We start from the raw sequence: 144,179 nt of genomic DNA, 5'->3' as shown, positions 1-144,179 counted from the left end.
AAGGAGTGGGGACTGATGGGCATAGACAGAAGATGGAAAATGAAACAGATGGGAGGGAAAGACGAGGCGGAGAGAAGAGAGTGAAGGAGAGAGAGAGATCAAAGATTTTGCTGCCTTAGCGGTGAGCAGAGAGAGACGAAGCCCAGAAAGCACACATGCCAACAGCCGGTAATTACACGCCAATCATCTGCCCACAGGCCAGCACAGGGATTAACTAAGCAAAGAAATGGTGGGAGAAATTAAATTAAAAAACAAATTAATAAGCAGTCAGTTTTTCCTCTGGCCACTGGGACCAGCTGGAAGGAGGAAGCAGGCAGTAAACGCATTGTGGGATGAATGTGATTGTTTGCATTTACACTGGTGTAATAATACAGTGTTAACCTCATAATGCACGTGCTTGTATATTTGATTAAACTCATGTCAGGACAGGTTTGGGAGTGTGTATTGTTTGGCACATTGCTGCATGAACCACATTATAGAACCACCCTTGGTACTGGTTGGCCACAGTCCAGGCAGACATCTGCTCCATCCCCACCTTCCTGCAAGTAGTCAGTTCTCTGTCGCAGCCACGTTAAATGTGGGCGTGTCCTTGCCTTTTTCAGTTGCTGTGGTCTTCAGTACTGATGCACAGGTGCATCAATACTGAATACTCTACATGGTGGATCCTTGATCTCTGGACATAAATAGAAATAAACAAAATCTGTACTTTTTGTGAAAAGCATTTCCGTGTGTGTGTGTGTGTGTGTGTGTGTGTGTGTAGGCGCACTCCTAGTGTTTGTGTCCACCTGCGTGTCCCAGTTCCTGTATGTGCATGTGTATTCTTGTTCTCTGGCTCTCTGTATGTGGGCATGTGTGTGTGTGTGCATGAGCATTCTGTCTTTGTCTTGCCTTCCCGTTCTTTGGCCATGTGCAGTTGTCTTGGTTACACCTGACAGCAGTGCACGACGTCTGACAGCTCATCTGTCTGAGGGTCCCACCCCTACTGTTCTTGTTTGTTTCCCCGTGTTCTCCGTTACTGTTTGTTATGCCACGTAATCACTGTACTTATCATTGTACTATTTTGTTCTGCTGTTGTGATGCTTCAGTTAGGTTATAGATCTCATTTGCCTCGTTCGGTTCTTTTGTTGCTTTCGTATTTCCATATTTGTTTATGTGGATTGCATTCTGATCATCTGTTTACTTTTGTTACTTCCTCTGTGGATTCATGATTGTTGCTTTATTTTCCTACACATTAAAATCACCAGTGTAAAACTAACGTTGACAGTGTTAAATTAACACTACCAGTGTACATATGATTCCCTTATCGATACCACTTGGGAATTTTCTGTGCACTAAAGTAGGCTTGACAGGTTTTCTATGTCAACAACATTTTATTGAGTCTTAAAGTAAATAAATATGTAATTGGTCACTGGATCCTTAAACTTTGGACATAATAAACTCTACATGGTGGATCCTTGATCTCTGGACATAAATAGAAATAAGCAAAATCTGTAGTTTTTGTCAAAAGCATTTCCTTTCAGACATTATTGGCACGAATGTCTCTCCATACATCTGAGCTGTGCTGCATATCAGGATGTAATTCATAAAGAATGCAGGATGTCTCATTTTGGGAGGAAAAAAGTTTTAGTCAATTGTAGTTTGTTGTCTGTATTACAGCTTTGGGAAAGAGGTGTCGTTTTAATTGAAGCGGCAATTCATTTTGAAGTTATTAATTCCGAGCGGACTCTATCTTGGCAGAGAGCCATGCAGCGTTTGGAGCTATGGCAACAGAACGGAGGACAATTGTCACTTCTTCACTTTTTTTTTGGCTTCTTGCTCTTGGTCAGGACGGTCGCATTTTTATCTCCTCCTCCCTCCCCAACTTTCCTGCTACTGTAGCGTGTTTTGTCTGTGAGGCTGCCAGCCCTGCTTCTCTGGAAACGGCAAAATGGATCTGATCAAGTGGTCTCTGAACACAATTGATACTATTGGTACCCGACCTGTCCTGCCGGGACACATGTGGCGGGTTACGTGATGGACAGCTGGCGGAGGTGGCAAGTCATGTGCCTGTACACGTTGTCTGTGGAGGACGTTGAAAATGTTTACTTATTTGGAGCTGTGGTGACCAGGTTTCTGCTGTGTGGAGCGGCCACAGCACTGGTTTACCGGAAAATTAAGAAGGTGGAGGCGACATTAATTGGCCCGTCCAGGCTGCCCCACATGATTGATTTGATTGGAAGGGCAGTGTCAGTTCAGTCGGCGGGTGTCAACCGCATGTTGGAATCCATCTCGGGGAGAATGGCTGCACTGGAAAACCGCTTTGATCGTCAGTAAGACCACATCTCCTCTATTCAGATGTATTTGGGAGCCACTCTGAAGTTTCAGACTGTGGAATCTGCCAGGTGTCTGTTAATGTGGGTATCTATTTGGTTTCCAAACACCAGCTGTCCTTCAAGGCCGCTGGGATAAAATCCTCCCCCCGAAGAACACTCCTGATAGCTTTGCTCGTCGTCTCCCCCGCCTCTTTGTCTTCCCCTCCCTCCCTCCCTTCCCAGTCCTGAGATGTTGACTGTGGGACCTTGAGACTCTGGTGGACTGGTTCAGGACTGGGGTCCCACCCCCAGGATGGACAGGTAAGGCCTGTCGATGGCGCCTCAAGGGCAGCCTTTCCGGGCTGTCTGTCTGGACACATCCAAGTCTCGGCTGTTGTCTGTCGTCTGTTGTGATTGTTTTTTTTTTTTTTGTTATGACTGTTTTTCTGTGCTATGGGCTTTTTTTTTTTTTTGCTATCCAGTGGTGCTGCGGGAGTTCAACGCAGCAGCAATGGAGGTTTTTCTTTTCCCAATTCTTTCCTTGTGTGTGCTTTTATATGTGTTCATGTATCGGACCGGCTTATGTGTGTTGTTGTTTGTTAAGTGTGTCATGAGGCTGGTCAAGGTTTGCTCAGCCCTGCTCGTGACCTAGGGCAGGGATATACATCTGGAGCTGGGTCCCCGGGTGCCAAAAAAGGTGACCTCTGCTCCTAACTGGCAATTAGGATGGGTAAAAATGCAGTACATTTCATTGTGCAGGGAACATGTTCCTATGTGCATATGACAATAAGCTTCTTTTGAATCCTTGAATCCTTCTTGACTGCAACAAGACAAGAGTCCCAGTTAGTGACTTTAATCCACACAAACGTGACTCACGATTGACATATTTTAATGGCTTTGAGAGGGGTTAAGAAGAGGACTTGCCGCTTCTGAAGAGCAGTGAATCAAAGAATCACGAGCTAGCCGATTAAAGCATTGCTTCATTGGTTCACACTTCAAAGTGAAGTCACGCTGCAGAAACGGTTGATTACAGAGCCGCTGCAGGGTCTGTAATCAACAGAGAGGAATGATCAGTTTCCCGACAATCATCCTCAAACAATTGCCACGCTGAAGGACTGATAAGGGAATCGTTAAGCCAAAAGGCTATTGATATCAGTGGATCGAATAATTTCTTAACGATACCCGGAAAGAACCGGTTCTCGATGCCCAACCCTACCCAGGACTCACATCCCTTAAATGTAAGTAGAGTTTCACTAATACAAATACACACCGACCTCAACAGAAAAAAAAAAAACTTAACTCAATCCTTCTACATCACAATGTACCAAAAGAGTGCATCACAGCCCATTTCAGATTTTTGTCAGAATGAACAGTTTGTATTGTACCTTTTAAAAGTGCTGCAGGCAGCCAGTCTTGGTATGGACCTGGAGACCATGGACTTGCATTTATTCAGTAATTTGAGTGTAGCATCCGTCTGAAATTGCTGCACCTTACATCCATGGAATGTAATATAGGCATAGTAGTGGTTGTAACAGGTGAATGTATTGTGGTACCTTTGCCTGCTTTTTCACCCATCTGTGTCATTGCCAGAAAACATCTGCCTTTTTGTGCGCAAAAACCATTTGAAAAACCAGTGTCTTAAAGGGAGAAACACTGGTTGATTTGATGTTTAGTGTTTCTGGTTATGCTTTATGTTAAATCCATCACAAATTAGCAAATTGTGGTTGGACAACCCTGAAATGAACCTGTACATTACATTTCAAACAATACACCATACGGTGCATCCCGAAATTATTCACAGCACTGCACTTTTTCCACATTTTTTTTTATGTTACAGCCTTATTCCATGAGGGAACTTTTTTTCCCTCATAATTCTACACACAATACCCCATAATGACAATGTGAAAAGTTTTTTTTTTTGCATATTTATTAAATATTTTAAGACTATTTATTTTAAGACTAAGAAATCACATGTATATAAGTATTCACAGCCTTTGCCATGAAGCTCAAAATTGAGTTCAGATGCATCCTATTTCCACTGATCATAGTTGAGATGTTTCCACAGCTTAGTTGGAGTCCAGCCCGGGTAAATTCAGTTGATTGGACATGATTTGAAAAGGTACAGACCTGTTGATATATATGGTTCCACAGTTGAGCCACTCCTTAGTAAAAGGCACACGGCAGCCCGCCTTGAGTTTGCCAAAAGGCAACTGAAAGACTCTCAGACAATGAGAAACAAAATTCTCTCATCTGATGAGACAAAGATTGAATGCTTTGGTGTGAATGCCAGCCGCCATGTTTGGAGGTTAGCCAATCCCATCCCTACAGTGAAGCATGGTGGTGGCAGCATCATGCTGTAGGGATTTTTTTTCAGCAGCAGGAACTGGGAGACTAGTGAGGACTGAGGGAAAGATGAATGCAGCAATGTACAGAGACATCGTTAATGTAAACCTGCTCCAGAACGCTCTTGACTTCAGACTGGGGTGACGGTTCATCTTTCAGCAGTATGGTGACCCTAAGCACACAGCCAACATATCAAAGGAGTGACTTTAGGACAACTTTGTGAATATCCTTCAGTGACCCAGCCAGAGGCCAGATCCGAATTCGATTGAACATCTCTGGAGAGATCTGAAAATGGCTGTGCACTGATGCTCCCCATCCAACCTGATGGCACTTGAGAGGTGCTGCAAAGAGGAATGGACAAAACTGCCCAAAGATACAGTGCGGAAAATAAGTATTTGATACACTGTCAATTTGGCAAGTTTTTCCACCTACAAAGAATGGAGAGGTCTGAATGTTGTATCATAGGTACACTTTGACTGTGAGTGACAGACAGAATCTAAAAAAAAAAAAATCCAGAAAATCACATTGTATGATTTTTAAATAATTTGTATTTTATTGCATGAAAAAAGTATTTTATACAATAGAAAAACAGAACTTAATATTTGGTACAGAAACATTTGGTTGCATTTACAGAGGTCAGATATTTCTTGTAGTTCACTGATGAACTCATCCCACCTGCTCAAAGGGATGTTAATCAGTGAAATCACCTGCTGAAGTCAGTGGCTGCAAGGAAAACCAGCAACCTCTTGGCCTTTTCTGAAATAGTTTGGACACCACTGAGCTAGGCCACTACAGGACCTTGAAATGCTTCTTATGGAGCCACTCCTTACTTGCCCTGGCTGTGTGTTTCGGGTCACTGTCATGCTGGAAGACCCAGCTACAACCCATCTTCAATGCTCTTACCGAGGGAAGGAGGTTGATCTAATGATACATGACCCCATCCATCCTCCCTTCAATACAGTGCAGTTGTCCTCTCCCCTTTCTAGAAAAGCACCCCCAAATTATAATGTTTCCACCCCCATGTTTCACAGTTGGAATAGTGTTCTTGGGGTAGGGTGGGCAGATGTTCTCCTTTTTGCCACAAATTGAGATGGTTTCGGCATTGTTATTGACAGTCTGGCTTCAGTTTTGAAATGCGTGTTTGAAACATGCATTTTTAAAATTTGTGGCAAAAAGTAGGACATCTGGCCACCCTATCTTGGGGTTGTACTCATCCTTCTTCTTCCTCCAAACACGGCAAGTAGAGTTGATACCATCAAGCTCTATTTTGGTCTCATCTGACCACATGACCTTCTCTCCATGCCTTCTATGGATCATCCAGATGGTCACTGGCAACCTTCAAATGGAACTGGACATGTGCTGGCATGAGCAGGGGGACCTTAGGTGCCCTGCAGGATTTGAAACCATTACAGCATGTGTTACTAATGGTAATCTTTGCGACACATCCTGACATGTAGTTCTGGGCTGATTCCTGACCTTTCTCAGAATCATCCTTACCCCATGAGACAAGATCTTGAATGGAGTCCAAGACCGAGGAAGATTGACAGTCATCTTGTGTTTCTTCCATTTTGTAATAATTACTCCAACAGTTGTAGCCATCTCACCAAGCCACTTGCCTATTGTCCTGTAGCCCATCCCAGCCTTGTGCAGGTCTACAATGTCCTTACACAGCTCTTTGGTCTTGGGCATGGTGGATATGTTGGCGTGTCAAAATCAATTAAAATTTATTAATTACTTGACAATGTAAACAAGTCAAATAATTACCTTTTTAGACAGCTCAAAATGCTTTCTGCACAGCCCAGCTGCAGCTTCCTCTGTGATTCAGGAGGTGATTAGAGCCGTTTTCAACAGCCAGTTTGCAGAATAAAATGATTAATCCGCCACAAAATAATTATTTTATATACGCAGCATCCAGCGCAGAGTGCGTGGCAGCCGGTAGAACAAAGAACGGCGTCCAGCTGTGAACACAGCGCATCTGATTTGCATCTGCCGCAAATCAGATGCAAAGCAGATGTAATAAAAACGCTTTATTCGTGGCCAATCTGTATGCAGTCATTACAAATTAATTTGGTTCATGATGTGGACATGATGGGCACGCAAAATATCCGTTTTACGCACTGTTCCAGTCTGCTGCCAAGCCGCAAATCACTGTCAGTTGCGGATATCAGCAGATGACGGCGAATATACAGTGCATAGATTATGTATTGAGTATGTATTGAGTATGTATGGAGTATGTACTGAGTTTGTATGGAGTATGTAAGGCGGATGTCATCCGCAGCCGAAATTTTGTGCAGCTCAAAAATCCTGGTAACAGAAAAATGTGCCTCTGTGGATAATTACGGACGTATGCGGGTGTCGGCCGACTCATAAAAGCATGTTTCACACATATTGCGGATGTTAAGTGAATATGAGGCAATTTTGTGGGCAATCCATACACAAATCCTCCTAAACGCCAGTGGGATCGGGCCCTTAAAATCCGATCTTGCAGTGACAGGAAGGCAGTGAAGAGATGCCAAAATGGGCATAATGTGGTCAAACCTTCTGCCTCGAGTGAAAAGTCTGGCAGCAGCATTTTGAACCAGTTGAAGACCCCTAATGTTGGACTGCGACAAACCAGAAAATAGAGCATTACAATAGCCCAATCTTGAAGAAACAAATGCATCTATCAGAGTCTCAGCATTAACCATAGACAGGATGGGATGAATCTTCGCTACATTTCACAAATGAAAGAAAGCAGTCCTCGTAATGGCTCTAATGTGGAGGTCAAAAGATAACGTAGGATCAGAAATGACCCTGATTCCCAAGATTCAGTAGGAAATCCACGCAAGTCTTCATACATGAGGCCCCTGCTGCTTTGTGCAAGACGGGAGCACACCTGCACTGAGATTTACAAAGACATTTTTACGCTTTTTTCTTGAAAACTCTGAGCCGGTCAGTGTGCCTCCTCGCTAAAAACAGCTGAAGACCCGTTACACATTAACAGCAAATACTAATGCTTTTTTTCCACCCAAATGCACCTAAAGTGTCTTTCTGAGGATGACATGATTAAAAAAACTTACTTGTCTAAGTGGTTGTGCTGTCTGCATAAATACACAGGATGCATTCTTCTTGCTTAGACGGCAAACCAGGGGCAAATCCAGTGGAGAGGGGGTGTGGGGAGAATGTACGCAGCCTCCACAACACCCCTCAATTAAAGATCCACTTTTGAAGATATTTTTTTTCATACTACTGCTACTTATAATAATAATAATTTCAACAACTAGAATTTAAATGTTAGAAATAATTTAATAGTTATATTTATAAACAATGTAAGTTAGAAATTCTAGATTTTACCATTACAATGCTGTCAACAGTTAAATCTGAGGTCAAGAAAGACTGACTTTATTTTATGTTTTATAAAACAGGTAATTATGTTCATTGAAGTCAAGGAAGGGTCACTATAAAGTGAGTATTGGCAAAATTGGAAGCTACTGAAAGTAATTAATAAAGTAACTAGTAATTTAACTTTGTTACTTTTAAAATTGAGTAATTGGTAAAATAAGTTACTTTTTTGAGGAGTAATCAGTAATTGGATTACTTTTACAAAGTAACTGGGGCAACACTGCCGTTGTCCCCACCCATTCGGATACAGAAGCTGAAGGCTTAGAGTTTAAAAAGTCTGAAGGACCTAAATGACATGGTGAGATGGTGAGGAGCTTTCAGGCATGTGAGAGGCAAATAAAGGAAAATGCTTAAAATGGTGGGGGGTCAAGGGGGCCCTGGTGGGGTGGTCTGGGTGGCAAAGCCCCCACAGAAGCTGAAGGCTAATGCTCCCCAGAGCCATTTTACTGAAAAAGTCTAAAGGACCTAAATGGTGAGATGGTGAGGGGCTTCGCTCATTAATGTTGGCACCATAAACTATTATTTACTGTTGTTGTAAATTAAACTGACTATTCAATAAATCGATTTCAAGATTACAGAAGTTTCTGTTCTTGATATTCTACTTAGCAATGAAATTTTCATGAATACCTTTAATAAATCCACATGTACGAGGTCTATTAGAAAAGTATCCGACCTTATTATTTTTTTCAAAAACTATACGAGGGCTGTCAATAAAGTTACGGTCCTTTTTATTTTTTTCAAAAACTATATGGATTTCATTCATATGTTTATACGTCAGACATGCTTGAACCCTCGTGCGCATGCGTGAGTTTTTCCACGCCTGTCGGTGACGTCATTCGCCTGTGAGCACTCCTTGTGGGAGGAGTCGTCCAGCCCCTTGTCGGAATTCCTTTGTCTGAGAAGTTGCTGAGAGACTGGCGCTTTGTTTGATCAAAATTTTTTCTAAACCTGTGAGACACATCGAAGTGGACACGGTTCGAAAAATTAAGCTGGTTTTCAGTGAAAATTTTAACGGCTGATGAGAGATTTTGAGGTGATTCTGTCGCTTTAAGGACTTTTCACGGTGCGAGACGTCGCTCAGCACTCTCAGCCGCCGTCGTCAGCCTGTTCAAGCTGAAAACCTCCACATTTCAGGTTCTATTGATCCAGGACGTTGTGAGAGAACAGAGAAGTTTCAGAAGAAGTCGGTTTCAGCATTTTATCCGGATATTCCACTGTTAAAGGAGATTTTTTTAATGAAAGACGTGCGGACGGGTCCGCGCGTCGGGACGCAGCCGCCGCGACGCTCCGCCACAGGAAAAACACCTCTGTTGAAAGCCTTAAGGACAAGTTGGAACATGTCCTGCCTGTTAAACAATTTCTCATATACTCACTCCACTGAAAGCCATCAAAAGCCGCCTGGATTTTACAAATGGTTATCAACACGGAGGTGTTTTTCCTGTGCCGCCGCACCGCGTCGGCTGCGTCCCGACGCGCGGATCCGTCCGCACGTCTTTCATTAAAAAAATCTCCTTTAACAGTGGAATATCCGGATAAAATGCTGAAACCGACTTCTTCTGAAACTTCTCTGTTCTCTCACGACGTCCTGGATCAATAGAGCCTGAAATGTGGAGGTTTTCAGCTTGAACAGGCTGATGACGCCGCCTGAGAGCGCAGCGCGACGTCTCGCACCGTGAAAAGTCCTTAAAGCGACAGAATCACCTCAAAATCTCTCATCAGCTGTTAAAATTTTCACTGAAAACCAGCTTAATTTTTCGAACCGTGTCCACTTCGATGTGTCTCACAGGTTTAGAAAAAATTTTGATCAAACAACGCGCCAGTCTCTCAGCAACTTCTCAGACAAAGGAATTCCGACGAGGGGCTGGACGACTCCTCCCACAAGGAGTGCGAATGACGTCACCGACAGGCGTGGAAAAACTCACGCATGCGCACGAGGGTTCAAGCATGTCTGACGTAAAAACATATGAATGAAATCCATATAGTTTTTGAAAAAAATAAAAAGGACCGTTACTTTATTGACAGCCCTCGTATGGATTTGAATCACGTGTGATTGCGTCAGACAAGCTTGAACCCTTGTGCGCATGCGTGAGTTTTTTCACGCCTGTCAGCAAAACACCTCCGTTGGAAGTCTCACAGGACAAGTTTGAACATGCCCAGCTGTTTCTCGGATACTCACTCGACTGAAAGCCATCGAAAACCGCCTGAATCTTACGAATGGTTATCAACACGGAGGTGTTTTCCTGTGGCGCCGTGCGATGAGCGGCTGCGTGCCGACGCGCGAATCCGTCCGCACGTCTTTCATTACAAAATCTCCTTTAACAGTGGAATGTCTGTGGATAAACTGCTGATCCCGACCTCTTCTGAAAATTCTCTGCTCTTTCATGACGTCCTGGGTCAACAGAGGCTTAAATTTGGAAGGTTTCAGCTTGAAACAGGCTGACGACGGCGGCTCGGGGCGCGGCGCGCCGTCCGGCTCCATGGGCAGGCCTTAAAGCGATAGTAATAAAGGAATTCCGACGGGAGGGGTGGATCAGTGCTCACTCAAAGCCTGCCCACAGGCGAATGACGCAACCGACAGGCGTGAAAAAACTCACGCATGCGCACGAGGGTTCAAGCTTGTCTGATGTAATCGCACGTGATTCAAATCCATATAGTTTTTGAAAAAAATAAAAAGGTCGGTTTGTTTTCTAATAGACCTCGTATGTATCATTAAAGCGTACAATAGTTCATCATGAACATATTGTGTCAGTCTATTTAAAGTACCTTCATCTCAAGACCTTCATACACTCAAGCAATTTTGAACTATAGTGTATTACATAAAATCGACAAAATATATTTATATCAACCTTCATTGATGTTCGGCTCAAGGCTTTGCCTTAGTTATATTAAGGGTGGATATAAAAACATGCATAAACTGATGCGTAAAATGGCACTAACAATGGCTGAATTAGTGTTGTTAGAGGAGCTTGCAAATGGTGTAATCTGAGGTGAGTGTGTATTCAAGGAATGCAAGGCTTTACTTGCAAATGATGATAACTGGTTCATGAGCAAATTTCGATTACCAAGGTCACTGTTACTGGAGTTGTGCGCAGAACACAGCAAGCCGAGACCGCAATATGGCAAGGAGTTGGGAGTTGTCTGTGCCCACACAGGTGGTGACCACACAGGGCTTCCTGGCAACAGGGGCAATCCAGCGCAAGCTGGCCGATCATTCAAATGTGTGCCTGTCAGCCTTGCACCGAGCCATGCCAGCTGTGTGGGACGCATTCACCCAAACGTCAGCCAGGTATGCTTTCATGTTGGAATGTGATCATCACATTCCTGTTATGTGGGCCGCTGAAGAGGAGGTACTGCTGGCCCACCACCACCAGAGGGCGCCCTGCTTGGAGTGCGGGCTCCAAGCACGAGAGGGCGCCAGACCCAGAAGAAGTGACAGCTGTCATTCATCCTCTGCACCAGCTGTCACTCGTTCATCATCATCACCATAACGGCCGGACTGCAACTCCACTTCCTCGCCGAGAAATCGACTACCGAAGAGGTAATTTCTCTGCTGACTCAAACCGTTGAGTGATAACCTGAACTTCTTTTGCAGCCGTTATCCTGTGGTGTTCGTCATTATCTGTGGGATTGGCGTTTGGTGTGACAGCGACGGCTTCGCCTCACACCCCAAACCAGATAAGTGGATTAAACAGGAGCTGCACGAGTGTGTGATTGGAGGTGGAGGTGCTCCCTCTTAACTGTGTGCAGACTGTGGATTACTGAGTGTGCGGACTCACACTCATTCATCTTGTCTTTGCTTTCTGCCAGCAGTACCAGGGTCGACAGCCGAAGACAGAGGCCACCTGGGGACTCGGGACTTGGCGGCTCCGGTGTTCTTCAGACCGTTGGTGGTGGAAGCCGTGTGGGACGCGGCTTCTCTCTCGTCGGGGGTCTTCTATCTTCGAGCCTGCCCACACGTCACCTGGTGTTAATTGACTTTGCAAATTTTGTGTATTTAGTTGTGTGTTGTCACAACATTAAATTGTTACTTTTTGGCTTATTCATTGTCCGTTCATTTGCGCCCCCTGTTGTGGGTCCGTGCTACGACACCTTCCCAACAATTCCAACATGAAAGCGCAATCTGCAACGATCGAGAGTGGTGCCAGCACATAATGAATTTGTTTTTGTTAAAAGGAAAACTATTTAACTCCATCAATGTACAAATCACTGATGCGCAAATGCATTGGGTTGGTTTGGGAACAGGCGAGAAGCTGGCACGGTGCACAATGGATGGCTGCATGGGTGAATAGTTTGTGTAACTGTTCCAAACAAAAACCAGTGCAGGCACATTTGGGCATGTGCACATTCAAATCTGCTGTTTATTATTATGTCTGCCAAGAATATAATAAAATTATTGGCATTTATTTATTTATCTGTCTGTCTTTTAGCAGGATTACATCAAAACTACTACACAGATTTTTATGAAATTTTGAACACAGATACATATTAGGCCAGATTCTGGATCAAGTTTCAGTTTATATAGGCTTTGAAGGATTACGTCAAAACTACTTTACGGATTCTCACCAAATTTTCACCACAAATACATATTAAGGCATGGAACACTCCACTGCATTTTGGAAGCAAGTCGGTGTCACAGACTGAACAGCCCCCCCTAAAAATCGGTCCACCCCACCTTCACTGTGCATGTGTCATTTCGGAGATCAGAAGCGTCATTTCTGAGCGTCACCATCATTTCACTGATTATCGCCTTGTTTCTTCTTAAAACTGTACTCCAGTCATCATCTAGCTCAGCAACAGATATCTGAAGCTTTTGTACAACAATCATTTCCACATAAATTCAGCATTATTTCACAGTAAAAGACGGGGGACTGATCAGAGCATACAGCAGCTGCTGCAACGCCTACATCATTTCAGAGCGCCAATAACGGCTCGCCAATTATTGCCTTCTTTTTCTGCTTAAAACAGCCTTGTTTTTGCTTAAAACTGACTTTAGAATGATTTACGAGGTTTTACTTTGTCATCTGCTGGTTAATAATCACATTATTCCCTTTGATCGCTGTGGGTGTAGAGAGTCCATCTCAGACGTGCTGCTGTGGTCCAAAATGACATGCCCTGCGTGTCTCCACGTCATTCCCAGCACACACTCCGGTTAATTTCTTGTCTGTGTTCATGTTGACTGACTGGTTGTGTGGGGAATCCCAGCTCCAGAGCCTATTTACATGGATTTGCCTATTTAAATAGGGGCGTGGAAATGGAGGAGCTTGGTGCATGTGCACTCAATTCCATGTTGATTGGGATGTACAAATGGAACATGCATGGATCCATGCCGAAGCACACTTTGATACATCTGAATATTTTTGTGTGTACGCCATGTTTTTGTAGGAAATTCATGCGCCTTTGTACATGAGGCCCCAGATCTTTGCAAAAATATTTGTTTGTTCCACTTTGAAGTTACTAGTTTTTAACAAAAATTTCAGGAGCTCAGGGGATCGTGACTTCTGTCACGGAAGCTCTCTCTCCAACAAGCCACAGAAATACACAAAGAACAGGGTTTAGCTGAGGCAGGTACCTCAGTGCCCTCTCCCTCTCTTTTTCCCTCTCTCTCTCCAAGGACATGCTTGGATGAAGAAATATATACATTTCTTATAAATAAGAAATACGTGGTGTGTCCATAAAGTAACGGTCCTTTTTATTTTTTTCAAAAACTATATGGATTTCATTCATATGTTTTTACGTCAGACATGCTTGAACCCTCGTGCACATGCGTGAGTTTTTCCAAGCCTGTCGGTGACGTCATTCGCCTGTGAGCACGCCTTGTGGAAGGAGTGGTCCCGCCCCCTCGTCGGATTTTCATTGTCAGGAAATGGCGGAATGAAAAGGACTTTTTTTCCATCAGAAGGTGGTGCAACAAAATACTAGTGATGTGTTGGAGCGTTCTTTTGTTTTTCATGATTACATAATTTTTCCCTCAGAATTGAGTGATTCCATATTTTTTTTTCCTCTGCTTGGTCTAAAAAAGTAACCGTTACTGACTGCCACAATTTTTTTTCCCTGATTTCTTATAGTGTTTCTTAAAGCCAGAAAGTTGCCATTTGAAATGACTTTAGTTTTGTGTCATGTCTGTGATCTGCTTTTTTCCTACAAAATTAAACAACTGAATGAACATCCTCCGAGGCCGGTGAATACATAATTTTTGCCAGGGGTTGTATGTCAGCTGCCCTTCCTGATGCACCCATGGTTCTACGTGGAGAAACATGGTCACTGCTCCTGCTGTCCTGAAGTGGCTTCCCAGCCAAATGCTAATCAGGACCTACGATGCTTCACTTGAGCTTTAAAGATATAAGGTGTGCTCCTGTGTAAAATTACTTATTTTTATTTCTTGTGTGGTTACTGTCTATTTTAGGTTCAATTAATACAAATCATAACAGGAAGATGAACCATTTTCAACTTGGACTCTGTTTTGTGATAAGATACGATATGATACGATATGATACGATGCGATACAATGCACTTTATTGTCACCAAAGGGAAATTTGTCTTGGACTTCAAGTGCTTTGCAAACATTTCTGTCTCAAAAATCAATAAAAACAACAAAACAGTACACTGCTGGCATGCCTATGGAACATTCATCAGTATATTGCACATTCCCATAAATAATTTACAATTAAACAGCATAATATAATATAAGATAAGATCAGACAATCCTTTAGTAGTCCCACAACGGGGAAATTTACAATGTTAAAGCAGCACAGGGACAATCACAGTACAACAGTGCAAGTATGCAAAAATAAGGTAAAAGAAAAATAATTACAAAAATACGGACGTCAGGTTCTGTGCAGAATATCAATATATACAGTTGAATAAATTACACTATATACAAGCAGGAAGAATGTTCTGTAATATTGCATGAATGTTCAAGTGATGTTGTACACGAGTGTATTATTGCAAGTAAGTAAGTGTTAAGCATTGTATTGTAAGCATTATTGCACAGAATGTCTGTCTATTATTGCAAATGGCTGAAATATTGTTACTATAATGGTATTCATGATATGAGTGATTTGAATGGTCTGCTGGTCTACTGGTAACAGTTCTGGTTGTGGAGTCTGCCAGCAGCATGACGGAAGGGCCTGCGGTTTTGCTCCTTCATGCACTTTGGGTGGAGCAGCCTGTTATTGATCCTCCTTTCTCTGACCTCCTGCACTGAGTCCAGGGGACTTCCCAGGACAGTGTTGGTCTTCCTAATCACTTTGTCAAGTCTCCTCCTCTCAGCACTTGTAATACTGCTGCTGCAGCAGACCATTCTGTAAAAAAATGGCTAATGCCACTACAGAGTGAAAGAAGGTCCCTAAGAGTGCCCCCTGCATTCAAAAGGACCTGAGTCCTTAAATTCGAGCATATGCTCTGGCCTTTCTATAAATTGCAGCAGTGTTGTTTGACCAGTCCAGTTTATTGTTTAGGTGAACACCCAGGTACTTGTAAGAATCCATAGGCGTTAACCTGACTCCAGAAAGGGCAAAGAGGATACAGGTTTCTTTGTAACCATCAACTCCACCAGGTGATTTCATTGATTAACTCATCCCATCTGTATTCAGTCAAAGAAACCTGTGCCCTCTTTGATCTTTCTGGATTCAGGTTAACACCTATAAGAGTTCACTATCTCACTGTCCATTACCTGGTCTTCACTGGTGTCGGTGGAGAGTGTCTGTGCCTGCAGAAGTCCACCACCGGCTCTTTGGTTTTCCCCACATTGATGTGGAGGCAGTTCCACTGACACCAATCCACCACGTCTTAGGTCACCCCTCTGTACTCTCTGTCATCCTTATCAGTGATGAGGCCAACAATTGCAGAGTCGTCAAAGAACTTTTGCAGGTGACAGCTGACAGAGTTGTACATGAAGTCTGCAGTGTAGAGGGTGAAGAGAAAGGGAGCCAAGATGGTTCCTTGCAGGGCCCCCATTCTGGAGATGACCATTTCAGAGACACAGTCCCTAGCCCTTACCTACTATGGTCATTCTGTGAGGTAGTACAAGATCCAATTCAAGCTTGTCCCTCAGAATCACCGACTGTGTGGTATTGAAAGCACTTCAGAAATCAAAAACATAATTCTCACAGTGCTCCCAGGCTTTTCCAGGTGAGAGATAGCTCTATGTTGGAGGTAGATAACAGCATTGTCCACGCTGATGTCAGGCTAGTATGCAAACTGAAGTGGATCCATTGATAATTTCACCAGGGAGCAGAGATGTCCAAGGACCAGCCTTTCCATGGTCTTCATCAGATGCGATGTCAGTGCCAACAGTCTGAAGCTGCTGAAGTCATCCAGGTGTGGTGACCTTTTCTTCTGAATGGTACAACACATGAGGTACCAAACCAGAAGCTGGACAGCTACCCATGGCCCGGGATTGGAAGATGCTGGTTGATATTGTCCAGCAACTAATCTTTCCACCTGAGATTGTAGCCACCACCCTTAGGCCAGACTTGGTATTTTGGTCCCCCTCACTGAAGTCTGTTTACATCATAGAACTCACAGTTCTATGGGAGAGCTCAACTGAAGAGGCCGACAAGCGCAAAAACTGCGCTACACCGAACTGGCAACCGAGGCTTTACAAGGATGGAATGCGAAAGTCTATCAGGTTTAAGTGGGATGCAGAGGGTTTGTGGCTTGTACCACCATCAGGCTGCTGAAACTCCTTGGTATACATAGTCAGGCTCTGCGGCAGATAATCAGATCAGTCTGATTGCAGCCAGTGGATATGGGCCAAGCAGAAGGATCCTTGCTGGGTTCAAAGAACAGCAACATAACCCCCACCACCCCATACCCTGCTTGAGAACCTAGGTCAGAACCGTCCAGAAGGAGGGTGAACAAGATATGACGTTAACTCCAGGCTTGACTCAGGGAAGAGGACACCCCTGCCCAGCATTGTCCCGTGGTCTATGCCATCTAAAGAACCAGGCAATTTTCATGACTGGGCATGGGACACAAGCTCAGGCTTGATCACCCTGCAGCTGGTGACTTTTGACGAGGGTGTCTAGTGCTGAACGGCCGAAACACCTGATTCAGAGGTACAATACTGATGATGTTTCCCGAAATTTACATCCTTCCCATGGCTCAGAAACAGCTCCACACCACTCTCAATATCAAGGAAACCCTCATGTGACTACCATCCACTGGCACAACGGACAGATTCCCATCACATTGTTGTATGGCTGGGGGGCCTGGCTGCCTTTTTGTTTCTGTCTTTTGTTTTTCTTTCCAGGTGGCTTGCATTTGGGACTGAGTGGCTGTGTTGCTGAGGTTATCAGGACCTCACCCTGATCACCTGCGGCTCGTCAGGACTCACAGCTGAGGTGCATCTATATGGATTGGAACATGGTGGCATTTAAGACTGGAGTATACAGTGTGTATTTGCCAGAGACTCGACCTTGTGACCAGACGTCTCGGGAGCCATTTCATCATCAGTGGATGCAGAGAACGTCCAGGGTTTGATGCACGGTCTGTGAAAGAGGAGGGGGTGAGGTCTCACGCTCGTCAGCACACTTCCTGAGGTACGTTAGATTTTGTGACTAACATTTATACAGTCAGTAAATGTGGTGTCCCTCACACCTTTTTATATTGAGCTGTATGTTAGTCATGTATCGGCTTCCACTGCAGTGGAGTTATGTGAACTGGATGTTCCATGCCTGCAGGTTGGGAAGTTGATTAGTAATCAAGCCAGGAAGTGTTTGCTGTTTGTACACCTTTAAGTGTTCTCTCTGTGTGTAGAGTGTGGACTCACATAATGGTTCCTTCTTTCACAGACTCGGTTTGTTGCGGCCACCTGGGGGGTGTCGGCGGGGTCCTTGGGTCCGAACAGCTTCTGGCTCCGGACCGTTAGCGCTGCTGGGAGCGCACCACGCCAGACCGCACTTTCTGTTATTTTTGTATCACTGTTATGTATTAAATTCAGTTAGCCTTTGTACCGTGCTCTGCTTATTTCATACTGGGTCCTTCAAACGCTGGTCGGTTCTCCGAGCTGCGTCCGACACATAACACACATCCCGTGTTTCATGATTCTGCTTTCCTCGGTCCAGCAAAAAACTAGAAGCACTCAGAGCGCAAACCTCCTCCAAGGCCATAAGGCACTGACATCACATGGAATACCCTTTGGCAAAGAGACTTATTCCACATCGTTTCACGCATCTACCGTCATGTTTCAGATTCAGTGGTTAACCCTCTGAGGCCCGTGGGCATTTTTTTGGACAGTTCACTCGCCTGCATAAATGTTTTATTATTGCTGTTAGCAGCTCTCCCTGCATCCTACAATCACGTTTTATGTCTCTTTTTTCAGGACAACCTGTACTTTCAAAATATATATGCTATAGTTGTGATTTATAAATGTAATAAAGGTTTACAATCAGAAATAAGAAAGGAGAAAGTAAAGCGGAAATAATTTTCCACACATATTTATTCAAAACACACAGCAAACTATAATAAACTAGTAACACATCACTCCTTAAAACATTCTTTGGTGTGTCACGTGAGGTGAATCTGCCCTATGATTGGATTTTGGAAAACCATGTGCCGGTGAACCAATTCCAATTGGACACTCACATTGCTCACGTCATCACACAGCTTCTATGAGGAGTACAAAGATGGTGAACGGTGGCTCGAAAGTCTGCGGAGTTAATTTTTCAGCAAAAAAAAAAGTAAGTTTCTATCTCATATCATTAAAAAGTTATTTATAATCAGTGGTGGGCACACTTCCGATAATAGATAATTATCGAAGGTAATGTTTTCAGTATCGGATTATCTTTTTAGATAACTTAAAAAACCATTATCGGACCAATTATCTTCCGATTAATTTTTGTCCGATAACTTTTAAACCGATAAACAAAATAAACAAAGCTGAACAGCAACATGCATTTTTAAAATTAGTTCAGCACGCACCTGTTAAAAGTTTTGTAACAGACACATAGTTATAACCTTTGCAAACAGAAGAGAACTGCTTGTATAAGAAGCATCTCAATCCTCTGCAAAGGACAAACAGCCCCAAAAGGAAAAAGAAAAAAAAAAACATTTCCTTTAACACCATACCAATATGCTGGCAAAGAATTGACATTAATGGAGTTATTCTATCGGTATTAATGTTATTTATAAATCAACACCATAACTCAATATGACTTTATTTTTCAAGACCTCCGTGTCACAGACTGAGCTGTGACGCTTACGCAGTCAATAGCGTGTGGGCAGCAATTAGTTGGTAGTTAACAACTATGCTGCATGGACGCTGACTGTGTTTCATGGGTCATCCAGCTGTATGTATTCTCATTTTCCTGGTTTATTATTTATTGTTAGTAATCATCATTGCCATAACGTTTACCTAGTATTGTGACTAAGAGTGCAGGGAAAGGCCTACCGGCATCTCTTATGTTGCAAAGTGTTTGTTTTCACCGCGTTTTAAAACGTGTATTTTATACCGTTACTCATTACCAAAGTTCATCTGTTTTAGTGATCTTTAAAACACTGGTAAAACATTTCTGTAACAGTTTAAGCTTACTCACCAGGGTTGCTGGTATGCAGGCGCTTCCTTGTTTAGGGCAAACTGAGTGAATGGTTCATTCAGTGTAAATACCGGGGTTGGGCGGAGTGAACTATTTTAGACAGGGGTGTTTTATCTGGTCATGTTCATATTCCATTTTATTATGCTTAGAGGGAGTTTTGGTTAAAGGAAATGGTGTTGGGTGTTTATATATTTTGTGTGTATTTCTTTGGGTTGTAATTTTTGTGTTTATGTTATTGTTATTTAGTTGATTGATTTATTTTGTGAATGGAATTTACCTGTGGGAGGGGCTGTTACTCTGTAAAGGGCTCAGAGCCTCAGTTGTGGGGAGAAGATCGGAGGGGAAGGTTGTGTTTGAGTGAACGTGTATGTAAGTAGTGGCCCAGAGTCTTTGATAGATATAGTCTGGCACTCTTGCTCATTTGTTTTTGATGTCCATCTTGGGATGCATTGTAAATATCTGCATTTTTGGAAGGTAGAAAAAGAAGAAAAATAAAATAAACGTTTTTAGTTGGGAAAACTGTCTCTTGGCCACTCCGTCGCCGGTCATCCTGCTACATGTGGTGTCAGAAGCGTGGGTAGCGGAGTGAGACGGAGAGAAGACCAATTAAAACAGCTGACAAGATGGCTACCAGGAAGAAGGCTACTGAAGGCAAGGAAGATGGAGCAATAGGGGGCGCCATTGAGATGGGAGTGTCTACTCCACAGCTTGCCACAATAGACATAGCCATCGATCGACTTGCCATGATGTTCCAGTCGTTTATGGAAGTGCAGCGTGCCAGAGATGAGCGAATGGAGAGAGATGCATCCAAGCAAGCCCAGGAGGTCAAGGTTCTGACGCATCAGGTGACGCAGCTGCAGCTGGACTTGAAGTCAGGCCAATCCACAACCCCGCCACCATCCCTGGACACTTTAACGCCTGAACCACCACCAGTGACCACTGTGACCACCGAGGGGCATCTACCAAAAATGGCCAAGCTGGAAGAAGCAGATAATATTGAGCACTACTTGACTACTTTTGAAAGGCTAGCCATAGTTTGTGGCTGGAGCAGAGCAACCTGGGCCGTGCATCTCATCCCGTTGTTGACGGGGAAGGCCCGCAGTGCTTTCGTTGCCATGAACCCAAATGACACAACCGACTACGATCGCTTGAAGGAGGCAGTGTTGAAGAAATATGAAATCAATGCTGAGACGTATCGGCAGCAGTTCAGAGCCCTGGACATCAGTTCGACTGAGACGCCGCAGGAGCTGTATGTCCGACTGAAGGACCTATTTTGTAAGTGGACCGGATATGAGAAGAGTAGTAAAGAGAACCTGATGGAGATGCTGGTACTGGAGCAGTATCTACGTGTGTTATATCCGGATGTGAGGACCTGGGTTAGGGAGCGTAACCCAAGACTGCAGCAGAAGCCGCAGTACTGGTGGAGAGCTATGTGGCTGCGCACAGAGGTCCCCGAGGCTACCGCTATGCTGGAGTGCTGGAGCAGAGCATTGGGGGTAAGTCTGTTGGGTTTGGGAGGGGAGTTGGTTCTGGTACGGCTAATAGTCATAGCCTTGGTAGAGCCCCGCTACCACCCCCCACAGACCGTGTTAGACCCCAGAGCATTTCCTGTTATAATTGTGGCCAGGAAGGTCATAAGAGCCCTGCTTGCCCCCTGAGGAAGTCAAAGTACAGCCATTTATGCTATGTTCCCCACCCCACCACTCCTTTAAATATTTTGGAGAGTAGAGATCCTGTTATCACCATTGAGTTAAATGGTAAATTTGCTAAAGCATTGGTGGATACTGGATGTTCACAGACACTTGTGCAAGCTGACCTAATCCCCCTAGAGTTCCGCAATGGTAATGAAAAGCTGACCATCTCTTGTGTACATGGAGATAAAAGTGAGCATGATACAGCCGATGTGTATGTCAGAGTGCAGCGACAGACATACTTGTTAAGGGTAGGACTGGTGTCTAAGTTGCCATATCCTGTGTTGTTAGGCCAGGATCTTCCAGTGTTACTTGAGTTGGTGAATAGAACTGCTTTGTGTGGTGTTGTAACAAGAGCACAGGCTCGGGAGCAGCAAGTAGTGTTGACAGAGTTGCCATATTATGGCGAGGAGGTTCCTGTTGAGTCCACACTGACTAAGCAGCAGAGGTGTGATAGGCGTAGACAGACTGTTGAAGACACTTTGAGTCAAAAAGACGTGCGGACAGAGAATATTGACCCCCCTGAATTGATAGATGGGGATTTTACTGGTAATCTGGCAGAGGAACAGCGGGCAGACCCTACACTGACACAGAGTTTTAAGAGAGCAGAGGAAGGCGTAGGTTATGTTCCTATGTTAGGTAAGGAGGGCTATACTGTGCAGAATGAGCTACTGTATAGACAGAGTGAGGATGGACTGCAATTGTTGATCCCAAAGAAGTACCGTAGGCAGGTACTGGAATTGGGTCACACTATACCTTGGGCTGGACACCTGGCCTTTTTGAAAACATTACAGAGAGTAAGCAAACGTTTTTATTGGCCAGGGTTGTTCTCTGATGTTAAAGAATTTTGCAAGTCTTGTCCTCAGTGTCAGTTGTCAGGAGGTAAAAACCTTGCCCGTGCTCCATTGATCCCCTTACCTGTTATTGACACGCCGTTTGAGAGGATAGCTGTTGATGCGGTAGGCCCTCTTGAAAAGAGCAAGTCAGGGAATAGATTCATCCTGGTGATATGTGATTATGCCACAAGATACCCCGAAGCCTTCCCCCTGAGAGATGTTACAGCTAAGCGAGTTGCGACAGCTATGCTGCAGCTCTTCTCTAGAGTAGGGATACCCCGTGAAGTGCTTACCGATCAGGGCCCCAACTTTATGAGTAAAACCCTCAAGCAGGTTTATGATATCCTGGGCATTACGCGTATCAGAACCACTCCTTACCATCCACAGACCGACGGACTTGTTGAACGGTTCAACCAGACCCTTCTCAACATGCTTCGGAAGTTTGTGGAAGATTCTGGCAAGGACTGGGATCAGTGGCTACCATACTTGCTCTTTGCTTATAGAGAAGTCCCCCAGGCATCAACAGGATTTTCCCCCTTCGAGCTCCTGTATGCACACCAGGTTCGAGGTCCCCTTGATGTGCTGAAAGAGACATGGGAGGGTGAGATGTCCGCTGGTACGAACATCATCTCGTATGTGCTGAAGATGAGGGAGAAACTTGCTGCTGCATCTGCTCTGGTACGGGAGAATCTGCAGAAGGCACAAGAGTGACAAAAGGCATGGTACGATCGTTCGGCCAGAGCACGCTGTTTTCAGGCTGGTGACAAGGTCCTGTTGCTGCTGCCTAGCTCCGAGAACAAACTGCTGGCAAAGTGGCAGGGGCCATACACTGTTACCAGGAGGATGGGACCGGTGACGTACGAGATTCACATGCCAGATGATCGTAAGAAGCACCAAGTCTACCATGTGAACATGCTGAAGAAGTGGACTGGGCGTCAAGAGCAACAGCTGGAGGTGTCTGCTCTGTTCATCCGTGCCATTGAGGAAGAGGAGGAGCACAGTGAGCAGTACTTACCATGCTGGGGCGAAGGCTCTACATTGGACTTGAGCCATTTGCCCAATGACCGTCAGCAGGAGTTGACCGCCATCTTACCCGAGGGTCTCTTCGTGGAGAGGCCGGGACGGACGGAGATGGTGGTGCATTGCATAACCCTGAAAGACCAGCGGCCGGTGAGACAGCCATGCTACCGGGTTCCAGAGAGCCTGCTGCCCGTGTTGAAGGATGAGTTGGACATGATGCTGGAGCTGGGGGTGATCGAGCCTTCCTCCAGTGAGTGGAGCAGTCCTATCATCTTTGTTCCCAAGAAGGACGGCACTCTGAGGTTCTGCCTGGACTGTAGGAAGGTCAACACCCAGTCTGAGTTTGACCCTTACCCCATGCCGAGGGTTGATGATTTGGTCGAGCGTCTTGGCAAAGCCAAGTACTTGACCACCATTGACCTGTGCAAGGGGTATTGGCAAGTGCCGTTGGCTGAGGACAGCAGGAAGCTGACTGCCTTTAGGACACCTTTTGGCCATTACCAATTCACGGTGCTCCCTTTTGGGTTGCACGGAGCGCCTGCGACGTTCCAGAGGTTGATGGACAGGCTTCTCAGGGGGACTGAGGGCTTTGCCGCCGCCTACCTGGATGATATTTGTATATACAGCTGCACATGGGAGGAGCATTTGCAACACCTGCAACTGGTCCTCTCCTTGGTGAAGGAGGCGGGCCTGACCATCCATCCTGGAAAGTGCATGCTGGCCAGGGAGGAGACGGCGTATCTTGGCTACATGTTGGGCCGGGGTGTCATTCGGCCTCAAGTTGGGAAAGTTGAGGCCATCAAGGCTGTTGAGCGCCCCACCACCAAGAAACAAGTGCGCTCTTTCTTGGGCTTGGTTGGGTGGTATAGACGTTTTATACCCAACTTTTCGGAGAGAGCGGTTCCACTGACTGAGCTCATACGTACTAGTCAGCCTAACAAGGTGGCATGGACTGAAGAGTGTGAGGCGGCATTTCAGGGTTTGAAGGACTCCTTGTGTAGGGAGCCGGTGCTGCTCAGCCCAGACTTCAGCAAGACTTTCACTGTTCAAACTGATGCCTCAGAGCGGGGCCTTGGTGCGGTGTTGCTGCAGGAGGAAGATGGACATTGGCGACCTGTGGCTTACATCAGCCGCAAACTGTTGCAGCGGGAGTGTAACTACTCCACGGTTGAGAAAGAATGCCTTGCTATTAAGTGGGCGTTGGACTCTCTTAAATACTATTTGTTGGGGAGGAAATTTATTTTAGAGACTGACCATAGGGCATTGTCTTGGTTAGGGTGCATGAAGGATACCAACTCCAGGATCACTAGGTGGTTCCTGGCTGTACAGCCATTTGATTTTGAAGTGCGGTACAGGTCTGGAAGGTTGAATACTACTGCAGATTTCCTTTCTAGGGCGTCGTGGGGGCATCCTTAGAAGGGGGGGGGAAATGTCACAGACTGAGCTGTGACGCTTACGCAGTCAATAGCGTGTGGGCAGCAATTAGTTGGTAGTTAACAACTATGCTGCATGGACGCTGACTGTGTTTCATGGGTCATCCAGCTGTATGTATTCTCATTTTCCTGGTTTATTATTTATTGTTAGTAATCATCATTGCCATAACTTTTACCTAGTATTGTGACTAAGAGTGCAGGGAAAGGCCTACCGGCATCTCTTATGTTGCATAGTGTTTGTTTTCACCGCGTTTTAAAACGTGTATTTTATACCGTTACTCATTACCAAAGTTCATCTGTTTTAGTGATCTTTAAAACACTGGTAAAACATTTCTGTAACAGTTTAAGCTTACTCACCAGGGTTGCTGGTATGCAGGCGCTTCCTTGTTTAGGGCAAACTGAGTGAATGGTTCATTCAGTGTAAATACCGGGGTTGGGCGGAGTGAACTATTTTAGACAGGGGTGTTTTATCTGGTCATGTTTATATTCCATTTTATTATGCTTAGAGGGAGTTTTGGTTAAAGGAAATGGTGTTGGGTGTTTATATATTTTGTGTGTATTTCTTTGGGTTGTTATTTTGTGTTTATGTTATTGTTATTTAGTTGATTGATTTATTTTGTGAATGGAATTTACCTGTGGGAGGGGCTGTTACTCTGTAAAGGGCTCAGAGCCTCAGTTGTGGGGAGAAGATCGGAGGGGAAGGTTGTGTTTGAGTGAACGTGTATGTAAGTAGTGGCCCAGAGTCTTTGATAGATATAGTCTGGCACTCTTGCTCATTTGTTTTTGATGTCCATCTTGGGATGCATTGTAAATATCTGCATTTTTGGAAGATAGTAAAAGAAGAAAAATAAAAGAAACGTTTTTAGTTGGGAAAACTGTCTCTTGGCCACTCCGTCGCCGGTCATCCTGCTACACTCCGCATGACCACATGAGCTTTGTCATTGTTAGAGAGCTGGCTTTACGGCTGCTCTCAGGGTGCCTCTGTGTTGGGAAGGCTGTAATAAACAACAGCTTCCAGCAGGGACCGAATGTTAAAAGAAAAAGTGTAGTCTTATTGTTTGGGTTTTGGGGTGCCTCTGTGCTTGGAGCGCTGTAGTAAACAAGAGCTTCCAGCTGGGGCAGACTGTTGAAAGAAAAAAGGGTTTTTTATTGTTTGGGTCTGTTGTTATTTTTAATATTATTAGAAGCTATTAAATTTGTTTTACTAGTAGTTGTAAATGTGCCAGAGATAATATTGGAATTTATCTGTTATCGGCAGTGTTGTGAAAAGTAACTTTGACAAGTTACTTTTTTAGTTACGTTTTTAGTTGCTTTATACAGTTGCTTCATTAGCAGCATTATGCAATTACTTTATTAGAATCTGCCGAAAACTTGCAACTAATAAGTAATGTAACTAATAAGGTAACGAGTAATGTAACTTGGTTACTCCTAAGATTGAGCAATCAGCAAAGTAACTCATCAGCAAAGTAACTAATAGTTACTTTTCTGAGTAACTTTATTAATTACATTCAGCAGCTGCCGACAAGGTGTCCGCAGCTGCTAATGAACTAACTGTATGAAGTAACTGTAAAATATAACTGTATAAATTAACTAATGAAGTAACTTTCCAAAGTTACTTTCCCCAACACTGGTTATCGGTTATCTGTAACTTCGGATACATTTTTGGGTGGTTTATTGTTTTATCTTTATCGAAGATAACTTTTCATTTATCTGATTATCTGTTATCGAAGTTAATTTTTTGGTTATCTGTGCCCACCACTGTTTATAATTTAGTAAAGCTTGGTCTCAGCCATCGTATCCAATGGCATCGGCCCCAGAGGGTTAAACCCTTAGATCTTCAGCAAATGTATTTATAAAGAGAAACTGCATGAACAACACAAGTTTTTTTAATTTTCTAATAAGTTTATTCAGTGAGGAGAAACAAATGCTAAATTATTGTTGTGTCATAGCTTAATTTTTGTTCATCCTTTGTGACCCGTCTTCATGAAGTTAGATGCAAAAATGTTGAAATTGGCACTATCCTGCAATGATAAAGAATCCTTAAAAAAAAATTACTGGATCCAGATCATGTTCCGGATCATTACCAAAATTTAATGACTTCTACGTTAGGCCAAGATACACCCCTGGTAAAAATTTCATTGAAATCCGTTGAGGTTTTTTGAGTAATCCTGCTAACAAACCAACCAACCAACAAATAAACGGACATGACCGAAAACATACGAGGTCTATTAGAAAAGTATCTGACCTTATTATTTTTTTCAAAAACCATATGGATTTGAATCACGTGTGATTGCGTCAGACAAGGTTGAACCCTCGTGCGCATGCGTGAGTTTTTCCACGCCTGTCGGTTGCGTCATTCGCCTGTGAGCAGGCTTTGAGTGAGGAGTGGTCCAGCCCCTCGGCGGATTTTCATTGTCAGGAAATGGCGGAATGATTTGGGCTTTTTTCCATCAGAATTTTTTCAGAAACTGTTAGAGACTGGCAGCTGGAAACCATTAGAACAATTTATCTGGCTTTCGGTGAAAATATCACGGGCTTGGTAGAGAATAAGGAGTGTTACTGTCGCTTTAAGGACGGCCCCCAGCGGCTGTGGGGCGCGCCGCGTTCCGAAGCCGTCAGACAGGCTGAACGACCATTTCATTTCTAAATGGATGGCTGTCTGGATCCGTGACCATCGTGTGCCATTTCTCTTGTTATCACAAGAGCTGGACATCAACCATTTTCCAGCAGATTTCACTTTTAACAAGAGATTTTGTCATGGAAAGCCGAGCGGAGGCTTCGCGTGTCACGATGGATTCGCTACTGGAGCGAGACAAAACCACCTCCGTTTTGGTCTCACAGGACGGCTTTGAGATGGCGTTCAGACAGCTGTCGGTGGTTTTTCCATCGAGTGATTATCCGAGAAATTGTGGATGTGCCTGGACATGCCAGAACATGTCCCGTGAGGCTTCATCACGGCGTTGCTGTGCGCCATGCGGCACCGCCGTGACGCACGAAGCCTCCGCTCCTCTTTCCATGACAAAAACTCCTGTAACAGTGGAATCTGCTGTTCATTTCCAAACTGGACGCTGTGTTTTATCCGGGACGCCGTCTGACTAGCACAGGAATTGTGAAAAGACGTGGACATCAGCACATTGAGACAGACGTGCGGAGGAATTCCGCGCGTCGCGGCGGTGCCGCATGGCGCACAGCAACGCAAGAGAAATGGCACACGATGGTCACGGATCCAAACAGCCATCCGTTTAGAAATTAAATCGTCGTTCAGCCTGTCAATTGCGGCTTTGGAGCGCGGCGCGCCCCACAGCCGCTGGGGGCCATCCTTAAAGCGATAGTAACACTCCTTATTCTCTACCAAGCCCGTAACATTTTCACCGAAAGCCAGATAAATTTTTCTAATGGTTTCCAGCTGAATACTACTCCAGCTGAAAAATTCTGATGGAAAAAAAGCCCAAATCATTCCACCATTTCTTGACAATGAAAATCTGCTGAGGGGGTGGACCACTCTTCACTCAAAGCCTGCTCACAGGCGAATGACGCAACTGACAGGCGTGGAAAAACTCACGCATGCGCCCGAGGGTTCAAGCTTGTCTGACGCAATCACACGTGATTCAAATCCATATGGTTTTTGAAAAAAATAATAAGGTCGGATACTTTTCTAATAGACCTCGTAACCTCCTTGGCAGACGTAACTTGTCCAATTCTTCTTGTGACGGAGTTTGTATAGCCACTAAAGAATTTCCCAAGCTTCTAATTGGTAAGTGATGTCAGTCATGTCATAGATTGTTTCTCTACACAATGGGACACATAATCGATGTCACTTGACATACAATTCTTGGAAGCTGAAAATGTCCCAGTTCTTGCATGGCCGGCATACTCACCGGACATGTCACCCATTGAGCATGTTTGAGATGCTCTGGACCGGCGTATACGACAGCGTGTAGCAGTTCCTGCCAATATCCAGCAACTTCGCACAGCCATTGGAGGAGTGGACCAACATTCTACAGGCCACAATTGACAACCTGATCAACTCTATGTGAAGGAGATGTGTTGCACTGCATGAGGCAAATGGTGGTCACACCAGATACTGACTGGTATCCCCCCCCCCCCCCCCCCCCCAAATAAAACAAAACTGCACCTTTCAGAGTGGCCTTTTATTGTGGACAGTCTAAGGCACACCTGTGCACAAAACTGCACCTTTCAGAGTGGCCTTTTATTGTGGACAGTCTAAGGCACACCTGTGCACTAATCATGGTGTCTAATCAGCATCTTGATATGGCACACCTGTGAGGTGGGATGGATTATCTCAGCAAAGGAGAAGTGCTCACTATCACAGATTTAGACTGGTTTGTGAACAATATTTGAGGGAAATGGTGATATTGTGTATGTGGTAAAAGTTTTAGATCTTTGAGTTCATCTCATACAAAATGGGAGCAAAACCAAAAGTGTTGTGTTTATATTTTTGTTGAGTGTGTATGTGTATATATGTATATATATATATATATATATATATATATATATATAAAACCTTTTAAAGTTATTTAATTTTGTGATTCTCTGATTTGTCCTCGCGTCTCTCTACCAAAATAACCATCATAAAGTCATCATAATTCCAATTTGTCTGAGCCTGTTTTGTAAAATAATTGTGCAAGTCTAGCTACATATCAAAAGGCCATTCTTTGATTTGTTCTGACATGTCTGTCTCTTTCCTTAAATAGACATTATAATTTGATCATGATGACATCATTCAAATTTGTCTGGACCTGCTTTGGAAAATTATTGCGCAAGTCAGGTAAGTATACAAAGGTGAAGGTATGTTGGGTTGTCATAACTGCTTCAAACTGGATAAAGACATGGGGTGCCAGGGTTTACCTCCATGTGATCTGGGGAGCACTTTACATGATGAATGCCACAAAACCACTTGGGCTAGGAAAACTGGGATACTTTACATCAATGATCTATCTTACCAGTAAGGACAAGGCATTACTGGTTGGGTCTGGAGTACAACTGGATGAGATAAACTCCATTTGTATGAAAGTCAGCAACGTGTCTGCACAGATCCCAAAAATGTTCATGCCAAGAAAAAGACTGCTGTGTAGTAGTTTTCTTTGCATTAGTGTGTAATACTGAAAATAGCGGTAAGTTCCGCTCGACATGAAACGAGCTTTAGAAAAAATTCATAATTAAAAAACTAAGATTAGCACCAAAACAATTTTCATACCACATCATACTGACGTCTGCGACATTATGTGGTGCAAATATGAAAGAGCTGGATTATTGTCAACATGGTCAACCATGATCTTAAATATGGTAATTTTTTGGTAAAATTTCAAAAGATGACAGACAAATTTCATTTGTAGCATTTCTGTTTAAAATGTGTATATAAAAGTGGGATTTCCTTCTAAAACATACTGACATTGTAATGGTTCCAAATATCAATTCTCCATCTTGCACATTTATAGAGCAGTGATGCTTATAAAATGGGAAAATATTTGCATGAAAAAAAAGTAAAAGCTCAAATTTGGCCAAAACCCCATTGTCCAAAAACTAAGAAAAAAATGAACAAATTGCCATGGGCTGTTTCAATTTGGTTTGACCCATGGACCTAAAACTTCAGATTTCTCCATTATATTGATGGACAAAAATTTGTGAATTTTTTCATAAAAATTTCAGGGGGTCACCTGGCACCCCTGGATGATTTCAAATGGAATGACTCCTTTGATTAAATGCACACCTATAATTATTACTAAACATTCATATGAAGTGATATAGTCCCTTTCTCTTGGCAACATGACCTTTGATCTTGTGTGACTTCTGTGTGGAGATTCCTGGCCTCCCTATGGTGCTAGTGGACAGAGATGGCCAGAGTGGTAAAAGCAAAGGTGAGGGTCTGATTCTCTACATCAGTGGTGTTCATAGTATTTGAGAAAGGACGAAAAGGGTGCGGGTTTTCTTTGCAGCCACTGACTCCACTACCTGATTTCACTGATGAAATCATCCCATCTGCTCAAAGTGATTTTAATCAGTGAAATCACCTGCTGGAGTCAGTGGCTGCAAAGAACACCTGCACCCTCTTGGCCTTTATCTGGAATACTTTGGACACCACTGCTCTATGCGAAAAAACGCTGGTGCAATCCTGGACATATAATGGTGAAAGAAAAGCTCTGCTGTCAGCATGTGGAGCTTTTGACAGTGTATCACAGAAGTTATGTTCCGAGGGAATATTCACACATAGTCGCCATTGTTGTTTATGTTCAGGAACATGTTCCTGCAGGAACATGTGATGTCATCTACGAGGCTGTTGCGAGAGCATCCTGTTGTATTTATTTTGATATCAGGAATTTAACCACATTAGCCTCTCCTCCCATCTCACTGGCTTTGTGCAGTATGTCAAATGTCCAACTAGGGAAAATAAGACTCTGGATTGACTCTATGCAAATGCCAAGGAAGCATACTGTGCTTCAGCATTTCCACCAATTGGCAGATCAAAACATAATCTGTTTTTTTTTTTTTTTATTCAAACCACCTACAATCCCTGTGTACTGAGACAGCCTGTGACCACCATCCATCCCACCTCACAGCTGTGGCATATCAAGATGCTGATTAGACAGCATGAGTATTGCAAAGGTGTACACAGTCGTAACTGATTTGAGTGGGCAAATGCTCACATTCAATGGTGTCTGGCTGCTGATCAAGTCTATCTGATGGAGATGTGTGCCACTACCTGAGGCAAATAGTTGGTCACACCAGATACTTACTGGTTTTCTGACCCACCAGGCCCCCCACACCCAATAAAGCAAAACTGCACATTTTAGAGTGGCCTTTTATTGTGGCCAGCCTAAGGCACATCTGTGAAATGATCATGCTGTCTAATCAGCATTTTGATATTCCACACCTGTTAAGTGGGATGGATTATCTTGGCAAAGTGCTCACTAACACAGACTTAGACAGATTTGTGAATAATATTTGAGAGAAATAGTTCTTTTGTGAATATAGAAAATGTCTTAGATCTTTAATTTCACCTCGTGAAAAATGGGAGAAAAACAAATGTGTTGCATTTATATTTTTGTTCAGTGTATCTATCTGTCACACTCACTTAGAATGGCTATTCTGAAGAATTGGTTTGAGATATTCCAATTATATTAGAATATTTCAAACCAATTCTTCAGAATACCCATTCTAAGTGAGTTTGGCATTTCAAAGTGACACAAGGTCAAAGGCAACCCAATCCGACTGGATAAGCGGAGGAAGATGAATAAATGAGTGGTTTGAGATATCTCTGTGGTTAATTTGAAACAATAATATGAAGTCACAGGCAATGCTCCAAAGTTTGGAATCAGCTGCAAAATTCCTCCACCTCAGTACCTTAAGGTAGCACTAATTAATAAGGAGCGCTAATTAAATAAACAATTTTATCCAGAATTACAAAAACAATGTTTGAAACACTCTATGCCAATACTAACTCTTCTCTTTTAGATGTCACTCATGCAGATGTATGAGGCCCAGGAATCAGGTGAGCTTTTTGTGTACAGGTTACAGCTTGGTTTATGTGAGCTTGTAAGAATCCATATAAGCTATAATTACAACTAGCGTGTTGCCCATGGGGATCCACAGGCTCGAGATTGGGTAATGCTTAAAAATAGGTAGCTGAAATTCTTCAAGGGTTGTAATAAATTATGTGAAGCTTCTATAATGAGTTGGATCGGTGTGTGAGTCCAGAATGATTTTAGAACCTTAGACCTCAACAGTTTTTAGAAGAACTAAACCCTTTTATTTTCCTGTTAATTATGTAATTATTTTAATGTATTTATAAATTGTTTAGGTTCTTGTTATCACATACACATTATTGTTATTAATATTATTACTTCTATTTTGTCATTTGATTTTTAAATGGACCACAATGGAAATAAGTGTTTTCACTTTCTTGTGTTGTATTTTTAATGCATTTACAACTAGATTATGTACTTACATTGAACTTATTAAATAAAATCATGCATGCACACACTCATGCTTTTAATATAAAGATGATTTACAACCCCAATTCCAATGAAGGTGGGACATTGTGTGAAATGTAAATAAGAACAATACAATGATTTGCAAATCATCTTTAACCTACAGTAGTGTTCAGAATAATAGTAGTGCTATGTGACTTAAAAGATTAATCCAGGTTTTGAGTATATTTCTTATTGTTACATGGGAGACAAGGTACCAATCGCTTCAGTAGATTCTCACAAATCCAACAAGACCAAGCATTCATGATATGCACACTCTTAAGGCTATGAAATTGGGCTATTAGTAAAAAAAAGTAGAAAAGGGGGTGTTCACAATAATAGTAGTGTGGCATACAGTTAGTGAGTTCGTCAATTTTGTGGAACAAACAGGTGTGAATCAGGTGTCCCCTATTTAAGGATGAAGCCAGCACCTGATGAACATGCTTTTCTCTTTGAAAGCTTGAGGAAAATGCGACATTCAACACATTGTTCAGAAGAACAACGTAGTTTGATTAAAAAGTTGACTGGAGAGGGGAAAACCTACACGCAGGTGCAAAAAATTATAGGCTGTTCATCTACAATGATCTCCAATGCTTTAAAATGGACCAAAAAAACCAAAGACGCATGGAAGAAAATGGAAAACAACCATCAAAATGGATAGAAGAATAACTAGAATGGCAAAGGCCCACCCATTGATCAGCTGCAGGATGATCAAAGACAGTCTGGTGTTACCTGTAAGTGCTGTGACAGTTAGAAGACACCTGTGTGAAGCTAATTTATTTGCAAGAATCCCACGCAAAGTCTCTCTGTTGAATAAAAGACGTGCAGAAGAGGTTACAATTTGCCAAAGAACACATCAACTGGCCTAAAGAGAAATGGAGGAATATTTTGTGGACTGATGAGAGTAAAATTGTTCTTTTTGGGTCCAAGGGCCGCAGACAGTTTGTGAGACGACCCCCAAACTCTGAATTCAAGCCACAAAACACAGTGAAGACAGTGAAGCATGGTGGTGCAAGCATCATGATATGGGAATGTTTCTCCTACTATGGTGTTGGGCCTATATATCGCATACCAGGTATCATGGATCAGTTTGGATATGTCAAAATACTTGAAGAGGTCATGTTGCCTTATGCTGAAGAGGACATGCCCTTGAAATGGGTGTTTCAACAAGACAATGACCCCAAGCACACTAGTAAAGGAGCAAAATCTTGGTTCCAAACCAACAAAATTAATGCCTCGCAGATGTGAAGAAATCATGAAAAACTGTGGTTGTACAACTAAATACTAGTTTAGTGATTCACAGGATTGCTTTTCGGACATGTTGGGTACACAGTAGGAACTTTTTTGTTGTTGTCTTTACTGATCTATCTTGTAATTGTTGTTGTATCAAATGTTCGAAATAAACAGTTTTCATTCATTCATTCATTCAAAGCAGTTTGAACATAATAGTTTTGAGTTTGTAGCATTAACAGCAGATGCTACTATTATTGTGAACACCCCCTCTTCTACTTTTTTTTTTTTATTAATAGCCCAATTTCATATCCTTAAGAGTGTGCATATCATGAATGCTTGGTCTTGTTGGATTTGTGAGAATCTACTGAATCTACTGGTACCTTGTTTCCCATGTAACAATAAGAAATATATTCAAAACCTGGATTAATTTTTTTAGTCACATAGCACTACTATTATTCTGAACACTACTGTATATTCAATTGAATACACCACAAAGACAACATTTAATATTCAAACTGATAGACTTTTGTTTTTGTGCAAATATTTGCTCATTTTGAAATGGATGCCTGCAACACATTTCAAAAAAGCTGGAACGGGTGACAAAAGACTGGGTAAATTGATGAATGTCAGGGCCCATGGCTTGGGACAGACTGAATGCTGGACACAAATGCAGACTTATAGACTCAGAAGGTGGAGTATCAAAAGGCTTTATCTTGGAACACAGGTGAGGATACGGTACACAGGTAGTCAGCGATGCAGAAGTACAGGAAAGCACCAGGCAAACAGGCTGGGTTCAGAGGCATGGTGAGACAGTATAACACAGGCTGAGGCAAAAGGGCAAGGTCAAAAAACAAGCAGGGTTGTAACCGGCAGAATACAATGATCAAGAACTACGAAAATACACAGGCTAGAACAAAGACAAGGGGTGCAATGAGCGGGCAGTGAGGGAGAGAACCAGGTGGCCTTAAATACAAGGTGTGGTGATTAAGGTAAGTGAGAACAGGTGTGTGTGGGGAAAAAAACAAAGATGAGAGAGGACAGGTGTAGAGAGTGCAGTAACACAAAGCAGACAGACTAAGAGCGAAGAAGTGGTGCAAGATAGTGCAGAGACAAACACAATGCAGAGTGGAGAGGAGTGACAGCAGGAGCAAAAATACAGACAGAAGGCATATAGAACTATAACCAAGACATTAAAGGCTGGGGCAGAAACTAAACTGGAACTCACAATGTGCCAAAAGTATAACAGCTAATACAACTAATGACTACACAGAAAAATGATAAACAGAGCAGAAAACCAGTAACAAAAATAATATGCACAGAAAAGAGAGAATCAGAACCAAACCAAGACGAGACTAAACAAGTGACTAAAATGACCAGATAAATACAACCAGAGACTGAAATCATGCTGAACAGAAAATCAAAGACTAATGGCTCACAGATTAAAAAAAAGACAAAACAGCACATGAGCCCAGATCCAGGGCAAATCATGACAATGAATGCTCACATTCCACAGGTGAACAGGTTAATTTGCAACAGGTGACTGTCATGATTGGGTATAAAAGAAGCATCCCCCAAAGGCTCAGCCATTCATAAGCAAGGGTGGGGTGAGGATCACCACTTTGTGAACAACTGTGTGAAAAATAGTCCAACAGTTTAAGAACAATGTTTCTCAACATTCAATTGCAAGGAATTTAGGGATTCCATCATCTACAGTCCATAATATAATCAGAAGATTCAGAGAATCTGGAGAACTTTCTACACACAAGTGGCAAGGCCGAAATCCAACATTGAATGCCTGTGACCTTCAATCTCTCAGGCGGCACTGCATTAAAAACTGACATCACTGTGTAAAGGACCTTACCGCGTGGGCTCAGGAACACTCCAGAAAACTATTGTCAGTTAATGCAGTTCATTGTTACATCTACAAGTGCAAGTTAAAACTCTACCATTCAAAGCGAAAGACATACATCAACAAAATCCAGAAACGCAGCCGCCTTCTCTGGGCCCGAGCTCATTTGAAATGGACAGACGCACAGTGAAAAAATGTGCTGTGGTCTCAGTCCACATTTCAAATTGTTTTTGGAACTCACTGACGTTGTGTCCTCTGGACCATCCAGGTTGTTACCAGTACAAAGTTCAAAAGCCTGCATTTGTGATGGTATGGGGGTGTGTTCATGCCCATGGCATGGGCAACATACACATCTCTGATGGCACCATCAATGCTGAAAGGTACATCCAGGTTTTGGAGCAACAGATGTTGCAATCCAAGCAATGATTTTTTTCAGGGACGCCCCTTCTTATTTCATCAAGTCAATGCCAAGCCACATTCTGCACGTGTTACAACAGCGTAGCTTCGTCGTAATAGAGTGCAGGTACTAGACTGGCCTGCCTGCAGTCCAGACCTATTGCCTATTGAAAATGTGTGGTGGCACATTATGAAGCACAAAATATGACAACGGAGCCCCAGACTGTTGAACAACTGAAGTCGTACTTCAACCAAGAATGGGAAAGAATTCCACCTACAAAGCTTCAACAATTAGTGTCCTCAGTTCCCAAATGCTTATTGAGTGTTGTTAGAAGGAAAGGTGATGTAACACATGGATATACATAACACTGCCCCAGCTTTTTTGAAATGTGTTGCAGGCATCCATTTTAAAATGAGCAAATATGTGCACAAAAACAATAAGGTTTATCAGTTTGAACATTAAATATCTTGTCTTTGTGGTGTATTCAACTGAATATAGGTTGAAGTGGATTTGGAAATCATTGTATTCTGTTTTTATTTACATATTACACAACGCCCCAACTTCATTGGAATTGAGGTTGTACCACCCGCTGCTGGACTCCAGAATTTAATTAGCAGCATTTGGTTACATCCATAGTTTATTCCAAAATATTAGTCCTAACATGTTATGTTTTGGCAGTGTTCATCCTTGACCCAAAATACATTAGCATACCAAATGGCAAATGTCAAGAGGTTGTCCATGATCGAAGTGATACACGCACGCACGCAGAGGTTTTTTTCTTTTCTGCATTCTGCTGTGAGCAGGTTAAAATGTAATAAAATCAAAGTTATATGCAACAATTCACATTAAAATGCAGAAAATGCTTCAGGCATTTTTTTGTGGCTATTTACATGCAATAAGATGCAACACAAATTATATTTGTGCCACTCAGAAAAACAATTCTTGTCCAATGGACATCAGAAGCGCCAAAGTTTTGTACAGATATTCCACCTCAATATCCATGTGTATTTTTCCCTAATTCCTTGTTTTTGTAGCATTTTTTATTGATATTGGTATAGACTGTCCAGACTGTCTTAGTGGCCAAAAAACCCAAACAAACAAACAAAAAACAATAGAAAAAGGTGTTTTGGACTTTGGGGGGGGGGGGGGGTCTCTACCTGAAATCCTGTGTTCTCCGCCCCTGGAGCCGGCTGACTGCTGGGGCAGTGTGTGTCTCCACTCTGCTGTGCTCCAGGACTCGGCGCTGGAGCAGAAGCACTTAAGTCCTGGAGAAGGTGAAAAGAGATGCGCGCGGTCCAATTCACTGGGCTGATCTGTGTGCATTGATCGGTGATTCCACCTGCTCATCAGACTGATCACACTCTGTTTCAGACTCTGATGATGCGCTCCACACTTCGATCATCTTCATGCAGTTAAAAAAAGAGAGACTTGATGCACTGTTCCAGACACCTGATTATTTTGATACACAAAATAAATAAAATAAGTACACATGGAGCGGGAACTCAGCCACATGGGGTGTGTAGCCAGGACATTCTGAGTGCCGGTCCCAAGCCCGGATAAATGAGGAGGGTTGCATCAGGAATGGCATCCAGTGTAAAACAAGCCAACCCAACTATGCAAACTAAGAATCGAATTTCCATACTGGATCGGTCGTGGCCCGGGTTAACAACATCCGCCACTGGTGCTGTTGCCCAACAGGGTGCCGGTGGAAATTGGGCTACTGCTGGGTGAAGACAATGAAGAAGAGGAGGAGAATATTTAAGCAAACAGTGGGAGAAAAAGAAAACTAGAAGGGTGGAAATGAGTGTGGGGACTTTGAATGTTGGTAGTATGACTGGTAAAGGGAGAGAGCTGGCTGATATGATGGAGAGGAGAAAGGTAGACATATTGTGTGTGCAAGAGGCCAAGTGGAAGGGAAGTAAGAGCAGGAGCATCAGCGGTGGGTACAAGTTGTTGTACCATGGTGAGGACAGGAAGAGAAATGGTGTTGGGGTCATTTTAAAGGAAGAGTATGTTAAAAGTGTGCTGTAGGTTAAGCGAGTGTCTGACAGGGTGATGAGTGTGAAGTTGGAAATTGAAGGGGTGATGATGAATATCATCAGTGCATATGCCCCACAGGTTGGTTGTGAGATGAAGGAGAAAGAAGATTTCTGGAGTCTGTTAGATGAGGTGGTGGAGAGTGTGAAAAAGTGCATGAAAGAGTGGTGATAGGAGCGGACTTCAATGGGCATGTTGGTGAAGGGAACAGAGGTGATGAGGAAGTAATGGGTAGATATGGTATCAAGGATAGGAATGGGGAAGGACAGATGGTAGTTGATTTTGCAAAAAGGATGGAAATGGCTGTGGTGAATACTTACTTTCAGAAAAGGGAGGAGCATAGGGTAACATATAAGAGTGGAGGAAGGTGCACACAGGTGGAATACATTCTTTATAGGAGATGCAAGCTAAAGGAAATCAGAGACTGTAAGGTGGTGGCAGGAGAGAGTGTCGTTAGACAGCATAGGATGGTTGTTTGTAGGATGACTTCAGAGGTAAAGAAGAAGAAGAGAACGAGAGCTCAACAAAGGATCAGATGGTGGAAGCTGAAGGAGGAAGACTGTTGTGTGAAATTTAGCGAGCAGGTGAGAGAAGCAATGGTTGGAGGGGAAGCAATTTTGGACAGCTGGAAAAGTACTGCAGATGTGGTGAGGGAAACAGCTAGGACAATACTGGGTATGACATCTGGACAGTGGAAGGAAGACAAGGAAACTTGGTGGTGGAATGAAGAGGTTCAGGAAAGCATAAGGAGAAAGAGGTTGGCGAAAAAGTTTGGGATAGTTAGAAAGATGAAGAAAGTAGACAGGAGTACAAGGAGATGTGGCGTAAGGCGAAAAGAGAAGGCATATTGCGAGCTGTACAAGAAGTTGAATAGTAAGGACAGAGAAAAGGACTTGTACCAATTGGCCAGACAAAGGGACAGAGCTGGAAAGGATGTGCAGCAGGTTAGGGTTGTAAAAGATACACATGGTAATGTGCTGACAAGTGAGGAGTGTGTGCTGAGAAGGTGGAGGGAATATTTTGAAGAGCTGATGAATAAAGAAAATGAGCGAGAGAAAAGACTGGATGATGTGGTGAGAGTAAATCAGGAAGTACAAGAGATTAGTAAGGAAGAAGTGAGGGCTGCTATGAAGAGGATGAAGAGTGGAAAGGCAGTTGGTCCAGATGACATTCCAGTGGAGGCATGGAATGTCTAGGGAAGATAGCAGTAGAGTTTCTAACCAGATTGTTTAATAAAATCTTGGAAAGTGAGAAGATGCCTGAGGAGTGGAGACAAAGTGTGCTGTTTCCTATTTTCAAGAACAAGGGTGATGTGCAGAGCTGCATTAACTACAGAGGCATAAAGCTGATCAGCCACAGCATGAAGTTATGGGAAAGAGTAGCTGAAGCTAGGCTTAGAAAACAGGTGAAGATTTGTGAGCAGAAATATGGTTTCATGCCAAGAAAGAGCATTACAGATGCATTGTTTGTTCTGAGAATACTGTTGAAGTACAGAGAAGGCCAGAAAGAGTTACATTGTGTGTTTGTGGACTTAGAAAAAGCTTATGATAGGGTGCCAAGAGAAGAGCTGTGGTATTGTATGAGGAAGTCTGGAGTGGCAGAGAAGTATGTTAGGGGAGGGGACATATACAAGAATAGTGTGACAGCTGTGAGATGCACAGTCAGAATGACAGACTCATTCAAGGTGGAGGTGGGATTACACCAAGGATCATATCTGAGTCCTTTCTTGTTTGCAGTGGTGATGGACAGGTTGGCGGATGAGATCAGACAGGAGTCCCCATGGACTATAATGTTTGCAGATGACATTGTGATCTGTAGTGAGAGTAGAGAGCAAGTTGAGTCTAGTCTGGAGAGGTGGAGATATGCTTTGGAGAGAAGGGGAATGAAAGTCAGTAGAAGCAAGACTGAGTACATGTGTGTGAATGGGAGGGAGCCCAGTGGAATATTGTAGTTACAAGGAGTAGAAGTGGTGAAAGTAGATGAGTTTAAATATTTGGGGTCAACTATTCAAAGTAATGGAGAGTGTGGTAGAGAGGTGAAAAAGAGAGTGCAGGCAGGGTGGAGTGGGTGGAGAAAGGTGGCAGGAGTGATTTGTGACCGAAGAATATCAGCAAGAGTGAAGGGGAAAGTTTATAAGACAGTAGTGAGACCAGCTATGTTGTACGGCTTAGAGACAGTGGCATTAACAAAAAGATAGGAAGCAGAGCTGGAGGTGGCAGAGCTGAAGATGTTGAGATTCTCTTTGGGAGTGACAAGAATGGACAAGATTAGGAATGAACATATCAGAGGGACAGCTCAGGTGGGACGGTTTGGAGACAGTCAGAGAGGCGAGATTGAGATGGTTTGGACATGTGCAGAGGAGGGACCCAGGGTATATAGGGAAAAGGATGCTGAGGATGGAGCCACCAGGCAGGAGGAGAAGAGGGAGACCAAAGAGGAGGTTCATGGATGTGCTGAGGGAGGACATGCAGGTGGTTGGTGGGACAGAGGAAGATACAGAGGACAGGGTGAGATGGAAACGATTGATCTGCTGTGGCGACCCCTAACGGGTAAAGCCGAAAGACAAAAGAAGAAGAACTACACCTCACACTAACCACACATGCTAAAACACTCCACCACACACACTAAAACACACTCCAAGCACAACAAATATCATAACTTTCAAAACTGTTTGCCATCTGGTTTTCGCTCCACACGAAACCATACTTTTCTTCTCTCAGCAACCAAATTATGTGGATTGGGGATCATTGTTTATTATTAGGTAATATATTTTACACGAGTGATAAAGAAAAAATTATGTATTTGTTACTTGTTTGTTGTCGCAGACAGAGGGGGACTGAAGAAAAGTCACATTCGCAAAACACGTACACACACACACACACCCACACACCCATAGCCTTGTGGGGTCTGTGTGTTGTCATCAAACCCACGTGGGAGTCGGTTACACGCCTCTCTCCTGCTGCAGTTGTACTTCATTTCAGCCCTCTCGCTCCTCCAGCTGAAAGAGGAAATTAGTCATTTTTGCTGTGGCTATCTGCAAAACGTGCAGTGCATATGACAATATTATCCCCCCAAAAACCTTGCGTAAATTATTAATCATAATTGAAGTTATACTTGGCCTATTATCAAAACTTAAAACGTGGTGTGGAGCTTGAATTCCACATGTTCAACACACATTCAAACAGACACTCAGAGTAGAGCAGATTGTGTGCAACATCCGTTTAATTAGGTCATGTGACTTTTGACCCAAGGGCGTGTCATTCAACTCCAGAGGGTTAAAGTTACTGGCAAGGTTAGCAACGTTCCAAGCTACTGCCAACATAAAACGCGGGGTTCATACAAAGAAGTGATGAAATAAAACCCACGAGTTAAGACAAAGGATGAAGAAAATGGCAAATTTAAATGGCAAAGTTAAGCGCTGAAGAGCCCAGGAAGTTGTACAGGGAAGAGAAAATGGAAGAGTTGAAGAGAGATGTTTCTTTGTATTTGTTTTTTAAAGGATATGTCACACCGAAATCATAACAACTTAGATTTAGGCTGTTAGTAACCATCCAAAGAAAGTACTTGTGAGTACTCATTTTTCTGAGTGTTTCCAACAGCATTTACATAGGTTTGAGGAAAACGTCCCAGGTCAGGCTTGAATGGAATGTAGCTGTTACCGTCAAGAATGGCGCCACAGATTAATTCCAACATTACATAAGTGTGATGTCGTGTTATGATGACTCGTTTCTGACTCGTGCAGTCACAGTAAAAGGAGTAGCTGTGTGCACGGCCATTCGTCATTTCCAGTTTCTGCTGGATGCTCAGCTTTGTGCATGCCTATAATGTAAAAAATACATCTGTGTAATCAGACAGCCTTTAATACAATGGAGAGGTCCGCATGCACGTTAACAGTGTGCTGTTCCACACACATCAAGGTCTGAAATCTTTTTTTTTTTTTTTTTTTTTTACTCTCTCAAAGTAAAATAAAAAGAATGCCTACCAGCTCCGCTGATGAGAAAAATGCATAAGGGAAAATCAATAAATAAAAAAATTGAATAGGGCATTCGCCCACTTGTAGAATGATTTCAAACATTAAATATGTAAAGTCCACCCCCACACCACAAAGATGTCCTAACGTATTGGGCATGATTGCCAGCCAGAGAACAATGTGCAGATCCACTATAAGTTCTCACATATGGATCGTGCATGATTGCCAGCTGGAGAACAATGTCCAGGTCCATTATAAGTCCTCATGCATGGACTGCGTGGCATCGCTGACCAGAATATACTGTCTGACTGCAGCTCTGCTGTCAGCTCCTCAAATTTTCTCATGATTCTGGCACTTTAGATAGAAAGTCCATTGTCTCCTGAAAATAAAATCTTCTGACTTTTTCCAGTGTAAAAAATACATCTGAGTGTTCAGGCAGCCAGAAAAACAGCATTGTGGAGACATTCCACTACCATGTTCACAGTGACAGTAAAATAGCGTTATGCGACACAAACAATAGAATTGCCAAGTTAGGTTACAACATTTGTCAGACTCTGAAAAGGTTAAGGTTTTTGGGGTGAAGTGGGTCATCTCTTCTCTGTACATCCTCTGTAAATCTGAGCCATCACTTTAGAATTAAAGCTCAGAAGCTTCATTATTGGATGTAGCAGTATTTGTGTCACTCTATGTGTCAACCAGTAGGATGTTTCTGCTTTTTCTAAAATGTACGTCACATGCCAAGAAATGCAGAGTAAGACATTTTCCAGAAATGCATCTAACTCTCAAAGCAAGAGGAATAATTAGCAATAAATCACATCAGTGACCACTAATTATTACTGCGTGTGTGGATAGACTTAGGGCCCTGTCCCACTGGCGTTTAGGAGGATTTGCGTATGGATTGCGCACCGAATTGACTCATATTCGCTTAACATCTGCAATATGCGTGAAAAATGCTTGTATGAGTCGGCCGACACCCGCACACGTCTGCAATTATCCGCAGAGGCACGTTTTTCCATTACCAGGATTTTTGAGCTGCACAAAATTTTGGCTGCGGATGACATCCGCCTTACATACTCCATACATACACAATACATAATCTATGCACTGTATATTCGCCATCATCTGCTGATATCTGCAACTGACAGGGATTTGCAGCTTGGCAGTGGACTGGGACAGTGTGTAAAACGGATATTTTGCATGCCCATCATGTCCACATCATGGAGTAAAATAAGTTGTAGCGACTGCATACAGATTGGCCACGAATAAAGCGTTATTACGTCTGCTTTGCATCTGATTTGAGGCGGATGCAAATCAGATGCACTGTGTTCACAGCTGGACCCGTTCTTTGTTCTGCCGGCTGCCACGCACTCTGCGCTGGATGCTGCCTATATAAAATAATTATTTCGTGGTGGATTAATCACTTTATTCTGCAAATTGCCTGTGGAAAACGGCTCTAATCACCTCCTGCATCACGCGCGCGAACGGCCCAGCAGCAGAAAGCATTTTGAGCTGTCTAAAAAGGTAATTATTTGACTTGTTTACATTGTCAAGGCTTGATAAAACAGTTGCGTGTTTTTTCCTTCTTGTCTGCAGCTGTTACACTATTTATTCCTGTGTTTATAACAGATTTAACTTCGTGTGCGATGCATCATAATACACCCGTAATATTGCCATGATAATTGCAATGCATCTGATCCGTTTCCTCACTACATGCGGTATACAACCGTGATTGTTCATCATATATTCGGTATATATTATTAATATATCCGTAATTCATACTGGGACATTTGTCATTTTTGGCCATTTTTGTTGCGGATGACAATGAACGCCCGTACTCTGTATACTCAATTCATGCGCAATTAATCCTCTCCCCAGTGGGACAGGGCCCTTACAGTCTTCAATACTTTGATGTTGTGTTGTGAAGTGGGACATTAAATAATGTGTGACATGTCCTTTAAACAGTCTTCCACACTTGGTAGGAAGACTCATGACATCATATGAAAGAAACATGTAAAAGATTAAACTGGAGTATAAATGTTGTCTTTGGTTAAGTATTAAATCAGAGGAAAAGAAGTTGAGTTTTCTTTTGTATTTTCTGTTACTGAGAGTTCTGTGTCCTTCCGCAAGGCTGCACTGTGTTTTTGTCTGTGTTGGTCAATGGATGACCTCTGATCTTTTGCCATCTAGCTGGATGAGGTTCTATGTTTATTGAAATGTTATCTGTAGAAAGTGTTCTGCTGGTGTCTGAATAGAACAAGTTTCATTAAACTGTCTAATAATTTCTGTTTGAACTGGTGTTGACTGGAATCAGGTTGCGAAGATTTTGGTGCAGGGTGATAACAGAGTCAATCCAGTGTCCCACATTCATATGAAGATGGTCTGGGCAGTCCAGTTCTCTGTTAAATGTGGAAAGTGAGGCTAACTTTTGTTCTGTATTGATGTCTTTTGGCCATATTTGCTACATTAAAGTTGTTGCAATAAAATTACCAACAGTAGTACTGAAAAGATTATAGCCAAGTGTCCGTATCTGTACTGGTTTGACAAAATCCAAGCAATACTCACATTAACAGTGCTTGATTCTTTTCTTCTTGTCTTCCTCATTGAAGACAACTTTGGATGCTGTAGCTCCTCTGAAAAAGAGAGCTTTAAATCAGAAGTGCCTGAACTCACAAACTCGCAGCTTAAAGCAGATAACCCGTAAGTTGGAGAGGAAATGGCGTCTCACTAATTTAGAAGATCTTCACTTAGCCTGGAAAAAGAGTCTGTTGCTCTATAAAAAAGCCCTCCGTAAAGCTAGGACATCTTACTACTCATCACTAATTGAAGAAAATAAGAACAACCCCAGGTTTCTTTTCAGCACTGTAGCCAGGCTGACAAAGAGTCAGAGCTCTATTGAGCCGAGTATTCCTTTAACTTTAACTAGTAATGACTTCATGACTTTCTTTGCTAATAAAATTTTAACTATTAGAGAAAAAATTACTCATAACCATCCCAAAGACGTATCGTTATCTTTGGCTGCTTTCAGTGATGCCGGTATTTGGTTAGACTCTTTCTCTCAGATTGTTCTGTCTGAGTTATTTTCATTAGTTACTTCATCCAAACCATCAACATGTCTATTAGACCCAATTCCTACCAGGCTGCTCAAGGAAGCCCTACCATTATTTAATGCTTTGATCTTAAATATGATCAATCTATCTTTATTAGTTGGCTATGTACCACAGGCTTTTAAGGTGGCAGTAATTAAACCATTACTTAAAAAGCCATCACTTGACCCAGCTATCTAAGCTAATTATAGGCCAATCTCCAGCCTTCCTTTTCTCTCAAAAATTCTTGAAAGGGTAGTTGTAAAACAGCTAACTGATCATCTGCAGAGGAATGGTCTATTTGAAGAGTTTCAGTCAGGTTTTAGAATTCATCATAGTACAGAAACAGCATTAGTGAAGGTTACAAATGATCTTCTTATGGCCTCAGACAGTGGACTCATCTCTGTGCTTGTTCTGTTAGACCTCAGTGCTGCTTTTGATACTGTTGACCATAAAATTTTATTACAGAGATTAGAGCATGCCATAGGTATTAAAGGCACTGCGCTGCAGTGGTTTGAATCATATTTATCTAATAGATTACAATTTGTTCATGTAAATGGGGAATCTTCTTCACAGACTAAGGTTAATTATGGAGTTCCACAAGGTTCTGTGCTAGGACCAGTTTTATTCACTTTATACATGCTTCCCTTAGGCAGTATTATTAGACGGCATTGCTTAAATTTTCATTGTTATGCAGATGATACCCAGCTTTATCTATCCATGAAGCCAGAGGACACACACCAATTAGCTAAACTGCAGGATTGTCTTACAGACATAAAGACATGGATGACCTCTAATTTCCTGCTTTTAAACTCAGATAAAACTGAAGTTATTGTACTTGGCCCCACAAATCTTAGAAACATGGTGTCTAACCAGATCCTTACTCTGGATGGCATTACCCTGACCTCTAGTAATACTGTGAGAAATCTTGGAGTCATTTTTGATCAGGATATGTCATTCAAAGCGCATATTAAACAAATATGTAGGACTGCTTTTTTGCATTTACGCAATATCTCTAAAATTAGAAAGGTCTTGTCTCAGAGTGATGCTGAAAAACTAATTCATGCATTTATTTCCCCTAGGCTGGACTATTGTAATTCATTATTATCAGGTTGTCCTAAAAGTTCCCTGAAAAGCCTTCAGTTAATTCAAAATGCTGCAGCTAGAGTACTAACGGGGACTAGAAGGAGAGAGCATATCTCACCCATATTGGCCTCTCTTCATTGGCTTCCTGTTAATTCTAGAATAGAATTTAAAATTCTTCTTCTTACTTATACGGTTTTGAATAATCATGTCCCATCTTATCTTAGGGACCTCATAGTACCATATCACACCAATAGAGCGCTTCGCTCTCAGACTGCAGGCTTACTTGTAGTTCCTAGGGTTTGTAAAAGTAGAATGGGAGGCAGAGCCTTCAGCTTTCAGGCTCCTCTCCTGTGGAACCAGCTCCCAATTCAGATCAGGGAGACAGACACCCTCTCTACTTTTAAGATTAGGCTTAAAACTTTCCTTTTTGCTAAAGCTTATAGTTAGGGCTGGATCAGGTGACCCTGAACCATCCCTTAGTTATGCTGCTATAGACGTAGACTGCTGGGGGGTTCCCATGATGCACTGTTTCTTTCTCTTTTTGCTCTGTATGCACCACTCTGCATTTAATCATTAGTGATCGATCTCTGCTCCCCTCCACAGCATGTCTTTTTCCTGGTTCTCTCCCTCAGCCCCAACCAGTCCCAGCAGAAGACTGCCCCTCCCTGAGCCTGGTTCTGCTGGAGGTTTCTTCCTGTTAAAAGGGAGTTTTTCCTTCCCACTGTCGCCAAGTGCTTGCTCACAGGGGGTCGTTTTGACCGTTGGGGTTTTTACGTAATTATTGTATGGCCTCGCCTTACAATATAAAGCGCCTTGGGGCAACTGTTTGTTGTGATTTTGCGTTATATAAATAAAATTGATTGATTGATTGATTCTTCAGTGGCTCAATAAGAAATCAAAACTCAATTGCCCAAACATTCCCATTTCAACACAATGGCAAATATGAGTGCATGTGTTTGTTTTATTGAATTAAATAAACTAAAGTTATCAAGTGACAGACTACTTTCGAATAAAGCACAACAAGAAGTAGAAAAGTGGAGCTGACTAATACCTCTCATGCCAAAATCTGCAATCCTCAGCTTTGTAGGTTTACGTTCAATGTACGAGGTCTGTCAATAAAGTAACGGTCCTTTTTATTTTTTTTCAAAAACTATATGGATTTCATTCATATGTTTTTACGTCAGACATGCTTGAACCCTCAGAATCAGAATCAGAATCAGAAGAAGTTTATTGCCATTGCCAGTGAACAGGATTCACAGACTAGGAATTTGCTTCGGTACAATGGTGCAACATTAAGAAGAGATAAAATGCTAAGATAAAATATAACATATGTGTCAAATTAAGATAAAATCTAAGATAAAAAAAAGAAATATGAAATATGAAAGGCTGTGTGTAACAGAAAAACAGAGAAACAGAAAAAACAGTGCAGTGGGAGGAGTGCAATTAAAAACCAAAGTACACTGTCTAAAGTGACCCGTGATAAGATGATAAAGTGACAGAGTTAAGCTTAAGGTGACTGAGTTATGAGGAGTTCATGAGTCTAACAGCAGAGGGGAAGAAACTGTTCTTATGGCGGGAGGTTCTCGTCCGGATGGACCGTAGCCTCCTGCCCGAGGGGAGTGGTTTGAACAGACCGTGTGCAGGGTGAGAAGGGTCAGCTGTGATCCGACCTGCTCGGCCCAGAGTCCTGGAGACGTGTAGGTCATGGAGAGATGGAAGACTACAGCCGATCACCTTCTCAGCAGAGGCCACAATGCGCTGCAGTCTGTGTCTGTCCCTGGCTGTGGCCATGGCGTACCACACCGTGATAGAGGAGCAGAGGATGGACTCGATGACGGCCGTGTAGAACTGCACCATCAGCTGGACAGGCAGCTTGGCCTTCTTCAGCTGCAGCAGGAAGTACATCCTCTGCTGGGTCTTCTTGATGAGGGAGCTGATGGTTGACTCCCACTTGAGGTCCTGGGTGATGGTGGTGCCGAGGAAGCAGTGACAGACCACAGTGGTGTTGGGGCTGTTGGTGAGGGCGAGGGAGGGCGGGGGTGCTGTGGCTTTCCTGAAGTCCACGATCATCTCCACTGTTTTCTAGGCGTTGAGCTCCAAGTTGTTGCTGCTGCACCAGGTCACCAGCCGGTCCACCTCCCTCCTGTAGGCAGACTCATCCCCATCCAAAATGAGTCCGATGAGGGTGGTGTTGTCCACAAACTTGATGAGCTTTACAGAGTCGTGGCTGGAGGTGCAGCAGTTAGTGTACAGGGAGAAGAGCAGAGGGGAAAGGACACAGCCCTGTGGAGATCCTGTGCTGAGAACCCGAGTGTTCGAGACATTTTTTCCCAGCCTCACACGCTGACTCCAGTCCGTCAGGAAGTCTGTGATCCACCTGCAGGTGGAGCTGGGTACGTGGAGCAGAGAAAGCTTGTCCTGGAGCAAAGCTGGAAGGATGGTGTTGAATGCAGAGCTGACGTCCACAAACAGGATCCTAGCATAGGTTCCTGGGGAGTCCAGGTGCTGCAGGATGGAGTGCAGGGCCAGGTTTATGGCATCATCTACAGACCTGTTGGCTCTGTAGGCAAACTGCAGGGGGTCCAGGAGGGGGTCGGTGATGGACTTCAGGTGGGATAAAACCAGGCGTTCGAAGGTCTTCATGACTACAGACGTGAGAGCCACAGGCCTGTAGTCATTAAGTCCAGTGATGCGTGGTTTCTTGGGGACTGGAACTATGATTGAGGACTTGAAACAGACTGGAACATGGCATGACTCCAGGGAGGTGTTGAAGATCCCCGTGAAGACTGGGGCCAGCTCATCAGCGCAGTGTCTCAGGGTGGCAGGAGAGACACAGTCTGGGCCCGGGGCCTTACGTGGATTCAGCCTTTTGAAATGTCTCCTCACATCCTCCTCTTGGACCGAGAGGGCAACAGGGGGAGTGGGGAGGGCAGCAGTGAGAGGGGGGAGGTCCAGAGTGTTTGAATATCCAGTTGTGTGGGGGGTGGGGAGATGTGAGTCCTTGTCTTCAAACCGTGAATAGAAGACGTTCAGGTCGTTGGCCAGCTTGAGGTCGTCCCTCGTGCGCATGCGTGAGTTTTTCCACGCCTGTCGGTGATGTCATTCGCCTGTGAGCACGCCTCGGGAAGGAGTGGTCCCGCCCCCTCGTCGGATTTTCATTGTCTGGAAATGGCGGAATGAGAAGGACTTTTTTCCATCAGAATTTTTTCAGAAGCTGTTAGAGACTAGCACCTGGTAACCATTCGAAAAATGTATCTGGCTTTCGGTGAAAATTTTACGGGCTTCACAGAGAATAAGGTCTGTTAGTACAGCTTTAAGGACCCCTTTAAGGATGCTCGGCGCGCCGCGCTCCGAGCTGCGACGACACGGCACAAGCCACTGGACCATTTCTAAACAGATGGCTCTGTGGATACGAGACCATCATGTGCTCTTTCTGTGGTTATCACAAGGCAGATTTCACTTTTAACAAGAGATTTTGTCATGGAAAGCCACGCGGAGGCTTCGCGCGTCACGACCGATTCGCTTTGGAAGCGAGACAAAGGAACACCTCCGTTTCGGCGTGTCAGAGGACAAGTTTGGACATGTCCAGCTCTCCACAATTTCACTGATACTTACTGGACTGGTAAGCATTGAAAGCCGAGATAGACATGTCCAAACTTGTCCTCTGACACGCCGAAACGGAGGTGTTCCTTTGTCTCGCTTCCAAAGCGAATCGGTCGTGACGCGCGAAGCCTCCGCGTGGCTTTCCATGACAAAATCTCTTGTTAAAAGTGAAATCTGCCGGAAAATGGCTGATGTCCAGCTCTTGTGATAACCAGAGAAAGAGCACACGACGGTCTCGTATCCACAGAGCCATCCGTTTAGAAATGGTCCGGTGGCTTGTGCTGCATCGTCACAGCTCGGAGCGCGGCGCACCGAGCGTCCTTAAAGGGGTCCTTAAAGCTGTACTAACAGACCTTATTCTCTGTGAAGCCCGTAAAATTTTCACCAAAAGCCAGATAAATTTTTCAAATGGTTTCCAGGTGCCAGTCTCTAACAGCTTCTGAAAAAATTCTGATGGAAAAAAAGTCCTTTTCATTCCGCCATTTCCAGACAATGAAAATCCGACGAGGGGGCGGGACCACTCCTTCCCAAGGCGTGCTTACAGGCGAATGACGTCACCGACAGGCGTGGAAAAACTCACGCATGTGCACAAGGGTTCAAGCATGTCTGACGTAAAAACATATGAATGAAATCCATATAGTTTTTGAAAAAAATAAAAAGGACCGTTACTTTATTGACAGACCTTGTATAACTTACAATACAAATAGTCCATACTTATCAATTTAATGAAAATGTACAATACAAATAGTACAAAAAAATAATAAGAATTATTCTCCTAAATCTGTACACTGACCTGATAAGACATGCTCTTTGGTGAAAAATAATTGGACATAGTATACTTAATAACATACTTAATAAGGGCTTTCAGTCAATTTTTTTTTTGAATCCTCAGTGGTGAAGTAGATCAATAGGAGGTTTGTTTTTTTTTGCTGTGAGAATTTTTTTTTTATAGTCCCCCTTGTTACCAATGGCACAATGAATGTGCGATACTGTTGCAAGGATATTAAGTTCTCTAATTATTTTTTCTGTATCAGTCAAATGTCAAAGGTCTTCATTTGTTTTTTGATAGATTTTATGAAAATATGAGTTTTATTTTATGAGAAAACACAAAAAATGAAATAAATGTTTTTTTAAAGGTTGTTCTTGGTTTCAAAGACTGGTTATCAAAAAGTCAACATTCATTTAAGTGCAGAAGATTGCTCAGTGATCAAATTTTAATAAATTTGATTAAGACTCTGGCTTTGTTATTGGGTTTTGCCGTTAAAGATTAAGAAATCTTGCCTCATCGTGCAACCTGTGGAATAAAGAATGAGGGTTCTTAACTGGATAGCATGAATGTCTGGAAGAGTATCAGAAAATCGCTCAGACAGAATTACCACAAAAAATGTAATCTACCACAAACAAACATGAAAACATTTTATAAATCTGAGAAATAATAAAAACAGAATGGTTGCTTGGAGAGTCCCGTTTTAATGCCAGGCATTACATGGATTCTGGTTAGGTCATAAGGCAAATTGTGGCGAGTCCCAGTGCACTTTGTTATTTACGTGTCAGGATATATTAATGCAAAGTGCCACCTGTCCTTCTGTTTAAACTGTACTGGACCAGGCACACAGTGTGTTATCGATCCAGTGAAAGGATTACTGGGTTGTTATGGAATAAATTCTTGATGAACGTTTGGATTTTGGCCACAGGCACGTGTATTGTTATATTTTGTTTAAACTGCTCCTGAATTGCTTGGGTGCAGATGTGTGCATACTTACCTATATTCCCATGTAGTGTCTCTGCTTGCCATAACATGTATGTAACACTGGCCAACCCACATTATAATGAATTATAGGGAATACAGGACAGGTCACATTACAGAGGTGTTGGGCATGCTTTAACAACTGTGGTCTGAACTCTCCAACATAGACGTTCCTACCCTATGCTTGATTTGGGCAAGTATACACAGGTACTTTTTATTGACAAATGTCTGCTCCTGCTACACAACCAACACATTTCAGTCTCCCAGTATAAAAGGATAGCATAATGTCAGGTAATAACCCAAAAAATATTTGCGTTATAATGGGTACAGAGTGTAAAAATGGAGGATAAATAAATAAATAAATTACAGTAGCCCAAACAAAGACTTAAACATCTGATGAGGGTTTTTTCCTCCACCAATGAAGTTGGGCAGAGGTTATGTTTTCACCCAAGGTTGTTTGTCGGTTTAATTGTGAACAGCCTGGGGCCCACAATTTTACATAGATCAATATGAAATTTTGAATGAAGATTCATATCCTGATCCCATTTTCAAGGTAATAGGTCAAAGGTGAAAGTCAGGAAAAATCTTAGAAAACTGGAAAAATCCCTATTGTTTTACATTGAACACATTTTTAAAATTTCATAATTGTCAAAAAAGATTAAATTTCTTTCATAGTTGACAGCATCATGTAGGGTGGTCTTTTTTATCAGCTGACAAAGTTTGACATTGATCCGATGCAGATTACAGATTTTTTTTGGCCATCTAAATTGAACATTGAGAACTCCATTGAATGTATATTTTACATTATATTTTAATCAAACATGCCCCAATCACTCTCATATTTGAAAGTGAGGTGCAGACTGGCACTCACTATCACCTGACAAAGTTTGATACTGATCTGATGTGGACTGTGGATTTTGTGGACATTTGAATTTAATATTGAAAAGGCCATTGGCAATATATCTCAATCAAAAGTGCCTCAATTACACTCATGTTTCTGTTATGGATTTACCTACACCACCAAAATTGAAAGGAGGTTCCAATTTTATGCCAAAAAGGAATGCCAAATTGTGCATAGCAGAGATAATCAATATTCTGTGAAAAGTATTACAAAATTAATTCAGAAACCAAAAAAAGTGAAAAAAACCAAAACAAAAACTGACAACACCACAAAAAACTTTGTTTCAAGTACAGGAATTAAATACATACGAGGGCTGTCAATAAAGTAACGGTCCTTTTTATTTTTTTCAAAAACTATATGGATTTCATTCATATGTTTTTACGTCAGACATGCTTGAACCCTCGTGCGCATGCGTGAGTTTTTCCACGCCTGTCGGTGACGTAATTCGCCTGTGAGCACTTGTTGTGGGAGGAGTTGTCCAGCCCCTCGTCGGAATTCCTTTGTCTGAGAAGTTGCTGAGAGACTGGCGCGTTGTTTGATCAAAATTTTTTCTAAACCTGTGACGCTCCGCCACAGGAAAAACACCTCTGTTGAAAGCCTTAAGGACAAGATGGAACATGTCCTGCCTGTTAAACAATTTCTCATATACTCACTCCACTGAAAGCCATCAAAAGCCGCCTGGATTTTACAAATGGTTATCAACACGGAGGTGTTTTTCCTGTGCCGCCGCACCGCGTCGGCTGCGTCCCGACGCGCGGATCCGTCCGCACGTCTTTCATTAAAAAAATCTCCTTTAACAGTGGAATATCCGGATAAAATGCTGAAACCGACTTCTTCTGAAACTTCTCTGTTCTCTCACGACGTCCTGGATCAATAGAGCCTGAAATGTGGAGGTTTTCAGCTTGAACAGGCTGACGACGGCGCCTGAGAGCGCTGTGCGACGTCTCGCACCGTGGGAAGTCCTTAAAGCGACAGAATCACCTCAAAATCTCTCATCAGCCGTTAAAATTTTCACTGAAAACCAGCTTAATTTTTCGAACCGTGTCCACTTCGATGTGTCTCACAGGTTTAGAAAAAATTTTGATCAAACAACGCGCCAGTCTCTCAGCAACTTCTCAGACAAAGGAATTCCGACGAGGGGCTGGACGACTCCTCCCACAAGGAGTGCTCACAGGCGAATGACGTCACCGACAGGCGTGGAAAAACTCACGCATGCGCACGAGGGTTCAAGCATGTCTGACGTAAAAACATATGAATGAAATCCATATAGTTTTTGAAAAAAATAAAAAGGACCCTTACTTTATTGACAGCCCTCGTATTCCTGACATTTTATCACATCAAATTTATCTCATAAAAATGAACTTTTAACAGGACTTTGACCTTGCACATTTTTTCCTTGCTAAAATTTTGTGCAATTGGAAACTAGTGTTGGCGTAGGTTTGCGCTCTGCAAACACGATGCTCTACTTTCATTTCTGTGCTGCTGTAAAAGTATTGTTGCTAGCTACTTGCAGCTGAAGCTAGTTATAGTGCCATCACTACCAAACCTCGATCACCACCTTCCAGTTACTATGGCAGGAGTGACACTTCGCACCATCACCAAAAGGCACCTGGGTGCTGGTTAAGGGACCAAGTCATGTATTTCTTCTGCAAGGCAAATAATGATTGGAAGATAAGAAGCTTGGATACCGGGTTTGCACAGAATTTATATCTTTGGGAGTAGGAAAAACTTTAAAAAGTGGGAGACCAGAGAAGGAATCCACCAAGATGTCCAGACAACTCTGAAGGAATTACAAGCTTCAGTGGCTGTGTTTGGAGAGATTGTGCATATTGAACTTGTCACATTTTGACAACTTCACCCATATGGAAAAGAAATAGAAAAAACTTACAAGAAGTTACATCGGTTCCAGTAATAAACTTTGTATTTGACGTGTTGTGCTTATAATTCTCAGTTTGATATTACACATATCTACTAAGGATTCTGTATGTGGAATTATTATATATTGTTCTTTTAAGTTCCCAATTCATATAAGTCACATATTGTACAAATTTACTAAGGATCTTATATCTGGTTTGGCTGTCACATGTCGCATTACTTACAAGTTCCAGATAGAACAGATACAAACTTTATAAAATTTATGTATATCTTTTCCATATGGACAAATCTTAACTTAAATTGGTTTTCAGGGTAGTATTAAGTGATTGTTCCTTAAAACAAATTAATACATTTAATGCCATATTTTTGCTGATTTTGTCACATGGCACATGATCTGTTCAGTAAAATTCAAACCTGTACATATTTAATATACTCCATGCTGCCTGCACCATTCAATGTTATAGTCACTGCTGTCTCACCACATACCTTTTCTCATCTTACACTTGTAGAATAGGGAACATTGTGTGATACAGAGGCACAGTCGCTCAGAGCAGCCTATTACCCCTCATTACCAGGCCACCAACAACAACAAGTCAGCAGTGGCTGGAGTAGTCAGGCAGGTCAACACAACCTCGAGAAAACGCTGGCATCTGTTTTAATAAAGATCTCGCCTTTAGCTACTAAAGAAAGGTGCCTAATAAAAACAACACTGAAAAAGAAAGCTGAATTAAAAGATAAGAACTGTGACAGTCCTGTTTGCACAAGGGGCACTACAAGTTTTTGTTTTTATGCTCAACAGCCATTTTTTATGAGACAAAGTAAAACTTCTTTTTCATCTATGCATACAAAAAGCTTATATCTATCATGTTTTTTGTCCCCAGCAAATCTGTTAAAATCCATGTCAGTGAACTGTTCACCTGTTGAATTGTACTTTGATATTTTGAGGAATTGTGCAATTGGCACTCTGACCACAGCAGAGGTGTCAAATCCAGCTTCAGAAAGTAAAAGTCCAGCCACACATTTGTTCCATCTTCCCAATAAACCAGCTGATTGTGATTAGTTCAGCTCTTCAGGCAGGTAGATGAGCTAATTATTGAGATCACCTGTTTTAGGTGCACAGGTAGAAGCAACACATGGGAGGGTTTTTACTTTCTGAAGCTGGATTTGACACCTCTGGACCACAGGAAGGTCAGCCAGAGCTTTTGCCTGTGAAATAAATGATCATTTCACAACCATCATCTTCTTCTTTTGGTGACTCCTGTTAGGAGTCACAAATAATAAACAAAAATAAAAGGCACAGCTTTCCCACAACCGTCAACCTTCCATCAACAATTTAATGGAGGTCATTCATTATCAAATCAACCAATTTCAGAAAAATTTCCCACGTCACCCACTGAGATTCCCCTGAAAAGGTTCACAGAAGCACCTATGCCAAATATATGGAGAAATGCCAAATATAAGGGCCCCTTCACACATAACAAGAAGCTGACTGACCCACAAAGGAGGAATTACATGCCACTCGTGAAAAAATGGAGCCGCCTCAAACGCCTCCTACAGCTGTCACCATGACAATTCACTCACACCAGCGGCCGAAGGACAGTACCCGGCGAGTGCCCATTTGACCCCCTCTTGGCAAGTGCCGGCCAAATTACAGGTGCCACACACATCCAACATCCAACAACACTCACTGGGCACTTAGCAAAGGTGAGGATATTCACACTCCCAGCATGAGAGTGGAGTGCAGATGACCACATTCGAACTGTCTGTGAAAACTAAGTGCCACATGAGTGTGCTGCTACCAAGCAACACACATGGGTGTGACTGTGCCGAACTCCGCCCAACACACACATGCACAAATGGCATATAAGAGTGCGGCGTGTCCCCTCCCCAACACAAAAGGCTTGTGGAGTGTGTCATCACCCCCCCCCCCCCCACACACACACACATACACACCATGATGGCTGACAGTCCCGGAGTGCGATCACTGTCAGCCCACACACAGCCCCCCCCCCACACACATACACGTGTCTGTGTGTGTGTGTGTGTGTGGGGGCGGGTGCTCATGCTCTCATGACAAGCTGATAATTACATACAGACATGTTCACATGAGGACCGGCCAGCATCTGAGTGCAAACAGCATGGTATGAAATTAATGAGCCAGCCGGGCAGGCTGATGTCACTTCCACCACGTAAATTGTAGTTTACATGACAGACAGAAAGAGTGGAAATTATCTTCATCTTCAACCGCTTCTCCAGGTTCGGGTCGCAGGGGTAACAGCTCCAGCAGCATACTCCAGACTTCCCTTTCCTGTGCCACATTGACCACCTCTGACTGGGGGTTCCCGAAGCGTTCCCAGGCCAGTGTGGAGACATAATCTCTCCACCTAGTCCTGGGTCTTCCCCGGGGTCTCCTCCCAGATAGACGTGCCTGGAACACCTCCAGGAGTGGAAATTAAATAAAACAAATAAGGGTAAAAGCGTGAACTCATTCGCTGATACGCTTTGCTGTAGACATATGGCGCCTGTCAGCTGACCACCGACTGACTGTCAGCTGGACCTGACCATGCATGCAAGGTATCAAAAACACAAACATCAGACAGATGCAGGACAAAAATAATATTATATAGAATGATAACTACATACATAAAATAAAAATCACAGAACAAAGGAGTGAGCCATTTTTTTCTGTGAGCTGACAAGGTCTGCAGACAAAGGTGGGTGTGTCCCTGCAACCTGCAGCTGCTCAGATATCTGTGCTCGCAAGTCACAGCTGGAGAATGGCATGCTGTCCACACATTAAAATTAATTAAAACACATATCGCCTCAGCTGACCACCAAGTCAGTACTCAGCAATGCTGGTCAATATTGTGCCATGCGGAAAATCACCTAACGGGATGCCACTGTTAGGTGCATGTTTCTGCGGGATTTCCCCACACTGTAATAATTAAAACAAATATCGCATTTGCAACACAGTCACCAGCGGATCACTGCCCAATGGACATGTCATGCTGGCTGATGCGTTCATGACATGAGAGCCAGCTGAAAAACACATTTAAGGAAGAACATGATTGTCTTACATTTATACAGTACATTCATTGTTCCTATAATGTTCTGAATCTGTGCTCTGATTATTTTGTGTTACCAGCATCTAATTGTCTGTCTACTGTCTACATGACTTTCCACATGCTCGCGCTGTGTTCATGCGTGCAAACACGAGCGTGCACAAAACCTTCGCCACGGTATCGTTCACACCTGTCCAACCGGGTGTCCCTCCCAACAGCAAGTGGAATTTTTGGAGGCTCCTCAATTTTTTTTTTTTTTTTGTGGTTTTCCAGCCAGTTCCTGCTTCTTTTGCCCAACTTTATGTGTGAAGGGGCCCAAAGGGTTCTATCAGCGACACTTTTGAAAAAAAAACCCAAAACTATGAAATAAAGTAATTTTCTGCATTTGACTGAACCAGCCTTTCAGTCTAGCTTCCAACATTCATATCTCCTTTGATATGGCACAAAGTGTTTTAAAACAAATCTGTGACTAGGGCAAATTTTCCATTAAATGCAGAAACTGAAGGGAAAGTATTCAAAAATGGATCTAAAAACCAATATCAGATGGCAGTGTTCATGGCAGTGTGAATACCAATTGCCACACATTCGCTAAAAGTGCTTTCATTTTTTTTTTTTTTTTTTTTCATTTATGTAGCACCAAATCACAACAGTTGCCTCAAGGCACTTCACACAGGTAAGGTCTAACCTTACCAACCCCCAGAGCAACAGTGGTAAGGTTGCTGTTTAAGTGCTGAATCACTTAAACAGTATTTACAGTTTTCAAATTGCCTTTTTTACAAATAAAAAAATACATATTTACAAATACAGATTTATTTGTGAAAACCAACACATTACAGTAACGTGTGTGTGTGTTTTTTGTTTGTTTGTTTTGTTTCATTTTTGTTTTTTTTACATATACTTACCAACCACTGATGACAGGAAAGTAATTTTCCCATAATGCCTTTCGGCATGTGTCAAAAATGCTAAAACCTTCAAAATTAGTGCATTACTTACTCACTTTAAAAAAGTTTTAAAAGTTTAAAAGCATTACTTTAAAAAGAAAACAAATAGCTGATTCATCTTGTAAAATGACAGAGGTGATGTTAATTTCAATAACTTGTCTAGAATTAGTTTAATTAAAAATCTTTAGCCATAAGTCAAAACTGTGTTGCTGTGCATGATTCATGTGATATGTCTGCAAGTCTGTATGGCTGTGAAAATATTTTTTTTTGTTGTTGTTGTTCCCCTTCCCTTCTCTCTGATCACCAGGTCTCCTGAGAGAAGGCTGATCTGAGGCCAAAGCACTGGCTCATTGTTGTGTCAGTAGCTGCCAGTGTACTGGAGTCAATACTAAAAGTTATTGGTTTAGCTTTTAGCTGTAACTTTTGCTAAACTGTTTAGGAGTTTATGACTTTAGCTTTATAAAAGTTAACTTTTAGTTAACTCAGTTAGCGGATTAACATTATCAAAGCTAAATATTTGGTTAGCTGTGCCCACCACTGGCGCTTTTCTTCATCCACGACAAGGATTTATTTATTTTCGGATGTCATTTTCTGTAGGAGGTGTTGATAAATCCACTACAACTAAGAGGTAAGACTTTATATTTATTGTGCGTGAATTTACGCTGCGTGAGGATTGCAGTTTTCAGCCAAGTAATGGACAGGATCAATTGATGTATTTTGACTAATGAGAAGGCCTGTAAAAATCCATAAATTAGCCGCATCATTGGTTAAGCCGTAGTGGTCAAACCATGTGAAAAAAGTAGCGGCTTATAGTCCGGAAATTATGGTATTTACATCAGCGTGTGTTTGCCATGTGTAGCTTTCTATGCCCATGCTATGTCACAGCATTCTGCAAGTGATCCGGTGGATTTTTTTTCTGATTCATTAAAATTGTGTCAATGGTGGCATTTATGAAATCTTTGATGATGGATGAATTCTGACTTTCAGAGGTGGGTATTTCAGTTGTGAGAGCTCCTTTTCATTTATATGCATCAGTCATTAGTTTATATCGCAGCCTATCTTCCCAGCTTTATTTTATCAGTGAGTTTTCTTTTCCTTTAAGGTGAAATTTGCCAGCTTCAAGATGCTCCACCTAATCAGCTGCCCGCCTAAACTGTTGAGCCTTGTAAAGTCATTTCCTGATGGAATGATGGAGCATTGTGCAGTTTAATGGAAATATCTCAGATGAGTTTGGGCTAAAGAGTGGAGTAAAGCAAGGTTGTGTATTTGCCCCAATGCGCTTTGGAAATTTATTTGCTCTTCTTCTGAAACATGCCTTCAGGTCTTCAAATGATGGTGGATATCTCCATACAAGATCAGACAGTTGCCTTTTCAACACTGCTCATTGGTGCTCCAAAACAAAGATCAGAGAAGTCACAATCAGACTCTTTGCAGATGATTCTGTCATTGCTTCTCACACTTAGGAGGGACTACAGAGTTCAATGGACAGTTTCTCCAATGCCTGCAAACTGTTCAGTTTGACCATCAGTCAAAAGAAAACTGAGATCATGGGACAAAAAAGAAAAGAAAAAAAAAAGCCAACCTCTACTACCATCAATGGGGGAAATCTGGAAGTCAACCAATTCCAGTTCCTGGGCTCACCAGCGACACCCTATCACTTGACACCGAGATCAATAAATGCATTGGCAAAGCTTCAACAGCTCTGGCAAAACTATCAAAGCAAGTGTGGTAAAACAAACATCTTACTGTCCCCACCAAAGTCAATGTATATCAAGCTTGCATCATGAGCAATCTGCTCTACAATAGCGAATCTTGGACAACATATGCATACCAGGAAAGGAAACTTCAGGCCTTCCACATGAGATGTCTGCACAGGATCCTTGGTATCACCTGGCAGGACAAAGTCACAAACAATTATATGGTAGCAATAGCAAGTATACTTACGATGTACAATCTCCTCCGTCAAAGACAACTTCAACAGCTAGGCCAAATGCATAGAATGGAAGATGGGTGTATACCCAATGACCTCATGTATGGCCAACTCTCAACCAGCAAATGCAAGAAAGGTCGCCCACACCTCTGTTTCACGGATGCATGTAAATGTGACATGTAAGCATGTTGTATTGACAGAAATAGCTGGGAAGTTCACATTGCAGAGAGATCAGCCTGGAAAACACTCATTTCAAAGGGTATGTTTTTTGGTGAGACAAAACTCAAAGACCCAACAGAGGGAAAAAGAATGAAGAACAAAGCTGATCAGCAACAGCCTCATGACAAACTTTACTACATACCAGTCTTTACATGTGAGGTCTGCAGCTGACAGTGCAAATCAAGGATTGTCCTCTACAGCCACAGCAGACATGTTCCCCTGCAACCTCAACAGGCACAACTCCATAGTCGTTGACTGAAGGATGCCATTGATGTCACCTTTCTTTTCATGTGCACTTGACCATATGAGATTTGACCTGAAAAATGTGTGTACAACTGATCTGAAGTATGTGGGAGTGAAGCAGCTGGCTCCATCGATGTAAAGAAGCAGTGACTCTATTCTGAGTGTTTTCTGGATATTCAAGCTTCTCACCCTATCTTGGAGTGTAAGCCTAAATAACAGATGGATTAATCTCATTTATATCCATGACCTTGTTTTTTCAGTCATTACCGAAAACTCATTGCTGTAGGTGAGGATAGAAGTGTAAATTGAATTGTAAACCGAGAGTTGCCTTCTGGGTCAGCCCTTTCTTCACCACAACAAACCAGGACAGCATCCATAAATCATCAGACGCCACTCCAATAAATCTGTTGATCTCGCACTCCAACTTACCCCAACTCGTGAACAAGACCCTGAGATACTTACTCCCCCTTGTCCCAGAGGGGACAATCCACCATTTTCCAAAAGAAGAACATGATCTCAGATTTGGAAGTGTTGATTGTCATTCCAGTCACTTGCCTCCCAGTCAACCTGGCCAGTGCTCATTGGAGGTCACTGTCTGAAGCCAACAGAACCACATCATCTGCAAAAAGCAGAGTGTTCTGAGGTCACCAAGCTGGACACCCGCCAGTACATGACTGCAGAGGATGGTCCACCTCTTTCTAAAAATATGGACTGGCCGTGATGCAGGCAGAGTAAATGCTGCAAACATTTTGACAAACCAGAGCACAAAATTTTGGGGTTTCAAAATGGGTGTTCTGGGTCTCTGTAGAAACCTGTGGGTGATGTCTCTCAGGGTTTGTCCAATATTTAATTTTAATTTAACCTTTATTTAACCAGGTCAGTGTCATTGAGACTGACATCTCTTTTGCAAGCAAGACCTGGGCAATTATAAGGTTTCTAATTCACTTAACCTGCATGTCTTTAAATGTGTGAGGAAACTGGAGCACCCAGAAGAAACCCACACAAACACGAGGAGAGCATGCAAACTACACACAGAAAGGCCAACAGTGCTAACTACTAAGCCAACATGCACAAATATATATAATATAACTGAATATATACGAGGGCTGTCAATAAAGTAACGGTCCTTTTTATTTATTTCAAAAACTATATGGATTTCATTCATGTTTTTACGTCAGACATGCTTGAACCCTCGTGCGCATGCGTGAGTTTTTCCACGCCTGTCGGTGACGTCATTCGCCTGTGAGCACTCCTTGTGGGTGGAGTCGTCCAGCCCCTCGTCGGAATTCCTTTGTCTGAGAAGTTGCTGAGAGACTGGCGCGTTGTTTGATCAAAATTTTTTCTAAACCTGTGAGACACATCGGAGTGGACACGGTTCGAAAAATTAAGCTGGTTTTCAGTGAAAATTTTAACGGCTGATGAGAGATTTTGAGGTGATTCTGTCGCTTTAAGGACTTCCCACGGTGTGAGACGTCGCTCAGCGCTCTCAGCCGCCGTCGTCAGCCTGTTCAAGCTGAAAACCTCCACATTTCAGGCTCTATTGATCCAGGACGTAGTGAGAGAACAGAGAAGTTTCAGAAGAAGTCGGTTTCAGCATTTTATCCGGATATTCCACTGTTAAAGGAGATTTTTTTAATGAAAGACGTGCGGACGGGTCCGCGCGTCGGGACGCAGCCGCCGCGATGCTCCGCCACAAGAAAAACACCTCCGTTGAAAGCCTTAAGGACAAGTTGGAACATGTCCTGCCTGTTAAACAATTTCTCATATACTCACTCCACTGAAAGCCATCAAAAGCCACCTGGATTTTACAAATGGTTATCAACACGGAGGTGTTTTTCCTGTGCCGCCGCACCGCGCCGGTTGCGTCCCGACGCGCGGATCCGTCCGCACGTCTTTCATTAAAAAAATCTCATTTAACAATGGAATATCCGGATAAAATGCTGAAACCGACTTCTTCTGAAACTTCTCTGTTCTCTCACGACGTCCTGGATCAATAGAGCCTGAAATGTGGAGGTTTTCAGCTTGAAACAGGCTGACGACGGCGCCTGAGAGCGCTGAGCGACGTCTCGCACCGTGAAAAGTCCTTAAAGCGACAGAATCACCTCAAAATCTCTCATCAGCCGTTAAAATTTTCACTGAAAACCAGCTTAATTTTTCGAACCGTGTCCACTTCGATGTGTCTCACAGGTTTAGAAAAAAGTTTGATCAAACAACGCGCCAGTCTCTCAGCAACTTCTCAGACAAAGGAATTCCGACGAGGGGCTGGACGACTCCTCCCACAAGGAGTGCTCACAGGCGAATGACGTCACCGACAGGCGTGGAAAAACTCACGCATGCGCACGAGGGTTCAAGCATGTCTGACGTAAAAACATATGAATGAAATCCATATAGTTTTTGAAAAAATAAAAAGGACCCTTACTTTATTGACAGCCCTCGTATGTATGTATACAATAGGGGTGTAACAACAAAACTCAGAGTTTGATACAAATCTCAGTTTTGAGGTCACGGTTTGGTTCATGTTCGGTACTGTATGGGAACAAAATGCAAAACCTAAATTTGCTTGTTGTTAAAACCAACAATTTATTGTAACATTATACAAACAAGAAAATAAAATAATTGCAAAGTGCTGCCTGGTAATAAGTTAAATAAAATGGTCTCAAATAAACTACAAATATAAATATTGATACTGTCAACTGATTTCCTGAAAGCTGCGCTCTTCATGTGGTGTGAATTCACACAGTGTAAATATAAGGTCTTACCTGTGCGGTTTAGTAAAGAAAAGTCCCTCTGCGGCACTTTGCACCATCAGATCAGTTAGCGCAGCAAAGCCTTCTCCCCCTCCTTCCCCACTGGTTCTCTGTCTTGGCGCTACAAGTAGAAAAAGTCACAGTGCCTCAATAACGTCTCATTGACCACAAGCTCAGTGCGATCCTGGCTGCACACGTGATGAAATCTCAAGAAAAAGTATTAAAATTACTCATGTCTCTGTGGAGCAGGGACACTGTGCATGTGCGCTGGATGACATGCGTTTCAATATTTACGTGTAACACTTCAGGGGTAAAAAGCATTTACGGTACGTATTTACTCAAAATGAAACAATTTTCTGTCTAATATCTTTCTCTGTAAATATCTCATGTTACAATGTGGAGACCCGCGGCTTATAGACAAGTGCAGCTCGTTTATGTACAGTTTCTTTATTCTTTTTAAAATTGGTGAGTGCAGCTAATATTCAGGTGCGCTCTGTAGTCCAGAAATTACAGTAAACACACAAACGCAAACTCACCCATGCACAGCCCAGTACCGAACCAAACGTCCCATGCCAAAACGGTTCAATACAAATATATATATATATATATATATATATATATATATATATATATATATATATACACACATACACTCAACAAAAATAAATTATTATTGTGGGCAGTCTAAGGGACACCTAATCAGCATCTTGGTATGGCACACCTGTGAGATGGGATGGATTATCTCAGCAAAGGAGAAGTGCTCACTATCACAGATTTAGACTGGTTTGTGAACAATATTTGAGGGAAATGGTGATATTGTGTACGTGGAAAAAGTTTTAGATCTTTGAAAAACCAAGTGTTGCGTATATATATATATATGTCTTAAGTTATTGCTGTCAGGGTTTCCAAATAATTCTCCTCCATATTGGCTTGCATTTTACACATCCTGATCACAACAGGCAGAACTGTATTGTGTATCTGTAAAAGGAAGCTTTTTAACATTGTGTAACAATTGCCACACAAATGTTTTTTTTTTGTTTGTTTTTTTGCAAAATTTATGACCACCCCTCAATAATAATAATAATAATAATAATTCCTGACACTGGCCAAGCAGTACATTTGAGTGGTACATTCAGGCCATGCTGTAAGAAGGCCCTGCTGTTCACTTGCATGTCACATCTATCTTGTTGATCCTCCCTGATGTTCGGATGGAAAAAGTGTACAGATTAATGGTGTTCACTGTCACAGCCAGTGGTGGGCACAGATAACCAAAAAATTAACTTTGATAACAGATAATAAGATAACTGAAAAGTTATCTTTGATAAAGATAAACCACCCAAAAATGTATCGGAAGTTACAGATAACCGATAAATTCCGGTGTTGTCTATGGGACATTTGCAGTTACTAAAGAGCTGAAATTGATTTTTAACACGATCGCTTTTGAAAGCATCACAAGCGGTAAAAGACCTAAAGAATAAGCAAGAATGTTTGACCATGCTGCCCCCTGCAGGAAGCAGCACAGACAAATCCTGAGAGCACCCACGACACCGGACTGTGCGCTCCAACTAGAGGGATTCCAACTCCTCCGCGCAGACAGAGACCGAGCACTCTCTGGTGAAAAAACTAAAGGGGGAGGACTCTGCTTCTATATCAACAACGCCTGGTGCTCCGATGTGACTGTGATCTCCCAACACTGCTGTCCCTCTCTGGAATATCTCCTCATAAACTGCAGACCGTTCTACTCTCCACGTGAGTTTAACTCTTTCATACTTTGCTCTGTGTATATTCCACCGAGCGCGGACGTGCACGAGGCCGAGCGCGCGCTCGCGGATCAGATTATGAGCGTGGAGAGAGACTTTCCGGACTCTCTTGTTATAATTCTCGGTGATTTTAACAAAGGGAATCTCAGTCAGGAATTACCAAAATACAGTGTGTTAAATGCCCGACCAGAGAAGGGAGCACGTTAGATCATTGTTACACGACAGTGAGTGGTGCGTACCGAGCGGTGGCCTGTGCAGCTTTGGGACTCTCAGATCATGTGATGGTCCACCTGATCCCCGCATACAGATAGAGACTAAAACTCTCTAAACCTGTTGTGAGGACATCTAAAGTGTGGAGCAATGAAGCTGTAGAGGAGCTACAATGACAAGCCCTGGTTCACACCTAAACTCCAGCAGCTCCGTCAGCAGAAAGAGGTGGCTTTCAGAGAAGGAGACAGAGACAGCTATAGCGGTGCAAAGTACAGATTTAGCAAGGAGGTGGCAAAGGCTAAATCCATGTACAGTTCACGTCTGCAGCAAAGGTTCTCTGCCAACGACTCGGCCTCTGTGTGGAGGGGGTTGAAAGAGATCACCAACTACAAGCCCAAAGCACCTCGTTCTGTTGACGACCTGAAGCTGGCCAACGACCTGAACGTCTTCTATTTACGCTTTGAAGACAAGGACTCACACCTCCCCACCCCCAACACAACTGGATATTCAAACACCCTGGACCTCCCCCCTCTCACCGCTGCCCTCCCCCTCCCCCCGTTGCCCTCTCCGTCCAAGAGGAGGACGTGAGAAGACACTTCAAAAGGCTGAATCCACGTAAGGCCCCGGGCCCAGACTGTGTCTCGCCACCCTCAGACACTGTGCTGATGAGCTGGCCCCAGTCTTCACGGGGATCTTCAACACCTCCCTGGAGTCATGCCATGTTCCAGTCTGCTCCAGTCCCCAAGAAACCACGCATCACTGGACTTAATGACTACAGGCCTGTGGCTCTCACGTCTGTAGTCATGAAGACCTCCGAACGCCTGGTTTTATCCCACCTGAAGTCCATCACCGACCCCCTCCTGGACCCCCTGCAGTTTGCCTACAGAACCAACAGGTCTGTAGACGACGCCATAAACCTGGCCCTGCACTCTATCCTGCAGCACCTGGACTCCCCAGGAACCTACGCTAGGATCCTGTTTGTGGACTTCAGCTCTGCATTCAACACCATCCTTCCAGCTTTGCTCCAGGACAAGCTTTCTCTGCTCCACGTGCCCGACTCCACCTGCAGGTGGAGCACAGACTTCCTGACGGACCGGAGTCAGCATGTGAGGCTGGGAAAGAATGTCTCGAACACTTGGGCTCTCAGCACAGGATCTCCACAGGGCTGTGTCCTTTCCCCTCTGCTCTTCTCCCTGTACACTAACTGCTGCACCTCCAGCCATGACTCCGTAAAGCTCATCAAGTTTGCGGACGACACCACCCTCATCGGACTCATTTCGGATGGGGATGAGTCTGCCTACAGGAGGGAGGTGGACCGGGTGGTGACCTGGTGTAGCAGCAACAACTTGGAGCTCAACGCCCAGAAAACAGTGGAGATGATCGTGGACTTCAGGAAAGCCACAGCCCCCCCGCCCTCCCTCGCCCTCACCAACAGCCCCATCACCACTGTGGACTGTCACCGCTTCCTTGGCACCACCATCACCCAGGACCTCAAGTGGGAGTCAACCATCCGCTCCCTCATCAAGAAGGCCCAGCAGAGGATGTACTTCCTGCGGCAGCTGAAGAAGGCCAAGCTGCCTGTCCAGCTGATGGTGGAGTTCTACACGGCCATCATCGAGTCCATCCTCTGCTCCTCCATAACGGTGTGATACGCTGGGGCCACAGCCAGGGACAGACACAGACTGCAGTGCATTGTGGCCTCTGCTGAGAAGGTGATCGGCTGTAGCCTTCCATCTCTCCACGACCTGCACGTCTCCAGGACTGTGGGCCGAGCAGGTCGGATCACAGCCGACCCTTCTCACCCTGCACACAGTCTATTCAAACCACTCCCCTCGTGCAGGAGGCTACGGTCCATCTGGACCAGAACCTCCCGCCATAAGAACAGTTTCTTCCCCTCTGCCGTTAGACTCATGAACTCCTCATAACTCAGTCACCTTAACCTTAACTCTGTCACTTTATCATTTTATCACGGGTCACTTTAGACAGTGTACTTTGGTTTTAATTGCACTCCTCCCACTGCACTGTTTTTTTCTGTTCCTCTTTCTTTCTGTTTTTCTGTTGCACACAGCCTTTCATATTTCATATGTCATTTTTATCATATATTTTGTGTTGTGGCTGGCGTGCCTGGCTGGCTTTTGTGTGTCTTTTGTTTCTGTCTTTTGGTTTTCCTCCCAGGTGGTGCGCATTTGGGACTGAGTGGCTGTGTAGCTGAGTTTATTAGGACCTCAACCTGATCACCTGAGGCTGATCACGTGCAGCTCGTCAGGACTCACAGCTGTGGTGCATCTACATGGATTGGAACATGGTAGCATTTAAGTCTGGAGTACACAGTGTGTATTTGCCAGAGACTCGACCTTGTGACCAGACGGGTGAGATCGTCGTCTCGAGAGCCATCTCATCATCAGTGGATGCAGAGAACGTCCAGGTTTGATGCATGGTCTGTGAAAGAGGAGGGGGTGAGGTCTCACGCTCGTCAGCACACTTCCTGAGGTACGTTAGATTTTGTGACTAACATTTATACAGTCAGTAAATGTGGTGTCCCTCACACCTTATTATATTGAGCTGTATGTAGTCATTTTAATCAGCTTCCACTGCAGTGGAGTTTTGTGAACAGGGTGTTCTATGCCTGCAGGGTGGGAAGCTGATTAGTAATTAAGCCAGGAAGTGTTTGCTGTTTGTACACCTTTGAGCGGTCCCTCTGTGTGTAGAGTGTGGACTCACATGATGATTTCTTCTTTCACAGACTCGGTTTGTCGCGGCCACCTGGGGGGTGTCGGCAGGGTCCTTGGGTCCGAACTGGTTCTGGCGCCGGACCGTTTTGTGCTGCTGGGAGCACACCGCAAATCCGCCACGCCAGACCGCGCACTTATTTGTTTGTATTTTTTCACATCACTGTTATGTTTATTAAACCCTGTTATCCTTTGTACCGTGCTCTGCTTATTTTATACTGGGTCCTTCAAACGATGGTCGGTTCTCCGGGCTGCGTCCGACACATAACAGTAGTCTCTGGCCAAACATCACGGACCCAGCGGTAGCAGAGACGGTAACGCGCCGGGAAGGCGGCAGCAGACGTTCAGAAGTTATCCGGATCAGTTACGGGTGCTCTCCGCCCGGATGGTGCGCGTTGGAGAACCCATTACTGAATACTGATTTGAGCGCTCATGCAGCCGTGTTTCCTGTGTTTGTGCCTTATCCGTGGGTCGTGGGGGAGTGTGACTGGCGACGGCTTCGCGTCGCACTTCGACCGGATAAGAGGTTTAAACGGGAGCTGCAGGAGTGGGTCTGTAATGGGTGAACGCGCACGGCGGAGCTCTGTGGCACGGGTCGCGGTGCTTCCTGTGTTACAGTCGTAGCCCCGTTTCCCCGGGTAATGATAGCTACTGCGTCTGTTGTGTCAGCTCCTGTGTTATTTAGTTGAATCACATTTTTGGTTGTGTGTTGCACACAGCTGCGCACAGAAAAGCAGCTCGTTTGTTTTCTCTGTCACCAAAGGGGGTTTTTCATTTTTAGCACTCTGGCTCCCTCTGTTGGTGACTGGGTCACGTTACCGTCAAGCTCTTAAGTTGGAACAGGTGTGTTCCATTTGTTTGAGCTTGACGGTATAAATCACTTATTTGTTTTGTGTTAGTCCATTTTGTGTGGGTGTTTTTTGAGTTGGTTTTTGTGTGGGATTTTTTTTTTTACACTATTAGTGTCTGGGGTCGTGTCCCTGTAGTCTGTTTGGAGCACAAAAAGGACCCAAGCAACTTTATGTTAGTCTGTTAGTCTTTCTTTTTATTTCTTTTAGTTTCACCTCCCAGGGTTTGATGGGCGGTACCCTGGGGGGTGATGGGGGGTAATTGGGTTGTTTTTTTCTTTTTTCTTTTTTTTGTTTTGTTTTTTGTTATGCCCTCTCTTCTCCTCTGACTCCACTGGGTGAGCCGTAGAGTCGGCATTGCTGGGGTGGTGCAGTTTGGTTATGCTGGGCGTTTCCCAGGTAACCTCTGCACCCGGGAGGGGAGGGGGGGGTTTGGGGTATTTTCTTTTTATTCCCTCTCTTCTCTGGCTCCAGCCGTGTGAGCCGTAGGTTGTCGGCGTTGCTGGAGTGGTGCAGTTTGGTTATGCTGGGCGTTTCCCAGGTAACCTCTGCACCTGGGGGGGGGGGGTGTGTTTTTGTTTGTTGATTCCCTGTTCCACCTCCGGTTTCAGCGCGCCTTTGAGCCGTCTGCCATCGGCGTGGCTGAGGTTTGGGGCAGTGGGATATACCCGCAGCTGGTGGCTGGTTTGGAAGTCGGAGGAGTGGCGCTGTTTTGTGCCGTCTGCCATAACCGCTGTTCCACTCCTCCCAGTTGGCTTCTGGGGTATAGTCACGGTTGGTGACGCTGGACGTGCTTCCAGTTTCCACTGCGCCAAGGGGGTGGGGTTGGGGTTGTTTTGTTTGTATGTTTTTTTTCTTTCCTTTTGTTTTTCCCCCCAGTTTCCGCCTTCAGGGTGTGACTGTGGTGTCCTCTGGGGGGGAAAGGGCTGTGGGTCCATCTAGCCATAGACGGCCGGGGCTGGGTCCGTTGGTCATGAGGGGAGGCGTCTCCTGGGGTTGATGGAATGGTCCTCTGGGAGGTGCTGGGAGTCCCTGTGGGTGACGTTGGATCCCAGAGGGACCTCAGCTGTGGTTATTACTCCTGGAGCTGGCGGGATGTCCTCTGTGGGGTGTTGGTCCCTACATGTCGTTAGGGGGGGGGGGGTGTTAGCATTTTTATTTGCAAGCTTAAGTTTGGGTTTTTCTTTTCTCCCCTTCCCGGGGTTTGATGGAACGGTCCTCTGGGAGGGGGGGGGGGGTGGTTTGGTTGTTTGTGTTTGTCTTTTTTGTTTTATGACTAATCAGACTGAACATGGTTGGACAAAGGCTGACCGCACAGGTTTAAGAACTCCTGGCCACACCTGTGCTAAGTGACTGACAGAAACAAAGGCAAAGATGCAGCCAGAGGAGAAGACATCAACCGTTCTGTTAAATGAAGATTCTGTTGGAAGACGAATGCAGATACGGTTTCCAGCCATGGTCCCTGGAGGGGGGTGTTTCTCCTGGGCCAGGTTTGTGTGGTCGCCGGGAGGCTTCCCGTGAGGGTGGGGTGCTGTTGTGGCTGGTGTGCCTGGCTGGCTTTTGTGTGTCTTTTGTTTGTCTTTTGGTTTTCCTCCCAGGTGGTGCGCATTTGGGACTGAGTGGCTGTGTAGCTGAGTTTATCAGGACCTCACCCTGATCACCTGAGGCTGATCACGTGCAGCTCGTCAGGACTCACAGCTGTGGTGCATCTACATGGATTGGAACATGGTAGCATTTAAGTCTGGAGTACACAGTGTGTATTTGCCAGAGACTCGACCTTGTGACCAGACGGGTGAGATCGTCGTCTCGAGAGCCATCTCATCATCAGTGGATGCAGAGAACGTCCAGGTTTGATGCATGGTCTGTGAAAGAGGAGGGGGTGAGGTCTCACGCTCGTCAGCACACTTCCTGAGGTACGTTAGATTTTGTGACTAACATTTATACAGTCAGTAAATGTGGTGTCCCTCACACATTATATTGAGCTGTATGTAGTCGTTTAATCAGCTTCCACTGCAGTGGAGTTTTGTGAACAGGGTGTTCTATGCCTGCAGGGTGGGAAGCTGATTAGTAATTAAGCCAGGAAGTGTTTGCTGTTTGTACACCTTTGAGCGGTCCCTCTGTGTGTAGAGTGTGGACTCACATGATGATTTCTTCTTTCACAGACTCGGTTTGTCGCGGCCACCTGGGGGGTGTCGGCGGGGTCCTTGGGTCCAAACTGGTTCTGGCTCCGGACCGTTTTGTGCTGCTGGGAGCACACCGCAAATCCGCCACGCCAGACCGCGCACTTATTTGTTTGTATTTTTTCACATCACTGTTATGTTTATTAAACCCTGTTATCCTTTGTACCGTGCTCTGCTTATTTTATACTGGGTCCTTCAAACGCTGGTCGGTTCTCCGGGCTGCGTCCGACACATAACATTTTGTCTTATTTTGGCACATATTGTATATTTTATCTTAGCATTTTATATTGCTCTCTGTTTAATGTTGCACCATTATATCGAAGCAAATTCCTAGTCTGTGAATCCTGTTTATTGGCAATGGCAATAAACTTCTGATTCTGATTCTGCTGGAAGCTCTTGTTTAGAACAGCGCTCCCACCACAGAGACACACCGAGAGCAGCCATAAGGCCCGCTCCCTATCAATTTCAACACTCCGGTCAGGCGGAGGTCTTGAAAAATAAAGTCATACTAACTTATGGTTTTTTGAAAATACTGATAGAATAACTCCATTAATGTCAGTTCTGTCATTTGTACAAAGTTAAAATATAACATATATCTTTTAATGTTGAATAAGGCACTAATTCTGAGGTTTTGTAACAAACACAGACCGCAAAGCATTCTGGGTAAAAGTGCTAAACAGTGATTGTTTCAGTAATCTGTTATGTAAAAAGTAGAAAGTTCTCCAGATTCTCTGAATATTCTGATTATATTTTGGACTGTAGATGAAGGAATCCCTAAATTCCTTGCAATTGAATGTTGAGAAACATTGTTCTTAAACTGTTGGACTATTTTTTCACACAGTTGTTCACAGTGGTGATCCTCACCATCTTTGTTTTGAATGGTTGAGCCTTTTGGGAATGCTCATTTTATACCAAATCATGACACTCACAGTTAGCGTCCTCAGTTCCCACATGCTTATTGAGTGTTGTTCAAAAGAATGGTGATGTAACACAGTGGTAAACATACCACTGCCCCAGATTTTTTGAAACATGTTGCAAGCATCCATTTCAAAATGAGCAAATATTTGCACAATAACAAAGTTTATCAGTTTGAACATTAAATATATTGTCTTTGTGGTGTATTCAATTGAATATAGGTTGAAGAGGATTTGCAAATCATTGTATTCTTTTATTTACATTTCACACAACATCCCTTTCATTTCACACAACTTCATTGGAATTAGGGTTGTACCTTATGAACACCCCATGAGTTTACAATGATGGATATATGAAAGCATACAGATATCTGAATGGCTACAATGTCTTCATCTCTGCTCATGTGTGTGAAGGGCTATATGTTGATACTTCTGAAACTGCATGCTTCTTAAAATCGATGATTGTGCCTCCCAAAAGATCATATAAATTAACAGTTGCACAAAACTGCACATGCAAAGCTGGTTAAATTTAAATTTACCTAAAAAGCAAACTGTTTTTTATTTTTTATTTTTCCAGTAGCATCAGGTGGAATGGGAAAAAGCCAAAATTTGAGCCACATTCAGGAGGGACAGATATCCCAACAGCTGTGCAAGAATGCCATTCAACTACTTAGAATCTGGGCGGATCCTGCCTCGACTAACTCATGCAAATTCCATGTGTATGCTCATGAATGTAGTCCAAATGTAATTAGAACACATTATGAATAGGGAAGCTGGGGCACAGTGGATCAGGAATGATGTTTCGTGGCAGCATAAACACATTATGCACAAGTTTAGGTCATTCTATTGTGGATTGAATACAGCAAGTTATTGTTTATAAGGTTGTGTTATTTATGTCTCCCCAAGTGTAATTTATAAGTGTTTAAAATCAATTTAAAAATTTTGGATTCACTGTGCCCTGGACAATACTTTACGGGGCACAGTGAATCAACTTAGGATATAATGAAAAAACACGATTATTAAGATTTCTTCAAAATTATTAAATATATGCTGATGCATATTCAAACTGTAATCCAGCAAACCAGCTATGTAAGTGTGAGTGTCTTATATAGTGATATATGTCCTTTAGAAACTATTACAAATACAACTGTCATATTTTTTGTTCAAACATGAAAACAGTTGTTTATATACACAAATGATAAACGTAATTAATGGAAAAATAAATGCATAAGCTTCAACAAGTGATATTTGTCATCCACTTGCAAATCACTTTCTAGACTGATTCACTGTGCCCCGATTCACTGTGCCCCGGGTGCATGTGACACATGAGTCATGTTATCAAATAGTTGACTGTCTGGAGAGGACATAACACATGCTCATCAGTTGGACGGGGTAGTCTTCTAACTAATAACAATTTTTTGGGCCACCTTTCCTTTATTGTGAGGAATAAATACAAAGACACTGACATCCACAAAATTTACTTTTGATAGGAAAAACTGACCTTACTTGCCACTTAGTTTTACCCTTAATGTATCCAAAAACAAAACACTAATTTATAAGAGGGATGTGTTTATACATACAAAAATATGGCATAACTTCTGCAAATATATGTAGTTTTGCAGATATAGCTACTGATTCACTGTACCCCGGTTTTCCCTACCTAGACTGTTGTTAGAATGCAGTAAGAATATCAACAATGCACTTCAAATGGCATATGAATGTGGATCGATTGCCACCCGACGTCTGGTCAGAAGGCATGCAAGGGGAGGGGACAAGAAACTGTGCGCTGTATTCTGCTGTTTTTACAGGACCTGCCATTGCTGTCTTTTGCATTTCCAATACAATCCAACCTATGAACAGACATCATGTTAACCACGTTAACCAGGTTCCACTGATTAAGGCATTACTGCACTATATGTAAAAGGAGTGATCAGATTTTTGCAGTCAACAGATCACAAATATGCTTATTCGTAAAAAGCTGTGCAGCCACCAGTAATACCCTACAGTCTGTGATGCTTGTCTGTGATCCCATAATCAGAAGTACATGGATTACATCTTTCAGGTCATGAATAGGATTTCCTTCAAAATCCAGAAAAGAGGAGCAGCAGCTCTTTATGATAATGGCAAATACAGTGCGTGCTTGGACACTCACTCGCCCCTCTCTCACTCTCTCTTTCTCTCTGTCACTCTGCCTCTCTCCATCTCTCTCACTCTATCTCACTCCAGGATATCAGCCCTTTAGTTAGATGTATGTAACAAGTGGACGTGGGTAGCGCCTGTAGGCTCTGGCGAGCTATTCCCTTCCCACACATAACGGACACTCGGCACATTGCGATCAGATGATCTGAGGCTCGTGCAGCTGACTGATCAGATGATCCAAGCTTCACAGAGCAGCTGACTGATCGGTAGTTATATCTCACAACAGAGCAGCTGAGCGAGCGATCGGATGTTATGACACCTCACAGAACAGCTGACCGATTGGATGTTTTGATGAGCATCAAAGGACAGCTGGCTGATCAGATGTTATGACACCTTGCTGTGCATCCTGCTGTCCGGCTGGACAGGTGTGTGCTGTCTGCTTTTGATGTGCCGTTTTGGATTGGGTGCGCATGTCAGCACTTCCAGGATGCCACAAACACCACCATAACATGAGTGACATCCGTAATATGCAGTAATCATGATCAGGGTCCGTTTGGGTTAGTCTGGCTCACTTTGGGTAGGTCATTGCACCCCAATCGAGGTGCACTGGAGGTGCAGCCCATTGCACATTCAGGACATGCAGGCAGGATCAGGATGCGAGGTGCCTGACATGGCAAACGCAAATGCGATCAGAATGTTTCAAATGCTATTTTGATGCTGTGAGAATAATTAGAATGTCACTTAAATACATGTTAATTTCAATGACTTTCCCTTTGAGTTTATGTCCTGTTTGGCCACATGTGCTAGAATTATCTCTCCTCACATATGATTATGTGAGGACAGCAATACATTTTCATGCATTTGCCACCATTTCTGTTCACATATTTGGTAGCTCATAAATCCTATAGCACAACACATGTTAACCATCATTGTACATGAAGAATTTAAGCTATTTTCACTCTCCACATCGCTGCAAATTTCGACAACACGCTGACAGTAAACAACTCAACGAGTTGTTCAAGAAATTATGTCACAATTTTAGTCTATGACCATAATGATTTTATATACTTTAGACCTATTCTGCTAACCCTTATTATGTTCTGCTGGGCCTTGAATCTTTTTTTAATCCAGAGGACCACAATGGAAATACATTGTGTGCTTTATTTTGCTATCCTCGGCAATGGTTGTTTTATATCCATGTACTTTTATTGCCAAAATAAATATAATCAAATGGTGCTGGTTGTGCAGTCTTGTGTTCAGCAGGCCACACCCTGAAGTGCAAAGGAACTGTTGAAATGTATGTGGCATGCTTCATCATGATAATAATGGTGAATTATTATGTACATTGGATGTGAACAGCGGCTATCAAACCAAAAGTACCGTGTGCTACTGTACGCACGCCGCCGCAAATCTGAACAGGCTGTTATATCCACAATAGACCTTACAGTATAGATATATGACCATTCCTTCCCATGGGCGACGTAAATAATGTGAACTATTGTCTCCAACATAACATGGGCAGCTGGGTCTTCTCTCTCGTGTGCAGTTACGCGTCACTGCACGCGTCAGGCTCAGAGCTGGACGGATCTCACGCTGTAATAAATGATCACCTTCTAACTGTGTAGGTATATGACATGGAACTTGTGCCAGGCTGTTACACCATTAATAAACATGAATCTTACCTCCAACAGCGGTCCAGAAGTGTTTCACAGTGTGCACGTGGAAGTGAAGCCGGGACAGCCACCTGTGGTTAAAATCCTGCCACCCAAAAGAAAAAAATTAATTCCATGAGATAATCCAACCATTGCAGTGTCCAGAGTTGTGTTGTGCTCCTGAACTGAGCAAACAAGAAAAAAGAATGTTCCCTGGAAAGGTGCTATGTCTGAGGGACTCCTCGGCCCAACTGTCAGCAAACTTTGAGCGAAGCTGTCCAGTGCACCCTGTGCATGAGCTTAGTGGCCCATGCAGCATTATACATATACACACACACACGGCTGAATGTTAATTGCAGCCCCACGTGTGTGCATGGAGTGCACGTGCACCACATACACATGCGCGCTGCGCACTCGCATGAGGAACACAACGCCCTGGCCTGTGTTTGCCATCCAGACATTTCAGGCAGTCTGCAGTGACTTTTATGCCCATCTGACAGCGGCCTGTGTCGGATGTGATCTCACAGGTGTGGATGAGGCAGTCTGTCTGCATTTCAACTTTTCCTCCTGACTGCGTTGGATTATGGCAATATTTGATGTGTTGGGCATGGCTCTGGCACATTCTTGCTATGTGTGATGGAGGCTTTGGCAGTGTGGAAGCCTCTGGATTGAATTTCCATTACATGGAATGTCACAGAGGCCTCAACCAGTGGTCTCAGGTCTAAATTACGTAAGTTTACAAAAGAAGAACATCTGTCTATGGAAATACTCATAGAGTTGTGGGCCTTAGAAGATGTTCAGCATCAACCTCACGAATATGTAAAAGTTCACAACTATGTAAAAAGTGTTTTTGCACAGTATGACCTTTAATAATGGCTATATTTAAGCAAGTGTTTAAATTGAAATATTTTATTTCCCAATCTGTGATTGATCCCAATCTGTGAATTTATTTCCCAATTCCAAATTCTAATCTGGTTGAAAAACCTACTCACAGTTTTATGATCAGTAAATCTGTAGCTGTACTTAAATAATCATTTAGGCTGAAATGAGCCTACAGGGCAAACGGCCACTAATTCACACAACACCATCACGTTTTAGATCATAGTTCTATCACAGATATGTCTAAATGTGAAAATTGTAAATAAAAATAAATAAAATGTTTAAAGTGATATTACCATTGACAACCAAGGAATTAATTTTGTTAGCCAACAGAAGACCTCATACAATTAAAAAAAAAATGTTTTGTGCTGTTCCTTGTAACTAAATTCAACAATTTTCAGGTCACAGCCATTCAATGTTGGTTTTCAGCCTTGCTGCTTACGTGTAGAAAGTTCTCCAGATTCTCTGAATCTTCTGATTATATTACGGACTGTAGATGATGGAATCCCTAAATTCCTTGCAATTGAACATTGAGAAACATTGTTCTTAAACTGTTGGACTATTTTTCACATAGTTGTTTACAAAGTGGTGATCCTCGCCCCATCTTTGCTTGTGAACGGCTGAGCCTTTGAGCCTTTTGGGGATGCTCCTTTTATACCCAATCATGAAAATTCAGTAAGATATATCTTCTATTATACATTCCAAATCTAAGGTAGAACTCTACTACTGTGTACTAAAGTATATCCAAATATCTAAAAAAGAAAAAAAAGAAGGTGCCTGGTGTTGAGAACCAGGGATGGTTCATGACAGTTTATATATATATATATATATATATACAGTGAGGAACCCTGCGATTTTGCAAGTTCTCCCACTTAGCAATCATGGAGGGGTCTGAAATTTCCATCTTAGGTGCATGTCCACTGTGAGAGACATAATAAAAAAAAAACAAAATCCAGAAATCACGATGTATGATTTTTTTTTTTAACAATTATTTGTATGTTACTGCTGCAAATAAATATTTGAACACCAGTGAAAGTCAATGTTAATATTTGGTACAGTAGCCTTTATTTGCAATTACAGAGGTCAAACGTTTCCTGTAGTTTTTCAGCAGGTTTGCACACACTGCAGCAGGGATTTTGGTCCACCCCTCCATACAGATCTTCTCTAGATCTTTCAGGTTTGGAGTTTCAGCTCCCTCCAAAAATTTTCTACTGAGTTCAGTTCTGGAGACTGGCCAGGCCACTCCAGGACCTTGAAATGTTTCCTATGGAGCTCCTCCTTAGTTGCCTTGGCTGTGTGTTTGGGGTCATTGTCATGCTGGTCATTGTCATGCTGGAAGACCCAGCCATGACCCATCTTCAATGCTCTTACTGAGGGAAGGAGGTTGTTTGCCAAAATCTCACAATACATGACCCCATCCATCCTCCCTTCAATATGGTGCAGTCGTCCTGTCCCCTTTGCAGAAGAGCACCCCCAGAGTATGATGTTGCCACCCCCAAGCTTCACAGTTGGGATGGATTTCTTGGGGTTGTTCTCATCCTCTAAACATGGTAAGTGGATATATATTTACAAGGTCTGTGAGAAAAGTAACGGACCTTTTTATTTTTTTCAAAAACTATATGGATTTGATTCATATGTTTACGTCAGCCAAGCTTGAACCTTCGTGCGCATGCGTGAGTTTTTCCACGCCTGTCGGTTGCGTCATTCGCCTGTGGGCAGGCTTTGAGTGAGCACTGCTCCACCCCTCTCATCGTTGTTTCATTGCGAGGAAATGGCGGAATGATTTGGGCTTTTTTTCCATCAGAATTTTTTTCAGAAACTGTTAGAGACAGGCAGCTGGAAACCATTCGAAAAATGTATCTGGCTTTCGGTGAAAATTTTACGGGCTTACGGGTCTGAGAGGACTGAATTTCATCTGTGCTGTATGTCGAGCATGTATAGCATATTTCACAATAAAGCTGACTTTGACTTTGACTAAATGTCATTCAGTAAACTCAGTCCATATTAATAACAAACAGACTTTCAGAATATTACTTCCTTAACCTACATCTTGTAGGTTAAGGAAGTACTGTACTGTCTTACTGTATGAGGTAATATAAAATAATGTCATAATAAAAATTACATTTTATAACCCTGTATTTGAAAAAAAGAAGGTAATTCCTGTTATTACTTAACAATATTAGACTGAATAAATCAATGCAATATATTTTTGTTTGTTAAAAAATAAAGAAAAAGGTTCATTCATATTATACGAGATCTGTTAGAAAAGTATCGGACCTTTGGCTGGGAAAAAAAAACTGGCATACATGGAGCGTTGGAAACCTAATCATCCTCAAGGTAGTCTCCATGGGACTCCACACACTTCTCCCAGCGGTGCCGCCACTGTTGGAAGCATTTCGAAACAACCTCTTTTGAAATGGAGTTCAGCTCCGCTGTCGTTGCAGCCATAATGTATTCTCTTGTCTCAATCTCGTTCCTTTCAATGGCATCTTGAGTTTGGGGAACAGCCTGAAGTCGCAAGGGGCCATATCAGGAGAGTAAGGAGCCTGTTGAACCACCGGAGTCTGGTTTTTCGTCAAAAAAGTCTGAATTAAGTGCGAGGAATGTGCTGGAGCATTGTCGTGATGGATGCGCCAATTTCCTGTGGCCCACAACTCCGGTCTCTTGCGCCGCAGAGCATTATGTAGGCGACGGAGGACATCCCTGTAGTACTCCTTGGTAATTGTTTGACCCTGTGGTGCATACTCGTGGTGTACCACACCACGGGAGTCAAAGAAAACAGTCAGCATCACCTTGACGTTGCTGCGCACTTGGCGAGCCTTCTTTGGTCTTGGTGACGTGGAATTCTTCCACTGTGACGACTGGAATTTGGTTTCCGGGTTGTACCCGTACACCCAGGACTCATCACCAGTGATTATGGTGTCCACGAAGTTGGATTCACTCTTTGTGAAGTCCAGCATGTCCTGTGAGACTTCAACACGAAGTTGTTTTTGGTCTGCCGTCAGCAACTTCGGCACAAATTTAGCCACACCTCTTTTCATGCCCAAATCTTCTGTCACAATGGAATGTGCCGAAAAAGTGCTGATGTCCACCTCTTCCACAATTTTGCGAACAGTCACACGATGGTCCCACATCACCACAGCCTTCACTTTGGAAATGATCTCGTCATTTCGGCATGTTGATGGCCGACCGGAGCGCGGCTTGCTCTCCACCATTACGCGGCCGTCTTTAAACCAGTTGTACCACTCCTTAATCCGTGTGATGCTCATTGCATCATCTCCGAAAGCCGTCTGAATCTTCCGAATGGTTTCCGCCTGGCTGTTGCCCAGTTTCTGGCAAAATTTGATGCAGTAGCGCTGCTCCAATCATTCCGTCATTTTCCTTGTAATAAAAATCCGCTCCACATGTCCTCATACAAAGGCTGCTTACCAAGAACTGACGCAATCGACAGGCGGGAAAAAAATTCACGCATGCGCACGAAAGTTCAATGTTTGCTCACGCAAGCACAAGTGATTCAAATCCATCAGGTTTTTGCAAAAAATAAAAAGGTCCGATACTTTTCTAACAGAGCTCGTATACTCTCTACATACATACCATAATAGTCCTATTCTTATTCTGTATACTTTGTAATTCTCTGTAATATTGTATAGCTTGTATAGTCATTTTCTCTCTGTCCCTCAGTTCCTGCAACTACAAAGACAAGACTGGTGGTTGGCTCTCACTGCGGTATTGTATCACTTCCTGTTCCGGAGCACAGCGGTGTTTTGCTGTATCTGTTAGCTGTTTAATCTGCGCAGTTAGATTGATCTACTTAACTAGATAACGATTTGTTTCACAGTGTAATCTTCACGTGCCTTAACTAAAGCACTCCCTCTGCTGAATCACCTCTAAATTATTTACACATTATTCACTTTGTGTGTTTTTAGGAATCCGCTAGCTTAGTGCAGCTACTAGCTCTTAGCCGGTTTAGCATAGCGGCTTTTCCTGTCTCTCCCGCACTTTTCTGCTCTGGGTGTGAAATGTTTAGTTATTCCTCGGCCTCCTTTAGCAGTAATGGTACTTGTAATAAGTGTAGCTTATTCATAGCTTTGGAGGCCAGGCTGGGCGAATTGGAGACTCGGCTCCGCACCTTGGAAAATCCTACAGCTAGCCAGGCCCCTGTAGTCGGTGCGGACCAAGGTAGCTTAGCCGCCATTAGTTCCCCTCCAGCAGATCCCGAGCAGCCGGGAAAGCAGGCCGACTGGGTGACTGTGAGGAGGAAGCGTAGTCCTAAACAGAAGCCCCATGTACACCACCAACCCGTTCACATCTCTAACCGTTTTTCCCCACTTGGCGACACACCCGCCGAGGAACAAACTCTGGTTATTGGCGACTCTGTTTTCAGAAATCAATCAATCAATCAATCAACTTTTTTCTTATATAGCGCCAAATCACAACAAACAGTTGCCCCAAGGCGCTCCACATTGTAAGGCAAGGCCATACAATAATTATGAAAAACCCCAACGGTCAAAACGACCCCCTATGAGCAAGCACTTGGCCACAGTGGGAAGGAAAAACTCCCTTTTAACAGGAAGAAACCTCCAGCAGAACCAGGCTCAGGGAGGGGCAGTCTTCTGCTGAGACTGGTTGGGGCTGAGGGAAAGAACCAGGAAAAAGACATGCCGCGAAGGGGGGCAGAGATCGATCACTAATGATTAAATGCAGAGTGATGCATACGGAGCAAAAAGAGAAAGAAACAGTGCATCATGGGAACCCCCCACAGTCTACGTCTAAAGCAACATAACCAAGGGATGGTCCAGGGTCACCCGATCCAGCCCTAACTATAAGCCTTAGTGAAAAGGAAAGTTTTAAGCCTAATCTTAAAAGTAGAGAGGGTATCTGTCTCCCTGATCTGAATTGGGAGCTGGTTCCACAGGAGAGGAGCCTGAAAGCTGAAGGCTCTGCCTCCCATTCTACTCTTACAAACCCTAGGAACCACAAGTAAGCCCGCAGTCTGAGAGCGAAGCGCTGTAATGGGGTAATATGGTACTACGAGGTCCCTAAGATAAGATGGGACCTGATTATTCAAAACCTTATAAGTAAGAAGAAGAATTTTAAATTCTATTCTACAATTAACAGGAAGCCAATGAAGAGAGGCCAACACGGGTGAGATATGCTCTCTCCTGCTAGTCCCCGTCAGTACTCTAGCTGCAGCATTCTGAACCAACTGAAGGCTTTTTAGGGAACTTTTAGGACAACCTGATAATAATGAATTACAATAGTCCAGCCTAGAGGAAATAAATGCATGAATTAGTTTTTCAGCATCACTCTGAGACAAGACCTTTCTGATTAGACCTTTTTTTAGAGATATTGCATAAATGCAAAAAGGCAGTCCTACATATTTGTTTAATATGCGCTTTGAATGACATATCCTGATCAAAAATGACTCCAAGATTTCTCACAGTATTACTAGAGATCAGGGAAATGCCATCCAGAGTAACGATCTGGTTAGACACCATGCTTCTAAGATTTGTGGGGCCAAGTACAATAACTTCAGTTTTATCTGTTTAAAAGCAGGAAATTAGAGGTCATCCATGTCTTTATGTCTGTAAGACAATCCTGCAGTTTAGCTAATTGGTGTGTATCCTCTGGCTTCATGGATAGATAAAGCTGGGTATCATCTGCGTAACAATGAAAATTTAAGCAATACCGTCTAATAATACTGCCCAAGGGAAGCATGTACAAAGTGAACAAAATTGGTCCTAGCACAGAACCTTGTGGAACTCCATAATTAACTTCAGTCTGTGAAGAAGATTCCCCATTTACATGAACAAACTGTAATCTATTAGACAAATATGATTCAAACCACCGCAGCGCAGTGCCCTTAATACCTATGACATGCTCTAATCTCTGTAATAAAATTTTATGGTCAACAGTATCAAAAGCAGCACTGAGGTCCAACAGAACAAGCACAGAGATAAGTCCACTGTCCGAAGCCATAAGAAGATCATTTGTAACCTTCACTAATGCTGTTTCTGTACTATGATGAATTCTAAAACCTGACTGAAACTCTTCAAATAGACCATTCCTCTGCAGGTGATCAGTTAGCTGTTTTACAACTACCCTCTCAAGAATCTTTGAGAGAAAAGGAAGGTTGGAGATTGGCCTATATTAGCTAAAATAGCTGGGTCAAGTGATGGCTTTTTAAGTAATGGTTTAATTACTGCCACCTTAAAGGCCTGTGGTACATAACCAACTAACAATGATAGATTGATCATATTTAAGATTGAAGCATTAAATAATGGTAGGACTTCCTTGAGCAGCCTGGCAGGAATGGGGTCTAATAACATGTTGATGGTTTGGATGAAGTAACTAATGAAAATAACTCAGACAGAACAATCGGAGAGAAAGAGTCTAACCAAATACCGGCATCACTGAAAGCAGCCAAAGATAACGATACATCTTTGGGATGGTTATGAGTAATTTTTTCTCTAATAGTCAAAATTTTGTTAGCAAAGAAAGTCATGAAGTCATTACTAGTTAAAGTTAATGGAATACTCAGCTCAATAGAGCTCTGACTCTTTGTCAGCCTGGCTACAGTGCTGAAAAGAAACCTGGAGTTGTTCTTATTTTCTTCAATTAGTGATGAGTAGAAAGATGTCCTAGCTTTACGGAGGGCTTTTTTATAGAGCAACAAACTCTTTTTCCAGGCTAAGTGAAGATCTTCTAAATTAGTGAGACGCCATTTCCTCTCCAACTTACGGGTTATCTGCTTTAAGCTACGAGTTTGTAAGTTATACCACGGAGTCAGGCACTTCTGATTTAAAGCTCTCTTTTTTAGAGGAGCTACAGCATCCAAAGTTGTCTTCAATGAGGATGTAAAACTATTGACGAGATACTCTAACTCCCTTACAGAGTTTAGGTAGCTACTCTGCTCTGTGTTGGTATATGACATTAGAGAACATAAAGAAGGAATCATATCCTTAAACCTAGTTACAGCGCTTTCTGAAAGACTTCTAGTGTAATGAAACTTATTCCCCACTGCAGGGTAGTCCAACAGGTAAATGTAAATGTTATTAAAAAATGATCAGACAGAAGGGAGTTTTCAGGGAATACTGTTAAGTCTTCTATTTCCATACCATAAGTCAGAACAAGATCTAAAATATGATTAAAGTGGTGGGTGGACTCATTTACTTTTTGAGCAAAGCCGATAGAGTCTAATAATAGATTAAATGCAGTGTTGAGGCTGTCATTCTCAGCATCTGTGTGGATGTTAAAATCGCCCACTATAATTATCTTATCTGAGCTAAGCACTAAGTCAGACAAAAGGTCTGAAAATTCACAGAGAAACTCACAGTAACGACCAGGTGGACGATAGATAATAACAAATAAAACTGATTTTTGGGACTTCCAATTTGGATGGACAAGACTAAGAGACAAGCTTTCAAATGAATTAAAGCTCTGTCTAGGTTTTTGATTAATTAATAGGCTGGAATGGAAGATTGCTGCTAATCCTCCACCCCGGCCCGTGCTACGAGCATTCTGACAGTTAGTGTGACTCGGGGGTGTTGACTCATTTAAACTAACATATTCATCCTGCTGTAACCAGGTTTCTGTTAGGCAGAATAAATCAATACGTTGATCAATTATTATATCATTTACCAACAGGGACTTAGAAGAGAGAGACCTAATGTTTAATAAACCACATTTAACTGTTTTAGTCTGTGGTGCAATTGAAGGTGCTATATTATTTTTTCTTTTTGAATTTTTATGCTTAAATAGATTTTTGCTGGTTATTGGTGGTCTGGGAGCAGGCACCGTCTCTACGGGATGGGGTAATGAGGGGATGGCAGGGGGAGAGAAGCTGCAGAGAGGTGTATAAGACCACAGCTCTGCCTCCTGGTCCCAACGCTAGACAGTCATGAAATGTGAAGTTAGCGACACCAGCAACCATAGTCAATTGTCTTCCGGGGGCCAGAGCAGGCGACATTGAAGGAAATTTGAAACTGCTGGCTAAGGCTAAGCGTAAATTTGGTAAGATTGTAATTCACGTCTGCAGTAATGACACCCGGTTACGCCAATCGGAGGTCACTAAAATTAATATTCAATCGGTGTGTAACTTTGCAAAAACAATGTCGGACTCTGTAGTTTTCTCTGGGCCCCTCCCCAGTCGGACCGGGAATGACATGTTTAGCCGCATGTCCTCCTTGAATTGCTGGCTGCCTGAGTGGTGTCCAAAAAATGAGGTGGGCTTCATAGATAATTGGCAAAGCTTCTGGGGAAAACCTGGTCTTGTTAGGAGAGATGGCATCCATCCCACTTTGGATGGAGCAGCTCTCATTTCTAGAAATCTGGCCAATTTCTTAAATCCTCCAAACCGTGACTACCCAGGGTTGGGACCAGGAAGCAGAGTTGTAGTCTTACACACCTCTCTGCAGCTTCTCTCCCCCTGCCATCCCCTCATTACGCCATCCCCGTAGAGACCAGACCACCAATAACCAGCAAAAATGTATTTAAGCATAAAAATTCAAAAAGAAAAAATAATATAGCACCTTCAACTGCACCACAGACTAAAACAGTTAAATGTGGTCTATTAAACATTAGGTCTCTCTCTTTTAAGTCCCTGTTAGTAAATGATATAATAATTGATCAACATATTGATTTATTCTGCCTTACAGAAACCTGGTTACAGCAGGATGAATATGTTAGTTTAAATGAGTCAACACCCCCGAGTCACACTAACTGTCAGAACGCTCGTAGCACGGGCCGAGGGGGAGGATTAGCAGCAATCTTCCACTCCAGCTTATTAATTAATCAAAAACCCAGACAGAGCTTTAATTAATTTGAAAGCTTGACTCTTAGTCTTGTCCATCCAAATTGGAAGTCCCAAAAACCAGTTTTATTTGTTGTTATCTATCGTCCACCTGGTCGTTACTGTGAGTTTCTCTGTGAATTTTCGGACCTTTTGTCTGACTTAGTGCTTAGCTCAGATAAGATAATTATAGTGGGCGATTTTAACATCCACACAGATGCTAAGAATGACAGTCTCAACACTGCATTTAATCTATTGTTAGACTCGATTGGCTTTGCTCAAAATGTAAATGAGTCCACCCACCACTTTAATAATACCTTAGATCTTGTTCTGACTTATGGTATGGAAATTGAAGACTTAACAGTATTCCCTGAAAACCCCCTTCTGTCTGATCATTTCTTAATAACATTTCCATTTACTCTGATGGACTACCCAGCAGTGGGGAATAAGTTTCATTACAGTAGAAGTCTTTCAGAAAGCGCTGTAACTAGGTTTAAGGATATGATTCCTTCTTTATGCTCTCCAATGCCATATACCAACACAGGGCAGAGTAGCTACCTAAACTCTGTGAGTGAGATAGATTATCTTGTCAATAGTTTTATATCCTCATTGAGGACAACTTTGGATGCTGTAGCTCCTCTGAAAAAGAGAGCCTTAAATCAGAAGTGCCTGACTCCGTGGTATAACTCACAAACTTGCAGCTTAAAGCAGATAACCCATAAGTTGGAGAGGAAATGGCATCTCACTAATTTAGAAGATCTTCACTTAGCCTGGAAAAAGAGTCTGTTGCTCTATAAAAAAGCCCTCCGTAAAGCTAGGACATCTTACTACTCATCACTAATTGAAAAAATAAGAACAACCCCAGGTTTCTTTTCAGCATTGTAGCCAGGCTGACAAAGAGTCAGAGCTCTATTGAGCCGAGTCATAGTACAGAAACAGCATTAGTGAAGGTTACAAATGATCTTCTTATGGCTTCAGACAGTGGACTCATCTCTGTGCTTGTCCTGTTAGACCTCAGTGCTGCTTTTGATACTGTTGACCATAAAATTTTATTACAGAGATTAGAGCATGCCATAGGTATTAAAGGCACTGCGCTGCGGTGGTTTGAATCATATTTATCTAATAGATTACAATTTGTTCATGTAAAGTCTTCTTCACAGACTAAGGTTAATTATGGAGTTCCACAAGGTTCTGTGCTAGGACCAATTTTATTCACTTTATATACATGCTTCCCTTAGGCAGTATTATTAGAAAGCATTGCTTAAATTTTCATTGTTACACAGATGATACCCAGCTTTATCTATCCATGAAGCCAGAGGACACACACCAATTAGTTAAACTGCAGGAATGTCTTACAGACATAAAGACATGGATGACCTCTAATTTCCTGCTTTTAAATTCAGATAAAACGGAAGTTATTGTACTTGGCCCCACAAATCTTAGAAACATGGTGTCTAACAAGATCCTTACTCTGGATGGCATTACCCTGACCTCTAGTAATACTGTGAGAAATCTTGGAGTCATTTTTGATCAGGATATGTCCTTCAATGCGCATATTAAGCAAATATGTAGGACTGCTTTTTTGCATTTGCGCAATATCTCTAAAATTAGAAAGGTCTTGTCTCAGAGTGATGCTGAAAAACTAATTCATGCATTTATTTCCTCTAGGTTGGACTATTGTAATTCATTTTTATCAGGTTGTCCTAAAAGTTCCCTGAAAAGCCTTCAGTTAATTCAAAATGAAGCAGCTAGAGTACTGGTGGGGACTAGAAGGAGAGAGCATATTTCACCCATATTGGCTTCTCTTCATTGGCTTCCTATTAATTCTAGAATAGAATTTAAAATTCTTCTTCTTACTTATAAGGTTTTGAATAATCAGGTCCCATCTTATCTTAGGGACCTCATAGTACCATATCACCCCAATAGAGCGCTTCGCTCTCAGACTGCAGGCTTACTTGTAGTTCCTAGGGTTTGTAAGAGTAGAATGGGAGGCAGAGCCTTCAGCTTTCAGGCTCCTCTCCTGTAGAACCAGCTCCCAATTCGGATCAGGGAGACAGACACCCTCTCTACTTTTAAGATTAGGCTTAAAACTTTCCTTTTTGCTAAAGCTTATAGTTAGGGCTGGATCAGGTGACCCTGAACCATCCCTTATTTATGCTGCTATAGACTTAGACTGCTGGGGGGTTCCTTTCTCTTTTTGCTCTGTATGCACCACTCTGCATTTAATCATTAGTGATTGATCTCTGCTCTCTTCCACAGCATGTCTTTTCTGATTCTCTCCCCTCAGCCCCAACCAGTCCCAGCAGAAGACTGCCCCTCCCTGAGTCTGGTTCTGCTGGAGGTTTCTTCCTGTTAAAAGGGAGTTTTTCCTTCCCACTGTCGCCAAGTGCTTGCTCACAGGGGGTTGTTTTGACCGTTGGGGTTTTTCTGTAATTACTGTATGGCTTTTGCCTTACAATATAAAGCGCCTTGGGGCAACTGTTTGTTGTGATTTGGCGCTATATAAATAAAATTGATTTGATATATATATATATATATATATGTTGGGAAAGTGTAAGTACACGGACCCACAACAGGGGGCGCAAATGAACGGACAATGGAATAGGTCAAATAACATACTTTACTGTTGTGAATATGCACAACAAGGACAACAGATCACAATAAAGGGACAAAGTCAAATTCACACAGGTGTCGTGTGGGCAGGCTCGAAGATAGGAGACACCTCTCCAAAGTAGAACCGGAACCACACGGTTTCCTCCGCCACCAGACCCCGGGAATACTGGAGCCGCCAAGTCCCGAACTCCCAGGTGGCCACTGCCTCTGCGTGTCGGACCTGGTACTGCTGGCGAGGAATAAAGTACAGTTAAAAGAGGGCGCGTTCGCACCCAGGAATCCGAACGACAGGTAAGCTACCTCCACCTCTCGTTGGGAAGTTCTCTCAGAGTAATGCACAAGTTACAAAGATCACTGTTAATCAGCTAGCAGAGTACGTTACCTTCTCGGTAGAAACGCTATCTCGGCAAAGAGGTGGAGACGTCGTCCTGCTGATGTACTCCTGCCGATCAGATGATTGGTAACAGCTGTTGCGGGTGATGCGTGACAGCTGTCACCCTGGCTGCTCCTGTGAGCGGCTGCCGCCCTCTGGTGCCTGGAGCCCGCACTCCAGACAGGGCGCCCTCTGGTGGTGGGCCAGCAGTACCTCCTCTTCTGGCGGCCCACACAACAGGACCCCCCCCTCAACGGGCGCCAGGAGGCGCCCGACCAGGCTTGTCCGGGTGGCGGCGGTAGAAATCGGCCAGGAGGGCCGGGTCCAGGATGAAGCTCCTCTTCACCCAGGAGCGTTCTTCAGGTCCGTACCCCTCCCAGTCCACCAAATACTGGAAGCCCCGGCCCATCCTACGGACATCTAAGAGCCGGCGCACAGTCCAAGCCGGCTCGCCATCGATGATCCGGGCAGGAGGTGGTGCCGGACCGGGAGTACAGAGGGGTGAGGTGTGATGGGGCTTGATCCGGGACACGTGAAAAACGGGATGGATCCGCAGTGAGGCCGGAAGCTGAAGCCTCACTGCGGCTGGACTGATGAGCTTGATGATTTTGAACGGACCGATATACCGGTCCTGCAGTTTAGGGGAGTCCACTTGAAGGGGTATGTCCTTGGTAGACAACCACACTGCCTGCCCTGGCCGGTACGTAGGGGCCGGGGTCCGCCGATGGTCTGCATGGGCCTTCGTCCTCATCCGGGCCCTCAGCAAGGCAGAACGGGCGGCACGCCACACCCGACGGCACTTCCGTAGGTGGGCCTGGACCGAGGGCACACCGACCTCTCCCTCAACCACCGGAAACAAAGGAGGTTGGTACCCCAGACATACCTCGAAAGGGGAGAGGCCGGTGGCTGATGACACCTGGCTGTTATGGGCATACTCGATCCAGGCCACATGGGTACTCCAGGCCGCCGGGTGCACGGCTGTCACGCAACGCAGGGCCTGCTCCATCTCCTGATTGGCCCGTTCTGCTTGCCCGTTGGTCTGGGGATGATACCCGGATGAGAGACTCACCGTGGCCCCCAGTTCCCGGCAGAAGCTCCTCCAGACGTGCGAGGAGAACTGGGGACCGCGATCGGAGACGATGTCTGTTGGAATCCCATGCAGCCGGACGACGTGGTGAACCAGGAGGTCCGCTGTCTCCTGGGCCGTCGGGAGCTTCGGGAGGGCCACGAAGTGGGCTGCCTTGGAGAATCGGTCCACTATCGTGAGAATGGTGGTGTTGCCCTGGGACGGCGGGAGGCCCGTGACAAAATCCAGGCCGATGTGGGACCAGGGGCGATGGGGCACGGGCAGCGGCTGTAGCAGTCCCGAAGCCCTGCGATGGTCAGCCTTGCCCCTGGCGCAGGTGGTACAGGCCTGGATATAATCCCAGACGTCAGCCTCTAGGGACGCCCACCAGAAGCGCTGCCGGACAACTGCCACGGTTCTTCGCACCCCTGGATGACAGGAGAGCTTAGAGCCGTGACAGAAGTCCAGGACTGCAGCCCTAGCTTCTGGTGGGACGTAGAGTCTGTTCTTCGGCCCAGTTCCGGGGTCCGGGCTTCGTGCCAGGGCCTCCCGGACGGTTCTCTCTACGTCCCAGGTGAGTGTGGCCACGATAGTGGACTCTGGGATGATGGGTTCCGGTGGATCCGACAACTCCGTTTTGACTTCATCTTCATGTACCCGGGACAAGGCATCCGATCTCTGGTTTTTGGTCCCGGGACGGTAGGTGATCCGGAAGTCAAAACGGCCGAAGAACAGTGACCAGCGGGCTTGCCTGGGGTTCAGCCGCTTGGCGGTCCTGATATACTCCAGGTTCCGGTGGTCAGTGAAAACCGTGAATGGCACGGACGTTCCCTCCAACAGATGTCTCCACTCTTCAAGAGTCTCTTTCACCGCAAGGAGTTCTCGATTGCTGACGTCATAATTCCGTTCGGCCGGGGTCAACCTGCGGGAAAAGTAGGCACATGGGTGAAGGACCTTATCGGTCTTCCCGCTCTGGGAAAGCACAGCTCCTATCCCTGAGTCCGAGGCGTCCACTTCAACCACTAACTGGCGACTAGGATCGGGCTGCACCAGAACGGGTGCAGACGAGAAGCGCCGTTTCAACTCCTTGAACGCGGCATCGCAACGATCCGACCAGGTGAAGGGGACTTTTGGTGAGGTCAGGGCTGTCAGGGGGCTAACTACCTGACTGTAGCCCTTAATGAACCTCCTGTAGAAATTAGCAAAGCAGAGGAACTGTTGCAGCTTCCTACGGCTAGTGGGTTGGGGCCAGTCTCTCACCGCCGCAACCTTGGCCGGATCAGGAGCGACGGAGTTGGGGGAGATGATAAACCCCAGGAAGGACAAAGATGTGCGGTGGAATTCACACTTCTCGCCCTTCACAAACAGCCGGTTCTCCAACAACCGCTGCAGGACCTGACGTACATGCTGGACATGAGTCTCAGGATCCGGAGAAAAGATGAGTATATCATCTAGATATACGAAGACGAATCGGTGCAGGAAATCCCGCTAGACATCATTAACCAAAGCTTGGAACGTCGCGGGGGCGTTTGTGAGGCCAAACGGCATGACCAGGTACTCAAAGTGACCTAAGGGGGTGTTAAATGCCGTCTTCCACTCGTCTCCCTTCCGGATCCGAACCAGGTGATACGCATTTCTAAGATCTAGCTCAGTGAATATTCGGGCTCCATGCAGGGGCGTGAACACTGAATCCAATAGGGGCAACGGGTATCGATTAGGAACCGTGATTTCGTTCAGTCCCCTATAATCAATGCATGGACGAAGTCCGCCGTCTTTTTTACCCACAAAAAAGAAACCTGCACCCATCGGGGAGGTGGAATTCCGGATCAACCCGGCAGCTAAAGAGTCCCGGATGTAGGTCTCCATTGATTCGCGCTCAGGTTGTGAGAGGTTGTACAGCCTGCTGGACGGGAACTCAACGCCTGGAACCAAATCAATGGCACAATCGTACGGACGGTGCGGGGGAAGGGTGAGTGCCAGATCCTTACTGAACACATCTACAAGGTCATGGTACTCCACCGGCACCGTCCCCAGATTGTGCGGTACTCTGACCTCCTCCTTAGCCTGGGAACCGGGAGGAACCGAGGAACCTAAACATACCCGATGGCAGGTCTCGCTCCACTGAACCACTACCCCGGACGGCCAATCGATCCAGGGATTGTGTTTTAACATCCAGGGGAACCCTAAAATCACACGGGAGGTAGTAGGAGTTACAAAAAACTCGATCTCCTCCCGGTGATTTCCTGACACCACCAGAGTTACTGGTGGTGTCTTATGTGTGATTGGTGGGAGTAGGGAGCCATCTAGTGCCCGCACCTGCACAGGCGAGGTAAGCGCCACCAGAGGGAGCCCTATCTCCCTGGCCCATCTGCTGTCTAACAGATTCCCTTCAGAGCCCATGTCCACCAGTGCTGGGGCCTTCAGGGTTAAATCCTCATAAAGGATTGTCACTGGGAGTCGTGTGGCAATATGGGTATGTCCCACGTGAATGTTTTGGCCCACCCCTAACCCAGTGTCTAGGGGCGGGTGTTTTAACCGCTCGGGGCAGTCCCTTACTTGATGCTCTATTGAGCCACAAACAAAGCACGCTCCGCGGGCCAGCCTCCTCTGTCTATCTGGTGCCCTAAATTTGGCCCTGCTCATGTCCATAGCTTCATCAGCAGGGGGAGCTGTCACCACACGGAGCGTAGAGGCCGTGGAGCGTGGGGAGGGCGGAACTCGGTCGGAACCGGAAGGGAGAGGGACGGCGCGTGCCCGGCCACGCCCTTCGTCTCGTTCCCGACGGCGTTCTTCTAACCGATTGTCTAATCATATAACGAGATCAATAAGCCCGTCTAAATCCCACGGCTCGTCCTTGGCCACCAGGAGCTCCTTCAGGACCAACGACAGTCCGTTTACGAAGGCGGCGCGGAGGGCAGTGTTATTCCAGCCGGACCTCGCAGCCGCGATGCGGAAGTCGACTGCATAAACAGCTGCGCTCCGGCGCCCCTGTCTCATTGACAGCAGCACGGCTGAAGCGGTCTCTCCTCTATTTGGGTGATCGAACACTGTTCTGAACTCCCTCACAAACCCATCATATGTCAGAAGAAGCCGTGAATTTTGCTCCCAGAGCGCTGTAGCCCAAGCGCGTGCCTTGCCGCGAAGCAGATTAATTACATAAGCTATCTTACTAGCATCAGTCGCGTACATGACGGGACGTTGTGCGAAGATGAGCGAACACTGCATAAGAAAGTCCGCGCACGTCTCCACACAACCCCCGTACGGCTCTGGAGGGCTTATGTATGCTTCAGGGGAAGGTGGGAGGGGTCGTTGAACGACCTGTGGAACGTCACTGTTGCGCACAGGATCGTCAGGAGGGAGAGCTGCAGCAGCGCCCTGAGGGCGCACCTCCACCTGCGCGGCGAGAGCCTCCACCCTGCGGTTAAGGAGGACGTTCTGCTCGGTCATTAGATCCAACCGAGCCGTAAAAGCGGTGAGGATTCGCTGCAACTCACCGACCATTCCTCCTGCAGACGCCTGTGCGCCCTGCTCTTCCATTGGCCATTCAACAGCCGGTTGACGCCCCTCGGGATCCATGACGTTGGCCGAGATATCCTGTTGGGAAAGTGTAAGTACACGGACCCACAACAGGGGGCGCAAATGAACGGACAATGGAATAGGTCAAATAACACACTTTACTGTTGTGAATACGCACAACAAGGACAACAGATCACAATAAAGGGACAAAGTCAAATTCACACAGGTGTCGTGTGGGCAGGCTCGAAGATAGGAGACACCTCTCCAAAGTAGAACCGGAACCACACGGTTTCCTCCGCCACCAGACCCCAGGAATACTGGAGCCGCCAAGTCCCGAACTCCCAGGTGGCCACTGCCTCCGCGTGTCGGACCTGGTACTGCTGGCGAGGAATAAAGAACAGTTAAAAGAGGGCGCGTTCGCACCCAGGAATCCGAACGACAGGTAAGCTACCTCCACCTCTCGTTGGGAAGTTCTCTCAGAGTAATGCACAAGTTACAAAGATCACTGTTAATCAGCTAGCAGAGTACGTTACCTTCTCGGTAGAAACGCTATCTCGGCAAAGAGGTGGAGACGTCGTCCTGCTGATGTACTCCTGCCGATCAGATGATTGGTAACAGCTGTTGCGGGTGATGCGTGACAGCTGTCACCCTGGCTGCTCCTGTGAGGCGGCTGCGCCCTCTGGTGCCTGGAGCCCGCACTCCAGACAGGGCGCCCTCTGGTGGTGGGCCAGCAGTACCTCCTCTTCTGGCGGCCCACACAACATATATATATATATATATATTTATACACACACACACACACACACACATTCCCATACTTCCAGGCTTGCTTGGGATTCGCACACATTCTATGCACATTTAAATGTCATGTTATACATACCTAACTGTTAATTATGATATTAAACCTGAACACACACACACACACACACACACATATTCCCATACAGCTGCTTGGGATTCACACACACGTTCTATGCACATTTAAATGTCATGTTATACATACCTAACTGATAAAGATGATATTACAGTTTTTTACAGTTGTTTACACACTAAAATGAAAATTTTCACACAATCAACAGCTCTTTACACTCAAGAAGCAAAACACCTGTCCAGAGTTGCACAACAATAAACACAGACTCAGATTCACACTTTTTGCAAAACATTACACACAGTGATTTGCAAAACTCTACACACATTTTCACACCTTAGACAAGGATAAGGATTGTGAGGTTACTTCCTTCTCATTACAAAGCCCTGTCTTGCCAATGACCACACTAATGAACGAAATGGATAATCACATCCACCAGGTGTGGAAGCACACGTGCTTAATTGAAAATACAGCATTCAGGTAGGTGCTATAAAAGGCAGCAGGTGAGTTCACCAGTCTTCAACAAAAATGCAATGAGTTAGAATGAGAGGGGGAGCTTAAAGAGGAGAAGAAGGAGGTAGAGGAAGAGGCCTAGGTAGAGGAAGAGGTAGAGAGGGACCTGAAGAAATGACAAAGAAAGAAGACGAGGACCAAATTTAACTCAAGAAATCCGTGCAACACTTACTGATCACATTATCAACTATGGACCGACACTGGACTAAGAGTTCAGCCAAATCTCAGCAGAAATACTGTAGCGACAATAATTCGAACATTTCGTTGAGAACACAGGTAAACTAACTGCACAGTACATTGAAACTGCGACTTACTGTACTTCTCATCACTTTTGATATTTCCTGTGACGTGTTTTTTGTCTACATAGGATTGAGGGTCGAGGACACCAAGGTGGAAGGGGCCCCATGTTCACTCGGGCACAAGAGACAGCCATTGTAAACATGGTTTTAGCCAACAATTGTATCAAGCTGAGAGAAATCCAAGCCAAAGTCATCAATGATCACAATATTTTCAGTAACTTCCATCAAGTCTCTGTCGACATTAGGCCAAATCCTCAAAAAAAAAAAAAAAACAAGTTCACATGAAGCAACTGTATCACGTACCATTTGACAGAAATTCAGAGAGAGTGAAACATCTGCGTAATGAGTATGTGGAGGTTTGTATTGTTCACCTTACTATGGTGTGGTATTGTGCACTGCACACAACCTTTTTGCATGAATAATTACTGTGCAATAGATACTGAACAGTGGCCTGTTGTCTTTTACTGTGTTTCAGAGAGTCTTGCAAATGGATGCTGAAGAAATCCAACATGAATTTATATATGTTGATGAGGCTGGATTTAACCTTGTAAAAAGTAGAAGAAGAGGGAGAAATGGAATTGGACACAGGACAATTACCAATATGCCAGGCCAGCGAGGGGGTAACATCAGCCTTTGCGCTGCCATTACCCAAAATGGGGTCCTCCAAAGCCATGCGAATCTGGGACCCTATAATGCCAATCTAATACTTGCATTTCTTGAGAGATTACACGACATCATCACAGCATTAAACCAAGAGGACCACATGCAGTACATTGTCGTTTGGGACAATGTATCATTCCATCAATCTGCTGTGGTCCAGAATTGGTTCCATGAGCACCCTGAATTTGCAGTCTTATACCTTCCACCATACTCCCCCTTCCTTAACCCAATTGAGGAGTTTTTTTCTGCATGGCGGTGGAAGGTATACAACCTTCAGCCCTACGACTGTTTGCCCCTCATTCAGGCTATGGAGCAGGCCTGTGATCTTATTGAAGCAGCTTCTGTGCAGGGGTGGATTCGTCACGCAAGGCGATTCTTCCAACGGTGCCTTGCCAATGAAGACATAGCCTGTGATGTGCATGAAATCCTATGGCCTGATCCAGCCAGATGGAGAGATAATGATTAGTTACAGAATTGTTGTTGTTGCTTTTGTTTTTCTTCAGAGTTGCTGTAAGTGTATGACTTCATGCAGTAATTTTTATTTGTCTACAGATTTTTATTTGTCTACACTTTACAGTAGTAAGAAACTACTATTTTGTTCTGATTTTCATTGTGGATTGATATGTTACTGCAACTGAGTATGATAAGAAATAAATATTTTCTGCAGCATCAGTGTTGTGCAGTGCTTGGTAAGTTCATAGTATTTGTGTACTTTCTCTGTATACCTCATGTAATCATGAAGAATGTTGTGGGTTTGTCAATCTTTTTGTCATCTAAATAATCCCTTACATAAAAATGTCTGGCAAAAAAGTCTAGCTCATGCTGTTTCCTAAAATAGGGGTTTTTACAAATGTGTTTTGTATTGATCACAGTAGTGTGTAACTGCAATAGTGTCTGATCATTTGAGTACTGTGTTAGTGGGATGATAACAAAACAGCATTTTTAGAAATATGTGTATGTTTTTGAAATATGTGTATATGTTTTGACTGAAGTGTGTTAGTCCGTGGGCTGAGTGGGCTCACCTTGCACCCCCCACCCCCCACCCCCCCAAAATTGACAAAAATACATGTACATTGTACAACCCCTGGCAAAAATTATGGAATCACCGGCCTCGGAGGATGTTCATTCAGTTGTTTAATTTTGTAGAAAAAAAAGCAGATCACAGACATGACACAAAACTAAAGTCATTTCAAATGGCAACTTTCTGGCTTTAAGAAACACTATAAGAAATCAAGAAAAAAAGATTGTGGCAGTCAGTAATGGTTACTTTTTTAGACCAAGCAGAGGAAAAAAATATGGAATCACTCAATTCTGAGGAAAAAATTATGGAATCACCCTGTAAATTTTCATCCCCAAAACTAACACCTGCATCATATCAGATCTGCTCGTTAGTCTGCATCTAAAAAGTAGTGAACACACCTTAGAGAGCTGTTGCACCAAGTGGACTGACATGAATCATGGCTCCAACACGAGAGATGTCAATTGAAACAAAGGAGAGGATTATCAAACTCTTAAAAGAGAGTAAATCATCATGCAGTGTTGCAAAAGATGTTGGTTGTTCACAGTCAGCTGTGTCTAAACTCTGGACCAAATACAAACAACATGGGAAGGTTGTTAAAGGCAAACATACTGGTAGACCAAGGAAGACATCAAAGCGTCAAGACAGAAAACTTAAAGCAATATGTCTCAAAAATCGAAAAATGTACAACAAAACAAATGACGAACGAATGGGAGGAAACTGGAGTCAACGTCTCTGACCGAACTGTAAGAAACCGCCTAAAGGAAATGGGATTTACATACAGAAAAGCTAAACGAAAGGCATCATTAACACCTAAACAGAAAAAAACAAGGTTACAATGGGCTAAGGAAAATCATTTGTGGACTGTGGATGACTGGATGAAAGTCATATTCAGTGATGAATCTCGAATCTGCATTGGGCAAGGTGATGATGCTGGAACTTTTGTTTGGTGCCTTTCCAATGAGATTTATAAAGATGACTGCCTGAAGAGAACATGTAAATTTCCACAGTCATTGATGATATGGGGCTGCATGTCAGGTAAAGGCACTGGGGAGATGGCTGTCATTACATCATCAATAAATGCACAAGTTTATGTTGATATTTTGGACAATTGAAAGGATGTTTGGGGATGATGAAATCATTTTTCAAGATGATAATGCATCTTGCCATAGAGTAAAAACTGCAAAAACATTCCTTGCAAAAAGACACATAGAGTAAAAACTGCAAAAACATTCCTTGCAAAAAGACACATAGGGTCAATGTCAATGAGCAGATCTGATTTGATGCAGGTGTTAATTTGGAGGATGAAAATTTACAGGGTGTTTCCATCATTTTTTCCTCAGAATTGAGTGATTCCATATTTTTTTCCTCTGCTTGGTCTAAAAAAGTAACCATTACTGACTGCCACAACCTTCTTTTCTTGATTTCTTATAGTGTTTCTTAAAGCCAGAAAGTTGCCATTTGAAATGACTTTAGTTTTGTGTCATGTCTGTGATCTGCTTTTTTTCTACAAAATTAAACAACTGAATGAACATCCTCTGAGGCCGGTGATTCCATAATTTTTGCCAGGGGTTGTAGTATTTGATCTATATTTTCATTTTTTCCATGTTACCACTGAAAATACAGGGACTCGATACCACTACTGGTGTGCTAAAGTTGGACGGGCCTCCAAATTTTGCTGTGCCTCATTTTGGGGTAGGGGAAACCTAAATTGACACAACTCTGGACTGGTTGGTGATAGGAAAGTGATTGACCCATCAAAATGTTTGTCTTGAGCCCCTCTATAGGTTGAAATAGGAGATATGCAAATTACATCCATAATTAGGTCAACAGAGGTCAAAAGGTCACACAAAATCGGAATGCCCAAAATCTGGCAACTGGGTGTAGAACTTTTCCCTGGAGTTCTGAAATGGAGAATAAATCATCTAGGGGTCTGGAATATGTTGTAAATGTATCCTTTTGCATATTTAACCTGCTAATATTGAATTATTCTTCAAATGGATGACCCTGTGATTAACGGAAAAAACGTCAAATTTCGAAAATACGAAGAAAATAAGTGGTAAGGGTGTAAATGATTCCAAGCAAATTGAAACAACTAATCAAGGATTACCATGAACTATTTACTTTATTTGTCAATGATTAACAATGATTCACTTGAAAACAGTCATATTATGCAAATTAGTTCAGTCACAAAGTCTAAAATGGTCAGGTGCCAAGTATTAGGAATGATGTTCAGCAAACCATCTGCAAGGTGTTGATTGGAAATGAAAAACAGGACTTGATAAAAAATAAACCTTAAAGTGATGACCAAGGCACCTTCTGTTACTCACTAAATCAAATACTCCAGTCATGTGAAATGCTAATGGCCACCCAAAATATGCTATTCACACATTTCACATACAAAGTTCTTAGTCGCTGTCACTGTTGTCACGATCAGTGTCATCACTTTTGCTGTCATACTCATCACTACTGCTTTCACTGTCCTCTGACATCTTTTCCTCTTCCACCTTCTCAAGTATGTCTGCTAAACTCGCAGGAAGTGGAGTTCCTTTGAACCAACGTGGTCCCAGATTACCATTACTGATCATCCAACCATGATCCCCAGCTGGATGGGGAATTTCAGGCTTCGGGCAATGAGCTCTCTTCCAAATAGCTGTTTGGTAATTCACCCTCCTGATATGCTCCTGAAGACACACTCTTGGAGGTGGAAGAGCTGACAGGTCTACATTTTTCTTCAAATCCAAAGACTGCCCTGCTCCATCACATTTTGAGAGAAGCATTTTGTATCTCAGGTGGTCAACCTCCTTGGTCTTTGTACTCGTGCAGTACATGGCGCAGGTAAATTCCTTAGGGGCGAGGAAGAGGTCTTCAGTGACCTGCCAAGACTCCCCAAGGCATCCAAAAACTTCCTGGTACTTTGTTTTTTCTGTAGAATCTTCAGGGGCTTCACCTTGCCGATTCCTTTGAAGGCGCTGGTGGTATCGCACCTAGTGAATGCATGGAGGCCAAGCAGTGCAGCACAGTAAACTGGTGTGAATTCTTTGGACAGCTCTGTTATGTCTATCATTCGCCTCTTGTTTCCAGAGCCAGTGTCAAACAGGAGATGTGCCTTAATGTTTGGTGCATAGTAAAGAAGAATGAAGAATATGTCTGTGTCTGGACTTCGAACACAAACAAAGCTGTATCCAAATTCTTGGGCATGCACTGAGTATAGAATGACTCGATTGTCTGTCTCTTCTTGGGTGGAGTCCAGTGATGTAATTTCAGATGCAGTCACCTTTCCGTCATTGGGTTTCAGTTCATATGCCTTGCCCTTGCAGACTGAGATGATCTTCTTCTTCTCTATCTTTGGCATGTTCTTGTCAGCACACCAAACGTTTAGCAGTAATTCAATGAGCTGTTCTTTGTTCTCATCATTACTTAGGAATTCCTTCCAGTTCTCTGGTCTCCGTGTATTTTCTCCATGAACAAGCCGCTTTTCCCCACATCCACGTGTTGATCTCTCCATGGACTTGATGGAATCCTTCTTGTAACTGTCAGTACTGAATATGACACTTGATTTCCCAGCTGTTGTGATGGACAAGATGTTGTGACAGATCTGCTTGAATGTTCGCGGCATTTCCTTCATGGAGTGAAAGATGGCATTTCCATCTTCGATATTCATGGTGTAGTGGTCAGGAGGAATAGAAGCATCCTGTATATCTTTCACAAGACTGTGAAAGCCCTTGCTCTTGTTTGTCTTTAGAAGTTGCCCATCTGGTGTCCCAATTGCTGATGGCACAGGCATGAGTGGGTATTTGAGTAATTCTTTCAAGTCCAGTTTCTCTGGTTGGTTTTGTGACTTGACCAACAACTTGAATGCTACATTTCCTTGTTGTTTGTACTCTATGGTCTTATTGTTGGTAGTCTTCACAAGTGCTACTTTGCCCATGTCTGCAAATGTCTTCAGTTTTTGCTTGGTCAGTGGTGCAAAGAAGTTGTCATTCTTCTTCAGTCTCTCATTTATGAATGCATCTTTGGCTAGTTTTCCTCTGTCCTCAGCAGTCTCAATGTCCTTCGAAATATCTGGTGACCAGGACATGTATCATGATCATGATCATGATGTATCATGATTTCCTTGTAGCGTTGCTGATAAGCATGTGCTTGGTGTACCATCATTCTGCTGTCAGCTTCTTCATACGTACATATGCATATATAAACATGATTGGAATTGAAAAAAAAAAATGAGCATCTTATTTAGATGTGATAAGGTGACATTAGTGCTGGGATTTGTAAACGAGTTGTTATTGTACATGATTTGTGGACATATTACAGTTTTTCTTCATTGGTTTGGCTCATTTCTTGAAACTGAGATGACATTCTCAAAATGACATGGACAAATCCCCAAACTAACTTACGGTTTCTCAGAACAGAATGGCATTTCTCATTGCTTTCATCACATTTCAAATACCTTGTACATGTCTCAAGCACTTAGTACATCTTTGCAAATGGTTATGTACAAGTGGCCTACATTTAACACAATCAGCCTACATTTAGAACATTTTCCAAAAAAGTGCATCTTGCTGATCTATCCCAATTGGTTGGTTCTCAGTGTAATGGTTGTTCTCTCCAAAACATGTCAGCACAATTTCATCGTATAAGTCATCATCTGCAGAATAGTCTGCTCAATTGTCAAAATTAGTTAAGAAATTGGAATACAATACAGTACACATATTTTGGAACATTTCATACATTCATGACAATCAGGTGAGTAGGTAACAGGTGAAAGCAGGTTTTGACGAGGAGGAGTGTCCCACATTACAGGTGACCAATCCATCAGTTTGTTGAGTTACCTGACAGGTGTTGTCTATGATTTTGAATGCTGGCATTGCTGTATATATACAGCTTGGCCTTGTGCTAGTACTTTTTCCAATGTCAACATGGAGAGACCGCAAGTACAAGGCCAACCTCCACTTGGAGGAAGGGGAAGAGGAAGAGAAGGAGAAGGAAGAGGAGGAGGAGGAGGATTGAGGGTGCGTGGTGGTAGAGGAGCGGGAAGAGGAGGACTGGGGTTGCGCGGTGGTGGAGTAGGAAGAGGAGGAGTGAGGGTTCGTGGTGGTGGAATAGGAGGAAGAGGAGTTCGCAGACATCATCCTGTCCCGGATGAAATTCAGGCCACCATTATTGACCATGTAGCCAACCATCGCCTCACAATGGCAGAGGCAGGGCGCCGAGTGCAGCCTAATGTGCCACGCTCCACAGTCTCCTCCATCATACAAACCTTTCACCGGGAAAACAGGTATGCACTCAGGCAATGACGGAACTACAGAATTCTCTAAGAAAGCCTTACTGTACTGTTACCGTGTTCAGTGTGTGTGTGTGTGTGTGTGTGTGTGTGTGTGTGTGTGTGTGGGCCCATAGGCTACTGCAAAATCTCACCTCAATGTCACAGTATGATACAGCACACTATTGTAGCATGACAAACAAAATATGGTTGTACTGTAAATTAGACAAAATACAGCGTTGCAGTTTACAGTAGTATTGCAGTGCATTTATAAGTACAGTAGCCTACAAAAGCTATAGAATGATAGCAGAATGAAGCAGTACGCAATACAGTCATTACAGTGATTGACAATATGTAACAAAGACATAAGACAAACACTACAAATAGTCATGTTGTCTGTGTCTATGAGCAGGATTGGGCGACAGCGTCATATAGGTGGGAGAAGACGACTGCTCACCGATCACCAAGAAGGAGAGATCTGCAACATGGTCATTGCAAATAATGCAATCACACTGACACAGATCCGTGACACAATCCTCCAAAACAACACAGTCTTCCAAAACATCAACTCCATCAGCATATCCACAATAGACCGGGTACTGAAGAAAAACCTCATGACCATGAAGCAGATCTACAGAGTACCATTCGAACAGAACACAGACAGAGTGAAAGAGCTGCGGTACCAGTATTTGCAGGTAAGCCAATTATTCATGGTCTATCAGTTTGTATAGCCTACACTATGCAGAGGTTCCAATTTCTGAGGGTTACCAGTATCCTCTTTACCTTTGGAATCCAGCTTTACAATACAGTATCTGACCACAGCATTTTGCCAAAGAACTGTAACAGAACACTCATCATTATGTCTCCCTTCTATTTGTGTCAGAAAACTACCTGCAGAACCTCTGCATATGCCTGCACTCTAGGTTTGGAACCACAGTGGGTTATATTGACTTTGTGAAGAGTATTACTGCTGTGACCGTGTGACCCCATCTATATGACTGATTTGGTTTATTTTTCTCTTTTGTAGAGAATCCTGGCACTAGAGGGGAATGAAACCCCCCATATCCTAGTATTTGTTGATGAGGCAGGGTTCAACCTGGCCAAGGGCCGCAGGCGTGGCCGAAACATCATTGGCCAGCGGGCCACAGTGGATGTCCCCGGCCAGTGGGGGGGAAATATTACCATGTGTGCGGCTATATCTGGAAATGGTGTGGCCACACACATGGCAAGCCTGGGCCCATACAACACTGAGAAACTCTTCCATTTCCTGGACTGTTTGTATCTGGATTTAGTTCCAGAAAATGAGAGGGGTCTTGAAGGGCCCACCTACCCCAGTTTGTCGTTGTGTGGGACAATGTCAGCTTTCACCGTGGCCCACGCATCAGGGTATGGTTCGACACGCATCCAGGGATGCATAATGTCCCACTACCTCCATATTCTCCATTCCTTAACCCTATTGAGGAATTTTTCTCCGCTTGGAGATGGAGAGTGTATGAACATCATGCTCAGAACCAGAGGTCCCTCCTCAATGCGATGGATGCTGCCTGTGATGATATAACAGGCAATCAGTGTAGAGGATGGCTCAGGCATTCACGGCGCTTCTTCCCATGGTGCATTGCTAGAGAACACATCAGATGCGATGTTGATGAGAATTTATGGCCATACAGACTGCAGCGGATGGATGGCCAGGAAGATGAGGAGGGTGACCAGGAGAAAGAGGGGAGTGACACAGAGTAGTCAGAATGTTACTGTATTTCATTTTTGATGCTTGACTGTTTTTTTACATACTGTAATGTATTTTGTTTTGTTTTTGCAGGTTTTTGTATTTTGTATACATAGTATATTGTATACATTTTCCTTTGTATTTTTTTTTCTTTCCTACCTACAGTAATGTGTAGAAATTTACTTGTGAATAAAAATAGTTACAATTTCCTCAGCAGAATGAGTGCAGTGTGTGTGGTGTGAAAATTGTATTCCTTTAGCTAGACCTCTGCCATAAAGACAAAACATCTAAGCATTTTGACTTGCAGTACTTACACAATGCCAAAGGGACAATGCATTTTGGGGGCACTGATGATTTGTGTGAGAAAGGAATTTAGTTTTGACACATGGGTAAACTGTTTTTGGAGCAATATGAGCATGTGATGAGGATCCATATAGTTGTGCTGCACCGTCCAGTTCATTTTGACAGGAGGACGACATGAATCGTCGATGATCGACTTTGTAGTCGTATCATCTGACCTTCGGCCACGTGTCTCAGACACTTGAATAAAGAGAGGGGCAAAGCTGTTGACCGATCACCACCTGGTGGTGAGTTGGATCCACTGGGAGGGGAGGAAGCCGGTCAGACATGGCAGGCCCAAACGTATCGTGAGGGTCTGCTGGGAACGACTGGCGGAACCCTCTGTCAGGGAGGTCTTCAACTCCCACCTCTGGGAGAGCTTCTCCCAGATCCCCGGGGAGGTTGGAGACATGGAGTCCGAGTGGACCATGTTCTCCACCTCCATTGCTGATGCGGCCGCTCGTAGCTGTGGTCGCAAGGTCTCTGGTGCCTGTCGCGGCGGCAATCCCCGAACCTGGTGGTGGACACCGGAAGTAAGGGATGCCTTCAAGCTGAAGAAGGAGTCCTACTTATCTTTGTTGGTAGGTGGAACCCCAGAGGCAGGTGACAGGTACTGGCAGGCCAAGCGTGCCGCAGCCCGTGCGGTCGCAGAGGCAAAAACTCGGGTCTGGGAGGAGTTTGGGGAGGCTATGGAGGAGGACTATTGGTCAGCCTCGAAGAGATTCTGGCAAACCGTCCGACGCCTCAGGAGGCGGAAGCAGCTCTCCACCGGCATTGTTTACGGTGCGGGTGGGGAGCTGTTGACTCTGACTGGGGATGTTGTTGGGCGGTGGAAGGAGTACTCCGAGGATCTCCTCAATCCCATCGTCACGTCTTCCGAAGAGGAGGCACAGACTGGGGACCCAGAGGTGGACTCATCTATTACCCAGGCAGAAGTCACCGAGGTGGTTGGAAAGCTCCTCGGTGGCAAGGCTCCTGGGGTGGATGAAATCCGTCCTGAGTACCTTAAGTCTCTGGATGTTGTGGGACTGTCTTGGCTGACACGCCTCTGCAACATCGCGTGGCGATCGGGGACAGTGCTTCTGGATTGGCAGACCAGGGTGGTGGTCCCTCTGTTTAAGAAGGGGGGCCGGAGGGTGTGTTCCAACTATAGGGGGATCACACTCCTCAGCCTCCCCGGTAAGGTCTATTCCAGAGTACTGGAGAGGAGAATTCGACCGATGGTCAAACCTCAGATTCAGGAGGAGCAGTGTGGTTTTCGTCCTGGTCGCAGCACACTGGACCAGCTCTACCCGCTCCATCAGGTGCTCAAGGGTTCATGGGAGTTCGCCCAACCAGTCCACATGTGTTTTGTGGATCTGGAGAAGGCGTTCGACCGTGTCCCTCAGGGCACCCTGTGGGGAGTGCTCCAGGAGTACAGGGTCTGGGGGCCTTTGCTAAGGGCTATCCGGTCCCTGTACGACCGCAGCAGGAGCTTGGTTCGCATTGCCGGTAGTAAGTCAAACTTGTTTCCAGTGCACGTTGGCCTCCGCCAGGGCTGCCCTTTGTCACCGGTTCTGTTCATTATTTTTATGGACAGAATTTCTAGGCGCAGCCAGGGTGTACAGGGGGTCTGGTTTGGGAACCACAGAATCTTGTCTCTGCTGTTTGCGGACGATGTGGTTCTGTTGGCTTTGTCAAATCAGGACTTTCAGCGTGCACTGGGGCAGTTTGCAGCCGAGTGTAAGGCGTCTGGGATTAAAATCAGGACCTCCAAATCCGAGGCCATGGTTCTCGACGGGAAAAAGGTGCTTTGCCCTCTTCAGGTCGGTGGAGTGTCCTTGCCTCAGGTGGAGGAGTTTAAGTATCTCAGGGTCTTATTCACGAGTGAGGGACGGATGGAGCGTGAGATCAATAGACGGATCGGTGCAGCGTCTGCAGTGATGCGGTCGCTGTATCGGACTGTCATGGTGAAGAGAGAGCTGAGTAGAGGGGCAAAGCTCTCGATTTACCGATCGATCTACGTTCTGATCCTCACCTATGGTCATGAGATTTGGCTCATGACCGAAAGAACGAGATCGCGGGTACAAGCGGCCGAGATGAGTTTCCTCCGCAGGGTGGCTGGGCGCTCCCTTAGAGATAGGGTGAGGAGCTCGGTCACTCGGGAGGAGCTCGGAGTCGAGCCGCTGCTCCTCCACATTGAAAGGAGTCAGTTGAGGTGGCTCGGGCATCTTTTCCGGATTCCCCCGGACACCTCGCTGGAGAGGTGTTCCGGGCACGTCCCATTGGGAGGAGGCCCCGGGGAAGACTCAGGACACGCTGGAAGGATTACATCTCTTGGCTGGCTTGGGAACGCCTTCGGGTTCCCCCGGAGGAGCTGGGGGAGGTGTGTGTGGATCAGGAGATCTGGGCGGCTTTGCTTGAGCTGCTGCCCCCGCGACCCGACTCCGGATAAAGCGGAAGAAAATGGATGGATGGATGGATGGACGACATGAATGAAAATGTGCCAAAGCAATTGAGAAGGATCTATGCCATTTTTCTGATACTGACTATTTATATGGGAGAGGGACTTCATTTTGAAGCAAGAATGAACGTTTTGGGAGACATATGACATTTTGCGGGTTATCTGAAGTGTAGCGAAGAACTGTAAGTCTGTTTGGCCAATTTACCTTATAGTTATAGGAATGTTTGAAAGAAAGAAATGAGCCAAACCAATGGAGAAAAACTGTAATATTGCATGTGATTTGTGGACATATTATTGCATGTGGTTATTTCACAGTGTTATTGTACAGCCTGACAGCAGCAGGGAGGACCGACCTGCGGTATCGTTCCTTCTTGCACTGAGGGTGCCTCAGTCAAGGAGCTGCTCAGCTCCACTACAGTCCGATGCAGAGGGTGAGAGGAGTTGTCCATGATGGATTTGAACTTGGCTAACACCCTCCTCTCAGCCACCTCCTCCAGAGAGTCCAGAGGGCAGCCCAGGACAGAGCTGGACTTCCTGACCCCTTAGTCAGTCTCTTTCTCTCCTGCTCTGTGCTGCCCGCGGCCCAACAGACGACAGCATAGAGGAGAGCAGAGGCTACAACAGAGTCATAGAAGGTCTTATGCAGAGGCTTGCTCACTCCAAAGGATCTCAGTCTCCTCAGGAGGTGGAAGCGACTCTGGCCTTTCTTGTACAGGGGGTCAGTGTCATGAGTCCAGTCCAGTTTGTTGTTGAGGTGAACACCCAGGTATTTGAAACTGTCCACAGTCTCTATGTCCTCCCCCTGGATGTTCACCAGTGGGTGAAGTGGTTGCGCTCACACAGGTCCACAAAGTCTGTGATGATGACCGGTACTTCAGCTCGTTCCTCTCAGACACACAACTCACAATGGCGGAGTCATCAGAGAACTTCTGGAGATGGCAGCTGTCTGTGTTGTAGGTGAAGTCCGAGGTGTAAAGGGTGATGAGGAAAGGCGAGAGGACGGTGCCCTGGGGGGCCCCGGTGCTGCACCTTACCACTTCAGACTGACAGCCACGCAGCCGCACGTACTGCGGGTGGTCAGTGAGGTAGTCGATGGTCCAGGTGGCGAGATGTCCATCCACACCTGCGTCCTCCAGCTTCCCCCGCAGCAGTGCCGGTCTGATGGTGTTGAACGCGTTGGAGAAATCAAAGAACATGACTCTCCAGGTGGGTGAGCACTTGCTGCAGGTAGATGACAGTTGTTGGGCCTGTGAACTGCAGGGGTTCCAGGATGTCACTCACCACGGTGCAGAGATGAGACAGGATGAGCCGCTCCATGGTTTTCGTGAGGTGGGAGGTCAGGGCAACTGGTCTGTAGTGGGCTGGTTCCTTGGCGTGCGGTGTTTTGGGAACTGGGACCACACAGGAGGTCTTCCACAGGGTGGGGATCACCCCCAGGCTGAGGCTCTTGTTGAAGATGTGGCTGAGGACCTCACAGAGCTCATCTGCACAGGTCCTCAGCAGCCTCGGGGAGATCCCATCAGGTCCTGCTGCTTTCCTCTGCTTCAGCCGCAGGAGCTGGCCTCTCACCTTGGCCGGAGTTACAGTGAGGGGGGAGGGAGGGGGAGCTGAGGTGTAAGCTGAGGTGGGCTGGTGCTGAATACAGTCCGGGGAGAGGAGGGACAAAATCCAGGTTGCAGTGGAGGTGACCGGGGGAAGAAAGTGGGGGTCAGAAGGACTGGAGGGCTGGCTGCTGGAGACATGTGGAGAGCCTAGAGCAGGCAGGGGGGCAGGTGTGGAGGAGCCAAAATGGTTAACGTAACTGTTTAGCTCCTCTGCAAACCGAGAATCTCCATCTGCAGTCCTGCTGGCACCCTACCCAAATCCGGAGGTGGTCTTGAGGCCTCATCCCCAGAACAACGTCCCTGACATTGTATTGGGCCAGCTGCTCCTCCATCTTCCCTCCATACACCTTCTTGGCTGCTCAGATCTTCCACTGGAGTTCCTGTTGGACTCTACGCTGCTCCTCTCTGTCTCCCGAGTTGAAAGCCCTCTTCTTCTGGTTCATCAGGACCTTCAGCTCGGGGGTCACCCAGGGGAGGATGGCGGAGAGGGAGGCATGGTTAAAGTCCCCTGTGATGAGGAGGAGCGCGCAGGGGTGTTGTGTCTGCAGCCGTGTGACTGTACTGTGGATCCGCTCACAGGCAGTGGTGGCGTCTGCAGAGGGAGGAATAGACGCTCAGAGCGTAATCACACTTCCAAACTCCCGTGGGAGATAGTACGGCCTCATGCTCACCGCGAGTAGCTCCACAGCCGAGGAGCAGATCTGATCCTTCACATGAGCATGAGCTGCGTTGCACCATCTCCCACGCACATAAACGGCGAGCCCCCCTCCTTTTTTCTTCCCACTCTCTGGCAATGTCCTGTCCATGCGGATGAGTGTGAAGCCATCCATGTTAATAACAGAGTCCGGTACATGTTCATCCAACCACGTCTCCATGAAGCACATGAGACTGCAGCCCTTGTACAGCTTCTGGAAACAGGTTAGCGCTGCTAGCTCCTCGGTCTTGTTGCAGAGAGACCTTACATTCCCCATGACCACAGACGGAATATAAGTCCTTCTCCGTTTCGTCCGGCCACCCCTGCAGCCCCTCCGTCTCCTTCATATGTCTGCAGGTATGTCCAGGTGCTCAGCATAGTGGGGACCCGGCCCACTGTATATAGAGTCTCTTAGTCCAAGCAACTGATCCCGGCTGTAAACAATGGGATGTCTGGAGCCGAGAACAAAGGGATTTCCCCGCGTTGCCACAAAAAATGCAGAAAGAAGCAGAAAACTAATCACAAGAGTTACAAAAGTGGGTTTCTCATGTGCACACTTGCACAGGGTACCACCCACTGCAAATAAAAACAATAAAGCACTATTAAAAAGTATTAAAAATAGCAAAAGTAGGAAAAGAGGGGGCAGAGCTGAAGTAACAAGCAGCTGCTTCGACAGCGCCATCTTGAAGAACACAGGAATACTAAAATCCTAATTATAACATGACATTGTGTTAGTTTGTAGTTCATAAGGAAAATCAAATGTTATGTTTCAGACAAAGACATGGAGTTGTGCTGTGTGCAGCCGCTGCAGCCCAGCGCAAAGGCAAAAGATGTTTTATATATTTCCATGTGAGGACAGCAGGCAGAGACACGTACCTCATGAAGGAATGTTGTTAGTTCATGTCCTTCCAAATATGGAATGTGTTCTCAAGCTGGGACGTCCAGGAGCAGAGATCTTTACAGCCGCAGCTGTGAGCGGACATGCCCCTCCTGTCCGTTCAGCACCCAGACCAACGTGTCTCTGTGTTATGTGGTCATTCATTTTTGGTATTTGTTATGTAATTGCATATGTAGGTATTGTTGTAATTATTTATATAACTGCCCTGGCGGTGGTTTCTGTGTTTGTAATGTGTGCACTGAGCTGTCATCCAGCTGTCAGTGTGCTGCGATCAGCTGACAGGCCCCTCCCCATGCTGTGTGCGATCAGATCTGGTTGTCTGGCCCCCATGTGATGAGATCTGTACATACATATAAGTATTTTATGCAAGCGTACACCCCCCCCAACCCCCGGCACGCAATATGTGTTGGGGGAAGGGGGGGGGGGGGGGCGGCACACATGCACCACATGTGTGTGGCTTTTTGCAGTTCCACACTTGTGGGTGCACTTAGACATATTTCACATCCAGTTCAACAGTAACTGTTAAAGATTTTGTATATATGTTATCACTGTTAAACATTTGTACCTTTGTCTTCTTTCTCATGAGAACGGTGTTGTGCTGTTTTGCACCTAACCCTGAGAATGTACGTGTTATTCAACCTTGTTTTAGCATGCTGGGGTCAATCTGAACTGGGAATGAAGAGCTGGATGTACTTATTATTATTATACAACTTGTTTTTGTAGCCGCTAACGACTGGGAGTGAAGCATGACGGGGTCAGGCTGAACTGGGAGTAAAAGAACTGAAGGTTGTTTTGACTGTTGTGATGTGATGCTTAGTGTTCCAGGCAGATGCAGAACAGCTGATAACTGCAACAGACGAACGAGATGTGCTGACCTTCGACGATAAGAGTAAAAGAAAGAAACTGTTTTTCCTTACAGCTGCACTTATTGACGTATGTGTTTAGGTTACGGGAAGAAACTTGTCTTGCGTCATCCTTCCCCCCACCCTTAGGACAAGTTTTTTTTATGTGATGAGGGCCTCTCTAATAAAAAGAGCGGGAGAGCAAGCCAGACTTTAGTGTAGCCTTGGTGTACAGCCTGACTGCACTCCGCGCGTGATAAATTTGACTTTCTGTCTCACTGGTGTTTCTTGACTCTGTTTGTCTTATCAAGGTTTTAAGAATGTTTGGAGGAGAAAATACCCAACATTGACTGGGGGCTACGTCCGGGATCTCAACAACACCGGAGGTGTCCGGCGGAGGTCGTCAAGTCCAGACATAAATCCTTGGCCAAGGTCCGATCGATTGATCGTGTCTGCAATTGTCGACCACCGTTGGCATCGTCTGGTTGACGAGATTTTCCCGAAGAAGACAGACAGGAGGTCGAGTCAGTGAGTAGAATTTCTTTGTAACAGTACTGAGTGGTGATCAGATCACATAAAACAGTTAAACTCCGTAAGCGATGGCGTGGAATCGTCTGTTAATGTAAAGCAGTTAAAATCCGCGAGGAGGGCGGACTCCTCTACGGTTGCGAGGGACGCACGTAGTTAAATTCCGAAGGAGGGTACGGACTCCTCTGTTTTAATACGTAAAGGAAATCCAGGGTAGAAATACGTGCACTGTAAAAAGGCAGTTAAATCTGGCAGGGACGGCGGAGTCCCCTAATGCAGGACATTAGTTAAATTTCACGGGAGGGCGAGCTCCCCTGGCCTAAGAATACGCGTACGGTTATTAAAAAGTGTTTTTATGTGTAAATAGTGTTTTGTGTAAGTGTAAATAGAATAACTGTGTGAAAGTGTAATACTTTGGACAACGTTAGTGACAACCGTGTGTGGATGCGGAGGCAAGTGATTCCGCTTCCTACGGGGAGGTGAAAGGAATCAACCACACGACGGCAAATTAATTGTCACGTCCAAAGAAAGTGTGAAAACTTCAGATTTAGAACACCCTAGGTGTGCCCCCGTCTGAAGTCCAAATTATAACAAGGGATAATAAAAATGGGGGGTAAGACGTCTAAAAATAAGGAAAATTTATCAACTGACGACTGGAAATTTATGGAAGCAAAAAATCCAAAAGCAACAAAGAAATTGGAGACCTGGATAAATAAACATGACTTTGACGGACGACTGAACCTGATCAGTATACAGAAGCTAAAGAAGGAGTTAGAACAGGAACATAAAGGTGATGAGAAAAAGATGCAGAAAGTAGGGGCAGATTTAGTGGCATTTTGGGAGGAGGAAGCAGAGAACAGACGGAAGGGAGCAGAGAAGCGACGATTAGAGAAAGCAAGGAAAAAGAAAGCTGTAGGTAAGGCAGAAGAAGATGTGATAATTCAGCACAGAGAATCAGAACAGCCTCAACAACCACCGCCGGCTGGATCGTCGGTGACAACAACACCTTTATCTCCTCTACCAGAGGATGACGATGTACCGCCACCACAGTATGATTTAGCAGTAAAACCTAAGGTAAAAAGTGAAAAACCAGAAAAACCAGAAAAACCACAAACACGCAGTCAAGCGAAAGTGCCTACAGCCCCTCCCATGGTGGAACACAGTGACCAGGGAGGTGCCTATCCTATGATAGAAGTACCAAATCCTCGTGCAGGAACAGCAGGACATCGATCAACCATGCTCGTATATCGAACATGGAATGCTGATGATATCAAAGCAGCAGTCGACATGATACCATCGCCACATGTCGATATTGAGGGATTTATGCAGGATATAGAAAACATTAGAAGTTCTTACCACCTTAGTGGACCTGAAGTCCAACAGGTGTGGATGAAAGCATGTGGCCCTAAATGGAGTCAGATACGCGGAGACTGGAATCCTGCAGACCAGGATGGCGTACCGTTGCCACATGATGATCTAGTCTTGCAAACACGAGTGAAAGCTATGATTACACGAGCAAAAGGTGTGTTAGGACCAAAAATAAATTACACTGAAATTACCAGGACAACACAGAAAGAAGGAGAACCATGGACAGAGTTTAGATGCAGATTTGAGAGTGTATTTAGGGTCCACAGTGGCATATTGCCAGGAACACCTGTGTATGAACAACAATTGAAAAACGCTCTGATCCAACATTCCAACAAGGATATAAAAGCTTGGATACAGAAACATTGGATTGGACTGCCAACAGGCACATTGGAAGAAACACACACCCACTGTTGTCATGCAGAAGAAGTCTTAAAGCAGAAAAAGACAGGAAACAGCAACAAAGGAGTGTATGTAGCACACGGAGATGATGAAATATATTACCAACAGGGTAACTTAAGACAGCAGAAGCAGTGCAAACGCCCCCAAAAGCCATGGCAAAATAGACAAGGTGGACAGCCACAACGTCAAGGACCATGGCAACCACAACAGCAGCACAGACAGGGAGGGCCACCACGTGGTCCCCTGATTTGTTGGAACTGTGGAAGAGAGGGACATATGTATAGAAATTGTCCGAATCCACCTACTGATGGAGCAGCAGGAGGAATTCCACAACGGAATAATCCTCCGCAGCCACAGTATCCACAATGACTAGAATCCATAATCTATGATTCCACATCAGATAGGCAGTCTGATTGTGATATGGATCTGTGTGCCTTACTGGGAAATCCGGTACCAAAACCAGAAGTGACTTTGTTGGTAAATGGACGACCAGTGACATTCCTTTGTGATACAGGAGCATGTAGAACCACATGTAATGACAACATACCTGTCCATCAATTAAGCAACGAAATTTTTAGGGTTCGCTCTGCAAATGGACAAACATCAGACGTCCCTATCACTAAACCCATAACGTTGACAGATCCATTTGGCCTGACATGTACTATGTCAGTGTTGAACATGCCACAATGTCCAGTTAACCTTTTAGGACGAGACGGATTGACTGCATTGGGCTTGTCCATAATTGTGGAACAAGGGAAATTAGTTGTTGAACGCACAGGAGGCGTTAACATGGTAAGAGAAGAAAGCGATGACCCCACATTCCACTATTACTATACATTTGACATTTCAGAAGAAGATGCTGCAGGATGGGGTAAAGATGTCGTCTTGCAAGCGACAGCCCTACTAAAAAATCCTGAACAAAAGATGTCACCACCTGACCTGCATGTCACAATGTGGCATAAAGATCCTCCAGGTCCGGATGGTGACTATGAAAACAAATTGAAAAACGTTTCACCTGTGAAGCTGACAATGACCGATTTGATTCATGATGGCAACTCAACAGCTGTCATAACAGTAACAGGTGCCACTGAAGATGTTTTAACATTGAGATTCACAGGTATGCCATTACATGTGTCACTTTGTAAGCCATATTTGACAGAATGGCAAGAATTGGGACTGACAGTCATAACAGCTTTGTCAGCCACTGATTGGAGCAAAGTTGGACCACGAACGGAGTTCAGCCCATCAACTAAATTGTATAAAGTGCCAGTTAATGTCTCATTGGTGCTGACAGCTGGAACACACATTGATGTGTCCACTTCACAATCCTGAGTGTTTCAGTTGAGTCCTGAAGAAGATGATCTTCTCTCTTCTGTACCATCAGGATTGTGGACAACAGGTCCTTCAGACGTAGGACTGATAAAAAATGCACAACCTGTAGTTATACGACCAAAAACAGAATACAGACCATGTGTAAGACAGTATCCATTGAAACCTGATGCAATTGAAGGAATCAGGCCAGTAATAGAGGATTTATTAGCAGCAGGAGTAATAGTGCCATGTCCAGATTCACCATGTAACACACCCATATTTCCTGTGAAAAAGGCTCCGCCCTCAGTGGGGTGGAGAATGATTCAAGATCTGCAGGCAGTAAATGCTGCTGTGATTAAAAGAGCACCATGCGTTCCAGATCCACACACCCTGTTAAATTCGCTGAGACCAAATTCTAATAGTTTCTCAGTAATTGACATAAGTAATGCATTTTTCTCTGTGCCAGTACACCCAGATAGTCAATTCTGGTTTGCTTTTACCTTTAAAGGACAACGATATACATTCACCAGATTACCGCAGGGTTACGCAGAGAGCCCAACTATTTATTCTCAAGTCATGTCAGCATGTTTAGCCAATTTCGTTCCACCAGCAGATAGCCAACTATTAGTGTATGTTGATGACATTTTGATTGCCTCTGACACACGAGAAAACTGCATAACTGACACAGTAGCATTATTATGTTTCTTATTTGATAATGGCCACAAAGTGAGTAAAAACAAAGTTCAGTTGTGTAGGGATAAAGTAAAATATTTAGGACATGAATTATCAGCCACTGGGCGCACGATCCTGTCTGACAGGAAGGAAGCAATTTTGCACGCTCCAAAACCACAAACCAAAAAGCAGATGATGTCATTTCTTGGACTGACTAATTACTGCAGGGCATGGATTCCCTGCTATGCAGAATTGACTAGTCCACTTTCTGATTTGATGTACAAGGATGATATTTCAATGTCAACCGTGTTGGAATGGAACAAAGATGCTGAGGAAGCTTTTGTAAAAGTAAAACAAACATTAGTGTCATCCACAGTTTTGGCACTACCAGATTATAGTAAACCATTCATTCAAACAGTTGATTGTAAGAATAAGTTCATGACTAGTGTTTTGGTTCAAGTGTATGGCTCAAAATTGAGGCCAGTTGCCTACTACTCATCTAAATTGGATGCAGTAGCAAGTGCTTTACCACCATGCGTACAGGCTGTTGTTGCAGCCTCTATGGCTGTTCAAAGTAGCAGTAATGTTGTTCTATTCCATCAGTTGACACTGAAAGTTCCACATGCAGTTTCTGCACTTCTGTTGCAGACAAACATGAGCCTTTTGTCCCCAGCAAGACATCTTTCGTGCATGTCCTTGCTATTATCACAACCACACCTTACGGTAGAGCGATGTACAACATTGAACCCGTCCACATTGATACCTTTACCTGAGGATGGTGAGCCGCACAATTGTCTTGATGTAGCTACAGTCTGTACGAAAGCACGCCCGGACCTCCGGGACACACCCATCCCAAACAGTACAATTGTGTATGTGGATGGTTCTTCCACTAAAAATGCTTATGGACAACCACAATCTGGATATGCTGTTGTCACAAATTCAGAAGTATTGGATTCTGCTTCATTGCCATCGTCATTTTCAGCACAAGCAGCTGAATTAGTTGCTTTAACTGCAGCTTGCTATCTGTTTAAAGGTACGGCTGTATCAATTTATACAGACAGCCAGTACGCTTTCAGCACAGTGCATGTGTTTGCAAAACTGTGGGAAGAGCGTGGAATGGTGACATCATCTGGAAGGCCGGTGACTCATGCCACTCTCCTAACTGCACTACTGCAAGCTGTGAAATTGCCTCAACAAATTGCTATATGCAAATGTGCGGCTCACACCAAAGGCTCTGACAGTGTTTCAAAAGGAAATGATTTTGCTGACAGAGCAGCAAAAGAGGCAGCAGCAGCTTCTTCTATTTTTGTTGTACAGGAAACCACTCCAGATTTGCATTTAGGTCGTACACTGCTTGCTGACATGCAACAGCAGGCAACTGAAAGAGAAAAACAAATGTGGATAACTAAAGGAGCTACATATGCAAATGATTTGTACGTGTGACCACAGAAGAAACCCATATTGCCAAGAAATATGTTTAAATGGGCGGCTATTATGAGCCATGGCGTGACGCATGTCTCATCAGGGGGTATGATATCGCAATTGCAATCTATTTTTTGTCTTTATGGGTTCAATGCATATGCAAAACAGCATTGTAGAGCATGCATGACATGTGCAAAACACAACTCACAAGGCAATTTGAGACCCCAAAGAGGCAGATTTCCAACACCACAATATCCCTTTCAAGTGATTCATATGGATTATATACAGCTGAGTAAACATGAAGGGAAGGAATTTTGTTTAGTCATAATTGATGCCTTCTCAAAATGGGTAGAATTGTTCCCTACAAAACATGCAGATGCACTTACAGTGGCTAAGGCATTGTGCAAAGACATCATTCCACGATTTGGAATACCAGAAACAGTTTATTCAGATAATGGAGCGCATTTTGTTAATACAATAGTGCAATACGTAGGAGAAGCGCTACAGGTCAATCTCAAAAATCATTGTGTTTATCATCCACAAAGTGCCAGATTAGTGGAAAGGATGAATGGAACAGTAAAAAACAGACTTAGAAAGACAATGGAGGAAACAGGCAGACCATGGACACATTGTGTAGATTTGGTAAAAATGTATATAAACATAACTAGTACCATGGGGTTGACACCGTATGAAACATTGTTTGGCAGAAAATATCGATTGCCATATTATGGGCAAATTTGGGATGTACCTGAGGAAGCCAATTTGGCGGATTACATGAGAAAAATGTTAGAAGGACAACGAGGGAGAGTTCCAAACACTGATGATCCCATTTCTCCACAGGAGGACCCTAAAGTGGTACCTGGAGACTGGGTGTTGATAAGAAGCATCAAGAGAAAACACTGGCATTCACCTAAATGGGAAGGGCCCCATCAAGTACTACTCACAACACCCACAGCCTTGAAAATTGGGGAAAGAAGTACATGGATTCATTTAACTCACTGTAAGAAAGTCATTTCTGCAGACACAGACAAACAGTAAGAACAGTAGGACAAGACTAGTAATAGTGTGTGAGCTTGGTGTTAAGATCCAGGTTAGACACGAAAGCTAGCAGAAGACATTAAGAAGCCACTGTTCTGAACATAGGTGTGCTGTAGTGTGCAGAAATGGCGAAAGAAAAAAAACAAAAGAACGAGGGTTTCTGGACCCCATGGACAGTCCTTGTTATGCTACTTTTCCTTTTCGGATTGGGCTTATTATTAAAAGCCATGAGCACGGGACATGATGATAAGGATCACCTCCGCAGATTGCAGAGACCAAAAAGAAGTAACGAAGACCCCAGTCCCATAATAAATGCCACAGTACATAGCTGTGATAGGAACAATGCGTACCGATTTGGTGTACAAGCCTGCATTCCTAGAAATGCTTCTGTGGTCATCTCTGTACCATATTGTGCTCTTACCCATGGAATAAGGGATGGTGACAGAGGGACTAATTACGGAAATAGTTTCTCATGGTATATGACTAATGATCAACAAGATCAGAGATGGGAAACGTTGGTAGCCGATGAATGGAGTAGATGGACACCAAGATGGGCACAAACCGAGTGGGCTAAGTACCAGAGTCAAATTCTCAAAATGCATCAAACAGATGATAAGCTGTTTATAGTGGTGAATACCACAGAAAAAGGAACCATATTCCCACCTGATATAGAGGGAGACTGTTGGTTGTTCCTCCTTTGGGTATACAAACAAGGAAAAGATCCGTATTTCCATTTCTTCCTCTGTGAAACAGATAGAGTACAGCAACCAATATTGACAGAATTAAGTACGTCAAAGGGGGTGTCCATACAAGCAAAGGGGATGTCCGTACAAGGCACAAAAGACATGAAGGCAGATGACTGGTTCCTAGTAACTACAGGAATTAGTGGACAAAATAACAATTGGCTTTTAATGGCAGAACAAGCAGGACTAGCAGCAAAGAAGGACTGTGTTGTATGTATGGGACCCAGACCTATATTACAGGTAATACCGGCAGCATTACCCAAAGACTGTCTGCTGACTGTTATGACACAGACATACATTGCGGCAAACAACAATTGTTCTAAGTGGGACAAGATCTATCCATTGACCAAATTGACTAAGATCAAACCTTTATTTTCAAGCAAAGTTGGGCATGCTAACCATACATGTGTACACTTGACAGGGACAAGTAAGACTTTGGGTAGCTTAAACCACACTGCCTGGTGTAAGAATGTGGTCCATAGTACTCCCACATTCAAACCTGTCGGTAGGAGTGACGTATGGTGGTGGTGTGGTGATAACAGAATCTTTGACAGACTGCCACGAAATGTGTCAGGTTATTGTGCATTAATATCATTATTGTTACCAGTTAAAGCTATACCTATGACCCCTGAAGACGTTACGACATATGCAGCCTCTCTTATTCCTGAAGATTGGCAGAAAGGCATAGCCAGACATAGAGTAAAAAGAGAGTGGAAAGGAGTAGGAAATCCAACATATATTGATGCAATAGGAGTCCCCAGAGGAGTGCCTGACGAGTATAAACTGGTTGATCAAATAGCAGCTGGATTCGAATCTTCCATCTGTTGGTGGTGTTCAATTAATAAAAACGTGGACAGAATAAACTACATCCACTACAATGTACAGAAATTAGGAAATTGGACTGAGGAAGGATTTAAGGCTGTACATTCACAGTTAGAAGCCACGTCCCTTATGGCCTTCCAGAATCGTATTGCTCTGGATATGTTGTTGGCGGAGAAAGGAGGTGTTTGTGCCATGTTCGGAGAACAATGCTGCACATTCATTCCCAACAACACAGCTGCAGATGGCAGTCTCACTCAAGCCATTGACGGGCTGAGGACGTTGAACAGGAAGATGAAAGAGCACAGTGGAGTAAACACCGAAGGCTGGGATTGGTGGCTGGAAGGGATGGGAAAATGGAGGTCTTTGATTTCTTCACTATTAGTGTCTATAGCAGTATTTGCTGCAATTCTAACATTGTGTGGATGTTGTTGTATTCCATGTCTCCGAGGCCTTGTAAATAGAATGATAACCGCAGCAATAAGTCCAGGACCAGGAGGGGGACCAGCATCATATCCACTCCTGGGGCAAGACGACACCGAGGAGGACGATGACTCCCATGACCTGTACCCAGACCAATGGAAGTATGATGACCCAGACACCGATGATGGTGACAATGATGACATCACCTCTGGGGTGTAAGCCTATAGAACATACCATGATGAACCTCTTAGTGAAAATCTCAAAAAGAAGTGCTAAGCTGGGTGATGCCTACTGTATGTTTAACAGGCGATAAACAGGAGGGGAATGTTAAAGATTTTGTATATATGTTATCACTGTTAAACATTTGTACCTTTGTCTTCTTTCTCATGAGAACGGTGTTGTGCTGTTTTGCACCTAACCCTGAGAATGTACGTGTTATTCAACCTTGTTTTAGCATGCTGGGGTCAATCTGAACTGGGAATGAAGAGCTGGATGTACTTATTATTATTATACAACTTGTTTTTGTAGCCGCTAACGACTGGGAGTGAAGCATGACGGGGTCAGGCTGAACTGGGAGTAAAAGAACTGAAGGTTGTTTTGACTGTTGTGATGTGATGCTTAGTGTTCCAGGCAGATGCAGAACAGCTGATAACTGCAACAGACGAACGAGATGTGCTGACCTTCGACGATAAGAGTAAAAGAAAGAAACTGTTTTTCCTTACAGCTGCACTTATTGACGTATGTGTTTAGGTTACGGGAAGAAACTTGTCTTGCGTCATCCTTCCCCCCACCCTTAGGACAAGTTTTTTTTATGTGATGAGGGCCTCTCTAATAAAAAGAGCGGGAGAGCAAGCCAGACTTTAGTGTAGCCTTGGTGTACAGCCTGACTGCACTCCGCGCGTGATAAATTTGACTTTCTGTCTCACTGGTGTTTCTTGACTCTGTTTGTCTTATCAAGGTTTTAAGAATGTTTGGAGGAGAAAATACCCAACAGTAACTCATCTGCTGACTCTTTTTGTGATGATAGTCCGAATGGCCACACATTTTCTAAGTGCCAAATGAGAGGTGTATGATGTTCGTGTGTGTCACATGGAATTTGGCCAACACCTGCCGCGACAAGGGTTTGATGGGCTCTCACAGAGCACACTCTGTCTTTCAGCCATTGTAGCAAGAGGTGTACGAGTCGTTGGAAGCAGCTGCAATTTTACACTTATTGCGTACAATTCCTGCTTCATGTGCACTTCATGTGCTATTCGACCAAATTCGCCGCTGGGTGTTGCGAAAAATGTGGCAACTGTGACCATGATTATACCAACTGTCAGAGTCCAGTGCAGTGTGTAAATTGCTCTGGCAGTCATGCTGCCAATTCACGAACGGGCCCAAGATGGATTGAGGAAAAGCAAATCTAAACACACAAAGATTTTCCAGATGTGTGGCGTGAAGCCACCATTATTCCTATTGCAAAACCTGGAAAGGATGCAACTAACCCAACAAATTATCATCCTATTTCTTTAACCAGTTGTCTTTGTAAAACCATGGAACAAATGACTAATGCCAGTCATTTGGTTCTTGGAGAAGAATGGATTGATATCCAAATTCAAAGTGGTTTTAGTCAAAATTGAAGCACGAATGATCACCTCATTCGTCTTGAATCTTTCATTCATGATGGTATTATTCATGGTTATCATGTGGTCTCAATTTTCTTTGATCTTGAAAAGGCTTATGATACCACATGGAAGTATGGTATTATAAGGGACCTTCACAATCTTGGGTTGAGGGGCAGGCTGCCCATTTTCATTCAAAATTTTCTTTTCAATCGTGTTTTGAGTTCGCCTTGGGTCAACATTTTCAGATTTACATACTCAGGAAATGGGTGTTCCGCAAGGCCGCATCCTATCCGTTACTCTGTTCTTATTGAAGATAAATAGCATTGTTGATGTGGTAAATCCCGGGTTTGATAGATCTTTGTTTGTAGATGACTTTTGTATTTCTTGTTCGTCGCAAAATATGTTATTTATGGAAATGATGTGTTGCAAAATTGTTTACATAGAATTGAATGTTGGGCTGATGAGAATGGTTTTCACTTCTCTAAAACAAAGACTGTGTGTGTTCATTTTTGTACTCAATGATTAGTGCACCCTGATCCTGAAGTTAAACTAAATGAAACTATCATTACTGTAGTTCAACAGACTAAATATCTTGGCCTAATCTTTGATAATAAACTTACATTTAAGGCACATATTGATTACATGAGGCTGATCAGGTGCTGATCGCATTGTACTCCTCCACCTCTATAGATCTCTAGTTAGATCTAAACTGGATTATGGTTGTGCAGTTTATAGCTCTGCCCGTAAGAATTACCTTGAAAAGTTGAAACCAGTTCAGAATCAAGGTCTCTGACTTTGTCTAGGAGCTTTTTAGCTTGGGACTCTGGCGAGGGCGGTTGCATCTCCTCCTCTCTCCTCTATCTCTGCTCCAAACTTCAACGTCCCTACTTCACCAGGCTGTGAATTCTTCAAACTATATTGGATTAATCATGGACTTGATCAGCTGGTCTCTGAATGCTATTGACACCATTTTTCTACAAGAAGATCAGGGCCGGGGGACCCTGCGTGCCCGGATGGAACTTACCCTGCAGGCTATGTTCTTGATGCCTGGGAGACTTGGCGGGTCACATTCTTTGCGCCTTTCTCTGTGGAGGACGTCGAGGATTTATTCATATTTGGATTCATAGTAGGAGGGCTGGTACTTATTGGCTTATGTGCTGAACTGACCTACCGGAAGATTGGTAAGATGGCTGTTGCCAAAACCATGACCCCTCACTTGTCCATCATGATTAATGAGTTGGGCAAGGCGATGCATTCTCAGACTGCGTTAACCCTTGAACACAGATGCAAATTGGATAACATCTCAGAGCAAATGCGCGCCTTGCAGGAAAAGGTGAAGATTTCAGAGGCTGGAGAATTTTAATAATTGGGATTTGGTTTGTTCATGTGAAGCTGGAAAAGTGTTTTTCACTGCTCAACCACAAACATGGCAGGCTTATCAGCCTCTCAAGGATAAAATGCCCATTGTTTTTCCTCCAGAAGAATTTCTACGCCCTTGGGAAGATTGGCTGCCTCCTTATCTCTCTTACTCCAGTACACAAGGACAGACAGACTCACACATGGACAAAGACTGAAGCATGCTCCACTTTCCCTCCTACCTTCCCTCCTGTCCCCCATCACACACCCCATCCCGGCGACCGCTCATGCCACCCCTTTTCCCCTCTGGGGGCTGCGCGGTTTTAGCTGCGGCAGGTCCCCGTTCCCCCCAAGCTAGCGGTGGCGCGACTCCTGTTGCAGCGGCTATCACACACTCACATCGCCTCAATTTGGGAAACGGACTGTTTCAAGTTTAGTGCACATAAACAATGTCAAATGTATATGTGTTGTCTTAATTCTGATGTGTGCCATTATTACGGCAAACAAGTAATATTGTGGATTAATTGCTGTATCTTGTATGTGGAAATGTGAGTGTGGACATAATCTCATTGTTGCACTTGTAATGACAATAAAAATAAATCTCATCCATCCATCCATCCATCCATCCATTTCTTACCTCTCCTATGCAGTCCCTTTGTGGAGGCAAATGAATTACCATTACGTTTAAGATACAAAAAGTTATCTCTACCCTACGCAATTAAACTAAAAAATAACTGTCACAATCTGACGTATGATGGTACCATTACGCCATGATATTCTAATTTCTATACTTGTAAGCCGTCGGCTATTAAACCTCTTGGTTTATGTAATAAAGAAGCTCTTTTGTGCATACTCAGTACTACTAATATAGCTTCTTTCCGCATTCCTAATATTCCACCTTGGATGCTCGTTGACCCAGTAACGGATTTATCTTTAAGGCCATTTAAAAAAGTTGTACCAATGATTTAATGTTTTTGAACAAATTTGGAGAAATGAAGTACAAATACATTGTTGTGAGATCTATACAGATGAGTTGAAAGACCATAATAAAGTAGGTGCAGCTTGTGCAAGGGGCCCTATTCAATGGCAAATTAGATTACCAGACAGTTCTATTTATACAGCCAAGTTGTTTGCCCTGAAAATGGCTTTGGGTGTTATAGAGAACACGCTCACAGATGTTTTGTTATTTATACAGACTGTCTGTCTAGTTTGACAGCTTTGCAGGGCAAAAATTATAAACATCCATTTATTGTTCAGCTTTCTATAACATCAGTACATTAGGTAAGCATGTAATATTTGCCTGGATCCCTAGTTATACAGGCATTAAGGGGAATGAAAAAGCTGAGAAGTTGGCAAAAGACGCTCTTGCTATGGATGTTACAGAAATAAACTTACCCTACACGGATCTAAAGACAAAGATTAACAATTATTTTAGAAACATATGGCAAACTTTATGGGATCTCTATGCCAATAATAAACTTCAGCAACATCAACTGCTCATTGAATCGCTTAATCTTCTACCGCTCATCAGTTTAGACAGAGTGGCTAGAGACAGGAAATGGAAACTTTTCACATGGGAAGCCTTTCTTGACATAATTCTAGATGTACAAGAACAATGGTGCATAGGCGGCCTCGAACCAGCAATCTTCTTGTTGTGAAGGAAGCATATATGCACCACTATGACTGACAAATGAGCAAAGAATCTGCTGTTGCATATGATGAATAGTTATTTAAACTGCAGAACTGCAAGAAACACAACTCTCCAGCACAGCAGCAAAGCAAAAAGTGGGGAAAATAATCAAGGAAAAGTACAAAAATCAAAGCATATCCATTTTCTGGTTTATGCCATAATGAAATAAGACCAATGATTTATGTCTTGTGATTGTTATGCTATGCGAGGTAATTTGTTAGGCTGCAAATGCACAGATGTCCTCCCTTATAATTGAATCACAAAATAATGACTATCCCGTATTGTTTAGTCTGGCTGTTTGTCTTTGTTGTGCATTGCTTTGTTTGTTCTGAGAAATTAATATACCATATATTATGCAAGTACGTTTGATTAAATTTGGGTGATTATTTTTACCCAAAATTTCACTGAACATTTAGCACTCAACAGTACAAGCTAAGGTACAGAGTGAAAACTGAAGGAAGTGGAAGAGGGCAACACCGATGTATTTTTCTGTGCAGTTATTCTGCTTCATTTGGAAAACATTATACAATTAAATGCAATGATCTCACTGCCATTTTCTAAGAAGTTCATTTTGTTGGTTCTGCAAAGAAGTAATCTGCAGAATGGTGGTGGGGACCTGAATGAATGAATGTGTCATGGGCTGCCTTTGTCTTTGTTGTTTGTCTGGTTTCCCTCTAGGTGGTGCACTGCAGAGCTGAGGAACACTTGAGATTCATCAACTCTTCACACCCGTTATTCATGAATCACAAGCTCCTGATTATGAGCGCGATACTTAAAGCTAAGTATTAGAGTCTGGCCAGCACTAAGCTCAAAGCCAGATTTTACAGAGACTTCGATGCTTCCATGAGCTACCTTGACCTCATCATTGAGCTCTGTCTTCTGAGAGATTTCCCTGAGATGCCCTCAGCAAATGAATTCTGAGCTTCCCGCAGCTTCTCTCAAAGGTAATCTGGCCACTCTATTTCCGGAAATAGAGTAACCTGATCTTTGGTGTTTCCAGACACCTTCCCGTGCAGCTTACATTGCTGCAATGTCTCCAGGCTTCGACGCCACTACCTGCAAACTACTACATACTACTAGATTTCAACCCACTCTCTAAGTCCCAAACTTGGTTCCGTTTGCACTGCAGCTCCCAGCTTTCCACCACTCCAAGTGGGCCCTGTCTCAGCTCTGCAGGCACCATCACCAGCTTCAGCATTATTATTCCTTTGTTTCTCATTATTGTAAATAAATCTCATTTTGTTCACACCTGCATTTGAGTCCATTGCCTGACCAGTCCAGTCCCATCCGGACCTCTTGTTATGTGTCAGACGCGGTCAGAGCACTGACCCAGTGTTTGACCTGACCCAGCATAAAATAAGCAGAGCACGGTTCAAAGGATAACACATTTTAATGAAAGTGAGTGAAGTGATAAACAACTAAAAAGTCTGCGGTCTGGTGAGGTGAAAACACGGCGCGCTCTCAGCAGTGCAAATGGTCCGGAGCCACAGCAGTTCGGACCCAGGGACCCCGCCGACACCCCCCAGGTGGCCGCGACAAACCGAGTCTGTGAAGCAAGAAAATATGAGGTGAGTCCAACACTCTCCACCCAGAGAGACACAGCTCAAAGGTGCACACAATCAGCAAACACTTCCTGGCTTAAATATATATCAGCTTCTGACCCTGCAGGCACGGAACAACTCAGTTCAAATCTCCACTGCAGCAGAAGCTGATTAGACAATTAGCATAACGTGACAGCTCAATACAACAAGGTGTGAGGGACACCAAATCTATTGTCATTACTTCATAAAAGTCACCAAAACCAAATTACCTCAGGAAGTGTGCTGAAGAGCGTGAGACCTCACCCAATCCTCCTTCACAGACTGTGGCATCAAACCTGGAGCGGTCTCTGCGTCCGTAATGGTGAGATTGTTCTCCCGACGCCGATCTCACACGTCTGCTCACAAGGTCGAGTCTCTGGCAATCACACACTGTGCATTCAAGGTTTAAGTGCAACAGTCTCTGATCAAGACAGAATACACCACAGCTGTGAGTCCTGATGACCTGCACGTGAAAACAAGCCTCAGGTGTTCAGGGTGAGGTCCTAATGCTCAGCCACTCAGTCCTGAATGCGTACCACCTGGTGGGAGAAACAGAAAACCAAGCCAGCCAAACACCCCAACACACAACAGTACCCCACCCTCACGGGAAGCCTCCTGGCGACCACACGAACCTGGGCCAGAAAAAACACCCCCCTCCAGGGACCATAGCTGGAATGTTGGCTGGGAGCAAAAAACACCTCCTGCAGCTTCAGTCTCAGCTCAGTGTGCTGACGATCCAGCTGGGAAAGCCTGTCTCCAAGAGCCGAGCATTACTGCGCTCTGAAGACAACTCCGTCGTCAGCTGCTCAACCTACAATGGTAATCTCTTCATGTGGTCATTGATCATCTCAATGTTGAGCTTCTCTAGTTCTTCCTTCAGCTGGATAATGCAAGCTTCCAGCCGCCTCCTCTCCTCTGCCAACAGGGAACTTCGTCTTGAGACTATCAATCCCATCTTGGAGCTTATCTTTTCTCACCCTGAGCCTGTCTGCAGTAGACTGCTCCTCCTGGGTGTGTAGCATGTCTCCCTCCATGGCTTTAAGCTTCTTATCACTGTCTCTAGCATCATTAACTGCTTCATCCCTGGACATTTGCAGCTCTTCCAGTCCTCTTATCTGATCTTTCAGTCGGGCCTGCAGTTTCTTCAGCTGCTATAAGACATTATCGCGATTTTCATTAACATCTTCAAGAAGGCCTTCAAGCCCTCCCAGATCCAGCTCCCATGTCTTCTTGGCAGAGTGGGCCTGGGAACATTGCCTGCATTCATCCTCCAGCTCCTCCAGCTGAATCTTCATCTCCTCCAGTTGCTGCTCCATGGCACGCTTGGACCTCTCCAAACTGTGAACTCTTTCCAAAGTCATCCATCTCAGTCTTGAGCACTTTGTTAAACCGGTCAAGTTCACCTTTCAGGTCTATAGACTTCAACTCCCCTGCCAGGGTCAAGACTTTTGTCTCCTTCTCCCTGGCCTCCGCTTCGGCATGATAATGCTCCTCTGCATATCGAGTAGCAATGCATTTCTCTTTGGCCCGCATCTGGTCAAACTTCCTTTGCTTCCTCTTCAGATTGGAGACGATCTGCCAAAGGTGGTCCTGGTCCACCATGACGTCATCCGACTCTTGCTGCAGACGGATTTCTGTCTTATCCAGTTTGTCCATAGGCTGAACTTTTCTACTCCAGCTGCCGCTGAACACCGTCCAAACTCCCGTTGGACTCACTTGAGGCCCTCTTCAGCCCCCTCTACTGACAAGGCGTCCTATCCTGCCTTTGTCTTCCTTTAAGCCAGCTGAGTTTAGAGAGTAGAAACTGGCTTCTCCACAGTCTTCTTGCTCTCTTCCTCTTCGTTTAGCATCTCCCGCAAAATATTCCCCTCATCCTCCATCTGCCCTAGGCGGATGGAGAAGGAAGGTGTCCCATGGATTTCCTCTTGGAGCAGCTCCTGAGTATCCTGCAACTGAGACTCCAGTGCAGAGATATCTTTTGTTGAATTTGATGGTCTTGCCTTCTGCTTCAGTTAGCAGACCTGTTAGAGTCTCCACCTCTGACTGCATCTTTGCATTCGTTTCTGTCAACTCTTGCTTCTGTCGTTCACTTTGCTCAATTTTGGCCAGGAGTTCTTGAACCTGTGCATTCAGCCATCTTTCGACTATGTTTTAGAGTCTGCTTAGTCAAAAAACAAAAAGAAAAACCCCAATAACCCCCCCAGGGAACACCACAACCAAACCCCAGGGGTGCAAACTGGGAGAAAAGAAAAAACAACCATACCAACACCCCCCCCCCCTCCCCAGAGGACCGTCCCATCAAACCCCAGGAAGAGGAGAAAAGAAAAAACAAACACCACCCAAACTTAAGTTTGCAAAAAAAAAAAAATCCAACCCCCCCTTCCCCCGGACGACATGTAGGGACCAACACCCCCCAGAGGACATCCCGCCAGCTCCAGGAGTAATAACCACAGCCGAGGTCCCTCTGGGATCCAAAGTCACCCACGGGGGCTCCCAGCGCCTCCCAGAGGACCGTTCCATCAAACCCCAGGAGACACCCCCCCCCCATGACTAACAGACCCAGCCCCGGCCGTCTACGGCTAGATGGTCCCACAGTCATTTCCCCCCCAGAGGACACCACAGTCACACCCTGAGGGCGGAAACTGGGGGAAAAAAACATACAAACAAACCAAACAACAACCCCAACCCCACCCCCTCAGCGCAGGGGAAACTGGAAGTACGTCCAGTGTCACCAACCATGACTATACCCCAAAAGTCAACCGGGAGGAGTGGAACAGCGGTAATGGTGTACGGCACAAAACGGCGCCACCCCTCCGACTTTTAAACCAGCCACCAGCTGCGGGTATATTCCACTGCCCCAAACCTCAGCTACGCCGATGGCGTACGGCTCAAAGGCACGCTGAAGCCGGAGGTGGAACAGGGAATTAACAAAAAACACCCCTAAACCCCCGCCCACCCAGGTGCAGAGGTTACCTGGGAAACGCCCAGCATAACCGAATTGCACCACCCCAGCAACGCCAATGGCAAATGGCACAAAGGCGCGCTAAGGCTGGAGGTTGTAAAGGGAATTTAAAAAAGTACCCCAAACCCCCCCCTCCTGGGTGCAGAGGCTACCCGGGAAACGCCCAGCATAACCAAACCGCACCACCCCAGCAACGCCGACAACGTATGGCTCAAACGGCTGGGGCCGGAGGAGAAGACAGGGAAAAAAATAAAAGTGAAAATGAAAGTGAGTGAAGTGATAAACAACTAAAAAGTCCGCGGTCTGGTGAGGTGAAAACACGGCGCGCCCTCAGCAGTGCAAAGGGTCCGGAGCCACAGCAGTTCGGACCCAGGGACCCCGCCGACAACCCCCAGGTGGCCGCGACAAACCGAGTCTGTGAAGCAAGAAAATATGAGGTGAGTCCAACACTCTCCACCCAGAGAGACACAGCTCAAAGGTGCACACAATCAGCAAACACTTCCTGGCTTAAATATATATCAGCTTCTGACCCTGCAGGCACGGAACAACTCAGTTCAAATCTCCACTGCAGCAGAAGCTGATTAGACAATTAGCATAACGTGACAGCTCAATACAACAAGGTGTGAGGGACACCAAATCTACTGTCATTACTTCATAAAAGTCACCAAACCAAATTACCTCAGGAAGTGTGCTGAAGAGCGTGAGACCTCACCCAATCCTCCTTCACAGACTGTGGCGTCAAACCTGGAGCGGTCTCTGCATCCATAATGGTGAGATTGTTCTCCCGACGCCGATCTCACACGTCTGCTCACAAGGTCGAGTCTCTGGCAATCACACACTGTGCATTCAAGGTTTAAGTGCAACAATCTCTGATCAAGACAGAATACACTACACCTGTGAGTCCTGATGACCTGCACGTGAAAACAAGCCTCAGGTGTTCAGGGTGAGGTCCTAATGCTCAGCCACTCAGTCCTGAATGCGTACCACCTGGTGGGAGAAACAGAAAACCAAGCCAGCCAAACACCCCAGCACACAACACCTCTAACCATAACAGAATGAATGAATTAGTTTATTTGGCACACAGACTCAACAATTAAAAAAGAAAATAAATAAATAAATAAATAAATAGGACAATTTAACAGTGAATCCTTGTGACTGAAAGGGTGTGGGCCAAAGCAAAAGCTTATAAACACCCACCCCTTTACCACAAAAAGAAAAATGTATACACACACACACACACACACACACCACACACACACACACACCACACACACACACACACACACACACACACATATATATATATATATATATATATATATATATATATATATATATATATATATATATATCAAATCAAATCAATTTTATTTATATAGCGCCAAATCACAACAAACAGTTGCCCCAAGGCGCCTTATATTGTAAGGCAAGGCCATACAATAATTACGGAAAAACCCCAACGGTCCAAACGACCCCTGTGAGCAAGCACCTGGCAACAGTGGGAAGGAAAAACTCCCTTTTAACAGGAAGAAACCTCCAGCAGAACCAGGCTCAGGGAGGGGCAGTCTTCTGCTGGGACTGGTTGGGGCTGAGGGAGAGAACCAGGAAAAAGACATGCTGTGGAGGGGAGCAGAGATCAATCACTAATGAATAAATGCAGAGTGGTGCGTACAGAGCAAAAAGAGAAAGAAACAGTCAGTGCATCATGGGAACCCCCCAGCAGTCTAAGTCTATAGCAGCATAACTAAGGGATGGTTCAGGGATGGTTCAGAGCCTTTTAAATAAAAGGCTCTTTAACAGCAACTATTTTATTATTTTTTAAAAAGCTGTTTCATTTTATATTTTAACAATAAATGAACGGATCATTAAAAATGTCCACGAATCAAAGTCAAAAGATATTTGCACAGGTAGAAACTCTCCACTTATTGCGCTCAAATTCATATTTTAGAAATGACTGTCCTGATAACAACATTAAAGGCAATTACATATTTTGATGAAATTACAAGTTTAAATGACTATAAAAAACATCATGAGGTTTCTGTCAGAAATTCTACTTTACAATCACACTGCAGTCATTGTTAAATTATTTCCTGTTGCATTTATAATAAACATTTGTATTTATTTAGTGTCTGTTTTCTGGTTGAAATTAGATATAAATAATCTACCAGACTTAAAAAAATGTTTCCATGTTATTTTATTTCTCTAAAAATAAATGTCCAAGGTTCCTTATGTTAAACAAGAAATTATCTAATCTGAAATAACACGTGGGTTTTAATTTAAAGATGAAAGGTTTCTAAAGAACCATTTATTGATTTAATTAGCTATTTTAATTACAAGTGTTCTAAACTTTAACAGTAATCAGAAATTTTGAGGTAGCAAACAACAACAAAAAAACATTTCCAATGATTTTTCTTCAGAAAACTGCTCTATAAATGAGCAGTCCTGTCACACGTTAATGTTTTGTATAGATCATTGGTTTCTGCACCAATCCATTTTGTATAGATCAGTGGTTTCTACACCAATCCATTTTCTATAGATCAGTGGTTTCTGCACTTATCCATTTTGTAGAGATCAGTGGTTTCTGCCACGAGTCTTCCATGTTTTGGCCTGACGCATCATTCCTATTGGACAACGCGAAGGTACGTCACAGCTCAGAGTGTCGAAAGTTGGACTGGATTGAACTTTGACCGCATCAGCCTGCCGACAAGTGGCAATGCACGCTCCCGTCAGAAGCGTCGGTTTAGCTCAGCTTTTGACGCGACGTTTCTGATGCGTCTAAAAAGCAATGCGTCTCATTGAAAATAATGCTTTTTAGACCGATGTTTGACGTTTCTGACGCGTTCAGTGTGAAAGGCCCATTACTGAAACATATTTGTGGTTTTTACAGTAAAAAAAAATCTAACTTTTTTCTGATTCAAATTTTAAGGTTTTGGGGTGAATTTAGGATCACTGGTTTAATGCAGTATGTCAGTATGTGATGTATGGAAACTGTAAAGTGACATAGGTGAGGTTGTGCTGGGAATAAAAAGACACCAAGCAAGTTAAGTTAAACAGTTTCTTTAGGTAAATTATGAAGGTAAAACTAAAAGTAGTCAAAAATTTCCAATTATACCCAAGAGTCCAGAGAGTCAAAACCAGGATCAGTTATAACTGGCTTAAAATATACCTCCAAGGGTCCCAAGTCAACAGAAGAAGACTCACAGGGAGCACAAGGTCCAAACACTATCACCTCTGTTTTCATTAAAATTTTACAAATTCAAAGCCAGCCCAGCTTTAATATCATTTAAACATACCATAAAGGAAGAACATCATTCTACTTCAAGGGCAAGTAAATTTTGCAACCCTCTGCATAACACTGGAATGAAATCCCATGTCTTCTAAGAATAGAGCCCAAAGGCAGTAAATACAGTGAAAAAAGCAGTGGCCCTAAAGCAGAGTCCTGTGGAACACCACATCAGAGGAGCTGCAAATGATTCTGAACCAAGAATATTCACGGAAAATAGTCTATCTGCCAAATAAGACCTAAACCATTCAAGTGTAGTACCACCAATGCCCACTAACTGATATGATCAAGATATTAAAATACTATGGTCAACAGTGTCAAAGGCAGCTGCTACATCAAGCAAAACCAAAACAACATAGTTACCAGAATTACATGCAAGAAAAATGTCATTAACCCTTCTAAGGTCTTTGGGTCGGTGAGACTCATTATCAGTTTTTAGCTTATGATAAATGATACAAAAACTATTTTTTTCAAACTAAGATTCACTGGCTGTGGCTCATTTCCCATGAGGAACATAAATCAGAAATCATTTCAGTGATGCACCTCCCGTATGCTCCCCTTCACATTTATGTTGCATACAGGGTCTTCAGGTCCAGTAGACCCAGCGTTACTGAAAGTGTGTAAATCATAGGTCCTGTGCACCCTCATTTTCCCTTTCTGCTATCTGGGAGCAAGATAGAGTGAGAGAGAGTGAGGTCAGGAGGAGAGAGAGAGAGAGAGAGAGAGGTGAAAGGGCCCTTGGCGTGTGCACCCACTGGTCCTGCACAGTGTCCCAATCTTGTGTGGGAACTGCACCCACATTCCCACACATTTCACCCTCTGTCTTGCAGGAACCAATCTTGGGGACCTGACACTATAAATAACTGTCAGCATTGCTCCATACCACAACAGATCAAGATGGCAAAGCGACCCCTCTGCTTCCTCTGCCCAAGACAAATTTCTCCCGAGGCAGACTAATAAAGACACTTTGACTTTTTGACTTTTGACTTTGTTCAGACTTTGTTACAGTTGATACTGGAAGAGACGGTTGGTTTTGATGGTGATGCAGAGGAAGAAGTGCATATGCTAATAGCCCTCATGTGTAGTAAAGTCTGGCCTGAAAATTGTTGAGTTCAATGGGGCTAATGTGTTGTTCTGACAGATGTTATGTGTAAACTGACCTGACTAGGTTGAATTTCTACAACCCCTGGCAAAAAGTATGGAATCACCGGCCTCAGAGGATGTTCATTCAGTTGTTTAATTTTGTAGAAAAAAAGCAGATCACAGACATGACACAAAACTAAAGTCATTTCAAATGGCAACTTTCTGGCTTTAGGAAACACTATAAGAAATCAAGAAAAAAAGATTGTGGCAGTCAGTAATGATTACTTTTTTAGACCAAGTAGAGGAAAAAAATATGGAATCACTCAATTCTGAGGAAAAAATTATGGAATCACCCTGTAAATTTTCATCCCCCAAATTAACACCTACATCAAACCAGATCTGCTCATTGACATTGACCCTATGCCATGACATTGACCCTATGTGTCTTTTTGCAAGGAATGTTTTTGCAGTTTTTGCTCTATGGCAAGATGCATTATCATCTTGAAAAATGATTTCATCATCCCCAAACATCCTTTCAATTGTCCAAAATATCAACATAAACTTGTGCATTTATTGATGATGTAATGACAGCCATCTCCCCAGTGCCTTTACCTGACATACAGCCCCATATCATCAATGGACTGTGGAAATTACATGTCTCTTCAGGCAGTCATCTTTATAAATCTCATTGGAAAGGCACCAAACAAAAGTTCCAGCATCATCACCTTGCCCAATGCAGATTCGAGATTCATCACTGAATATGACTTTCATCCAGTCATCCACAGTCCACAATTGCTTTTCCTTAGCCCATTGTAACCTTGTTTTTTCTGTTTAGGTGTTAATGATGCCTTTCGTTTAGCTTTTCTGTATGTAAATCCCATTTCCTTTAGGCGGTTTCTTACAGTTCGGTCACAGACGTTGACTCCAGTTTCCTCCCATTCGTTCCTCATTTGTTTTGTTGTGCTTTTTTGATTTTGGGACATATTGCTTTAAGTTTTCTGTCTTGACGCTTTGATGTCTTCCTTGGTCTACCAGTATGTTTGCCTTTAACAACCTTACCCATGTTGTTTGTATTTGGTTCCAGAGTTTAGACACAGCTGACTGTGAACAACCAACATCTTTTGCAACATTGCGTGATGATTTACTCTCTTTTAAGAGTTTGATAATCCTCTCCTTTGTTTCAACTGACATCTCTCGTGTTGGAGCCATGATTCATGGCAGTCCACTTGGTGCAACAGCTCTCCAAGGTGTGTTCACTCCTTTTTAGATGCAGACTAACGAGCAGATCTGATTTGATGCAGGTGTAGTTTGGGGATTGAAAATTTACAGGGTGATTCCATAATTCTTTCCTCAGAATGAGTGATTCCATATTTTTTTTTCCTCTGCTTGGTCTAAAAAAAGTAATCGTTACTGACTGCCACAATCTGTTTTTCTTGATTTCTTATAGGGTTTCTTAAAGCCAGAAAGTTTGCCATTGAAATGACTTTAGTTTTGTGTCATGTCTGTGATCTGCTTTTTTCTACAAAATTAAACAACTGAATGAACATCCTCCGAGGCCGGTGATTCCATAATTTTTGCCAGGGGTTGTAATGAAAGACAAATAAATAATACAATATAGTTTTGGATTAACATTTTTAACATTAACAAATAATTAACAAATTAACATTTGTTAATTATTTTCCAGTTATGTCTGTTTTATGATGCATTTCCATATTGTTACATTTAATTAAAAAAATAAACAAAAATAAGTGCCATTTCTATTCATAAATGTGATTTAACAAAGAAAAAAAGAAACAAATTTAACATATGTGGTGTTTATATTATTTGCAAATGGGATGAAGTAAACATCTGTGGAGTATTTTAGCAAAAAAAAAAAAAAAAAAAAAGAAGGTTTGATATGTTGAATATTAACTGCCCCAAAATGCAATGGGTCCACCAAGACCAGCAGCAGTCCCTGTGTAACAAAAAAACAAAGACCCTAATAAGGGTTAAAGACCCTTATTAAGGCACATTCTGTACTATGAAGGGTTTTCAACTCTGACTGGAACTCCTCCAAGATGCCATTGTCATCCAAAAACTGCTTCAGTTGACTAAATACAATCCTCCCCAAAACCTTAGAAACAAAGAACAATTTGGAGATAGGCCTATAATTTGCCAACACAATATGATCAAGGCCAGGTTTCTTAAGTAAAGGCTGCACTATTGCATGTTTAAATTTAGCTGGAACCACCCCAGAAGACAAATGACAATTCATAATACCAAGAAGTGACGGCCCTATACAAGGTAAAATTTATTTAAAAATTGTGTAGGAGTAGGGTAGTGGGGAAAACTGAATATTTAATATGGCCTATCACATCTTCTAAAAATGAATGAGTACAGTATTTAGTCCCTTTCATGAAGCAGACAATACAAATATGAACCTTATGTTCCTCTGTATATGACCCATGGTCATAGATGTACATTCATGAAATGAGATGAAGCAGTGCGCTCTCATCATGTCCACATCTGCTGGCCCAACATGTACAGGCAGCCCCATGCACGTGTCCAGAGAGTGGCGTGCAGAAGGGCACCACGTCCTTTTCACATGGAACAGCCTGCTGATGTGCGCGCTGTGCAGCCGCTCCAGCACGTGGCAAAGGCGATATCCTGTTTATGTATTTCCATGTGAGGACAGCAAGCACATGCATGCGCTACAGAGAGTTGTAATATCATGTCTTTCAAACCACATTACGTGTTCTCCAGCTATGACTCACACTTTCAGAGATCTTTGCAGCTGCTCCTGTATTTGGCCATGTCCACCTGTTCATTCAGCCCACAGAACAAAGTGTCACTCTCTGTTTCTATGTTCTGAGATTATTTATTTTAGTCACAGTTGTGCTCAAAAGTTTACATACCCTGGCAGAATTTTTGCTTTTTTTTTGGCCATTTTTAAGAGAATATGAATGACAACACAAAACTTTTTTTTTCCACTCATGGTTCGTGGTTGGGTGAAGCCATTTATTGTCAAACAACTGTGTTTCGTCTTTTTAAATCAAAATGACAAGAGAACCACCCAAATGACCCTGATCCAAAGTTTACATACCCCTGTTCATAATACTGTGTATTGCCCTTTTAACATCAACAACAGCTTTGAGTCTTTTGTGGTAGTTTGTGGACAAGGCTTTCTTTTGGTAAAGCTGTCACTGAATATGTCCCGGACTTTATTTACATTAATTACCAAGAAATACAAACAGTATGGCACTTTATGGTAAATCTGCATGGAGTAGACACTTCTCAAAAACTGAGTGACTGTGCAAGAAGGAGAAGAGTGAGGAAAGCCACCAAGACACCCAGACAACCTAGGAGACGTTATGGGCTTATGTGGCTGTGATTGGAGGAAATTGCGCACAGTACAAGCTTTGCATTTTGCATCAATACTCTTAGCTTCATCATGGAGTAGAGCAGAGAAGGATTTTCTTTCACCAAAATGGATCAAATCTAGGCTTGCATCTCAGATGTACCTTCTGGCAATTTGTAGTGAAACTTTCAGGTCTTCTTTTTAAGAAAATCCTCCTCTATACCACTTCATCATGAAGATGGATAACTGGTGATACAAAATGCAAAGCTTGCACTGTGCATAATTTCTCCAATCACAGCCACGTAAGCTTATAACTTCTTCTGGGTGGTCTGGGTGTCTTGTTGGCTTTCCTCACTCTTCTACTTCTTGCAAAGTCACTGAGTTTTTGAGAACTGTCTACTCCATGCAGATTTACCATAGAGTGCCATATTGTTTGTATTTCTTTGTAAGTAATGTAAATAAAGTCCGAAACATATTCAGTAGCAGCGTTACCATCAGAGAGGGATCGGTTCCCATGTGATCTTGTCTGTACATGAATATCAGCATGACATGCCCCACTCCATTCCACATGACACGTGTTATAAGCGGAGCTGAGACATGAGCACGTCATGTGTTTAGGGGGTGGGGGGAGCGCAATACACATGCAAGCAACATGTGTTGGGGGGCGGGGGGCCATGATAGACGCGCGCTACATGTTGAAGGAGGAGCCGACACACTGGCATGCCACATGTGTTGGGGGTGAGATCGGCACAGCCACACCCATGTGTGGTGCTTGGTAACGCCACACTCTTGGAGCACTTACAACCCCAATTCCAATGAAGTTGGGACGTTGTGTAAAATGTAAATAAAAACAGAATACAATGATTTGCAAATCCTCTTCAACCTATATTCAAATGAATATACCACAGACAAGATATTTAATGTTCAAACTGGTAAACTTTATTGTTTTTGTGCAAATATTTGCTCATTTTGAAATGGATACCTGCAACACGTTTCAAAAAAGCTAGGACAGTGGTATGTTTACCACTGTGTTACATCACCTATCCTTCTAACAACACTCAATAAGTGTTTGGGAACTGAGGACATTAATTGTTGAAGCTTTGTAGGTGGAATTCTTTCCCATTCTTGCTTGATGTACCACTTCAGTTGTTCAACAGTCCGGGGTCTCTGTTGTTACATTTTGGGCTTCATAATGCGCCATGCATTTTCAATGGGTGACAGGTCTGGACTGCAGGCAGGCCAGTCTAGTACCCGCACTCTTTTACTATGAACCACGCTGTTGTAACAGGTGCAGAATCTGGCTTGGCATTGTCTTGCTGAAATAAGCAGGGACATCCATGAAAAAGACGTTGCGTGGATGGCAGCATGTGTTGCTCCAAAACCTGGATGTCCCTTTCAGCACTGATGGTGGCATCACAGATGTGTAAGTTGCCCATGCCATGGACACTAACACACCCCCATACATTCACAGATGCTGGCTTTTGAACTTTTGTGCTAGTAACAATCTGGGTGGCCTTTTTCCTCATTTGTCTGGAGGACATAACATCCATGATTTCCAAAAACAATTTGAAACGTGGACTCATCAGACCACAGCACACTTTTCCACTTTGCGTCTGTCCATTTCAAATGAGCTTGGGCCCAGAGATGGCGGCGACGTTTCTGAATGTTGTTGATGTATGGATTTCACTTTTCATGGTAGAGTTTTAACTTGCACTTGTAGATGTAGTGACGAAATGTGTTAACTAACAATGGTTTTCTGAAATCTTCCTGAGCCCACGCGGTAAGACCTTTCCTTCTAACAACACTCAATAAGTGTTTGGGAACTGAGGACAAAAATTGTTGAAGCTTTGTAGGTGGAATTCTTTCCCATTCTTGCTTGATGTACGACTTCAGTTGTTCAACAGTCCGGGGTCTCTGTTGTCATATTTTGGGCTTCATAATGCACCACACATTTTCAATGGGCGACAGGTCTGGACTGCAGGCAGGCCAGTCTAGTACCCGCACTCTTTTACGACGAAGCCACGCTGTTGTAACAGGTGCAGAATCTGGCTGGGCATTGTCTTGCTGAAATAAGCAGGGACATCCCTGAAAAAGACATTGCATGGATGGCAGCTTGTGTTGCTCCAAAACCTGGATGTACCTTTCAGCATTGATGGTACCATCACAGATGTGTAAGTTGCCCATGCCATGGACACTAACACACACCCATACATTCACAGATGCTGGCTTTTGAACTTTTGCGCTAGTAACAATCTGGATGGTCTTTTTCCTCTTTTGTCTGGAGGACATAATGTCCATGATTTCCAAAAACAATTTGAAACGTGTACTCATCAGACCACAGCACACTTTTTCACTTTGCGTCTGTCCATTTCAAATGAGCTCGGGCCCAGAGAAGGCGGTGGCGTTTCTGGATGTTGTTGATGTATGGCTTTCGCTTTGCAAGGTAGAGTTATAACTTGCACTTGTAGATGTAGTGACGAACTGTGTTAACTGACAATGGTTTTCTGAAGTGTTCCTGAGCCGACGTGTTAAGATCCTTTACACAATGATGTTGGTTTTTAATGCAGTGCCGCCTGAGGGATCGAAGGTCACAGGGATTCAATGTTGGTTTTCTGCCTTGCCGCTTACTTGTAGAAATTTCTCCAGATTCTCTGAATCTTCTGATTATATTATGGACTATATATGATGGAATCCCTAAATTTATTGCAATTGAATGTTGAGAAACGTTGTTCTTAAACTGTTGGACTATTTTTTCATGCAGTTGTTCACAAAGTCGTGATCCTTGCCCCATCTTTGCTTGTGAATGGCTGAGCCTTTTGGGGGGACTACTTTTATACCCAGTCATGACACTCACCTGTTTCCAATTAGATGTTCTTGGAGCATTCACCAACTTTCCCAGTCTTTTGTTGCCTCTGTCACAACTTTTTTGAAATCTGTTGCAGGCATCCATTTCAAAATGAGCAAGTATTTGCACAAAAACAACAAAGTCTATCAGTTTGAACATTAAATAGCTTGTCTGTGTGGTGTATTCAATTGAATATAGGTTGAAGAGGATTTGCAAATCACTGTATTCTGTTTTTACATTTTACACAACATCCCAATTTCATTGGAATTGGGGTTGTAGAAAGTTTTCACAGACAGCTCGACTGTGGTCAGTAGCTCTCTACTCTCATGCCAGGAGTGCAAATAGTCCCGCCTTTGTGTCCAGCGAGCTGTGTTGGATGTTTATTGTGTTGCACCTGGAATTTGGCCGACACCAGGGGAGAGAGTGGTCAAATGGGCACTCGCTGTCGTTCGGCTGCTGATGTGCATGAATGCTTGTGGCGACAGCTGTACGAGGCATTTGAGGCAGCTCTGATTTTTCATGAGTGGCATGCAGTTCCTCCTTCATGCGCTAGTCACCTTCAATTGTGATATGTGTGAAGGGGTCTTTACATTTGTAGCCCTTCTTAAACACAGTTGCCATGCCTCCAACTTACCCTAAAACCCATGGTGAGTTAAAATAACAACAATCCACTGGAAAAAAAACAACTAGAGTACCGGACTCCCCAACACTGAGCCACGTCTCAGTTACACACAACAAGTCCAAATCACGGGACATAAAAATGTCCCAAAGAATAAAGGTTATAGACAATGTTGGTGTTTTTTAATCTTTGGAGAACATAGGTGGCAGGGCTGGAGTGCTTCAAAGCCAGGCACAGGCACAACACAGGCATCAACAGGATACAGGAAACACCAAGGTAGTAAAGATTGTGGGGATGAACCTGTGCATTTGTTGGCTAGACGCCAAGCAGTGCGCCAAGAAAAACTTTAGCTACAGCAGCTTCATCTGCTGCATCGACAATGATGCCTCCACCATGACAGCAGCACATGAACACAGCACAGATAACCTGGAATCTCTGACAGAAATACGTGCAGAAACTTCTGCCCACCCACAGCAGACAACACCATACCCTGGACCGAAGGCTGGAGGTCCAACAGTGTTCGCTGATCATACACCAGACTCAGTTTCATAGATAACACAGCCATACACACCACTGTCATCTTTCCTTCTCAATACCTCTTTTTTTTAGTACATTTAGTATAAAATAACTTCTCCATTAATTTGTTTCTTATTAAAATAGCTGTACTTGTACTTTCAAATAAGTCCAAATAAAGTTGCTTCCAAAAAATAAATATATTAATAAAAAATAAGTCCATCTTCATTCAAAATTGTGGTGTTCCCATAAAAAAACATGTTACAGTATTTCTTCATAACAAAATCTTCTTTTTACTTCTTCAATCACCGAAAGCGGTGTATAAAAGGTCTCCCTCATAAAGACGTTGCTCAATACAGTTGCTGCATCGACTGAGACTACAGACTTCCAGTGAATGCTTGAGTATGCGCTTCTTAATCCATTCACTGACAGGGATTCCAACCGACATCAGTGGTAGGAACTGGTCTCCCACAGCAACTGCATTAATCAATGTACAGTTGTCCACAGATTTCGCAAGTTTTGAGGGAATGTTTGGCATGCTGACTGCAGGAATGTCAACCAGAGCATGAATTAAATTGTAATTTCTCTACCATAAGATGTCTCCAAAGGTGTTTCAGAGAATTTGGCAGTAGATCCAACTGGCCTCATAACAGACATGTAAACACACCAGCCCAGGACCCCCACATCCAGCAGGTTCACTTCCAAGATCATCTGAAACCAGCCACCCGGACAGCTGCTGCAACAATTGATTGGCAGAACAAAAGAATTTCTTTTGTCAGAAACCATCTCAGAGAAGTTCATCTGCATGATCGGCATCCTCATCGGGGTCTCGACCTGACTGCAGTTCGTCGTCGCAACTGACTTGGGTGGGCAAAGCATCACATTCGATAGCGCTTGGCTGCTGATGAACTCTATGCGAAGGAGATATGTTGCACTGCGTGAGCTAAATGGTGGTGACACCAGATACTGACTGGTTTTCTGACCACCGCTCCCCCTCCCAGTAAAGCAAAATCTGCTCATTTCAGAGTGGCCTTTTATTGTGGCCAGCCTAAGGTAAAAAAAGTAAGTCCCTTTGGCTGCTCCCTTGTTTGCACTTGGGGTCGCCACAGCAAATCCAAGGTGGATCTGCATGTTGAATTGGCACAAGTTTTACGCCGGATGCCCTTCCTGACGCAACTCCACATTACATGGAGAAATGTGGCAGGGGTGGGATTTGAACCCGGAACCTTCTGAACTGAAACCAAGCGCATTAACCACTTGGCCACCACCCCTGCCGGCCAGCCTAAGGTACATCTGTGCAATAATCATGCTGTCTAATCAGCATCTTGATATGCCACACCTGTGAGGTGGGATGGATTATCTCGGCAAAGGAGAAGTGCTCACTAACACAGATTTAGACAGATTTGTGAACAATATTTGAGAGAAATAGGTGTTTTGTGGGTAGCATGGTGGATTAGTGGTTAGCAGTGTTCCCTCAGAGCAAGAAGGTCAAGGGATTGATTCCCACCTGTGGCCTTTCTGTGTGGAGTATGCATGTTCTCCTCGTGATTGCCTGGGTCCCCTCTGGGTGCCCCGGCTTCCTCCCACATCCAAAGAAGGTTAGGTGGATTGGAAACTTTAAATTGTTCATAGGTGTGTGTGTGTGTGGGTGTGAATGTGTTTGTTTGTCTATATGTGACCCTGGGACAGACGTTTTGTCCAGGGTGTAACTCACCTCATACCCTATGACTGCTGGGATGGGCTCCAGCACCCCCATGACCCTTAATTGCAGTAAGCAGTTGAAGATGAGTGAGTGAGTGAATGAGTGATTGAGGTCTTTTGTGTATAAAGAAAATATTTCTGATCTTTGAGTTCAGCTCATGGAAAATGAGAGCAAAAACACGTGTTGCATTTATATTTTTGTTCAGTGCAAATTGTACTGCATTTAAATGAATAGAATATTTTATTCAATTGTAAATTTAATTCAATATCTTGGAAAGGGCACCAACTGCCAGAAAAGTAGGAAAATATCAAATCGATCAAAATTGATCAGTCTGAATCTGAAAGTCATAAATTCCAAATACAGGAGACAGTTGAAGACAGACTAAACATCTGTCGTCAACAGGGAACAATCAAACAACTGGCGTAATTTTAATATTTCTTTACATATTTACAGGTCATGAACACAATTTTCTGAGATTTTGTGAGTATCGATATGATTCATACTTTTATGGCCGAGATGATATGAGACATGAGTATGCGAAACACAAAGGGAAATGAGTAAATAAAATGAGGATCTACGAGGTCTGTCCGTAAAGTATCGTACCTTTTTATTTTTTTCAAAAACTATATGGATTTCATTCATATGTTTTTACGTCAGACATGCTTGAACCCTCGTGCGCATGCGTGAGTTTTTCCACGCCTGTCGGTGACGTCATTCGCCTGTGAGCACGCCTTGTGGAAGGAGTGGTCCCGCCCCCTCGTCGGATTTTCATTGTCTGGAAATGGCGGAATGAAAAGGACTTTTTTTCCATCAGACGTTTTTCAGAAGCTGTTAGAGACTGGCACCTGGAAACCATTCGAAAAATTTATCTGGCTTTCAGTGAAAATTTTACGGGCTTCACAGAGAATAAGGACTTTAACTACAGGTTTAAGGACCCCTTTAAAGGACGGTCGGTGCGCCGCGCTGCGAGCTGCGACGATGCGGCACAAACCACTGGATCGTTTCTAAGCTGATGGCTCTGTGGATACGAGACCGTCGTGTGCTCTTTCTCTGGTTATCACAAGACCTGGACATCAGCCATTTTCCGGCAGATTTCACTTTTAACAAGAGATTTTGTCATGGAAAGCCGCGCGGAGGCTTCGCGCGTCACGACCGATTCGCTGATGAAGCGAGACAAAGGAACACCTCCATTTCGGAGTGTTAGAGGACAAGTTGGGACATGTCCAGCTCTCCACAAGTTCTTTTATACTCACTCGACTGGTAAGCACTGAAAGCTGAGATAGACATGTCCCAACTTGTCCTCTAACACTCCGAAATGGAGGTGTTCCTTTGTCTCGCTTCATCAGCGAATCGGTCGTGACGCGCGAAGCCTCCGCGCGGCTTTCCATGACAAAATCTCTTGTTAAAAGTGAAATCTGCCGGAAAATGGCTGATGTCCAGGTCTTGTGATAACCAGAGAAAGAGCACACGACGGTCTCGTATCCACAGAGCCATCAGCTTAGAAACGATCCAGTGGTTTGTGCCGCATCGTCGCAGCTCGCAGCGCGGCGCACCGACCGTCCTTTAAAGGGGTCCTTAAACCTGTAGTTAAAGTCCTTATTCTCTGTGAAGCCCGTAAAATTTTCACTGAAAGCCAGATAAATTTTTCGAATGGTTTCCAGGTGCCAGTCTCTAACAGCTTCTGAAAAACGTCTGATGGAAAAAAAGTCCTTTTCATTCCGCCATTTCCAGACAATGAAAATCCGACGAGGGGGCGGGACCACTCCTTCCACAAGGCGTGCTCACAGGCGAATGACGTCACCGACAGGCGTGGAAAAACTCACGCATGCGCACGAGGGTTCAAGCATGTTTGACGTAAAAACATATGAATGAAATCCATATAGTTTTTGAAAAAAATAAAAAGGTACGATACTTTACGGACAGACCTCGTAAATATGGAAAAAAATTTGTAAGAACAAACTTTTCTGAAATTTAGTGTAATGCTGCATTTACAAATAACGATGACAAGTCACGAATGCCACACAGTATACATTCTTGGCCGCTGACCACGAATGTGATGATTCAGGGCAGAGGCATCAGGTGTCCTCAGGAACTGCTGCAACCTGTTACCACACGTTACGATTAATGGCACATGTTGCTGGAGAATTATCAGGAACCATTACGCACGGTCAAGAATAATGTTTCCGCGTTGTTGCGTGCTGTTGCGTGCTGTTGCGCGCTATTGCGCATAACGGCGCATTGTTAAGTTCTGTCATGTTGTGAATGAGGTGAATTGTCTCCACACACACACCCATATTCATCCAGATCACTCCAGTTTTTCAGAAGAACTTTGTGACTGCATGCATAGTTGGGCTCTGTGCCATGGAGTGGTGCAGAGAGGAGGAGGAGGACAGAGCCAGATGTGTGGCTTCATGCGGCTCTCGTCTCACGCATTTTCCCAAACATCAGGCACATGCAGCATGTGGAACACCTGCAGGAGCACGCTGAAGAGCACTGAAATAAGACTTTTAGCCAACTTGGTGTCAGCAATCAAACTGAATGTGGTGCAGCAGGGTTTAATTGTGCGTACGCTTCTTCCTCCACTGGACTGGAGGAGGTGCAG

Source organism: Thalassophryne amazonica, chromosome 7 (genome assembly GCF_902500255.1).
Source record: "Thalassophryne amazonica chromosome 7, fThaAma1.1, whole genome shotgun sequence".
Classification (NCBI taxonomy): domain Eukaryota; kingdom Metazoa; phylum Chordata; class Actinopteri; order Batrachoidiformes; family Batrachoididae; genus Thalassophryne; species Thalassophryne amazonica.
Note: the sequence above shows the minus strand (reverse complement) of the source record.